At 44.7% G+C, this 133,550-nt stretch overlaps 3 protein-coding genes across 3 annotated transcripts; 2 read left to right on the top strand and 1 right to left on the bottom strand.

The window, feature by feature from the left end:
• Positions 1–39,337: 39,337 nt before the first annotated feature.
• LOC128719283 (chymotrypsin-2-like) lies at positions 39,338–41,492 on the bottom strand. Its single transcript, XM_053812908.1, has 3 exons — positions 41,302–41,492; positions 40,819–41,216; positions 39,338–39,637 (listed from the first exon to the last, which is right to left on the bottom strand). Exons 1-3 carry the CDS (start codon positions 41,390–41,392, stop codon positions 39,338–39,340), a joined length of 789 nt encoding a protein of 262 aa, XP_053668883.1. The 5' UTR covers positions 41,393–41,492.
• A 31,535-nt stretch (positions 41,493–73,027) lies between these two features.
• Positions 73,028–76,892, top strand: LOC128710442 (latrophilin Cirl). Its single transcript, XM_053805495.1, has 2 exons — positions 73,028–76,480; positions 76,644–76,892. Exons 1-2 carry the CDS (start codon positions 73,028–73,030, stop codon positions 76,890–76,892), a joined length of 3,702 nt encoding a protein of 1,233 aa, XP_053661470.1.
• A 41-nt stretch (positions 76,893–76,933) lies between these two features.
• On the top strand, positions 76,934–77,401 carry LOC128717899 (SKI family transcriptional corepressor 2-like; the record flags this gene model as incomplete). Its single annotated transcript, XM_053811576.1, has 1 exon — positions 76,934–77,401. A coding segment is annotated over one exon (468 nt), but the record flags the coding sequence as incomplete, so codon positions are not given.
• Positions 77,402–133,550: the final 56,149 nt, after the last annotated feature.

Below are 133,550 nucleotides of genomic sequence, written 5' to 3'. Positions count from 1 at the left end.
TGATTGTGTGTTTTCCTCCGTTTTTTTTTTTCGCTTTTTGCTCACTTTTTTTTGTTGGTCTAAACATTATTGTCAAATCATCGATTTACGTAAGAATTGTCCTACTTGTTGTGTTATCTATTTTTTGCACCATCGCTTGTTTTACACCAGTCATCTCATCAATCGTTTTGCAACGATCGGTTCTGGAAAAGCAACAACAAAACAAAATCTTATTACTTTACTGCAGAATCGATCACTGCGTCACTTGGTGTTTTTTTTTCTTCTTCTCTCTTCTCCTTCTGTCCCAACCCCAATGTACCACCGTGCCCAGACAACAACGGCTAACGGAGCCCATTGCTCTGTTCAATTTCTTTTTATTTCTGTTCGATCTCGCCACTTCTCTGCATTTCGCGTTCTCGCTTCGTTCGCTCGCGCGAGCTGTGATCTTCGTCCACATCGCTTCATCATTTCCATCATAAATTGGTTGAAGATTTTCCCCTCCCTTTTCCACCCCGTTTTTGGGGGCCCCTTTCCATTGCCATCCCCCTCGGCCGGGACCTTTTACTCTCTGTGCTGCTGATCAAAAGCTGCTGCTGCTCCGGCTTTGCCCAAAAATGGTGGGCCAGTGTACCAGGGTGGGTATGGAGGGTCGGAAACGACGGGATCGTTTTTTAGCGTTTATGATGGCGATGGATTCATTTTCTATCCGGCTCACTCACGGGCTGCTCGTGCCTTTTTATAACCGGGCCCGGTGTGCTTATGGTACGCGATGGCGGAAGAAAGTCCAACCGGATCGGATCGGGTAGACTATCGGGGGGGTATGTGTGTGCGGTAGGGCAGCGGTGCATGTTGGGAATGAGTTATTTTCCTCCCTATTCTTATGGTAAACTTCTTCCCACTGTTACCCCGCTTCAAACCGTTTTATCCCTTTTATTTTTTGCCTTTCTGCTGAAAAACCTTCCCGGCCAAATGATTGCCCTTCAATTTTTCACCTGACCGATGCGCGCGAAGCAACGTGCGGTGGCCAAAATTTGGGTCATCGGGCGCGCAACACACTAATCCTCATCATCAGCGCCTCATCGTTTTGAGTCGAAGCTGTGACGAATGGTGCCCCGAAACGCCAAAAAGGGAGCGCAGGATGATTAGCCGCCGCGCAAGTGGAAGAAAAAGCACACACACACACAGAGGAAAGAAACACATCCAACGGGCGGTTTAATCTTCCCCGGCTGCCCGGTACTTTCTCGGCTTTCCTGCGCTTCATTACTTGTGGTTTTTCTCGGTGCTTTGTGCCCTTCCCAATTCCAATCATCTCTATTGCGGGCAACATTTTTTTAATGGTTGGACGTTCGTTGCTGTTGTTGTTGTTTTAAATACGATCTTCATACTTCTCGCTCGGGAATTCCTTTTTCTCAGCAGAAGAAATGTTAGAATTTTCCACCCGCCCTTCCCTACTTCATGCAGTTTTTGGTGAGCCCCTGTACTCTCGCTACCCATGGTCCAATGTGTTTTTCTATTTATTTTGGCACAACACCATCCCGTTGCCCTCCTCCCCATGCCCCCCTTCCTTTGTGTGGGGTGGAAAGCTGGGTGGAAATTAGTTTCCGATTAGTGTGGTCTCTTCCTTCCCCCAGGCCCCCAGTCTGCTGGCCACCACAATCAACCGCTCGTTTCCCGCGTACGTTTGCGGGGTGCTTGATGAACGAATGATGATGGTAGTTAGTGATTGCCCGGGACACCCTGATGCAGGTTGGCTTGTTTTGTTCGGCTGTATATGGGCTAAAATGGGTGGAATTCGGTGGTCCAATTTGTTTTTTCCTTGTTGGCCGGACTGGAACGATCAAACGGTGGTACGTTGGCTGCATTGGGAGGATTTTCAATAACGGGTGAGATCTACTTTGGTTGTTCTGTAAAATGGATCGTTTTTTTTGTTGACGTACGTCATGGAATGGATTTCTTGTTGAACTTAGGCTATGATGTGTAAATAAAATATTTTATTGTAAAATAATCAGCGATTGGAATGGTATGTACAATAGGCCCGTTTTTTTAAAACTTCACAAGTAGAATTTATTTAGAATTTTTATATGGTCCACAAATTCCAGAGGGTCTGACAAAATCATAAAAAACCACACAAAAAAAACGAACCTTTGCTTTTGAAGTGCAAGTGGAAAACTCGTCGATTTTTAACATAAACCAAACATTTAAAAATGTTATGAAAGAACGAATATAAAATTCCTATACAGATACAGTATAAGAAATCAATGTTTGATTTTAACAGTTCTGCAAATATAAGTTTTGGCTAGAAAACACAATAATAACTTAATTTTAGGACTCAATGTTATCACTGTCACTGGATTGCCAGTGTAGCGAGGCACACAACCCGGACTTCCAAGCGTTGTCCAAAAATAACTTCATTACCAGTCCAGTACATTGAATTTGGCATTTTTATCGGATAATTATAAGGGTTGGATCGTCGATCAAAGATCGTAGATGTTCACCCTCAACACCTCAACAGACGTGTCAACGATATCACTCTGCATCATCTTTGAGGTTTTATCAAGTCTCCTCTGTTCAAGTGGATGGCCTCAAAAGACTTTGTGAGTTTGATCGTCCGGTGTCATTCTAATGACATGACCAGTCTACCTTAGCCTGAAGAAACTATTTCGTTGCACAGTACTGAGCTCGTCGAACTCGTAGGTGAACTAATCACTGTAGCAAATTCTCTAATGTTTTAATGTACAGAGACCAAAAAATTATGCTGAGCATTAATAATTATGTTGGAACGCGAATAACAAATATCCGTCAGTAAGATGATCTCTTGATCATAGGCCTTAGAGGCTTATGTGAGTGTTTATGGTACTTTCATTCCAGTAGCATTTGGATGAAATATATGACTATATTTCAACAACGATGTATTTTCTAATCTAAATAACAACGGCTATAAATTTTCTTTGCCCGTGCATTACATAAACAATCGATGGAAAATTCCAACACTCAATATTCTTGGAAAAATGATAATCCTTCAGCAAATCCAACAGCAAAACAATGGAGGAAAGGCTGTTTCGTTTATGTGTGTCTTAGTTCTCCCTGGTTAGCCTCAATGCCAACGGTGAAGGTCGTGTTGACGTTTCATTTCTTTCCTACAAAACAATTTTAAGCGGCCCGCTAGGAACAAACATCCGCAGCCGATACCGATCGCAACTGGCGCACATACCGATGGTTGGGGGCTTTTCCTTTTGCGTTTTCCAACACCCCCGTGTCCGTGGCTGATGGTTGTGTGGCGTGGCAATAACAACAGTGCTGGCTGCTGCCGGGAACGTAAACCACCCGATTTTTTTTTCCTCGGGGTGAATGTGCCCGATTTGTCTCTTTTACCCATTTCTTGCTGGTTTGGCAGTTCGCGGCAGGTTTTTGTTGTTTTATTTACGTTTTCCGCGCTGCTTTTAAACTAATCAGAAGGTTCCCAACCAGGCCACGGGTTTCGCGTATATTGCCGTGGACAGATCTGTCTTTCCATCCAGTTGGGCTCGAATGCTGGAACACACCTAACTGGCGTTTGTACACACGTAAGCGTACCGTTGCGTGTATTCGTGTTTTTTTGTTGCTGTGTATTTGTTTATCTTTGCCAAGGAAATTTATCTTTTATCCATCGAACGCACAGTGCCAACCGTTTCCATGGTTGAATCTGGAAAAAGGTGGATGAAAGGGTTTTTTTTTTGGTTGGGTGGGTCTGTGTTTGCTCTCCTACTCGCCTGTACGTGGTAAAAAATAAGAATCCACACCAAAATTGAAAAATACATCGTGCATTACGCCCACGTCGCTCTGCGGATGGGTTTGGCGAGCAAAATGGACAATTTCGCTCAACAGATAACTGCTTCCCGAGCAACGCATCGCAAAAAAAAAATCGGACATCCTTTTTTATGTTGACCGAATGTGCGAAAGATTCGTACTAAACATTCTAACCGCAGTAAACAAAACGCACGCGTGGACGACGGTATTTACTGAAATTCCAATTTCGGGTAGAACGCGCGATGCTGCGCGCTAATTCTTTGCAACTGGGAAAGTACTTCCGCCCGGTTACGGTTACGGCTGCTGAGAGTTCGTTTTGGTTTTCCTCATTGTTTTGCTGCTGACAACGTCCATGTAGTATTGCCCCAGATTTTTGATTCCAGCCATCGAGTCAATGCTGCAAGGCACAAAAATTTGGGGTAAAAATGAAATAAACCCAACGGATGTCCGGAAGCCTCACACACAGACACACACAAATCTGCCAATCCAACGCGTCCAATAAACGGTTGTGTTTTTGTTTTGTTTTTACCAGCGCTATTCATTCTTGTTTTGGAGCATTTTCTATTTAATACTTGTTTTTATTTTATTTCGCTAAGCCTTTCATTTTGGCTACGGACGTGCCATTGGGTCCACAAGTAAGTTTCGGATGTTTTACAAAATTTTGACGCTACAGGAATGTCCTAACCTACTTCTCCTTTTTTTTATTTGAAGCTTCCGCGCCAAGTCTAAGCTCGTTGCGATGTGCCTAGACAGGAGCATTTACCGTCTGACTTGGCGAGAATAGATTAACAAGGCTAGACGAGCGATCTTGAGTTTGAAAATCGTTTACTGTTGATTTACCCTAACTTATATACAAATTATCTGCTAACCAATTGTAGTTAGCAATTTAATTTCAACAATGTCCGCTCTTTTTGTCGGACCGTCACCGTCAGCGTAATGACCTAGAATGTGCGATAACATGTAGTTGTTGGGGATAATTTTTTTCGGGAATAGTAGATGGGAATGTATTCAGTCTCGTTCATCTTATAGTCCTGATTTGGCACCATTAAAATACCTTTTGCTTCGCTCGATGTAGGAAACTCTTACCGGAGTACGATTCTTTTCGGTAGAGGAAATCACAAATTGGCTCGATTCATTCGTACGTTTGCTAGAAAGTTGGTGAAAAGTTTTAGTTTCTGATGGACAATTCTTTCAATAAAAGTTTAATAACTATATTCCACTATAAAGAGTCATATTTTAGGAAAGAAATCTCCGGGAAACTTTTTTGTACATCCAATAGCTTTCTTTTTTCTTCTTCCGTACTGTCGCGTTTGCTTTGATGCCGCTTGACTTATTTATGTTTTATTTGTTTATATGTCTTGCCTGCTCTTTCACCGACTCACCGCATCACTTCTCGCCATGCTGAGGAAGCTGAGATTTGTGTGGTGATGTGCGGTTTTAAATTTTCCCTTCCGTTTCCGAGACCGGCTCCACCTTCCGACCTGCTGGAGCAGCAGCAGCTTCCTATTATATACTCCGCACGCCTTCACCCGTTTGGCGCTTTCCCGGACCATATGCTTTCCGGCGCATCAACCGCGCCTGATCGGTACCGGCTTTTCTTCTCTTTCCGTCCATTATTTAATTTGACTTGCGGTGGCATGTCGCTCATGGGAATTTATCAAATTAAATTTTGATCATCGCTTTCCGCCTGCCGGGACGGGAACTGTTTGTGTGTGTGTTTTTCTTTTCCTTCCGCTTCTCAGCCACCACTTCGATGATCGTGTTGAATGCGCAGCGATCAAGTGCACAATCACAGGTTACGGTAGTGTTGGGTTAAGCTTTTTTGTTACCATCTTTCTCACAGCCAATTTTCTGGAATGTAATTTTTTTCTATTTCATTTTCTTTTTTTTGTTGTGGTTTTTGGCGCCACCACCCAACAGTTTTTGGTGGTGTGGAATATACGAGTTGAAGTGGTTTCGATTGGTGTGAAATTTTTATCTCTTCCCATTTATTTGTGTGTTGAACCATAGAGAGGAAACGTTTAAGTTGTTTGGCCAAAGCAATTGAAGTGCGCACAGTTCTTGCACAGCTGCTCTCAGATCGTATCCTACGAGAGTTATGTACCTTTTTCGTGTAGGGGGGGGGGGGGGGGGGGGGGGGGTTGAGATACGGACTTATGGAGAGAAAAATCGAATTTTCTCTACCCCGCCCGATTTTTCTCCGGGACCAGAAATGTAAACAATCTTCCCAGCAACCAAAAAGGCCGTATGCTTTTGGGTGTTACGCTTGAATGTAGCTGCTGCTCCTAATGCTTCCCCCGTTCGCCTGACGAGGGCCTTTACTTTGTGTGTGTGTTGTGCTTTAATTAAACAACCTTCAACACGGCATCGGGCGACTGTGTCCGTACCGTCGTCCTGTGGCACCGTTAGCTGCAGCAAGAAACTAGCAACTCGTCTAATGAGGTAAGAATTTTCGGTTCCATTCGCATACGGCAACAGACCGAGCACAGCAGCTGATGAGCCACCCACGCGGAACGGGGCGGGTCGGATTGGGCCCGGTGGAAATGGGGTGTAATCAACTAAACAAGTTGAAATTAATTAAAGCATGGTAATAATTATTAAATAAAAAGTAACCCCGAAATGGAACCGAGCGGGAATGAGAGCCAAACACGGGCCAATAAAATGCTAATCGCAAATGAAGCTGAAACATTTTCCGTACAGTTTGTGTTTGGCTGTTCTTGCATGATGCTAAAAATCATTTAATTATTACGATAAAATTATGTACCGCGTCAGTGGGCGGAATGCACAACCAGTATTGAAATAAATACATTAAAGGTAAATTGCAGCACCAAACTGAAAGCATCAAGAGCATATAAACGATAAGTAAAGAAAAGAAAAACCTAACTCGAAACGGTAAAAGATAAAATTACCACCATAATTGCTTCGTCTTCGGAATAGTTTTGTTCGATAAAACCACATTCCAAAATGTGGTTACCGCCCAAACGGGACGTATCCTTTCAGGCTACAAAAACGGATTCTTACGTTCCGGCGTACCATCCTTCCCCACACCCGGACCGGAAACAGGCCAACCACGCCAACATCTGGTTAATGGTTGCTTTTTATTGCATTCCTCCACGCGTTGACGCTAAACAGCCCAACGTTTTTCCCAGCACGCTCTGCCTGCGGAACTAAAGCCCCCCTGCCAAACATATGAAATAACATCCAGCCAGCATTCCCATCTTCTTCACGCCCCCACCCACTCCCAAACACAGGGGCTCCCCACATTCGCTTTCACCTATGAATTGGTTCTGGTGTATGCTGCACACTACCTTACCCTACCGTGCCAAGGGTTCTAGCTGTGCCTTAGTCGAAATTAAAGGTTCGCTCTTTTTTTTTGTTGTTTGGTTGTTGTTGGTGTGGCCAAGAAAATAATTTTACGATCCTCGCACGCCGACGGCCCCAACAAATGTTGTCAACCCCCGCACGTAACGTAACACACGAACTGTGTTGGGCCCACGTTGGAATAAAGATCGCTGTGGAGATGGGGTGTCGAATTATGTGTCTTTTTTTTTTTGGTTACTACTTCGCTACTTCTTTGCGGAGAGATGGTTGGAGTTTCGAGTGCGTTTGCGTGTATTTGTCGAAATATTGCTGTAAAACCGCAAACTCCATATTCTCCAAACCTGTGTTGATTTGCTAATGATACGTTCGTTGATCGCACTCCATGAGGGGGAGCGTTCAACGCGGGCCGGGCGAGGTTATGCAGCCAGGGCAACGAGCTATTCCTGGTGCTGGCTGCAGCAGTTCGACAGAACGGTCGGGCAGAAACAAAAACAAAAAAAGAAACCGAATCTCTAATGGTCTGGTACAGGTGACTTTTGGTGAACCGATAATTCCCGTGGTGTGGCATTACATTTTGCAGCGAGAGTTTCGAGAGTGCTTTGATCTGCAGCTGCTTCTGTCGGTAAACGTACATTAAAGCGAATCGGCAGAAAAATCCGTTTGGTTTGTGAAACGTGGAAAATATGGCACCATGTAAAATATTGCCTAACCGAAGTCAAATAACTGCACGAACTGAATCGCTGATAGCAATAAAATATTTATGGATAATTTGTCATTTTCAATATTGCTGTATCGTTTGGATGTAAGTGGATCTCTCCTTTATATTGATATACATATTGCCATTTTATTAGGAAAATCAATTATCAGTTCGATTTACTTACTATCTCTCGATATGCTTCAAGTTTTAAAGTCGTATAAACCAAAATACCCAAACAACTGAATAGATTTATAAATATGTAATTATCTCTGTCGAGTTTTTAAGGTTATGATGGTTTAAGCCTTTTTTCTACATATTTTGACATCAGAATGCATCTTTTATTTTTATAAAACTAACTGAGACTAGCTCCCGATTGGAAAATAGATGATTTTCGACTCAAAATAAGCAGACAAATTTGCTCGACAAACATCAAAACAAATGTTCTAATTACAGTCCCATATGCCAGTAGTGTTGTCAAATTTTCGATTACTTATATTGAATTTTGAATTAGAATTGTTTTACTCAAGAAATTATGTTAATAAATTATGTATGTAGTATTGCGTTTTTACTTAGTAAAAATTTTTAGTATTAGTATTGTGTTTTTCAAGAAATTGTTTAAATTCGATAATGTGTAAATTAATTAAATATATTAGAATTTTATTCAAGAAATTGTTTTGGTGAGGTTTGCATATCAGGAGACACAAAGAAGTCCTTCAGGAGGATATATTATTCAGGGTTTGAAATCTTCTCGATTGTTTGTCATGTTTTGTACCATTTTTTTATCTTACCTACACGAGATATTCCTTTATTTTAGGGTAATTTCAAGATCTGGTTCAGATGCTGATTGTATATGACTGTTATATTACGTGCACTACTTCATATCAGACATCGTCCTCTTCTATATGACACCGGAACCGGTCGTGTCTTGTGAAGTCACTGTGCTTTTTCCAACCGGAATCGGAATGAACCGGATCTTACCCAACCGAAAGTATAGCATAATGGGAATACATCATGGATGTACCACTTTATGCAAATATAGTAGCGCAAGGTTATTTAATTATCAAATAAAAAAAGCACCAAATAAAAGCATGGAATCAAATAGAACTCATTCTTTGCCATAATAATTATTGCCCTACTCTGCAACTTTTGTTGCGATCGGTTGTCATTTCATTTCGATCACCGTCAGCGTGGTGCCGTTTTCCATTCCGCCGTACACGGGATTTTGTCAAACGGTGAAATAACATAAATAGCTGCTAGATGGTAGTTTTCCCATTGATTGCTTTCAGCTGTTACGCCAATGCCCGGGTGTGAGGGTGTTTGGCGAACGATTATTTTTTGTCACCAACAGAAAAACACATTCCTTTCGAATGTAGGGCAACAGTGCCGGCACGGGTCGGGGGGTGAAACCGTGGAATGCCTTGTTTTCCTCGGTAGCGTTCACTTTTTCTCCACGCTTTGTTCGGGCGGGGAAGTCTCTACCTACATGGCTTCATGGTCCCTGCCTGCCCGCCGCACAAACCTCCCATCGGCATCAATGCTGCTTACCATACATTGTGTATATGTGCTTTTAATTTGCGGGAAACACTTTTCCAGCACCCAGCAGCAATGAGCGCGGTTTTTGTGTTGCCGCAGATTTCGGAATGAGTCAGTTTGTGTGGCAGTTGCTGGGATTAGTGTGTTTTTGCCGGAATGGGGGAGTTGATTGCTGTGTGGTGCGGTGCGGTGCGAATGAAGATATTAACATTTGCTAACCTTCGGTCGATTTGATCGCCATCAGCTCGGAATGGAATGTTTCTTTCACTTGGTGCTCGCAACGGCACGGTGACGACCGAAGGCGCCCAATATTCTTCTGTTTCCTTTCGGGACACCGTTGTAGAGCTTGGGCTCGGACAAGGCGCCGAAGGACTTGGCATGAATTAATTGCTGCTCACGGGTACACTGTAACGGCCGCGGTGGAAACTGGCCAATCCCATAAGGTTCTCCGGTGCGGATTGCGCTGTGCTGTGCCCTACTCGGGAAGCAAAATGGTGTCGTTTGGTTTTATTTTTATTTTTTGCCCTCACCGCCCGGGCCCCAGAATGTTATTTTTCCACGGCTCTTAAATACTACGGGGGGGGGGCGCCACTTGTTCCCAAAAGGGGCGAGAAGTAGCGAGAAGCACTGCTGGCGGGTAATGTTTTGCCATTTTTATTTCTGCCTTCTGCCCCTGACGTCGTCGTCGCACCGTACCCCTCCCCCCCCCTGAATTACCTTCCAACGGTTCGTCGATGCACGATCGCGAAAGAGCACCATTCAGAAGAACATGTGCAGGCATGAAGCTGAGCATGATTTTAGCATATTTTACACGTTCAGACACGTACGATGCTGAAGGATTTTAGCGATAAATAAATTCCTCAAGGTCGCGCTCGTCATCGTTCGCTGGTGCTCAAGCTCCCGCGTGTTGCTTCGCCGCTTCGTCTGTTCGCAACGGCCACAATACGCCCTCTGTGGGACACCGAACCGAGCCGCTTGCCACGATTGTTATGGGCAACCGGGAGCGCACTAACCACAGTTTTGATCCGCGACAGCCTTAGCCCACACAGAAGGGGTTTTGTGGGCAACGGCGATTAATCGTGATGATTGTTGCTGAAACCCACCCAATAAATCTCCGTTGCCTTCCAGGACCGCTGCCGTTGCTCCGGGGGTGACATATTGGACCAGCGGCTGGAAGGCATTGAGTACTACGCTTCCCGGGGGTTGGGTGGCTCAAGTGCAGCGACTTAGAATTAATTTGCGGCTAGCATTTAGTTGCTTTATTGCCGCGACTGCTCCAACCGTGCACACGGTGGTGAACGCTGCTTGGTGAAGGAAATGTTTTTTTTGCTGCTGTTTTTATTTCGTTTGATTAATGATTATTTCATTAGTTTGCAAAATAAAAAAAAACACAAGAATCACAACACGCTAGTACATGTTGATGCCCCATTTCTGAACTGTTTCGAGGTAAATGTGTTGTTACCCACCGGGTTCCGAAATGTTTTCTGAAGTGTAAGTTTTATTCTTATCGGTGTTATTATTGTTCATTCTTATTATTGGCATTTACTAAACTATTTGAACCAGCTGACAAGTTCAATAATTTGACAGTTAGCGTATGAAAACGCCAAATAATATTGTTGTATGAGGCAACGCCTTTATAGTGATCAGATTTAAATTTTAAAATTACATGCAAATTTAATTGGCTCAAACATCATCGAGCGTAATCTCACGTGGCCAGCGTTGAGATTTATGAAACTCTTTTTTATTGTTGTTCGGAGGTCAGAAATCAAGATTTTTCCCCCATTTTATGATGATCCCCATTATGTCATGAGAAGATCTACTGTTTAAGAACTTGTAACGTTGTCTATTAGTAAGGGTTGGGAATGCCTTCCTTCTTTTAAAGTCGAACTTTCGAAGCTACTATTGCCAAGCAAAAAGTTCCTATTGCAGAAACTTAAACAAATCCTCAATCACCCGAAGACATGACATGGTGGAGGAGTTCAAAATTGTATCAATAAATAGACATGCTATATTGTTTTCATGAACAAATCTGTTTCAATTTATATAAAATGAAAGTCTGTTCAGCTGGGGCTAGTTTGTTTAGAAAAGAAAATTTCCCTTTTAAATATTTTTATTTACAGTTTCGTATAGTTTGAATAATAAAATCTTGGTTGATTTTTAATACGCCTTAAAAGGTGAAAGCATATCTCACAAAACCAACGTTTATTGTCGCCTTTTTTCGGGACTCTCGACCGTTTCTGTGATGCCAAACGATGTACGAGTGTTAAATAATTCCAAATCATTTTTTCTTGACATGGCATATCAATATCAATCCAATCTCGAACGAACCAGCATTTCCATCTCAATTCCGACGTTGATTCTGTATGGTATGTTGTTAGTTGGTGTGGCAGTCGAAGAGAAACGGGAACAGTTGACTTCAATTATTCATTTAGCAGCCACTTGACCGCGGTCATAACCGCCCGACGGTGGATTGGTTCAAGATCAATACAACCCAACGGTCTGCGAGAGAACCATCGTGTTCAAGTGGTTTCCGTTGCCCGGAATATTTTGTTAGAGGATGATTTTGGACGGAATGTATACATTTTCAATGCGCCAAAACCACGTAAAACCTCTGCTTTTAGTGCGATCGGTTGTTGAGCCTCAGCATTTCGCTGGATGGATGATGGTTTAATTCCTGTTGTGTTTTTTTGATTGTTATTGCCCAATCCATCCCGTGCAGCGAGTTCTGGTTCTGTCACACGCAGAAAATACTTCCTATCAATATTGCATTTCTTCCAACCGAGCCGTTTTTGTTTTTCTTTCGGCCTAGAAGGCACCGTAAATTGCAAATTGTTTGTTTACGAGTTTGTTTTGGCAACTCGGTCGATTATTGTTCTACCACACCGATTCGACACTCGACATACGACCTACGGAAAGCATTTGCTGGGGTTTTTTATACGTGTTTCCCACCATCCCACCATCACCATCCCTCGGAACGTGGAGGTGTAGAGTTGTGAAGCATAAATCATAAATCATGTCTGCCGGCACCAGACAGCAGAATTTGCTCCACTTGATTCTCCGTGGGATTTGGTGGATATTGGTTGGGTGCGATGTAAAGTTTTGGTTGCCTTCTTGTTTTTGGTCGTGTAATGCAGTACGCTATTTTAACACCGACCAGAAAACAAATATATCCACCCAAGATTCGTTTCGGGGGCTGCACAGTTTATGCGGGCTTTTCTCTTTGTTTTTTGCTATTAATGTTAATACACTTGTAAAACGGCCACTATCGGCCGGGCACGATCGGTAGACAATCGGGATGGATTAATCGTGCCCGTTTGGCCCGATCACGACTTTGCATTGCCACCGCCCTAAACCTATTGTATCGCCCTATCAAACCATCTGCATCTTAATTCGAAGCGTTGCTTTGCATGCCGTGGCTGTGAAAAATTGAACCCGATTAGAGCCAAAATAGATGCACACACCAACTGGCCCACCAAAACGAAAGCGAGCAGCAATGGAAATTTGTTTCGCGGTATACTTTTTGTTTGTTGTTTCTGCTGCTATTAGATGCCATCTTAACGTAATAATCAATGCGATCACGATCTGGCATGGTAACCTTGCTTGTGGTCGAGCTTTCGTTTCGAAACGAACCAAACCCAAGGATGGTTTCTGCTCAGCTGTATCTGTGCAAGTTTTTGTCTGTTTTACGACCTTGTACTCACTAATTAATCACAACCGAATCAAAGTTAATGAACTGTACAACCGGGTGCTCGTCACACGAAACGGATCATATTGAATAAAGATGGGGCAAAATTGAATATGAATTCTACCATATTAGCATGTAAAGCATCATCATCGTAGCTTGTTCTTGGACTAAACAAAAAAAATCTACATCTAAAACCACCTTCTACCCACGCTTGGGCTAAGATGCGAAGCGAGCGGATCCTGATAATAAACAAATAATTGAACGTGTCAAGGGGTAAAAGAGAGATAGAGCGAAAAAAAACCCTTTCGATGGGCTGTGTCCGGGTGTCCTGTCCAGCCCAATTGCATCAATTTGCGTGCAAAAGGCTATTTCTCGCTGTCTTCTCCATACTTTCACGAAACCTTTTTTTTTCCTTGCTGGAAAGGTTAATTTCATGACCGTTGCCTAGTGGCCAAATTACCGAACGTGACCAACAAGAGAGTACCAGAGAAAACGCACTGGTACACATAAATTCTGGTCATTTTTTCTTCTTTGGTTCCCTCCGTTTCGATGACAACTTTTGTGGTTAGGATTTTTATCTTCTCCTCTTATATGTTGCTTCTTTTGTGCGTGACAAACGGGTGAAAAAGTCTGTGTTTACGTTTCATTTCGTTTGGTCTGTGTTTGTGCAGGAGAAATGAAAAGATAAATGTGTTTGTCTAAAAAAAAATACAACAATCTGTTCGGTACACATGATTAGTAGATGAAGAATTTTGTTTAATACTGTATATTTACGTTTTAGATTACATTACATTTTAATGCATGAAGTTTCGTACGATGTACGTGGACTTTATGCAATATGTTACTCCAATGATTGTTTCATGATGTTTTGGCGTCCACAAATTGGACATGCATTGTAAGGGATTACAATAATACTAAATACAAAAAAAATATAAATGCTTCGTTAGATCCGCTCCGTTTATCGGAAACATCTTTTTAGAGTTTCTGAAATCTTCTGCAGTTAGAGTGGATAGATTTGAATTCGACTTGCAAAAGTTCCAGAAATTAAGAAGAATTCCTTATCTATCTCAACACATTTCATTTCAACTTGAATTGTAAAGAATCAATTATGTTTGTCTTGTAACAATTATTTCACATTGCTTTGAATAGAATCAAATTTTGCCTAAAACATTCAAGACACAAGGAAAAAGTTCAGATCTACCTGAACACTTTCCAGATCAACTTGAAAAAAATCTATAATTTGCTTTTGTTTTTGAAAACTTGAGTTCGATTCAACGTATAACGTATAACAACGTTGTGATTCTTGTGGAAACATTGCAGAACTCCACCTACTTGAAAAGAATCCAGAAATGGCTCCATTAGCATTCGGAACCCCTGTAACATATAAAACCCCTTTGCATCAATTATTTTGCATTGCTCCATAATGTCGCACCGTAAGAAAGTTCTTGCTGTGCGTTGATTAAATGAAAAAAAAAAACCACCTTTACATACATCCTACACATCGTCCCAACACCAATTGTGGGACCATCTTGCACTGTTTCCTTTCACGTGTGCCTTTCTATTACGGAGTGTCCTCGTTGTCCAGCATGCCGTCCACGCGTTGATTTTTTCGTGGCCTCGGAAACATTCCGCTTAATTGGCTTTAGCGTATTGGAGGCCACCGTTGTTGTGGTTGTTTTCTGCTCTCCTTCTGTGCGCGCGCTGTACATATGTTTTGTTCTGTTTCGCTTTATACGTTTTCCATACCGCCGGTTACTTACAAACCCTCGGTTTCGTGGCTTTTCTTCGTTTGCTCACCATTCTGCGCTCTTGTGCGGGCATCGGCTGAAACGCTAACAAGTCTATTGTGCGTCATCTGCGCAACCCCCGCCCTTAAGGGTGACGAGCAGCTAGCAAAACGCACCGAATGATTGTTGGACAATTTGGTTCAGTTGATTCGTACGCAGGATGTCCGAGGCGGTATCCATAATTCCTATTTAATTGATACACAAAACGATGCTGTTTGGAACTTTCGGATTGGTTGGTCCACAGTGTTGCCCATGTTTTACGCATTCGATCATTTTTTTTTATTTCAATATGTGTTAGATTTGTTAAACGGGTGCACTTTACTCTTGTACAACATCAATCGGCGCGCTGTTACACTGCGAGCTTCACGTTCCCTTCACTCGGCAAGGAACAAAACGCTACGACGGTTAAAAAGTATCACCGATTCACTGCTCGTGTGTGCAATTGGTTCATGCGTCCCGGCAGTCATGCATAAATGCGCTCGTGCAATTGACAGGCCGGTGATAAATGCAATCCAGCAAATGAATGTAATACGATCGATTTGTCTCTACCAAAACGGCGAGGCGGGTGCTGCGTGTGCAGTAACAAAGTGCCTACAGCGAGATCTCCGCTTGCTTAGCGCTGCTCGAACCATACACACCCGACACAGGAGATAGATAGCCGGGCGAACGCATTCAAATGTCTAACAAATTGGTCATAGATTGATTTTCTGTGTTCGGTGTCGTTTTCGTAGGCAATTATTTGCACACCGGTCGGCCGGGAAAGATAGGAAAAAATGCCAACAAACGGGCAATAGTGGAGGTGCCCGGCAATGTCGCTCGTTGCTTCGTACGATAAGGTTTCATTTGTGAGCCCTTCGAACCTTCTACCTTAAGTTAGGTTCCCTTTTCTACCGATCCAACCCGGGACGTTCTCCCTTTTTCCCCACCATCCATATGTTTCCTTTTTGCCTTTGAACGGGCGCGCGAGCGTGTGGTCTCGGGCCCAGTTCTGTTCCATCGCCCAGGGGGGCTTTATGGAACTTCCACTTGACCAACTGCTGACTAATGGGTTGGGAAGGTTAATTTGTGCCTGGAAAACGATGCAGAAGTAGCTGAAAGTGTACGCCTCCCTGGCCAATACATCGGGAACCACTTTGCCATTTCGAAAGGCATCGGATACTGGAGCTAGTTACACTTTGACTTGTTCTCTGTACGAGCGGATTCCAGTTCGATGACAAATACAATGTGGAAATTTGAAACCGAAACCGATACCCGGCCGACGTTTGTGTTGTACGCACTCGTACCGCCGACGGCCGTTTCTTTAGTGGGAGTTGTGTTTTTGTTCGATTTCGTTGTTCATCGACAGCTCGAAAAAAAAAAACAACAACGTCCGTTAACAACCTAAACCTGCCGCTGCTTCTAATGGGCTTGGTAAAACATACACTTAGGCTATAATCCGCTTTGACTCTGAACCAACCGGCCCGAAATCGGTAGCGCGGTACCCCTAACTCTTCAATGCAACTTGTTTTAATTGATGTGACTATGTTGTTGAAAACTGAAAATAGAGTTATTTTTGGGCACCAGCTCCAGATTACGTGCTGAAAATGAGGGAGAGCGAGTGGCGTAACAGAGTATGCGTTGTGCAAAGAAGCTTAACGCTATTATATAAAATAATTATATTGTTTTCAATAACATTTTCCACGCTAAAATGCACGGAGCAGCATGCGTCATTTCGTGGATATGAATATCAATTCGGTTTTTTTTGCAGGGAAACATAAACTTCAAATATATAAGAATTTACTTTTATAAATGCTTTTATCAGGAAGCCTATCACACATCATTCAAAAGGCCAAATAGAACAGCATAAAATTTAAAACAGGAACACATTTTTACACTGATGGGGTTTTTGGTACAATCCCATAATTTTAAATAAGAAGAGGCATTTTTTTTTCATTTTACAATTTTTTGTATTTTTTAAATATATTTTTTTAATCATGAACATCCTCCATCTTCAGCAACATAATAAGACACTAAAATTCATTTAACTAAAATAATTTTTTTTTTTTTCCCTACCAAAGGGACTACCAAATTCTCTCATACTTAATTCATATCTCTTGTACATCTATTCTATAGTGCGAATAAGTATTGTGCCTAATGAATCCTTTAAAAAGAGTAATTCATACGACTCTTCTGTCAGGAATTATTCGAATCGTGAGTCGATTCTGAAAGAATTATTGAATTATTAAACGGCAAAGGGTCATTAATTTTGGAAGATTGATAAATCCTCATGGATACTTCATCAGGCCTACGCTTTTGCTGTTACGTCAGTATAACAATTCTTATATGAGATGAGAAACACGCTGAAAAAAATTAATAAGGCTCAAAATCATGACAGATAAATGAATCTTTTAGTATTAATGCAACTTTGTATGGCGTCAACATCATGGTATTCCTCGCACTGAAAAAAGGTCAAGCAGTTTCATATACATGGAAATATATAATAATGCCAGTAACTGCAAAATGGTGATTTAAAATAATTCTATTTTTTTGTGTTCCTTTCAATGACTGTCGTTGTGTAACGTAGTGTCCAAAATGTTGGCGTTAATGCGCTTTACCGTTTAAAAACAATCCGGGGGTTTGAAACGTAAAATGTTTTGCAAGGACGAAAACAAATGCATCAATTTACAGTCATCGAAGCACTTGGACCATTTTTGCATGGTAATTGTTAACCTCCGTTTAAGAACACACTCGCCTGCTGTTTAACGACCGCCAGAAGTGAAGTCCCGAGTGGTCCTTAAGTCTGCTGTTCGGCACACCGACATCCAAACACCCGATATGCGATCAACCAAAAGCAACCTACGATGGCACAAACACACTCGAGCGCGCCCCGTTATGCCATTGGGAAGTGAGTTTGAAGAGTCAATTCATGCGATCGAATTTCCACCCGAAAGTGGGTGCTTCCTGTATGTATTTTTGCACAAGTGCATATCGATGCCAGGGATACATGGTGCTCGATCGGAATGTGAAACGGGCACGGATTTCATTTCACGTTCCTTCCCTCCGGGCTTGGTCTCTTCACCGCCGTGTCTTTTGACATTCCTAATTTCGATCAACCTATCCGTATCCCATTTCCATTTCGCTTATGAGGTTCGGAACGCCACCGTAACCATCGCTAATGATAACGATGCACTTCATCCATCACCCGTCGCCAGCTGTGTGCGTCATCAAGTGCGAGAACATCATCATGCTCTCGTAATCATGATTATCAATCGGTACCCATCTCCCCAAAAACCGATCAATAAACTTTCCGTTAGGCAGCTTGCGTTGTTTATGTTGGAGGCATATGGTTTCGCTGTGTCCGAGCGAAGGACGAGCCGGCAAATAAGTATGCGGCAAACGGAAGCAATGGTAGTTATTTGGAAAATTAGTTTGCCCAATCAAAGTTAGAGGGGGTGAGGGTGGAGGGTGGTGCGACCCGTTCAGAAGGGCGACGCAACGTGCAAGCGGCCGTGTGTAAATATTTCCATTTCTCTTCCGGCGACTGTTTACCGCTGATTAGATTTAACCCGATGTGAAGCGATCGAAATACTCGATGGCGCGGCGTTGCGGACCCACTTTGGCCGATAGGAAAACCGATGGGCTGGCGATTGTTTGCGCACTGGTTTTGTTGTAGCGCAAGCGGTAATGCGCGCATTGATTGGTACCGGTGCTGTTTATCTAAAGTCAATAAAAGCCAAAGGTGAATCAACGGCTCGCTCCTGCTGCACTCCATCGGCATCTCCTGGCGTGCATGTGCAAGGAAGGATGGTACGGTTACCCGTAGGGAATGGAGACACAACTATACTCCTGTTATTGAATTTGGAACTATTTAGTGTTTGATTTTATTTTACAATACGCAATCGGCGTGTAACGGTGGTTTGTGGTTTCCATTCGGGAAGCAAAATCCCAGCGAACCGTAATTGGTTGGGAATAATCCTCGTGTCGCTATAGTAGTGCATGTTTATCAATTATTAGGATTACAGTTTCCAGCGGTCTGTATTCGTGTATTTTAGTTATTAACATGTACTACAATTTATTTTCACAAATCGCATGTTTTGCTTGTCATCCACTAAGAATTATACGTATCAAATAATAGGTAACATATGGGTAATATTGATAGTAACTATACCAATATGTTTTAATCATGTTCTGAATCATATACATGTTTAACTACAGAAAAAATTGTTGAACAATTGCAAAAAAAAAAATCGATCTTTTTAAGTTGCACAAAACCATCACAGATGTGGAGAGATTGTTTTATCGTCGTGCGACAAAACGGTATTTTTAATACAAATAATAATACTTATAGCAGTTTAAAATATTTCGTAGCTATATTCTATAGTGTATTGTAAAAAAATATATCGTTATTCATTCCGGATTGACATTAAGGAACTTGTTCTATTGGTCCCATATCACAAATGATTTTATTGTGCACAAGAGCGTCATCCATATTTAAATAACACAGACCACTGTAAATCATCTAAATTTGGGTGACGTGGGTCGGAACGTGTGAAGCTAAATGATATTTTCAGTCGTCGAGGTAATTCTATTCTATTACTTTATTCGATATAATTAATTGCTTCAGTCGGTGGGATATCTGAAGAGTAAACATTTTTCATTTTACCCGAAGATTGTTTTATGGTATTATTACAGGAGAAAAAGCCATTTATCCGTCATCTCCCATCAAACACCTTGTCAACTCACGGTTTGACAGCGAGACAACACAAACTCGCTTTTAAATTAATTAATTAATCTACTTATTTAATGAGGACGGCATTTGCCGCATTGCAAACGTCGCATTTGGTTTTTTACAATTTGTAGAAGCTTATTTATTTATCATGATAATCGTGTTATCAGCTTTCCGTCTCATTTCCATTTAAGCAAATATGATGAATGTAAACATAAAATTGCCATAAAAAGGGCATTTTAACTTTTTTGTTGCACTTATCGGTATATCGATTCGATTCGCTTCGAGAAATTAATTAGAATAATTGGCGAAAGTTTCTTTTACAGTATTGTTAATTGGCGTTGTAATTTCAAGCCGATATTAGATAGAAACCGTTGGACATTTTAATGTTTTGCTCTTTCATTTCATGCAATTTCTGTTCCATAATCCATCCACCAATATTTGTCCAGTGCAAAAAAAACATATTTTTTAAGTTGAGCATTTGTGGTATTAGTACGATTCTACTAGAGATTATAATGCACTCTAAATGAATGCTTTTTTATAAAGAGTTTTATTGTGCGGTAGAAACTCTTTGAGCAATTAAAACAACAGACTGATTTAGTATTTAAACTCCAAACCCCCCCTCCCTTCCTCCCTCCCTCACCTTCCCTCTTTCTACGTAATCGCCTCCTTCCCCCACATTTCATACCCATTCGGGACGTACCGGGTCAGGTTTTAATGAAATTTTAGTTCGAAAATGTAATCCGCCCCGGAAAGTTCTTACACTCATCGCAAACAGCGTCCGCCGGGTACAGTTATATTGCCCGGGCGTGATAATTTGTCATTTGCATAGCCGCGTCGTATCGGACCGTGCAAACTTTCGCTACAATTTTGCGGCTAAATGATATCCTACGGTACGGCGGGCAAGTAGTTACCGACCGCGCTCACTAGCGCTCGTAATTAATCGACATACTTGCGCGAACGATCGGCGAAGAACTTTCTGCCCAAAAGCGCGAACGGAACGGACGGGTCCGCGAGGATCGAGAAATCGGGCACAAAATATGCAAATTCAGTTTTGCAGTTTTGCAAAAAAAAGAGTTCGAACGGTTATTCGACGCTCCACACCTCACCGTTCTTGAGCGGGAAGAACTTTTATCCGCTGCGGCATCAAATCATGCGCATAACGACGGAAGAATCGTGGTTGGATGGTGATTGTGTGTGTGTGTTGATGCTCGTTAAAGTTTGATTCCGGTTTGATTTTCAAGTTGTCAAATCTTTCCCACAAGGCACGGTGTCGCTCTAGGCGGTGGTGGTGTAAGGCATGGCAAAAGGGAGTGGTGAATCCTTCGCTACGGATATTACCGTTCGGAGGTTGAAATTTGTGAACCGCTGGCAAACGCCATTTCGTTCATAGCAGCACACTTCTACCGCCCGTCAACTTATCGTGCACTTTATTTGCCAATCATATCGCTTCAGTCCCTAGCGCGCACTCTGTCTATTGCGGATCGCTGCCGCTGGCGACTCCATCGGCTCCAAGTCCCGCGATCGGACAGTTCTTAAACTTGTCCATTCCATTTCGATTGCACAATGGATTATGCAAATGACGTTGGGAAAGTTCGATGACGGACGATGGCTTTGCTGGGAAGGTTCGGAGTGCGGTTTCGGTGCGTTTTGCGGTAACGTTGGAACCACTTGTGGAAAAACGCCAGCGTGTGTAGCTTGCTTTTTAACAGCAGAACCAATAGGTACGCGCGTTCTTGAAGCACGATACCGAACCATGTCGATGCCATCATTGCACGAAACCGTCTGGTGAACGGACAAGGCAATCGAAATAGAAAATTCCTTCTAGTTTCAGAATAGCACAGCGTAAGAGAATAGAAAAGTTTCGTGCACACGCCTTCCCGCGTTGACCGTTTAGTACACAACCGGCGACATACCAGCGTTGCATTTGTTTGAGAGTCCGCGGTGTGAAGAATAACTTATGCTCCTCTACCCTTTAGGAATGTGTGAAAGAGGTTCCGGGCGAAAGAGGTGCATAAATTTAGGCGTAATTATCCACGACGCGCTCGAAGACCTATGCAAGGGAAGTGTGTTTACCAAAGGTGTTAGGTTGAAACAGGCAAGCATACATTCTGCTGGAACTGCCACTGTAAATATTGAAACACGAAACAAACCTCCCAACGATTGGCGAAATGGCAGGACGCATCCCAATGCAATGCTAACAAACGGCCACACCATGCACCAAGCGTAATTCTCCATTAAACACTTGACTTGAAGCTGTATATATTCTATTAAACGGCACAAACATCTACATCGGGCCACATCAAATGCACAAGCACACACCTCACATCCCACGATCGTTTTTTTTGCTCTCCAGGTCGTACCTCCTTGCTGTGTGTGTTTTGCAGCAGCAGTTCCGATGCACTTTACTGCTATTGGCGCGCGCGCGCGCTCGATTGGCAATCTTTTGCTTTCCCCTTCGGGGGATGCAGGACGCATCCCCGAAGTGGCGGGTTTTTGAACACAGGCAAACACATCCGACATTCCGGGTGCCGGTGCGCTTCTTAAATCTCCCAGCAAAAACGCAACCTCACCACCTAACGTTGACAACGCGAGCCAAAATGCAAAGAGCAAGCCTCCCTCCACCCCCTCACCCCCCAAATTGCCCCCTTTTTGCTGGTGTGTATGCTTGTGGCTCTCAGCTCACGACAATTGTGCATGATAATGCCCGGCGAGGACAGAGAACCACATGAGACCGAAGATAAAATCCCGAGCAACAACAAGCGCACCAATCCGACCCATGGCACTACCTACCGAGCGCGTTCCACAGAGCGGTGGCTAGCGGGTTTTGCTGCATGAAGATAAATTTGCATTAAAATCAGTTTAACCGAAGGAAGATATGTGCGGCCGGTAAGAATTCAAACGGAGCGTTGCGTTGTCAGGGCGGGTGGGAGTTGCGCGCGGGAAGCGAATAAAGCGGGTTACCGCGTCGTCGTCGTCGCCGGTTTTGGGTCGTTTGGCCCTGTTGCTCGGCATTCGATCGATCTCGGCCGTCGTGCCGGTGCTGCTTGTCTGCATATCGACTCCGGAAAGGGCTCGGCAGTGGCCTAGGTGAACCGAATCTCCGGTTGCACGCTTGGAGTTTATTTGCTGTAACTCTATTTCGCAACATCGTGCATTGCTTCCCATTCCCTTCGTTGCAAGGATCTCTGACCTGTCCATGTCCTGTACCCTAGCTCTCAGTCATCCTGGGCCACCAGCCACAGTACCAGAGTATCTGGATCGCAGGAAGGCACATTAAACGGCCGATTGTGGCAACCAATGCTCTTCCATTTCGGGGGGAGGGAGAGATGCTGGAATTGTATACCCGGCGCTTCGCATTTTGTGGAGTTAATTTATCGATTGACATTTATCATTCTAAAGGGCGGGTGAAACGAGCTGGTGGGACATAAAGAGCTCTTGGTAGTAAGAGAGGTCATCAGTGTTCTGGGAAATAAACGCACACACACAGTTCGCCCCCCGGGGGAAACACATACGACGAAAAGGCGCCAGAATATTGGTCCGATTTGGAATACCTTAGTAACTCCGAAAAGGGAGTCTTCGAGAGATTTTGACTTGTGCCGGGAGTTGCAGCCTGTTTTTTTTTTTGCTGAGGAGAGCACACAATGGTACAAATGGTTGAAAGTTGGTCGCAAAAGAAAGCAAACCACCTTCCCACACCCTCCCAATGCCAGGGTTCTACCGACGCATATTCGCGGAACGAAGGGCCTTATGCCATGCAGTATATTGGCAGATATGGTTTGCGCTCGGTCGCCATTGTATTGTTTGCAGCGCGCGATCCTAGCTGCGATAAATCTTCTATGCGCGTCGTCCATAGCGAGAGGGAGAGCACACGGCAACTGCGTTCAGCACACTGATCCATCTGGGGGATGTACTTTTCGGAGTACTCTCGTACGACGGCCCCATGTCCATCTCCCGAAACAATGGCGTCGTTGAAGAGGGAACGGGCAGATGAAATGGGTGAGTTTTGGGGTAGGCGGATAAGCAATGAGGAAGGGCTCTGATGGGCTCTAATAGCGAATCAATGACTCACCGTTTGAAGGTGTGTAATCCTTCGCGTCAGGTACGCGCTGTGGTCGGTGAGACTCATTGCATCGGAATGTCGCCGTTTGCCTGCAGTCTAATGGCCGTTGCGATAGGGCCGACCAGATATGGCCGGAGTGTGCACAGTGCACTTTGAAAATGCGTCCCACCAACGAACTGTCACCCGGACGAGCGTGAATGTTTGGGGGTGGAGGAGGGGATGGGAGGAATGGTGGGAAACGGTGAACCCTGGAAGTGTACACGGTGTGGCCCGAGAGTGGAGTGTCGTACCTTGGAACCGGGAACCGGTTTATTCTGTGGAGATGAACGGACGACCTGGATCGATCTTGTTGGAACACTCTTCATTGTCTCTCTCTCTCTTTCTCTATGTTCCTCTTTCCGTTCTCTTCCACATGCCGGTTTCTCATACCCTTCGTCACGTGAAGAAAGGTATGGAAGGGATGTCAGCGTGTGTGCATTATTTCGATGACCTCGCAACGGCTCTGTGTCTTGGACTCGCTCGGTTCGGTTGGCTACTGTCAAGTCACCGGGGCCCCTGTCAAGTAGAAACAGGCCGTATATCTGTCGGTATGTGTTTGTGTGTGTGTGTGTATATATATATATATTCCAGAACGATCGATCGAGCACCGGAATAATTGAAACGATCGGCGACGATGGGCAGCATGATAAGCGGACAGCTTGCGGGCAAATAGACAGACAGATACGAGGGACAACCAGAATAAGGGTCGGGACTCGTCCGGCCATCCCTCCGGACACGCACGCGCTACCACCCGGCCAACGCAGAATGTACAATATGATGCATGCACATACGTACCGTGGGCCGAGTTCAGTCGGCAACCCCATTAGCAGTGTGGAATCACCCGCCCCAAACCCCCGCCTCCCTCTTTGCCGCGCGCGTTGCCTCCTCCTCCGTAAGCGGTTTGTTGATCATCGGTTGTCGCTATTGTCGCTCGTTTGTTGACAGCGTGGACAACGCGGGCGGTTGGACCCTGTGCTGGACAGCAAAGCACAGCACGGAAAGCCTATAACCGGTCGATGACGAACGGCAAAATAGGACCGATTCATCGGTCATCAACTGTCCAATCTCGGCATCGGATCGAAGCTAAATGCGGGGGGTGGGGTGGGGAGGGGGGTGTGGTGGAAATAAAGAAGCAAAGAATAGCTCGAACGCGAACCGGTAAGAAAATACTGCCAGTTTGCTCGATCTTGCGGATTCTTGCAGCTATTCCTCTCCGTGTCTGCATTTGTAAGTTTAAACCAGTGTGCGTGTGTGTGTGTGTGCGTGCTTTCGTTAAGATCGATTGAATTGAATGGGATGGGTGCGAATGGGAGACGTGGACAGGTTGGACCGTTTGCTTTAATGTTGCTCTACCCATTCCACACTCACTCGGCGGTTTCTTCCCATTCCACACCCCGCCGATGTTTTCCTTCCTTTGTGAGCGGATCACAAACGCGTTCTTGTGTCGTGTTTCTTTTCTCTACTTCGCTCTGTGTGTAGGATATATTGAATAAAATGCAATGCCAAATAATAATGTACTGTACACCAACAGTGTGTGTATGCCGCTTCAATCCGCTCCTGCCTCAGGAGATATCTGGGATGTTGGGCTTTGGCAGGCAGCGAAGGACGAGTGCGAAGCGGTTGGATCACATTTATGGATCGTATTTCGAGCCTGTTTTTTAGCTAAGCTTCGTACGATCGTTCGCATGGCTTTCGCGGCTCTGTGCTGCTAGAACGCAAACTACGACACTGCAGCGAAAAGGAATCATCACACAACAGGGAATCATGTTTCGCTTGGCGCGCTCTGAGAGTGAGAATTATGTACTCACGCGGGTATAGATCCTTTTCGGGGGGCCATGCCCCCGGGGTCGTGTTTCGCAATTGAGTCCTCCATTTTTATGGCATTTTAATAGGCAACAAAGTATGTGTGTGTGTGTGGCTCTGTGGCTGTGTGCACCCGCCACTTTTCACCATTCATGGGTATGGGCTGGTATGACTTGCATGCTTCGTAAATTATGCAATTGGGTGAACAGGGTTTTTGGGTGTTTTTGTTTTTGGTCCATACTTTCAAAACCACGGAACAATCGGAAACGCATTCCGTTTAACGCTTTTTGTCTTAATGAGCTGCATCCGTAAATAGTTGGCATTGCTAGGTTACAATGTTTTACGGTTCCAACAACATCACCGCCAATAATGTAAGAATGTTTTAACCTTTTTCGATTACGGATCATTAACACAGAGTTGTTGGAGCGATATAAATTTGCACTATACTTCTATACGCTGACATTGAACCAAAAGCCTTGTTTTTATTTGGTTTTTGATGAATTTTGTGTTTTTCTTAAGTTTATGAAGTTTTTCTGAGAATTAATTTAATTAAATTAACTTCCATGCAGATAATCTGTCCAAATACTAAAGTACGATCAATGCTCCAACCTTTTATAATTAATTCGGAGTGAAACATACAAATATTCTAATTAATAAATTTACTCTCAGATGTTGACTACATAGTAATTAATTAATTTCAGTAAAAAGAAATATTTCAATTTCGTATACCAGCAGTCCGTTTACTAATGCTTTTTTCCTTTTTTATTGCAGATTTGGAATGTTCTTTGAATGTGATACAAGGTAACTTAATTAAGAAAAATACTTGTACATTTAAGACGATCTTTGTCAAATACTCGCCAAGTTTTAACCAGATAAGCTCAACCCACAAAAATTGGAGAGGAATTTACTGTTGTCTCAGTATTTATGGTGTAGTTTTATGAATATTTCATCGAACTTGTCGAAGTTTCTGTTCTGGGGTTTTTTTGGGAAAGGAAGTCATTAAACCTATTTAAAGTTTAAATTGGGGATTTTGAGCTAAATGCTAAAAATTAAAACACCTGCTGGATGAAGTTACGATTTCCATACAAGTGCAGAAGAAGTTGTTTTCTTCTACAGCTATAGTAGGTGTACTTTACTTCTGCAATTTATTGATCAATTTTAATGGTGATTTTTTTTTTACAAAATAAAACAAAATTATCGTCTAGAAACATAATTTCCTCAAATGCTTGTTAGTTAAAAACTGTGATAATCTTGTCCAACAAACAGCAAAAAGGGGGATGTTTTGAAGTTGATTGCGCAGAAGTACAAATGAATTGTTTCAGCTTTTGTTAAAAAAATCTTGACTGTAAAAAGTGATTTTGCCTGTAAAAGTAAAAAAAAATCATAGAAAAATCAACCCGCCATAGACCCCATTATTGGAACGCAGTAATGTTAAAGATCTTCCCCTTTTATCTAGAGACAAAGTTTCGGAGCTCAAAGTGAACATGGTGTAAAGAAATGTAATCAAGATTACTCGTAATAATAAAGATGAGTATGCATCCAACGATTGTCCATTAGGGTCCGCGAGGTAACTCTTTGAAAGCAGAACCAATCGATCGTACGGTTTTCACGCTTTCTCGCTCGCGCTTCCCAAACAATCGCGCTCACATTCGTGAGGAGAACACGATCACGTTCACGGTTAGATTAGAGCCTTCCTGGGGGTTTCGTCGCTTACCATGAAACGCCACGCATGGCTAAGGCCCGGATAGTTTGCGTTTACCGTTCTCTCGCTACGGTTGAGTGGTCCGGGCGGCCGCTATTGCTCTGGTACATTCAGCATGACTTCCGAGCACAAAAAAAAAACCCCTTCCATGACCGCGCGGTGACCGATCGAGAACGACCAGCGAACGGATTAACGCAGACGGCGCAGAACACGCTAATGGGGCGCGCGCCCCTATCTCCATCCCATTTGTTTCGGTCCACCACGCACCGGGTGGACGCGCATTGACGAGTTCTTTTTGTTCGATTTGCCTTACGTTTTGGGTACGGTGCGGGGTGTTTTTTTGTTGTTGTTTTCGAGCCTGTGGCAAAGAGTCACCCTCAAAAGCAACAATCCAATCGAAGAACCGAAACACCGGTGTGAGTGTATTCATGTACGTGCCCAGGGCCCCAATCTCGCGTACGGATGAAGTAAGAGAACAAACCAAACGATACGCGATGAACACAGGGAATTGTGAAGAAGAATGGAAGAGAAACCTTAGCAGTACCGAAAAAAAGGCCACTATCAACCGCAGCGCGAAACCATTTTAATATTGTGTGTTTTTTTCCTCCGTTCGATCTTTTTCTCTTTCTCTAAACTAATTCTTCCCACTACTACGCACGCTCTTTTGGTCGGTTTTTTTGGCTGTCGCGGTGTTTTGTTTTGTTCCGGCATCCTCCACGCCCGGGCCCGACGGCGATGATGATGTTTCGGTGATGCTGGTACAGAACGAGAGCGAGAGAAGACCAAAAGCAGGCAACAAAACCTGCACACGAGCACCACCAACCCAGCAAAGCCTGCGAGCGCGGGGGTTGCGAAGAACGGGGTTGGCAGGGGGATGAAGATTTGTGGAATGTCCCGCAGAACTGGCTGTGTGACGGGGTGAGCAACAAACGTCTGGACGGAAACCCGCACAGCGGGAGTGGAAGCAGGTACTAAACGCTGTTGAACAACGGGACAGCGGCTCATAAACAGGCTCCGAAGGTTGTTTCACTCTCCCGTCCCGCTCGGTGTGTGCGGCTGCACGCTTTTTCTTCCACACCTTCGTTCGGGGCCTCTGGAACCAGCCGGGACATCAAGATGTAGTGAGAATCCCTTGCACAGCTTTCAGAGACGGTCCGGTGGTGGTGGTGGTGGTGAGCAGGGCTTTAAAAAAAAAGGATGGCTTAAGTGAAAGAATCACCACCACCATCATCATCGCTGCACACACACACACACACCCCCTTTGGCAGCATAGCGATGGGAGGCTTTACTCGCACCACGGGAATAATGCTGGGCGCGAGTGCCATTTTCATGCAAATTCGGTCCACCGCTGGAGCTTATCATAATTTTATTCGGTCGCCCGTAACCCCCGCGCATAGAAAACCGGAACCATGCAGACTACTTAGCAGAGTAGTCCGGGAGTCTATTTTATCTTACAAAATACTCTCTTACAATCGGACACGGACACAAACGCGCGCACACACGCACACACGCTGGTGTTACCGATCTGCTGCATTCCGTGCAGGGGGAATGTTTGTTATTGCTTTAAGTAATGGGTTTCCAAAAGGAATGACCATCAACTGCTAGCCTCGGCACCGTAGATGGGTTCGACTCAGGAGGCAAACTTAGAAATGTATGCTAAAAGAATAAAAACCAAATCTCTGATTTTTTTTTATTTTTATGATCACTCAGCGTCTATAATTTTTCGATAACAGAGTTCGCATTCTTCTGGTCCGGTCTTTCATGCACGGTGCTGTTGTGGTGCGATTTAATCTCAAGACTTTCCTCCTTAACCGATAAGGTATAGTTGCCATTCCGCTCGAAACTTTGGACCAGTTCGTATCATTTCTGCTTTTGTTTTCCCCCTGTTTATGCCCTTGCATTTTTTAAAATTAAAATTAATTTCCGTGTTTCGAAGCGGACTTGCCGCACGCGGGCATTATGATGGCATTCATAGGTATGTTTGGTTTAATTTTTATGCCTTTCAATGATTTGAAATAATGAAATTGAGTCTGGTTTAATGCAAGTGCAAGGTTTCGAGCAAACAAGATGTAATTAAATAACCCCTTCCCGTTTGTAAAGTTCTTCAATGGGGTGTAAATTACCGACCTCAAGAGTGCAGCAGTGCTGTTTAATGTTGTCCGTATTCGCTGCCCGTTTGTTCGTTCATCTCGTGCAAGCAATACGATCGTGGATGTACATCCAGCGGCAGCATTGAGGTAGCGTATTACGTAGCCGTTGGATAGTTTGCCGCATTAATCTATAACGAACTTTCGACTCGAAAAGCTTGAACGGTAACGCTAAACAAGTGGTACGCTGGTACAACAGAGCTGCGGCATATTAAGATCTGGATAAGCTACCAACATCGGCACGGAGCTGCTGAGCGGCCTTTGAATGGTCTATCGTTCTTTTACATTTGGGTTCTACGTTACGTGCACATACTTTTCTCCTTCACAAATTCATTCCAGTTTTGTATGTGTGTGTGTGTGGGTGTGTTTGTGTTGGTGGCCATTCATATTTTTGCCCATAAGAAACCATTCCCCGAAGGTTCATTTTTACACGCCCAAAGCCACTCGGTGTCTCCTTTCGCTTTTCGAAGGCAAGCAGATATCCTACGGTACCGGGTTCACTTCTATCCCCTGTGCGACAGTAACACCGCGGGGTTATACCCGGAACGTGGTGGTAAAAGGGACCGGGCGTGCATAGAAATAAAGCCCTTACCTACTGAAGAAGCTCGTTCTGAGGCTGTGAAGCACAGCCTTTTGACACTCTGCCGGATGACTTAATTGTGGGAGTCCACTTTGCACCACATTACCAGGGCACAATCTGAACTTGTGCTGGGATACGAGAACGCCAGGACCTGGTATCTGGGCCGTTAAGAGTGTCAACACCGTGTCCCAAAGGGCGTACACCTACGGGGTAGCTACGTTTGCTGAGCTGTGCGAAAAAGCGAAACGGATCCAAAAATGTTGGTGATGGAAACATTTTTTTTCTTTGCTTTCCTTTATATTTGCTCTGTCGGGGGGCAAATATGAAAAGCGCGCGAAGGTGTGAAATGGTTACCGGCGCATGCCGGGATGCATTGCTTTCACATGATTTTCACGCATTTTCTCACCTTATTAATGGTGTCCTTTTGAGCCCGGTCAAGGTGCTAAATAAAAGCATAAAAAGGGAAGGCTTCCAAGAACTTCTTGATAAACCCAACGCATCTTCTTTCTCCCTCTAGGAGTCTCCTTCATTGCCGAAAGAAATCCGACACTGGTTGTGCTATTTGTTGCAAAACAATCCACTCTTCCGTCCGAAGATGAGTTGAGTGGACTTTAGACGGTGTGAAGTGTGGGAAAAGCTACATACGAAAACCAAGTAAAAAAAAAATCCCACCACTCACAAGGCTCCTTTGGAAACGTGTGCAATTACTCCGTTCTTCGTGCAGTGTCGCTGGTGCGTTGCTGTGGTGGTGTACCACAAACGAGCAGAAGGATTAAACATTCCAAGTGCTGCTTACACTCGCGGCGCAACAGTCGCGAGGGAACATGGTTTGTCCCCTGCAGTGCCGCCCAGCTCTCGCGGTGGTGTCATCAGTCAACTAAAGTTGAAGCTGGCATAAATGAAGCTCTTCAAGCTGTTACTGCAGATGGGCATGTCATTTTAACTCATTAAAACTGGTTCGGGGCAAGATACATGCAATGCAATGCGCTTGTTCTGTCAGCAGTGGTGGGCACTTTCGTGCAATGACTTGGACAGTATTATTTGCTGCGGTTGTTGGTACAGTAAACTTACAGATTTACGATTTTTAATATTGAAAATTTTAAAGTGAAAATCATGATTATCCAATATACGTTATATGAAACATAATTAGGTTATGTACTTTTCCAAAGTATTTGTATAATTTTCTTATAATTGGTTTATAGTTAAGTCTTCATGAAATTATCAGTCCTAGTCTTTCATAGGCTAGCTGTATAACTTTCTTTGGCTATCTTTTTATTAATGATTATTTTCTTAACATTGCTTTTACGTTCACACTCAATAGTGTGGTGCAGATGTTGCAGATAATGTGGCGCGAGAAAGTGTCACTCGTAGTGCAATTTAATTACCGCACGGCGGTGTCAGTTTTTCACTATCGTCTGCGCATAATCAGCACACATGAACATGAACGCTGTTGTGCAATCGGATTCCGTGTTCCCCTCCACTCGTGCCCTATTCCTTCCCGCAGCCCGCAACGGAACCATCTTCAGGGAACCGTATCATTTAGCTCGTGCGTCCTCGAAATGCTGAATGGATAATTTGATTCATCTTTCGAGTGCTCTGTGAATTTAATAGAATCGCACCATAAATGAAGTGCCCTTTCAGAAGAACCACTTCCTTACACGCACACGTACACAGCACTACCACGCTTAACAAACACTGTACCAATGTCTAGCGTGGGCAAACACGGGGGGGGTAGTGCGGGGTGCCGGTGTGAAAAGTTTTCACTTAATCACATCTCCGACCACATATCCCCGGAAGACGCGTGTGTGACATGTGACAGTGACATCAGCATATATCCTGTTTCGCGGGAAAGTTGTGCACGGTTCGAAAGCCCCCCGGCCTCTTTCGTCCATTTCTCACCGACGCGGTTTCCGATGCGGTCCTGGCGTTTTGGTGGAATGGTGTACCCTAACCTTGAGGAAATTGTTCTAATCTTGCACACGTTCTCCTCCCGAAAAGTTTTCATCTTTGCTTCTTAATTAATGTTATTTCCTGTGCCCGGTTTGGCACGGTAGGGCAGGGAGCCAAAGTGTTTTGCTGCACGGCGAAATTGTGCATCGCGACGTGCAACGTGAGAAATCCGCTTAAAACCCCATTTCCACGAAACGAAAAAATCGGGAAAGTAAAAATTTAAGACGAATGTAGAGAAATCGGTTGCATACGACCGCAAGTGACGTCCCGCATGCATCCTTTTGCTGCTCCGCGGATTTGCGGATGCAGAATGAAAAAAAGTTGAGCAAAAAATGGGAACAATATATGACGAAATTGGTGCAGCAAGCAAAGCCTTCAAGAAAGTTGAGATATGTGAGAAAATTCTCACGCAATTAGGTGCATCAAAATGTTTTATGACATTTTTAAATAGCTTTGCTGTTGCGTGCATTTGGAAGTTGGGAGACTTAAACGTTGTTAGCTTTTCATGTATACTGGCAGACTCTTGTTCCTCTGTCTAGTCTAGCTCCTATGTACAAACATTTTCACCTATGTATAGGTCTAATTAACCAGGAAAGACCCTATACTGGATTGAGCTGGGTAATGCATCTTAAGTTGACTATGACATTAGGCATCAAACGCAGCATTATTTGAAGTAGTTTGACAAGTTTAACCTAAGCTAATCTAATCTGCTTTCGAAGAAAAAAAAGGTGCAATTTATGGAAAATTGCACCATTTGCAACAGATTTCCAAACCGTACATCGCTCGCACTTATTTACATCTCAATGTTATGGGCAAGATACTTAGGCATAAAGTTCCGTTTTACCTCCATAAACACCAGCAAATGAATTATGTTTATAATTTCAATTAAATTTACATGTACACCTAATAGCTTCATCGTTCGCGGCGGTGTCCTGTAGGTGATGGGAAAAGTTTGCTGTTCTTCGGTCTTCGGTGCTGCGACAATGTCCTTTCACATTTTTCACCCTGCGAAAGCTGAGCGGTTCCTGCGTGTGCTGTGTCCTTCATCGCAACGAGAGTGCTGGCTGTTATTTCCATTATTGCGCTTTCGCTTAGACAATGAACCGACGAGTCGTTTATTAGTGTGCTGCAGCAGGCACACCGGAGGCAGTGTATGCTGTTGTTAAGCTTTCTGGCTGTGTGTGTGTGTGTATGTGCATTCCTTGAGCCGGGTCATCAGTTGTTCCCAGTTGTTGCCTTCGCTTTTCTCCCAGCCTCCCCCCTTCCCTCCTCCCACCTACCCCACACAGCCAAACCAAAATCCCAAAAGGACACAACTTTAGCCTGAAATTGTCATTTCGTGGAAGTTTTGGGCCGGGAAAACTATTTTCTGCCCAAAGTTCTTCCTCTGCCCACCATCACCATCGGCAACGAACGCACACTGGCAAAAGTTGAAGCAAGTGCACCCGTGGGCTCATGCTTTTTCGTGGGGGTTCGTTGCCTATTGTGTGTGTGTGTTTATGGTGTAGCGCGCCGGAAGGAAAATGAAGTTTATTAGTAGCATTTTGCTGATTTCTCTCGGTCCTTCCCGTGTTCATGCTGCACGAAAAGTGAACCGAGTAGAAACACTCTCCCAACAGCGAAGCTCATGCCGGTAAGGCCATTTTCCTGGGCCATGGAAAACAAATGATAAACTTGGCCGTCCGCCAACCGCGTACACCCCCCCCCCCCCCCCCCCCACACCCCCCGCACAGCGTCACAGCTGACGGTGCAAACACGAGCCGCCTCCGACGACCAAAAGGTGCAGCAATTATTCTGTTAATTTAATTTCCAAAGAAATCACAACAACGTGCCCACTGCCTTTGTGTGTCTAGTATGTTTCGGCGCGGGTGGTAGTGAGGAAGTTACCGGGAAACGGAAGAGGGCATCCCACAGACCTTGGGAGATGCTGAGAACCGGCGGGGGTCATCATAATATTTTATCTTCCCGTCCGCAGCCGCACCCTCGATGTCGAGCCCCGGAGGAAGGTTTGCTTAAAAGGAGAGGAGTCATTGGAAATTGTTAATTTAAACTTCAAAAACTCTCCCGGTCGTCTTAAACTAGCTACCCCCGGGTGGTGGAGTAGGTGGCACACCAGAGAAACAAAGGAAAGGGTGGCGCCTAATCGCGAAGAAGCTGCCCCTTTTTTTTCTCGGTGCAGATGTCGGTAGAGCCGCGAAGCAAAAGGGCCGCGCGCACCGCCTCCCAACGGGATGGCCTTTCAGCAGTCCAAACGTCGCCGGTGGTGATTTTTGATCGTCGCGACCGCCGCGGGAGTGGTAAATAAATTTGGAAATTATTAAAATGAAACCGATACTGCTCCAACCGACCGCGGGGCTCGCCGTGGTGCTGCGCGGGAAGAAAGTTTGTGGTCCCGGTTTGCATTACGTGTGTTTTTTTTTTTTTCATTTTTGCTTAGAGAAAAGCCCACCCCAGGTCCGTTAAACTACGTGTGGAATAATAACAATCGCCGCTGGTGGTCATACCGGCGTGAAGGAAAGTTTCGTTGCATCATAATAAACGCGTTTTTTTTTCGTCCCTTCTTGCTCTTTTGTCGGTCACAAGAAAGCAGAAGAACAACACCTATTGGCACACGCAAACACCGCACCCAAGTGTACGATAGTGTTGCATGCATTCTTCATTTGCCAGCGAAACTCGTTTGAAAAATCGTTTTAAAATGCGGAAAAAATGGTTGGCGGAAAAATAGTTCACCGGGAGTTGGAATTTTCTTCCAGTTTTGTTTCTATGTTGCGGTTCCCAAGCCGACTTTCCCTTTTTTTTTTTTACTTGTCTGCTTGTCTTTGCTCACCAAAGCACAGCCCCTGGGCCAGTTACTTTTGTTCTCGCATTCGGTGTGACCGAGCATCCAGTTACTGGACCGGCTTGGTGAATGAATAATATGAATAAGTTTTAGGTGTAGTTGCATAGTAATGTTTAAGTTTTTTTTGTTCTTGTTGTTCTGTGCACTATTTTTCTTGCGCTCTTTGTGGCGGTGTTTGAATTTATTTCACAATTCTTCTCGTTTTCTGTACATGCTTTATGAACCGTGGTGGTGCTCTGCGTACAAGTTTACATTTATGTTGATTGTGTTCGCCGTTTGTTGTTTTTTTCTGACGCTTTAGAATCTTTTATTCAAACCATGTGGCAACAGTGTTTTGTTCCACTTTCTCTTCCCATTTTAGGTTGGTATTAATTAAATTTTATTTTGAAAGGTTACAATTTACTTCACACTGATAGCCTCAATTGTGTGGGAATTGAAATATTTCATGTTCAGTTTTCGGTGTTGTTGATTGATGCACAATATTTGTGGTTGTGCAACAACTGTTTTGAAGAAAAAGTAATATAAAAGTGTTTCCTATTTATGTTATGAATTTATTTGTCTCCAAACAACACAACTTAACATTGAATGCTGCGCAATTTGAGCGATCTGTTGATGTGGACGAGCAAGAAGGACTTTACGGCCTGGGTTGTCCGGTGTCATTCTCATGACATGACCAGCTCACCGGAGCCTGGCGAATATTATTCGTTGTACAATAGTGAGTTCATCGTACAGCTCGTAAACATTGTACGAACTGAACACTGTACATTGTAACAGCTCTCCTATTATCATTTTGGTTATCTTCTTCGCGAATGCTGTTTAGAGGTTTTGCTCAGTATTGAAGAAAGACCATCTAAAGCTCTTTTAAGTGTTGAAAAACCCTTGCGCTCTCAGTTTTCAACAACATTTTACACATTATATTTCAAGGCTTTTTTTGTTAAGCGATCGATTCATCGTTGCCATCGATTCGAGTTATTCGGAGTTCAATCGTGAAGAATATGGCTTCAAAACAGCACATAATTTGTATTGAATTTTACCCAACGTATTAGTACCCCACTGTCTTAATTTTGCCGACCTAATTTTCCAGCCCCAAAAAAACACCTAATTGATTTAGATGTAAAACCATAAGCAACGGCGTCAGGTCAAGCGTGCGCTGATTTTAATTTTATTTAACTTTCCTCCCCATTCAAACGACGTCACTACGAACCGACGAAAAACGGGCCGCGCCAAAAGCTGGCAGCATACTCTCGTTGTGCAGCATAAAGCGGCCGAACGTCGGACGTTCGACGGCAAACCTGAACGCGAATGGGAAGAAAATCAATACATCGCCACGTTCCTCTCATTACCATATCAATTAGGTTCGCGGTCTTTTAGTTGGTGTTAGTGCTGTTTAATGGAAAATCTTGCACAAACTCCCCGGACACAGCAACACACACAACGTTTGACATTCGATCGAGAACGACACCCGGTGGCTGGAGGGCAAATCATGGATTCGCTCCGTTCCCGGAAACGAACCCCGGCGAAAAAGGGATCCGGAAGTTCAATTATGTGTAGCGCTGTCAGAATGTCCCGAGGGTTTACAGTGGTGCTGGTGAAACTAGAATTTTGCCGGCTCTCCTTCATTTGGTTTCATCTTACAGCCAGAGATCTTGCGGACGTTTTTTTTTTATTTTCTTATTCGCAAGAAAGAAATCTTTTGCTTGGGATTTTTTTTGCGGGGCGAAAGGTAGCACCGTTCGATTCTCAGCGGGGTTTGCAATGAAGCGATAAATTCTAATACCACCAATGTCTTATTCGTGTTGTGCGTGTATCTGCCGGTGTTCGGTTTGTTGTGGTGGTGCTGATTTTAGCTCAAATCCAACAACGGTTTTGCTTTATTCTTTTTTTTTTTTTTGCTCCATAGCGGATAATGTTTCCTTCGCGAGGAAGGTAACTAACGGCAACCGTTCATCGTTTGCTAACAAAATAAAAGCTGAAGTCTCAGCATAGACAACTGCCCACCGTGTTGCTGATAACGACCAGCGATGGCGGTGATGATAATGACTAAACTGAACCTTCCTTTCTCCTCATCCGGACCAGATGCCGGAAGAAATGGAGATCAAGACAATTTTCGATACGATACGAACAAAATTGCATCAATTTTCCGCACAGCCCGGGTCTTGTTGGAACCGAGGGCTTTAAGGAAGTAATGGCATTAAGACACTGCCCGGGCACCCGGGAATCTACCCAGGATTTTGGGCACTGCGAGGTACATTGCTATCGTCATCTACCATCATCATCATCATCATCGATCATCAGAAGTGTGCGGGCTGTTGTGGATTGAAGCGAGCGATGTTGGCCGAAAATGATGTTCCACATTTTTCACACAGTAAAAACTGGGAAAACAAAAAAAAACCAAGTCCAGAACGTCCGTTTCGTGCCCGTGTCCGGGATGGTTCCTTCCGGAGCTAGGAACGCGCGTGGTGAGTTTTCAATCTCTAGCCGTCTAAAGGTTGATAGAACAGGCACAAACACACACCCACACCTTCATCCAAACGCCATCCAACGCCCGTGGAATAGTATCCTTCATGGTTCAATTTATTTTTGAGCCACCCAGACGAGAGTGATTGCGGAAAAGCTCATTTGCTTTCTTCCTTAGCTTTTTTGTTTTGTTTTGGTTTATCTGTATGCATGATGTGGTACATATGATGGAAAAGTCATAACAACGGTCGGCAAGCTACCTTCCCAGGGCCTTGCATTTCCCGGCGGTTGATGAGCACATATTTGAAGGAAAACGCTGTGGCGTGTGGCATGTCCTCCTGTTGGGCATGTGTGTCGTAACTCTGTCCCGGGAATGTCGTGTGTGTGTGTGTGTGTGTGTGTGTTTTTCTACTTCGTCATATTTTTCATTTCTACAGTTGCTCACCTTTGCGCTCCCCCTCCCTTCCCATTGTTGCTGCTCCCATCTTTTGATGGATGGAAAATGATGATGGTGATGGTGCAATTTTCTCGATCCTTACCTGCATATGCCCGGCAACGAATCGTTCTGCCGAGTGAGTGGGTATTATAGGAAACGTGTGCTTTCATGTGCTTGAAAAGCAGAACATAAAATGCAATCCAGCAGCGTGCTCTGCGGGGTGGAAGGGTGCACACGGTGTGCGGTGGCGAAGAAACAAAAAAAAACACGCGTACGGAATTTAATAACAATACATTATGCAAATATTTTGCTGGCAAAACGACGCAGCCCGGGTATTCAGTATGTCGAACGAAACACAGAGAGGTCAGACTGGTTGGTCCAAAAAGAAAAAAGAAACTGAAGAATTTGCACCGAGAGTTGAAGTTGTGTGTGTGTGTGTGTGTGTTGGAGTTGCGTATTCCTTTTTGTGTTCTGTCATATTAAATTAAAACATTCTTCGTTCTCGCGGCAGCCGTGTTGCGGGTTTGCCATTCGCGCGGGCTATGATTTATGTACGGTTTGCTGTTGCTTTGACAAGTAATCGTTCATTGAAGGATATGCTATGGACATCTCGAACACCATATTCCATCGTTCCGATGTTGATGGTTGAATTTGATACATTACTGGGGGAGCGTTTAGCACGGGCAACTTGTATAATGACATTAGAATCGTGGGTTTTTTTTCATAAAGGATAAAATAAGCCACTTGCAAATGAAAAATCGCGTCATTCCAGGGCGATCTAAATTCGTGTGATTTGGTGCTTTTGTTGCGTAAACTCGTTTTGCAAACTTTACCCTTTCAGTCTATTACCTAGTCTGGCTCCCCATCCTTGAAACGTTCTCATAAAATCTCTCAACGATCGGATATTTCTAGCAAACGCACCACATCGTTCAGCAAGTTTACCGATTCAAAAATGTAAAGATTAAATTCGATTTGTGCTGCCTAAATTTTGTGCGCCTCCCCCACCAGCTTCAACGATACACGGCGGAAGTTCATTCTCCCGATTTAACAAAGTCGTCCCGGGGTGGGTAACGTTCCAAAATTTATCCTGCTTGCCCACCCCCTCCGCCGCCCAGAAGCACCAGAGGAACACCGGGAACCGTTGGAACATACCGACAGAACCCGACTCCATCCACTTCAATCGGCAACAATGAACCCAAGGTTTCGCACTGCTCCGGGGTGTCTTGATTGGGAAAGCAATCAAGTTGAATAATTGAATACAAGCGCAGGGTAGCGGCGGCACTTGAGCGCTCGTACATCTCAATCTCTATTTGCCAAGCGCGCGAATCCTTCCCAGCTGGGAAACGCAAAGACCTTTCGCGGACTTTGTCGATGTTTGTTGTGTCATTGTTGGACGGTTGTTTGCACCGTCGGACCGCCCGCTCCCCGGAACTGTGGGGTGAAATCGAATCGCTTAAGTTGATTATCTCCGACGAGTCGTAACTACGCGGGCGCGAAATTGAGTATTCCATGGGTGCAGTCTCGGACACAGAGGAACAACAACAAAAAAAGACAATGCCTCCGGTGCGCATGTATGACACTATGTTGGGAGTTCTTTTTTTTTTTTTTGCTACCTTCGCCTTTTTGTAGAATCCACTGCGATATTTCTGACAAACGCACCGTACACGTATTTTATTGACGAATGGTACCGCTTTCGGTTGGATGCGAATGCGCCTCCTAACGAGCATTCGGCACACGAACCAGGCTACACCGGCATAGAGAACTTAACCACTTAACCTACGTACGGCACTGTCCGGGAAGAGGGGGGGCGGGAAGCGGGGATTCCACTCTACAGCAGCGTAATGGCCAGAATCCAGGCACGGTGGTGCGATACGCGCTCGTACACATCGGGCAGTCCCATACCGCACGGGACGCTCCAGGATTGCACACCGATCAGCACACCGTCCAGCACGAGCGGACCGCCGGCATCACCCAGACAGACGCCCTGATCGGGCTGATTGCTGGTGCAGATGGTACGGGCCGAGATTCGGTTGCGGTACGGCTCGTCGAACTGGTCCGCACACTCCTCGCTGTCGATGACGTCCGTGCGGATGAACTGCAGACGAGTCGGGAGTTGATTGTTTGAAATCTGGAAAGTGGCAGCAAGAGATGTGCGGAATTAGGACGACGTTATCTGCACGTTGGAATGTTGTGCACGTGGATGATTTGTGTGTGTGTGCGCACTGGGCAAAATTTTAGTTTAACGACGAGAAGAACCGTTTCTAGCAAGCGGAGGAGCGTACTAGAAATGTTGCGCATCCTTTCGGGCGCCAAGTTCGGTTCAATCAATTAAACGTTTCATCCAGTCGCGGTACCGGAAGTCTCCCGCCGTGGCTCCCCGATGACGCCCGGCCATGGGACTGCCCTGTACGCCGGGACGGAGATTAAAATGGTAAATTGAATCGACTTAAGTGTGCTTACGGACATATGGCAAACGTATGTGTGCGTCTGTGAAACGTTACTGTAACAGGACCCACAACGGATAGTCCCCCCCCCCCCCCCCCCCTCCCCTCGCATTGGGTAAGATACCGGGGGATTATTGGTCTGGATCTGGGGCCTCCCTCCTTCAGCAGAAACTTTGAAGTGTGTTTGCACACCTTTTAGATTTTTCTTGCTCCGTGCACTTGTGCGCGGGACTAGCATTGGCAGTGCACAAAATGTCGAAGATCCGTAGGGTTGGGAAAGTGCATTAAAGAATTGTTGAATCGGTATCGCTTTGCCCCGTGTGCCATGCACCTTCCCCTAGCCTAGGCTAACATGTTTCCGTAGTTCCACGCACCGCCATTTTCATGTGTAGAGTTGATATCGCGGAGTTGATTCGTGAAGTTGATATTCCCAACGTAATCCGCCGTTTCCGGTGGCAACTGTATAAGTTTTCGAGGAACCAGTTTAGCCGATAAACCGTCCTACCATGTTTAATCACAGAAACGATAATCCACCACAATGGTGGGTTGGTGGGACCCGTCGTCTACGAAACTTACAGTGCTTGTTTGACTGAATTGTTGGACAAATTTTCTTGCTTTTTATCACTCTCTGGCTAATTGACAAGCGATAGTTACCATGTCGTGGATGCTTGTTTAGTGAAACATACACTAAATGTCGAGATTGCCTTATTTTCAAGAATTGCCGTCCCATTACACTTCCATCGGACGCAAATCCAATCGGATTATGGCATTATAATTAGGCACTCTGGGGAGGGTTTTTCCTCGTCTAATTCCACAAAATCACTCCCGGAAGCCACACTTAGAAGCACCTTACAAAATAACTTACCGTGAATCGCCCCCAACCGGACACGGTCGCATTGGTAGCCGTTTCGAAGAAATCCGTTTCGAGCTGGATGGGCTGCAGCTGGTCACCGGAAAAGGTGAGAGAATCCGCCAAACGCACCAGCGCTATATCGTTTGCGTACGTTTGCGAGTCAAAGTCGGGATGGAGCACGAATCGTTCCGCGGTCACATTACGGCCACCTTCCAGCCGGTCGGCACTGCCGACGAACAGCTGCACATCCGCGAGCGCTTTACCGGTGATACAGGCGGCGGCCGTCAGTACCCAGCGCCGGTTGAGCACAGTTCCGCCGCAGTACACCAAACCCTCGTTGATGAGTGCCACCTGAAAGGGAAACTGGCCGTCGGCCGCCTCCTCACCGCCGGCAATCCGTGGAGTGGGCGCTGCTGAAGCGAAACCGCGGTACGGGGACGAATCGGATTATTCATGCACCAGCCTGGCCCGGACAGCCCGGAAGTGTCCACTTACAGTTGGCGCGTTGCGGCACAGCACTGGCGACTGCTAGGGAAGCCAAGATGGCTACCACTTGCACTGCGACGCTGGTTCTGAACGTCTTCATTACGGATAGCGGCCTGGGTTTCGGGTTTTCTTTTCCGCGTTGCGTTGCGTTACACACTGGAACTCACCCGGACGGGCGTGCTGTCGTACCGTTTTATAGCCACCAATCGATGCCCGGACCATATCTAATGGTTTCTTTTTGGTGTTTGACGACCATTACTGCCGGAGCCCCGGTCAGCCCCGTTGGCTTATCGGTGAACGATGGTCGAGCGCATATCTTCGGGCTCGAAATTTCAGCAATTCATAACTTGGCCAAGAAGATTATCTCTTCCGGCAGTGGGACACCTGGTGCGTAAACTTTATTACATCCTGCCTTGTGCCGTGCTTCTGGCACAATCTCGCCGCGCAACGTTCGCAGCTGTTCCTCGCTCTTTCCGGGGGGATATTGTGCGCCTACACCAAGCGATAACTGCTAATAACTGGTCAACGAGCGAGCGTCCACCGTTTGCAACACCGGGTACCAGGAGGGAGATGAAATTGATTGAAGCCTTTGTGTTTGCAGGCTACACCTCCCCGCCCCTTTGCACCCATTGATAGTGGCGTCAAGCATACACCCGCTTCTCGGGACCTACTCGGCAGTAGTGGCAGCACTCTCCGAGATGCTATCTAAGATGAAACCGTACCGACCGAACGCCACCATTTCGATAACTCCCGGACGAGTTCGGGTGCTCAGGTGTTCAAAATGGCAATGTCCATTTGTGATTCACTTAAGCCCGGGTCTGCTGCACACAAATACCCGCACGCGGTACCCCCTGTGGTGTGTGGAGTCGATGTGGCGCAGGTTCGCCCGTAAGCCGGGGGTTTCTTGGCATGAGCTTACGGCCGGAAGCCTGTAAACAGATCCCGGCGTGCACGAGAGTCGATCAAACCATTCCACTGCCTTCGATTCTTGCATGGGGGGCAAAACCCCGTCGAAGGTGGGCCCCGCGGGGTTGGCACTGGGGTGGAGGTTTTTTGGGGAAGGCAGTGTTGAAATATTTACCAAACTCTCTAATCCCGATGTCGTAAATCGTGTGCACCTTCACCGCTACGCCCTACCGCTTGCTGGGTGGGGGGGGTTGTTTGGTCCGTTTTCTAAGACCGTTTTCCGACTCGCCTGGCAGCACCAAGCATTAGTCTTCGAGGGTAGGCTTCTTCTTTGCTTGCGACCTCCACCGCTCCACCGTGGGCTTCACTTCACCCACGGAGGAACAGGTGGGAATGGGTTACATATTATTCAGCTCCATCTCGTTTCGATTTCGGCTCCCGGATAGGGACGACACACACACATACAAGGGGTATAGTGCTGCCGTGAAGTGGCTAGGCTACTGATAGCATCTCGTCGAAGTTTACCGAGAAGGTCTGAGCATCAGGAAAGGTTGTCACACGGCTGTACGGCTCAGCGATAGCGAAAGACCTCTAACCGATTGGCAACTATTTCACCATCTGCGTCTTCTGCGCACACACACACACACACACAGCGCGCGGCAACATACATTCAACAGAAGGAATTCTATCTGCCGTCTTCTTAGTGGCTGCTACTAGCTGAAACTAGGAAGAGCATGTCAATCGATTAAGGGGTGGGTTTTTGTTACGTTTGTTTCGGTGTGTTCTTCTCGTTCGCTGGGCAGTTTTACATCTTCATTATCGTCCACAGATATGGCTCTTCGGCCAATCTTCGTCACCGGTAGGGGATGCGCTGTTTTGAGACATTTGGTGCGAATGAGTTGCTGGGTTGCGTTTTCTTCGTGTGAAACAATCGCGGCTTGCGGGCGTTGACTTTTCATTACATTACACCTCTTTGCGAGATGATGTTTCTGGTTCGTACGAATCCTCCGCACTTTTCAATGGGAGCCTGGTAGCCACCTTGACTAGCTGACCGGAAGAGTTCGACTATTCATTTCCGCCTTCATTCCAAAACTGTCGGCAACATCGGTGACCGGAAACGTCTGGAAAATAGAAAATTCGACCGAAAGAAGAAAAAAAAACAAACCAACAGTAAACCGGCAGTCCCGGTTGACTTGGACCCCCAATCGTCGGGCGTGCGTGTGGAACAAATTTAAGGTATATAAAATATTGGCCTGGCCTCGCCTAATGGCATCCTTCCTTTCCTCGTGACACTAGCGCCCGCTGGTGATTCATTCGGTCTTTTTCTTCGCCGCCTTTACATTTCGAGAAGCATCCAGCAGGGGCTGGCAAACTGCTTTGTAGTGTGTCCGTCATGACACCTTCGCGCCGGTGCTGCTGCCTGTTTTTTTTTTGTGGGTGAACGCGCGAAACACCCAATAAGCTGATAAGCGATCGAATTTATTGATTGGCTTTTTCGATTAGAAACTTCCAACCGAATCGTCCCCGTGGAAAGTTAGTGTTGGTGCGGTGAAACCAGGGCCATCAGGGCGTCGTCCATGGTAATCAAAATTTTACTACTTCTTCACCTGCTTTCTTGCTTTCGTTAGCCACCGTTACACAACAGAACGGTTCCCCCGCCCAGCTGTGGTGCCGGCGAAGAGTTGCGTGTGTAACACGAGGGGGCCGGGTTTGAGGGGTATGCTGTGCCTTACCCAGATCTACCGCTTCGACCGCTGTTCGTTCCCTTTCACACGCGCCACGGCCACGAAGTGTTCCGTGTTATGGTGTGAACATAAAAATAAAAGCGATCTAAAAATTATAGTTGATTGTTTTTGGGAGTTTTTCCCTTTCGGCAAATTTCCCGCCAAGTTCGCTAAGGTAGTGGGGAAGGTAAGAGAAAAGGGGGGAGGGACGAGAGGGGCTATGGGTTTTGTAGTCCTCGTTTTTATGATTGAAAATCAATTAGGAGTTTAAAAAACGGGACAAATTTTGCGTAACGACTAAACGATAAACTCACTTTTGCAATGGCTCTGTCCCGTACGTAAAAGCTCCGGCGGGGGTTTGGGGGTGTTTGGTAACAGTAGCAATTTATTCCTTCTCCCACAGCACAGCGATGATGTGCACGTTGGGTTTTTGGTGGATGTTGAGGCAAATGGGGTGGGGTTGGGAAGAGTACTCCCAAGGATGGCTGGCTCTAAATTGGTTAAGTGATTGTTGACGCTGGCCGGAGTGGGTGAGCTCTCTCGGGACGGGGTGGTATATAAAAAAGGATTTTTCCACCTTTTTTTTATTTGTTCTCCTCTGTTTCGTGGTGCCTTAAAGGTTATCGTCGCCCGTTTTACGGTCGTCATGAAAATGTTTTACTTTGACAGGAATGCTTCCAGCGCTTCAAAAAGGTTTCGATGTTTGGGTTGGTGTGTGGTTTGCAAGAAGCGAGATCCGATATCCTAAGGACATTATATATGTACGAGATTGCGCCAACAGTGGGCTAATTTTACATCATTGATATTTGTTTTTTTTTTCCTAACTCCCGCTGTTAATTGCACATTGTACACGAGAAATTAGCTTTGGAAAAGGAAACAATCGATCGATCGCACACAAACACGCATGATAATAAATGCTCAATATGGAAAAGCCAGTCGTAGCAGGAGAAAGGTTCAGGCTTTTGTTTTTGTTGCTCCTTTGCTTGCCTTCTGATCAATATCTCGAGCTACGGGTTGCTTATTCGCAGTGAACTTATAATTAGCTCAATTCCGTGCGGTTTGGTGTTGTCGAACATGATTGCCTTAAATAAAACAGCAGCAGACCAAACGCGGAGAAAGAGAGTGAATGCGAGGTGAAACTAGGTCGCACATCGTGCTGCGGATTGTACTGTTGACTTCATGGATAAATAATAATTAGCTCACTTAATTATCATTCAAGTGATTTTAATTACCTGCGGTCCGGTGCCCACTGGACGACACCGCGCTCCAGAGCGCCACACTCGAGTGTGTGTGCAAGGTTGAAGCACAAGAGCCCAAGGACTTTCCGTGTGCGGCATTGGTCGGTGCTGGCCGTTACGGTTCGTGGCGTCCCGAGGATCAACGGTGGAAATTTATGCAAAACGAAGTGAGCCTGGAGTGGGCATGGGAGAATACTTTTAATTCCATTTACATTTTGCAGCGAGACGTAACATCCTCGATGGCTACACTTTTGACGGCCAGCGGTTTTATTATTTTCATAATCCGACCACTATCACAACCAACCAATCTCACTACGGGGTCCGACGAGTGCCTAAGCTCTGACGTCGCTGTGGTAATTTGAATACGATTAAGAGTTATTCATTTTGAAGTGCAATCACCCGAGGCACCGGGAGTTGGAAAGAGATTCATCAATTAGAAATCCTCTTTTGCAGCTCCCAGGCCCACACTTTCCCAAGATTTCTCTCCTTCCCTGCCGAACCACGGCCGGCGCAGGAATTTAGTCTTATCTGCCACGGAGGAGCTCTTCTGTGCCCGCAAAATGGAACGCTTAGATGTCCTAATATTCAGCTCGCTTTTATCTTTCTCTCTCTCTCTTTCCCGTTCAACATCTTGCATAAAATCTGTCCCCGAAAATTGAACAGAAACATCATTTTTCATGATTTACTATCCGACAGCCACCCCCCCCCCCCCCCCCCCCAGTACGGGGCGGAACGGAAAGCGGACCGTGGCAAACCTTCGACCATATGCGCACGTGGGCCAGTTTCATAGGCACTGTGGATGGTTGTGAGAGAAACCTTTTTATGGGTTCATTTTTAATAGCTTTGATGATGCTTCTTCTTCTTCTTCTTCCCCGTCCTCTCGGTTGATGTTTCCCGCCCATATCCATGGGAAGCGAGGTTCAGTCGTTAAGGTCAACTATATGGCACTGCGTATTTACATTTTCAAGCCAAAGATTTCATTCCCCAAACCTGAGATTGCACGGATTGTGTAAGCATCGGGGAGGGGGAGGGGCGCATGAAGTGTAACGGTGGTGAAATGAACTTTCGTTAAATCTTAATAAAAGTGTCACATTCGTTGTTTGGGTGCCCAGAACGTACGGGGCCATTGCTTGGCCTTTAATTTGTGGCCGTAAACATTGGGCAACCAACGGCTTCTGAGGGAGGGGAAGGTGATTGGTCATTTTCTACGCCATAAGCTGGAAGCGCCTGTTGGCCTATGAACGCGTGCCGCTGCCTCGTAATACTCGATGATGATGGTCGTAAACTCGTCGGTATACCGAACCACTCCGTACACCCCGTTCCGGGCACGGTCGCAAACCACAGGACGCCAACGGAATGGAATCAAAGTTCACAGTGAGCGTAGAAAGCTTATTGCTTCGCCAAGATCCCACAGTTTGACCTTCGCCTATCGTCGTCCGAGGTAAGAATTATGGGGAGAAAGTCGGCCGACGACGTTGGACGTCAGGCCAATATAGTGTCGTATCGAACACTATTAATTTATTGCTCCAATCGATTGAAATCTGCGTGTCCCTGTAAGCATTCCTACAGGTGGCACATTCAGCAACGTTCGTCGTCTGGATTCGATTGGACGTTTTAATGGTGGAAGCGGGTGAATCTTTGCTCTATCTTGCTTTGTGTGGTGTTTGTATGTTTGTATGCACACCGAACCACACTTGACGTGGGTTGCTCTCGGTTGTGCGAAATGCTGTCAAAAGACATGTGACTACGGTTCGTAACGAAGGTTAGCAAGTGTATCGGAACGCTTGATCCTTTCTAATAATGCACGATTCGGTTATGGTATGGAATTCTTAATGACCACCATCACCAGCTTTGCAAACGCAAAAATATACGTATGCCCGGAGTGAGTGTTGGATTGACTCCTAACGAGTTCCTGGACACGTCCTCAAGGGACTGCCGGATTGTGTGTGTTTAAGCTTCACTTTTTTTTTTTACTTTACTTTATCGACACTTCATCCCAAGCAGTATCTCGAGCATACCGACACACTCGGGTCCGGCAGATAAGCGCTTCCATTCGGAAACTTTAATAACCATTAGCCCCCTCCACCCCTCTTAGCTTTATTCTGCCAGAGCAAATCCCAATACCCCTTTTCGTCATGCCACTGCCGCTTCATAACGTTCTCACCATCAATTGGTCATCGTGTCGGGTTTCAGTCTACAGCAAAGGGTCTGTGCTATACCAAGTACAAAAGCAGAAGCTTCAACCAGTAGCAGCACACGCCATCCATGCCATCTTTCTGCACTTCCGTCCCGTCCTGTTAATAATGAGATTGGAAATATTGCGTAATCAAAATAACATCTTCAAACACACAGGCACACAACACCCCGCACCAGGACTCAAAAACATGGTGGCCTCACAATTCTATCCTCTGCTGCGTCGAGCACTAGCGCATGTACAGTGAGGCCAAACCGTTGTCTCAGTGAGGTTTAGGCTTTTCGCACTGTTTTCGCCGGGAATGCCACGGGCCACAACGGCACTGTGCTGCTCCGGGTAAAAGTTAATCAAGATTCTCGGTCCCAAGAATGGAACCATAAATTTTCACCAACAACCAAGACAGCGGGCACCGCTTTTCGCCCCTGTCCACCGGTCCTTGCTGGTATCGCGCTGCATGGGCCCTGCCTATCGCCTTGTAATGATCTCTTATGATTATTTACTAACCTTCCATTCTTGGCCCCGTTTCGGGTGGACGCACGTTAACGTTTTGTGCTTGTCAGGGTCATCAGCGGGCAGCGGGCGCTCGCGTGTATATGGGTACGCGGTACCCTCCACACACCCAAACCCCCCGTCATCGCAGCATGATGATGCGTTGTCCTGTAGCAGATACTCTCGTCCTTGGTATCGATATCACTATCATCATCATCATCAGCAGCATCATGATTATTTCTCCCGCACCTTCGCCTTTGCAGGCGACAGACTCCGGCTAGGTGCGATGCGTTGAGGTTTTTGATTTTAGCCCATAAACCATCCCTTTTGCGAGGGACGGTTGGGGTGGCAGGTGGTTGGAGGTGACGGATTCGATCCTTCCATGGATGGCGAATTCCATAAACGGTGTGACACTCGGGTATCATAAAACTTAAGCTTATCATTGTTGAAAAAGTAGCAACGTGCGATCGTACAAGATACGGCCGTAGTTAGGAGGTGGCGGAAAGACATACGCATAATAAACCAGCGCCCGAGTATTGAAGATGTGACACTCGCCACATATCTCCGTGGTGTGAGTGTGGGAAAGGCGGGCGGTCTGAGGGAGCAGGGAGGGTATCAAACATATATCATTCCTGAGCCAGTCGTCCCATATCAGGACATATGGGCCGACCCACACCCGCGCACACATCTAGCGTAGTCCCACCGATGGCAAACCCACATCTCCCGGGGTACAGATTGATAATGTATGTATGATATAGCACCGGTGACAATGAGCTACGAGACCGCAGTTTTTAGCAGCGACTTGTGCCGCTCGTTTGCTGGGAAAGTCTTTGGGCGAACTGTTGCTGTTTGGTAGTCTTGTGTGTGTGTGTGTGTGCTCTGTCCTCCGTTTTGGTCGTGCGTCAAAGCCATATTTTGGGACTAGCTTTTGAAGTCGTGCAGTTCTTCTACCGTGGCAGGGAAAGGGGTGGATGGATGGCAAAGGGTTTGCGAAATTAATGATTCAAACTTCATCATGCGAAAAGTGGACCTTAAGAAAAGGATCTTCGAGAGGGTTGAACTTTGCTGCCGACAACTCGGCTGGTCGTGACAAGGGTAAGCAGTGCCGGTTGCGGAACCACTGACGGTGTACGGAGCTATTGGTTTTGTTGCCTTTTTTTTCTCTGGGTGCTTCTCTGCAACGTGTAAAGCATAATGTGTTGCTACAAGTTTGGTCTACGCGCTGCACAAGAAGAAATCTCCCCGCCAAATGTGGCGAGCTCGAGAGCGTACGGTGGGATACTCTTTGTTGGGAAGGCGCAAAACCGGCGAGGGAAGGTCTTTTGTAAGTCGACTGACCTTTTTGTTTCGTACGCGGCGTTACTCGCTGGAAATGGAGGGTGGCAGGGGACGAGGGGGATCGGGGGATCGCAGCTACAAAGGTGGAATGTTTTGATCGTTTGCTGAATGGGCCGATGAACGCCCACCGTCCAAATTCCGGTGCTCAGCCCGGCATCAGCCCAAACGTACGGCCTTCCCTTCACACTCTCTAATAGTCGAAACCCGTCATCATCTACGACACCTTCGCCTGTCCTGCACGGTCTTGGAGGGCCACGGCGTGTGTGGCGCACCGTGGGTATGTGGAAGTTGGAACAGCCCGACCTAAGAAAGCATTGCCTCAAGAGCAGCAGCAACAACAACAAGAAAAGCGATCTGTAAAAAGCACCTGAAAGCTGATCTGTATCAGATGGGCGTCTGGCTACGTTTAAGGTGTATTAATTCCACAACAGTCACCGGTCGGTCCGGTAGGCAGCACCGATTCGGATTGTAATATGGGCTCATGAACAAGTTTTGATCGGATTTTTCCACCGCTTCCCCCCCACGGCCGACGAGCTTCAATCCACACCGGCTACCGGATCGTGAAGAGATGTGTCCACACAAGTAGTGCAGCAGCCTGGGACGGCCATGTTTTGCCACCGCATATTGTGTGTGTATGTATTTAATTCCAGTCGCCGTGTGGCGCGATAGTTAGAGATATTTAAAACTAATGGAACACCATCTTTGGCCGACCATGGCTCGGTCAGTGTGTGGCACCGTCACCGACCAGAGCAAACTGTCCCTGCGGTGTGGTCGCACGTCACTTTACATAATTTGTCACTTTCAATCTTTTTCCTTTGGGTTTCCCTCCCTCTCTCTCTCGCTCTTTCCTAGACGTTGTCCAACCCTATGGCCGTTTTTTTTGTTGCTTGCTTGCGTTGCTGCTTCAACAACAAAAAAAATCTTAAGTCGGCCAACGCGCGCGCGATCTCGTGGCCGAACTGTTGTTGCGCTATTTCTGGACATTGGCCAGATGCGCCTCCATCTTTCTTCACGCGACACGCGCGTCCCATTCGCCGGTGGACAGTTTCGCACGACTCTGGTCCCGTCGAACGGCCCCGAACGGCGTGACAACACAAAACAACGCGTGTTAACCAATTCCTTTTGCTGTCTTCAATTTCGCCATTTGCGTTTGTCGTTTCTGCGTGTGTGTGTGGCTTTTTTTTGCGTAGTGCGTTCTCCTTCTTCACTGGTATTTCGTTTAGTGCAAACTTCTCATCGCCTTCTTTTTTTTCGTCTTTACTTCACAGAAGCTGCTGCCTGCCCGTTAGACGCCGTTAGTTAGCGTAAGTGTTGATGCATGTTCCGTCAAATTAAAACCAGCAACCAATCTATTTCAGGCGACCCTCCGGTACGGGTCCGGTTCGGTTTCTTTCAATTGGAAGTTTCGACACTTGCTAGCCATTACGAACGAAAAAAGATGTTGCTAGTTACACATTTGCCATTGTGGTCACGAATAGAGGGTTTCCAAAATTATTACTCGGGTTTTTTTTTTGCACCAATCACTCAAAACTGGTAATGGCATCAATTCGAAACAAATATATGTTGTGAGAGATGTGTCGGTCAAACATCGTTGCATTGACGCAACCTTGGTGTAACATGCACCGTGTATAATCACTGCCATCTATGCGCACTTGAATGCGTCGATAATTACCCACGGAAGTGCTACAGGTAAAGAAATGGAAAATGAATTATGGCCGAACAGTATTTCTACGCTACAAACATGTCTGTGTTAACTAACTACATCCCATCGTATGACATTTCATAAGCAAGAATCCGTTTTTTTTTAAACACAGTATTTATCAAGCTAAAGCGTCCAGATTGCTCGAGTTCTGTAGATGGTCAATTGAAAATAATGTTCTTGTGTTTCTGATCATTGCTAGACTACAAACTTTCATGCCATTTCGATTAAGGTTTCGTATCCCTGTAATCATTGACCCGATAGATTATGGTCTAACTTTCTTTGCAAATGAACGCATGACGTGTATGCACTTCCCAATGCTGCAGTTCGAATGCGTTTTAATCGTGAATTTTATACGATAATGTTTTTTTTTTGTATTTCCTTCACATTGTGTAGTGCTACGTAGGCAGAGACAAACTTATCATATCATAACTTAACACTAGAACTACCAAGCGTTTTAAGCGTTTTTCATTAATAGTTCTTTTATGAACAATTCCCAAGTTCTGAATTATTATTAATTATTAATACGTCAATGAATTTATACTATAGAAAAGATATGTAAAAGTCATGCAACAGCTATGACAGAAAGATTTTACTGCAAAATTAAATGTAATGAAAATGAAGCGTTCCAGTCAAAATGCCTGGTCCGGTGTTAATAACTATACCCTATCCTAGTTCCTAGCACATAAAATCCACATCGATCATCGTGCATGCGAAATTAGTTGAAATGTTTCAATATAAATATGCCACCGGGTATATATATAAAGAATGTTACAGTTCTATTAACATCAATCATTTAAGTTTTTAGTAAATATTTGAACAAAATTGCACAACCAAGCCACTGTTTCGGTTGTCTAAAGCGCAATGGGCATGCTTAGTTTCAACTTAGTCAATCCAATTGAACATAAATATAATAACCAACGCAATCGTTTAAGAATTGTTTTCTGTAGAAATTGTTTTTTTTCTCTTTCTCTTTCTCTCTGAATGTCACATTGATAAGAATTAGAGACTTTTAGATGGAGCCATCTTTTGTAAGGTATATGCATTTTTGGTCTTAGTGTATGTTCCGTAGCAACCACTTGCCAACGGATCGTCTCCAAGGCAATCCAAGGCCAGGAAGAAAATGAGAAGAAAGTTCATCAACTTACCATGACACGTTGTGTGATATTCTCGGTATTGAGCAGTGTTGACTTCTATACTCTTTTAAGGTGATCATTAGAATATCTTCCAAATATTCAGTCCATTAGTTCCTTTTAGGGAATTCGTAAAAAGAGAAGCGTGAATGACGACCCTTGACTGGTATGAATTTCTTGTTCTACTTTTGCAATGATGATTTCATCTCCAGACAGCTATTGATACGTCTTCCACATCACAACGAATACACTTCCAAATTGCTCGCACAACTAAACACAGCAAGAACTTACAGCTCACGAATTCAGCAGCAAGTAGAACATAATTGAATAATGTTGTCTTCTGGTGCAACATTGCCAACCAAAATGCATGTGGACACGTTGTTGGAAGCGCTTTGTTTGGAAGCTTCCATTATCAACGCTCGTGTGCTTTTGTGCGCAGGAGAAAATAAAAACCCAAGTGCAACCGAGGATGAAAACATTTGGTCTCCCCCCATCACCACCGATTCCTTATCTTAAGGTGAGCAATTTTCCGAATCCCATCTAAACCTGCTGCTGACGGGTGCCGTTGTCTCGGTCCGTCCCCCACCCCCAGCTACCCGACAGCGGCACAAACTGTTGCCATTTTGGGGAATGTTTCTATGTTCATTTCTGTGCGCGTTCGTTCTTTCGGGTGTTATCTGTTGCACCGACCAACCCGTGGAGAAAGCAGCGATCCCGAATGGATCGTCTTAGATTATGGACAAATGCAGGAATTTCACTGTTGAAATTTAAATTGCATTTCCGTTCTATGGTTGGTGTTCCCTCCACTCTCGGTGTGTAGCTGATTGCTGTGCTTATGTTTACCGCCGGGCTGACTCGGCAGAGTGATAACAGGAAACTGATGAAGACGGACAGGAACCACCGTAAGCTATGCTCCCGCCCGTATGTCACCCCACACCTATTGCTTATGTTGCTTTCGTTCGTGTTCGTGTTGTGTTAGACATCCATCAACCGGCCGCGACATGATATTGTACTTGCTGCCGGCGACTGCTGACGAGATTATTTTCCTAACAAACGTCTCACCGCGGCGCGCGTGGGGTGGAAAGGCGCGACAAATGGAGAGATGGGTGTCGGACAAACAGGGCATAAGGCGGGGAAACATATTTTTGGTGGATGAATGTATTTATCTGCCTTTTTTTATTCTTGCCACTGTGCTGCTGTTCTGGTGTGTTTCGTCTTCAAGACAGCGAAATTTGTAAAGAAAAGGACAACTTGTACTCGCGGACACGAAAGCCAATGACGGCACCTGGCTTCAAGCAAGCAAGATGGTAAAATCACGCACGAAACATTATTTCCTTTCGCTTTTTCACCCACATACACGCACGTAAGAAAAGTTAGTAATATTTTCTGTGCACTATATACGAACGCAACGCAAAGAAGTCGGGCCCGAACTTCAAGGAATATTTAAATAAGTGCGTGGAGTTTGTGTGTTTCCTATCCCCGGCCTAGGGGTTGCGCCCCCCACTCGAAGGTGGGCAATAAATTTTACCATAAATTTCATTCGCATAACAAACTTGTCACTTGGAGCGGCCGACCTTTCTCTCCGCTAATGGTGGGGTGAGTTCGCGTCCTTTTGATGGCCACTTTTTTCCTGTGCGCTGCTTAGGCAATCGTTTCTAGGTACATTTTTTCCTCGCGGCATGGGACGCTGCTTTTGATCGGATTGTTTCTAGCTGATAAGCCGTGTACAACAGAATAAAGAATTTAAATTTCATTAGCTTATTACTGGTTTGGAAGTGTTTTTTTTGTTTTTGAGAAACCTGTTTACAAGTGATTGTTGTTATTCCAACGAAATTCGACAACAGTATAACATTTTTTTAAATAATAAAATGTTATATAAGTCGTGTTAAAAGATAAGTAATATTGCAAATTTTAAAACACATTAGAAAGGGTGCATTGTTTTTTACGTTTATTACAAATGTAAAGATAATTTCGGACATAAAAAGCTCCTGATCGCATTTTGCACCGTAAATCATTACATCCATTGCGTGGCAGAAGACTCTGTTTGTTCCTTTTATCCTTTTTTTTTATTCCACGCATGAATGATTTAGTTTAGCTTATTTGCTTGTGCATTTTGTTTTTGGCCTTCTTCCCGTTGGCGTCGGTTTCAGCTCCCACGAAACGTCCTTCCGGCATATAAACGTAAATCTACCCCCTTTGAAATTGGCTCCGTTTTTGGCTTCTGATCACGTGCGGGTGAATTTACTTTCTTGCAAAACAAAGCGAAAAAAAAGTATGCAAACTATTTCAAGCAAGCAGACAGCGTTCGTGTGAGTGTTAAAACTGCAACCCCCCTATCAGGCCATCGGTTAGCAGGTTCGTGTCGATCGGAATAGAATATCAATCTATACCGGTTGTGTGCTGGTGCGTATTCATGAGTGTGTGTGTGTGTGTGTGTGCATGGAAAGCTAGCTCCAAGAAAACTTACGAGAAGAAAGTTCCTATACCATGGGCTCCGCGAACGATCGGACAAGGAAAAACTATCTATGATTTATCGTTTGACGGGCACAAAAAAAAGGAACACGGAAAAATTCGGTAATGGAAGCACGAAAACGGATCTAGGCCATGAAGAAACAATATATGAAAATAGAATCATAAATTGTGTAGCCATTCTGTTGCCATTACACAGGACCTGCTACGCGTAGGTGCGGACCTTCGCCGTTCGCTTTATGGTGCCGAGACCCCGAGCACCTGTGCGCAGTAGCTAGGAAGAAGTAAGACCTTACCCTTACACAAACTTTCCTTCCATACGAAGCAAATCATCGTTTGGTGAAGTGAAATATTTGCTGTAATATCAACTGACGATCAGGAAATTGAGAACCAGCAATGGAAGAGACAGTGGGCTGCGAAAGGGGTGGGAAAGAAATTTGCATCCCCATCTCGGCGCACCCGGCATTCTTCTATCTCACTACTCCTTCGGTAAGCGGTGTTGCGTGCTGCAGCTCTAAACGAAGCTAAAATTATGCTGCAGTTACGTGAGTGTAGTACAGTGAAGTAGTGCAAGAATAGAAAAATCAATACTTTGCACCCTTAGTGTTAAGGGAGAAAACGCGTACTAAGGCTACCCTACGCACAAAAACACCAGACTTCACGTCCAGGCAGGACTTGTTTGAATGTTCCCGGATATGTTGTGGAGTGCTTATGGTGCCGTTTTATCACCTCTTACTGTTTTTCCCCCTCACCGGGCTGTCCTCCATTCACCTAAACCATTTCCCGACGTGCCAAAGCAATCCAACCGTACCATAGCCGGTTCCCCCGTATTCAGCAAAACTTTTGTTTTATGTGTAATTTTATTTCTGTATGTCTTTTTTTTACCTTTAAACCACTTTACCGTGTGTGGACCAACGCATAAGCACGAATGTGCTGCACCTGATCGGGAGAAAAATGCGTTTCCTACACCAGACGACGCACTGCTATTGCCGAACGGGAGGTTGATTTCATTGTAAGCCACACAGCGCAAACTGGAATTCATGCATGAGAGTGTCTTCAAGAAATAATGTAAAAAATGAAGAAATCCCGGTGGTACTGCATGCAAAAACAACTACAAAAAATAAAAGGATCTATAGCGCACACACGCGCCCTGGGTCGGAATGTTGGAAAACATGAGCTGAATATCCGGTCAGAAAAAAAAAATGTGAACAGCCAAGGGTGGGGAACCCCAAAGTTCCTGGGGTTTCGAACGGACATTGATGGCGGAGAATATCCTGGATATTTGAGCGAAGGGAAAAAAGTAGCCGAGAAATGAGTTTTGTGGGAAGTTACGATTGAGCTACACGCCGACCGACTGGTACCTTATGACAAATGTCCGTAATGCTTGCTTCCTAGCTGGTGGATTGATAAGTGCCTATTATACATACTTTATTGACTGGTAAAGTCAAATGGAAATTTTTGGTAATTCTACTTATAATTTCTTCAGCAAAATTAAGGTTTAGTATAGCCATTGTATGATTTTATTAGTGAAAAAAATTGTTATGTGATGTTGATTTAAAATAATATCATAAATACATTGCAGCACTGGATTCTGTTCTCCGGTTGACAATGGTAACATGCAATGGTAACAGAAAAATGGAATTGCATTTTAACAATGACTTTTGCGCCCTGCAGCAAGAAACCTATCAGTACGCACCAAAGCATGTTCAATACTTCGGTTCCTTTTGTTAAAATGCTTTTTTTTGTCATTCCTTCAGCTTCTCAACCTTTCAAACTCCCCCAAAAACCCGTAACCTAACACCGACACGAGCTGTTACACACACACACACCCACATACGCGCATAGTAGAACTTTCCTTTTGCATTCAGCACATTTTCATCACGAAAAGCGCACTCCATAACAAATGTCCCCTCCTCACACGCCATACACCCGATGTAGGGACGGGAGCAAACCGGTAAGTGAAAAACGAACGGGACCGACGGGATATTTTCCATTCCATCCGTCCCCATTCCGCACCGATCGGTACCCTTCCGGCCACGGGGTTTCAATGCCGATTACGTCAAGTTACAACAACATTCATAAATTATGGATTTATGCACAATCGGCAACCACTCGTTGACCTTTTCTCCGGCGGCTTCTCGTCTCTTGCATTGGGAAAAATTTGCTTCTTCTCTCACACTCGCTCGGCACGAGTGACGGAAGGGAAACCGGTCGCCCGGTTTGGGGTGGATGTGTGCCGTCGTAGCACAAAAGTGGTCTTCCGGTTTCTGTGTGTGGTTGAATTTTTTTTTGTGACTTCCTTTGCATAACCTTAGCCTCTAGATACCGCTCTAGCTCTTCCAGCCCACCCTGAGATGCTTGCGTTTTAGATCCTTTTCCTGCCCGGGGAACACACAGGGAAATTCTTTTCGGTTTTGTCCACATAAGAACGGAACACTCTTCACCCACACCACACGGCGAATGCCCCATCGAAATTGCCGGTGTTTCCCTGTCCATCGTACGAGGCGTGAATGTCGTCTGGCTGGAAAGCTGTGTTTTGGGATGTCCTGGCGTGTTGGTAGCCGGATAAAGCGAGTGGGATATAATAAAACCGGCAAAGGCGGTTGTTTGCCTCTTCCACATGCTTTTCGACCGATTCCGGGTTGGTGTTGCGCTGTTATGAAATCAGCAAAGGGTTCACATGGCAGTGTGTGGTTAGAACTATTTGTATTGTACAGATTATGGAAGGATATGTTCGCGATGCATATAAAAATGTTTTTTTGTTGTTTGTAAAATGTAGTAGAGTTTACTTTTAAAACGCTTTGCGCCTTGAAAGTAACACCCTTTGCGGAAGAAATTATTGAGTTTTAAACCTTTTTTTTAGAGAATAATCATTCATATAGAATCTCCGCGTGGAGCTATTCGATTCATGAGTTGACTCTAAAGAGGTTATTAATCTCTTAAAATTATAGAGTTATATTTTATGAAGATCCAAAAAAATAAATAAATAGATCTTCGTTATATTTTAGCAAATATTTAAGTTTATAATTCGAAAATTTTTCTTAAAATTTAAAAATTGAACTGTTCTTCAGTCTATGCATTCGAAGACTAGCAGTATTTCAGTTGTTTCATATTCATACAACAGTATAATTGCACATGCCAAACATAAAAATGGGAAACAACTTGATTATTTGGATTTTTTTTGGATCTATATAATGGTCCAGAATAAATTAGTTTAAAGACTCATTCAGATAAAAAATTATTTCATATTCATCTTAAAATACCGATACCGATGATAGCGATTTGAAATCTTTTCGTTAGAATTTTCAAATCTTGTGTGGAAAAATTTTTCCTTTTTAATTTTTCATTTATTTTTCTTTTTGTACCATTCTTATATGAAGTCCAGAGTCAGGGAGTTGTTAGTCAAAAGAGCCAATTATACTACTGAGTGCGTGATTGTTCTGGGTTCTTTTTCAGTTCTCCCAAACGAAGGTTCACAGGTTTCACATACTTTTTTTGTCGCTTATTGTTACATAATTTATGCCGCAACATTTTGCAAACATCATCACCACGCCGCTCTGGGGTGTGCGTGTATAGAAACGTAATTTAGCCACGTTGGTGTGTGCGAATAGGTCTCTGCGGCGTTTATGAGGGTTTGACACCCTTTTCTCGTCATAACCGTCCAAGGCAGGATGGTGTAACACTCGCTTCTAATCTTTGCCGGTGGGCCACACTGTACGGTAGTTATGAGAGAGAACGTAAATTCGATAGCAAATACAGGTTTATCACAGACAGAGAGAGAGAGAGCGAAAGGGAGGGAAAATAGGTTCAGTGACACACTCCAATCGTTGATGAAAATGATGGAAATGTTGTCGTCTTCACTTTTCAAATCCTTTACACCACTGCCACCACCTTTTAAGTCTCGGTTGAGAAAAAACCCATACACATTCACACACATGTATCTAATGTTGCATCCCTAGCGTGTTTTCCGTTTTCCCCAAAGGACGACGACAAAATTTGGTAAAACGTTTTTACAGGGAATAGGTTCTCTCTGGGGTGGTTTTATTGATATTTTACCACCGAACATTTTCCCACCCCCGGGGGGGTTGTGGTACGAGGAAGTGGAACGTGTATTTGTGTTTGTACTCATGGGTTAAGCCTCCCTTTTCACCCGGATTTCAACCGGCAGAGTGCGGCAAAAGGGACCGCTAAAGAGCCATGATGGATATACGGGAAAACCCATGCCACGGAAAACTGATGGAAGCCGACTTCTTCACGACGTATTGGTGGAAAACCCCGGTTTTGCAAATAGCTGCAGGGACGAACTCGTCCGCCGCGCGGTGTAGTAGTGCCTTGCGAGATGAAATATTGGGTTTTTAGGGCTCAATTTCAACCGTCGGCGCGCCGGGTACGATCATAAGGACGCAAATAACGCTTCCGCCGAAGTGTGTATACCGGGTGCATGGTAAATGGGTGGGAAATGAAGGAAAGCACGGTACGGAAATACACAGGAATGGAGGAGGACGAAGAGAAAAAATAAAACTGAAATCCAAATTGGAAATGGTGTCATCGGAAGAAAAACGGATACAACGAGAATCCGGATCACATTGGTCTGTGCAACACAGACACACACACACATACACACGCACAGCACAAAGGGACCGGGAGCGGTCTGGAAAATCCATCATTGAGCTTAAAAACTCTCGGCGCTTTTGTGGATTTTTCCGGAAAAGTGATTTTTTTTCTTTCCTCTCTGTTTAACCAACATTTTTCCTGACGATCTTTTAGTGCTCGTGAAAGGTTCGATCATACATGCCTAGCTTGTTGGATTGGATTTCTGCATCGGGTTTTTCACTTGAAGTTTTTTCCTCTTTCTGTTTTGCACCAATCGATTGCAATTTTTCGAATCTTTCTTTCTCTCTTTTCTTTTGTTACATGCTAACAAGAATGTTAAAAGAACCTCTTCGTATAAATTTCATAAAAATAACTTTCGCATTCGGTACGAGCGGTTACCGCCCGTTCGAAGGAACGGATTAAGCTATGAAACGACAAAAACAACGCAATACTACCACAGCACTTCACGTCAAGGTGCTGTACCGAAAACCCACAAACGAACCTCAACCTGAAAGGGTTATTATTTCTGCTAATATTTACTGCAAATACCGAAAATGAACATGAAATAATATGGCCAATGCAGAGGGATTTCCGACCATGGCCCTCCAGGGAGCGGGGTTGGGACCCGGACAGGGGGATTGGGATGGTAATGCGGTATGTGTTAAATCTCACCCGGGATTAAGATTTACTTTTAGGATACACCAGCAGCCCACTCACTTTTTCCTCGCTAGCAAACACACACACACACACACACACACACACACACACACACACACTTGTGCAGTGCCTCGGTCAGTTTGCGAGATTGTATCCAGCATGATCCAGTACCGGGTCCTTCATTTAATATCCTTTTTTAGCCTGCGGTGGATTCTAGGGTAGGAAAAGTGCACTCACCACCGCACCATACAAATCCTCGCACATACACCAAACCCAGATCACGCTTCCCCACGTCCACTTGATCTACCCGATTCTGTGCGCTCGCCCCTTAACTGTGTTATAGGAAAACTATGGCTTATGGAAGGGATTTTTTTTTTATTTCAATTGTCGGCCAGTTTGGAAAGTTACAGCACCCTTTCATACGAGGATTTGCGTTAGTGTTTCTTCCTTTTTTTAAATTTTTAATTTACTACGATTTTTACCACTTTCGCCCACCCCCCCCCCCCTCCCATGTCGCCGTTTGCCGCGGCGCACCCTGTACGGCTCAGTTTCAGTGGTTTGAACTTGGCACCGACCGCTTGAATCATGTGGTACACGCCGGGTTTGCAGTTTGTTAGTACTTCCAAATGGAGCGCGCACGGTCTCGGATGCGGGCCCCGTGTCTTCGTGGCAGTCAGTTAGGTGCTGTACCAAATGGGGCTTTTTATAATGTTTTTTTTTTTTCGAAATGATGTTACAATCCCTGCATTATTATGGCTGAAGTTAGAAGACAACAGGGACACGGAGAAGGAGACTTTTTAATGATTATGATGATGGTGATGAGAGTATATTTCTCCGACCGAGTTGAACTGAGCTTTATCCACCGTTCCGCCTGTTTTATGGGACGTTAGACAATGAAGAGTTTCGCCCCTATTCGGCGGGGTTAGCCTGACGAAACGAACAGTGATGGACGATGGTACCGGCGAATGTCCTGTTACGGTGTGTCCTCAACCCATCCGACGTAAAGTTCGTGGTGACTGGTGGCATTTTTTTTTTGATTCCACAAAGAAAAAACCTTTTCTGTTCTCTGGCATTCACCACAGCGGACCGAGCCACCGGAACGGGAAGTGTGTGTGTGTGGGTATGTCCTAAGGCTGCCAAACAAAAGTTGACCGTTGGGAAAGGACTTTTCCAAACAGTAGCCACCGTGCGCTGGTTGCACCTCGTTCGGCTCGGTGTAGTTTGTCGAATTAATAACTACTCGTCTGGAGGTTTTATTGGATCCTTTGCCGCCATCCCAGCAAAATCCAGAAGCTTTTGGTCCGAAGATCCAGTTGTGCATTTCCGGCCGGTGACGGTGAAAGTGTTGGGAAAATATTTTATTACTCAAAGTTATAAAGCTGATACCAGGGCGAGCAGGATGCTTTTTTTTACGGGCCGCCTGTTGTACCGGCCCGGGAAGTCGTCCGGCCAACGATGGATGGATTTGGAATCGGGATGGTATGCACATCCAACATGACGTTAGCATGTTGTTGGAACCATAGTTTCACCAACCGCCAGACGGGCCTGATGCAAGAATATGTATTATCCGTTGAATATCATCGGAGCGATAAACATTCGAGACCGTACCCATTCGGGCTGGACACTCGACCCTGACCATGTAGCATACTTCGGCCGACACTGAAGGCGACAATAGTGAATGACCCCTTACGGTGTCCTGATGTCCTGCCGGGTATGTGCTTAAGTCCCGTTTGCTGATGTCATGTTTATTTCCTCGATTATATTTGTCTCTCGCTCTCTCTCTCGCGGGGGCCATCCAATAGCACGGTAATTGCAGGAAATGTATCTTGCCTTCGATATGTGCGGATATATGATATGCTTTGCTTAACGAGCACCTTTCCCAGTGTCTTGTATCCCCCGTCCGCTTGTGGAAGAACCGGCTTGTCTTGCAATCAAACCCCCCGGGAGGGGGTCTTCATTACCGCTCACATGCCGTACACGCCGGAATGACAATCAACCGGGCGAATGAACCGTTTTATTGGTTCGTTGGTTTTTGGGAATTCGTAGTTGCGGAGATACTTTTTTGGAAGCTCTCGCCTCACCTGGTGGCGTGTGTAGTCTTTGAGTAAGAATTTCCAAAGCAATCGTTGCTGCTGCTGTTTTGCATTCCCGTGCCAGGGATAGATACAGTGCAACCAAATGCTCTGTTGCCATTCAGACAGCACAGGCGGTCGTCTCGTTGCAGCTCGGAAGCCTCGGTGTTGGTGTTGCTCGGAAGGCGGCATCATCATCACCGGAAGTGGAACATTAGTTCGCTTTCTGTTTCAATCCCCCGAAGGGTCCGAACGATAATTCTTTTTATCTCTAGGTACGTACACGTACGGAAGAATTGCGACCATTTTGGACGTGGCCCGTTGACTGCCCGAATTCCGTTCTCGTGTTCCGGGCGTGTTTCGCAGTGTTTGAGTGACATTTCAGCATACGGTTGGATAGTTTCGTAAGTAAATTGCACACTCAGTGTCCGATTTCTGCATGGTTCAAAAACACATTATTATGGGAGCCCAAAAATAGGAATGGACCCAATGGTGTTTCAGTCTGCTGCTCCAAATGGTTTAGATTTGATGTTGGAAATAATTTACTCTCCGCATCCACTCTCATCGCCCACCACCCCCAGTACCTGGTGGTGTTTGGGGGAGGAAAAAAAAGACCTCATAATGCATTAATTTAGCTACCGGTATTTGGGTTTTGTTTGCTCGGTACGATACCGTTTCTAATGAGAAACTGTGCACAAGAACCACAGTGTTCGTCAACCGCAACGAATGGAATGTCATTCTTCAAATTAATCTCCATAGCTTTATACCTGTCGCAACCAGACGACACTTGTCCTAGCGAGTTCAAACCTGATGGGTCCTTTCCGATTGTGGACATTTTGTAACGTTCTGCGAGAGCAGGTTCTAGAGTTGTTGCCGCCAACAACCTATGCGAGGGTGTGCGGGGTGTACTATTACTCATTTTCTTGACATTCTCGTCCACCTTTCCGCGGTCATCGTGGATGAAACGCAGTGTGCTGAGTAAGCTTCGGCGCACCGAGCAAATGCTTTCTTCGTTTCCGAGAACACTCGGCCAAGCAATGGAACGGCTTGTACTAAACAGTTCGGTTCCCATGCACCCATCCGATACCTGCAAACCACAGATCCCACGCCGCACCAAAACTGCAGCCACCTGCAGTTTCGAGCAAAAATGAGCATTTTGTGGCAACTTTTGTTTTCCGTCGACGTGCGTCGTCCCGGTCGTCATTCAACGGTGCCGAGCAGGTTCCCTTTCAGCTGGTCTGCGGTCGATGGCGCTTCGACGAATGGAACAAACGCCGCAAAGCTCGCCACAGCGTACGTACGTTGGATGGCTTCGTACCGGGCAAGTTAACACTTGCGCATCATGGGGGAACAGTAAATGGCGATTGAAGAGATATTTGGTTACTTTGCATGCTCGACTTGACGCCCGGTGGGACCCGGCCGGTACTGATATCCCACTGCTCTTATGACGGGTGCAAACCTGTTTAAGGTTGAGATTTGAATTATTTGCGCTGCTCGCTGCAGAGGCACACACAAGCCATCAGTTCACCGCACGGCAAACGGCTATCAGCGATCTCACACACCGCACCGCATCATCATCGAAATAGAGGATGAACCTGTTTTGCTGCGACGTTTGTTTAGAAATGAGATATACAACGAGTGATGCCTACCCATCGGTCCGGGAATGGGTATCACTGCAGTTGCAGGATGCAACCGATAGCAAGTCCCTCATCCCCACCCAAGGGTGACTAAATTGCATATTAGCTCCATCTTTAACCCTTCAAGCCTCGTTCCGACCGTTGGTGCCAGGTTGGTTGCGACAATGTTTTGGATTGCTCGAACGCTCGGTATGTTCGGTGCCTTTTTTTTGCCATTACATTGCTATAAGCGTGTAAAAGGGTATCCGAACCCAACCGGTCGAGAGAAGTGTCTTGCGCCTGGTGGCTGGCGCTTATCTTCGCTTGTCCATCTCGAAGCGATTTGTCTCGAGAGCGCCTCGAGAGTTGGGTAGCGCGCGCACAAACCACACAAAACTGCAGGCCCGGCGAAGGAACGAAGGCAGCGGACCCAACCGACGGTTGAGCAAGCCGGGCAAAATGTTGACACTTTTCATGACGTTGAATGTCAGCGGTAAGCTAAGAAGGCGAATCGGGCGTGCAGTTTTTATCCGGTGCGCACCCTGGTGTGCGGAGAGTGCGCGCTCGGAAAGCTTTTAAGCAAAGTCGTATCTATCGTTCGAGTCGAGTCGACGTGCCGGGTCGGTCGGTATGTGAGAGATAAAGCAGCAAAGCGGTCGGTGGTTCACTGCTGCGTTCCTCTAGTAGCCGAGCCGAGTGGTGACGCATTGTCATCCTTCGCAAATCGAATGGCCCCGTCACCGTTGTCTAGCTGCGCTGTTGACATCCGTTGATGGGTTGGACAGTTTGGGTTGTACGCTTGGTAGTTGGCAATGGTGTGGCAAAATAAAACACCCATCAAACTGTGTGTGTGTTACACAAGGCTCGTACACCTCGGCTTGGATGCTGTTACGGTTCAAGCACCGTTTTGTGGGTTCTGTGGCTAACATTGTTGCCCAGTCCAGTCATCGAATCATGGTCAACGAGACACGGGCACGTATGTAATGCGATGATCCATCTGCCAGTACCCGTGTCCGAGAGTTGCCTTTTGGGGTCGTAAACAAGGTGATAACATTTTCCCACTGGCTGTTCTGTGCCGTAAAGAGTCGGTGTCTTTTGGTGAGGTTTCCAAGTATTTTGGTTACGACGGGTTTAACATAACGTTGCGCGGGACACGGGAGCTACTGTGAATGGTTGCGAACATGTTGAATGTTTTTCACCACTAAAGATTGTTTGTGCTTTTTCCGTTGTGGATAATTCTGTTTACAAAGAAGTTTAATTTGTGACATGGTTAAAATCGTGGAATAGATACGCATTTTATTTCCACCGTTCAACATTGAAGAATTTTACTTCAAGCATTTTACTTCATTTTACTTAAGCAAAAAATATTGTCTAACGCAAAAAAAAAAATTCTCGATATCATCAATTTCATCTTTTTTTCATTATTGCATCAATTTTTGACAATGACAATTTTTATCTTTTTTTATCTATTTTTATCTGTAAGCCATCAAAATGTATAAACATAATTAAATCTATTTTTTATTTTGATTAAAATAAGAGATTTTGGATCCAAAAGATTGAACTGTATTTAATTATCCAAATTGAATGTGAGAATCTGTCCGGAATGCTTGAAGTCTAAAATGTTCAGATTTTGTAAATTTTGTATCTAAAAATTAAAATAAACACGATTGAATTTATTATCAATTAATTGATCGTATTTCTTCTTTTTTTCGGCACAACTACTTCAAGAGCCTGCTATTTCTGACTTTCTGTAACTTAAATTACTCGTAGCTGGATAGTCAGTCCTGCGTACTGGGAATTGGTCCGGATGGGATTTTGGTCCGGTGCGTTCGTGTGAAGACCGGCGCCGCTACCATCAAGCAACGATTGATCGTATTGCTCATATAAAAAAAAAAGGATTTGAAAGGCCGTGTACTTATTTAAACGCCCGATTCTTTCCATCCCAATGCTACTACTCAATTGTCCTTAATGCCGTCCTTAAGATACATGACTAAGAAACTAAAATTGCCGCACACAGTCAAAAATTGGTCACTTTTAAATAAAATTTTGCGGCAACAACTGTGTATAACAATCTTTCTGTTGTCACCATATATAATTTAACGTTCCGTGGGCCTTCCTGTATAGGTAGAATAGTCTGAAGGCTTGGGGCCCTCTGTGACTTGAAGCTTCGAATCAGGTTGACGATGTTACTGATGTCAGTGCATATCAGCTATACTGTTGATCGTTCTGTGATAGGCAAGGTTCACGTGAACAAAATAGTAGTAAATTGAGCTCAAGATGGAGTGTTTCATCTAATAAAATATCATACAAACAAACATATATCCATTTATTTCGTTGCATTTTAAAAATCAAAACAAATAAAACAAATATATTCCACCCTAATTACAAAACGACTGACATGAAATTACTTAACGTAACACTGTCGCACAGTGTTCGCAATTATTTGCGGATCTGTCTTGCCACAACCATGACAGTTGTTTCATTTTTAACCCAACCAAGACTTAAGACCCCCACGAGACCCATTCACTAGCATTTTCCGCTTTAACGCGACAGATTAGCAAGGATTTCTTGCTTACAGATGGTTTGTTCGGTACGAAAAACTGAAATCTACACTCACTTCCGGGCTTTTGTTGCCGCGTGCTGTGCGTCCGATGGGAATTCAGTATTTACACACGGTATTTCTTATAACATTCTCGTGCCTTGCCGGCATAGCGAAAGGACTCCAGCACGCGCTCGCGATATGCTAAACATATACTGCAAACTACTACCTTCCGGAACACGCATTGGCGAATCTTTGCCTGGGCACTGCCAGATTTTCTTTGCCCATTTCCTATACCACTTCCCACGGGAGCCATAATTTGTGGCTCCGTGGTGGAATGCGCGTAAAATTTAAAGGACTTTTTTTTCCCTGGCAGGGCGGAGATATGAGCTTTGCAAAATTCAGTGTTTCCCATGAGGTCGAGTGCGTTCTGGGACGTGTGTATATAGGGCCACGGTGTGTGTGTGCGTAAGGGATAATCGAAGAAAAAGGGAATCCATTTCATTACAGCGGCGCCGCTACATTGTTGTAATTGCATGTGTGGATTTTACGTGTAAAAGTGTTTTTTTAAACCATACCATCCAATTTTCCCATGGACCTCCAGCGTCGTGTGTTGTGCGCAGATAATTTGTATTTAGTAATTTCATTATTGCCACATTGGCCGCTCGCTGCTTGCTCTCCCCCAACCCTCCACCCATCGCAAAATCGCGTGCAAACCGCATGAGAGTGCACGAAATGATAGGTTTCAGCAAATGCACTATAGCACCCGGAGATCATCATAATCCTCCCGGCCTGCGTGGTTTCCCTTCCGAAAGCTTCTAAGCTTATGCCCGGCCGTACCGTCCGCTTTTAACCTTTACGTCCAAATACCTCGCTGAATCTCACGCGTCTAATGGCTTTCATGACCCATCGGTCCCGCGTGTACTAAGCGAAGGCTAAATCATATTTAGGCGTCGTGTTAGTTTTCGCTACCAAAGCCAAAAGAGCCCGCCCCCTCGGCGTGTGTGACCCGGTCCCTTTCCCTTGTTTTTGACGGCACGGAATGACGAACGGCGGCGAAGCCATCCTTCTATCTCGCCACGCAGCATCCACTTCAGCCGGGCATGCAACATAACATTACTGCGTCGTGACAGGAAAGGGTGAGCACCGGCGTCACACTTCAGCTCGCCCCATGTACGCACCACACCACCACCCTGCGTGCAATGCACGAACTGCTGCAGGGCAGCAGTGTGTAGTGCATGGTTTGGGTAGCGCCGTTACTGCTGCCGTTGCGTAACGGGGCAGCATCGCGGTTGCTTGCACGTTGACGACGGACCGCTGCGTGAGTTGCATTGAAAGGGCCCGCAATTGTTGAAGGTAGTAGCGCGCCTGCATGTACACGTCCCGATCGACTTCCCGATTCTTGTTCGACCGCGCTTCGTGGCGCTCTAATCGCCATCAGATCGGATTTCCTCCCCCGGCGGGAAAGGCAGAGCGTGGAACGCAACCCATACCCCTAGTTGCGGCATCCGCTGGGCAGTGTCTGTTGGTGCTTCTGTCAACGTCCAGCTGAAGCAGTGCAAGTCGCGGGATGGAAAGTGTTGTGTGCACGTCACACTTCACTCTTTAGGCGGTGTTTCGGTGCGGGAACGTTTGAGTGATTGCGTAGTACGGTAGGGTTGCATATTTGCGCCCCAGGTCCGCCAGAGATGCCCCGGATGTGGAGTCGTGGCATAGGCCGTTACAGCCCATTAGTTGGGTTTAAATGGATTTTTGTTTTCACAACGATGCGAAAAATCATTTACATAACTGGTTGAGCCAAGCATAGAATTAATTATAACACAATCACACGGTGAATGGCTGCCGCCACCGTTGCATCTCGTTTTGGGAAAGATTAAGAAATAAAATATGAGTGAGTTCAGGCAATGCTACATAAGATTCACATACATTTTCTTTCGCGTAAAGTTGCTTGATAGAAGCTTGGAGTTTGCATGTTGTGATCGAGCACTGTCTAACGTTTTAGATAATTGCCAATGTCCAACATCAGCTTGGGTTTGGATAAGGTCACTCTGGATCACTAAAGATGTGTGGAAAAATGTTTGTGTTTGAATCCTAACTATGCTCATCAGTTAGTTTATAGCACAAAATTCATGCAAGTAGATCTAAATGTCCTCTAATTAGACACTACAAAATTAGCATTCAATGTTTCAAGAAGCTACTTAAAATGTTAAATGCCTTACAAGCAAATGAAGAAGTTCCGTTCTGACGCTCCAAATTTCAAGTAAGGTACGTGAGATCTTCCAGATTTGCTATAATTATTTAGTAGATGTGGGCTCTACTTGGATACTGCTATAAAAATTACATAACAGCAACATATTTTGAAATATTAGGAGTACGTCAAAACGCCTAATATTATCTTAATCTCACTGGAGTCTCACGATCAATAATACAGTCATTCTTAATTTAGGAAAATTTACTTGCAGAATTAGTTAATTACACTGCGACTTCGATCGTAAGATTTTGAAATTGGTTGATCTCGGATGTGTAACGAAAGGCAGCTTTGGTGCGATAGAAATGAACCGCGATCTGAACATGCGAACCAGCTTTAAGCGCCCCATAAAACCTGTGGACACTGTATAGTGTTGGACAAGAAGGTGTCCGGTATGGGGTATGGGGCGGTGTCGTTTACGCCACTATTAATGATGGGCCAGTTTTTTTTTTTCGTTGTTCTGCTTCACCAATCTGCTCTCCATCAATTCTCCGTTTTTCTTTTCCCGTATTCCCTGTAAAAGAGCAGCCCGAACGGGGCACCGCAAAGTGTTGCAAATGTGGTGTTTGCTGGCGCGCTTGCGGACTGTGATGGGCTTATAATGATTGCTTTCGCGCTTAACCGTTGCCCGCCTAGCCGGCGCAGTGGTTTCCCCTTTCCCGCTGGGTCCCATTGGTGGATGAGCTCGGCTCTATTGACGTTCCGACTGTCTCATCAGCAAAAATGCCAACCTCTGAAAGATTGCAGGTCCTCAGCAGCAGCAGCAGCAGCAGGATGATGATGATGATGCTGCACCGGCCCGCGGCTCTAGCAAAGGATGAAGCGGGTGGTCGGTGGAATGGAGAAGGGGTTCAGGTTTTTTGCCTTACTTCAGTGTACATGGTCTACGAATTCCTGCCGTCAACTGGTTGGGGATACTGGAATAGCTGGTGCGTTTGGTTGTAGTTGACGCAGCCTTTTATCGCACCTTCCCGCATGCCCAACGGAGCGCCTATAAGTCAAATTATCTCACTTTATGCGCCCAGCACATTAATGCTAAGAATAAGAGGGAGTCTAGTATTGAGTTTTGCGGAAGATTTATGATGGTTTCTATTTTATGGTAAAGTTACTTTATCAGGGTTTTAAGAGTTTGATAGACCAAGACCATGCAGTCGCTTGAGTCAAACTTTTGCACCTTTTTTTGGCACACAATTCACAATCGTTTAAACGTTGACTTAAAACGAAGATAGACTTTCCAGTACACCTAACTAATCAGCAAAAGATCGTACGGAAAAAAAGAAACGCAAATAGAAAATCGAGTCATGGCCGGAAAACCTGATCCTCCCTGGAGACAAATCTGTCGCGTTGAGACGCTGGCGCGGATCGAAATCGCGCACACTGAATCATGTGACAGGATGCCTGATTGCGCCACAGGCTTCGGTGAAGCGTAATGTTTTAATGCACTGGGTGGACGAAAGGTTCGGCAAGGTGCTCAAATCCCTGACCAACCCTTGTTCCAATGGTACCCATTTGTACCATGGTTAAATTTTATATTACTTCTACTTATCCCCATTACCGTGCCGGCCATATTTCTTACTTTTAACTGCGCGCTACTCGTGCGATTGCGTCTCTTTTTCGCCAGCTCGCCGAGGGGGTAGATTGCCGTTTTTGGATCTGGTGTCGATTTAGCGATATTAAACACACATATTTTTATTCCACGCTTTTTGTTCCACCGCCCTGCTGCCCCGCAAATAGTACTCCACATCAGCCGATCCATTGGCCGACCCTTGCCTTCATTTCCATTTGGGTTCGGTTCGGGCTGAACGGATCGAACGTCTTCGTCACCAGGTTTTGTTGCGCATTAGCGATTGGGGTCGTTATATTGGTTGCCGCCTTAAGTATCATGTAATCCGGCCCGACGCGCGGATGGGTTTGCGGAGACCGCGAGGTATAAACGCTTAAGTACATAAATTATGCGACTTTACACACGACCCGCGTTTTAACCAGAGAGCCCGAGCGGCCAGGCGAATGTGCCACGAATGGCACTCCTCCGGGCACCGTACTCGCTTATTACTGAAACCACGCCACACCGGAATCGAACGCCAATCCGCTGGTATGATGATCCGGCCCGCGACTGTAACAGGTTTGCGGCGTTGCTGTGCATGTTTTTTGTGTGTCGTACAAGCGCTCCCAGCGGGACGAGACAGCGCAAGAAAGAAGCATTGACTGCAAAACCCTTAAATGCATTTATTTTTATTCGTTTAATAGCTGTTGGCTAGGCATTTGTGGAGCTTTCGGCTGCAGAATGCTGTTGGGGGCGTTGCGGGATGCGTGCGCTGTGGTGTGCCAGAGCAGGGGTGGACTTAAGCAGAATTAAAAGTAAATAGTTTTTGATGAGGATATCCATATGGTGGCGTTTACCGTGGTGACATGAATTTTCCGCCGAAGGTCCCCACTAAAGCCCCCGGCCCATTTAAGGAGCGTCTCGATATAACCGGGCAGGGATTATCTGCGCTACAATTGACAAGCTTTTGTTGAAGCCATATTAAAAGCGCTTAAGAAGCGTGTATAGCAGTGAAAACAAAACCGAAGTGTGTGTGTTTTTTTTTTGTTCCACGCACTGAAACGCGTTCCTTTGGTGTGTCTCACGATTTGCCGCGAACCTTGACCATTTGCCGGTTGACGTTTGTCGCGGGAACGAAATCTGTAATTCCAATGTGGCAGCCAGTAACCGCAGCCCCGTAAGCCAAATGCGTCCTCGCTACGGTGACAAATCGATCGAATCGCCAGTTCGTGGGGTTTACAGAGTCGTGAGCTAAGGCTTTCCTGCCAAAAGTCGTGCCCTGCCTCGGTACCAGGCACAAACAAGCAAAAACAGGACAAAAAGCGGGTTAATACACATGAAAACGGGGCTGTAAAATTCTTAGCAACTCAAAAAAAAAAAATCTCTCAAGACAAGAATCGACACTACATGAAGCAAAAAGACATGGCAAAATTCCAATACAGCAACTCCAATCTCCCAACTTCTTCGAGGTCCAAGTTATGTACAGCGATGTAACACCACCAGCCTGGTATAGCTGCGTTCTGTGCGGGGAAACAATTGCAAAGCGATTAGTCGTGCAATTTACGTATCAATTAGCCCTGGTGTGTGATTGGAGGAGGAGTGCCGTGGGCCGCGGGGATCGGTCGAAGCCGAGATCACTAGGAGGGAACTCCATCGTAATGATGGCAAGATCTTCCCTTCTTAAGAAAAAAGGCGAAATGCCGATCGTGTTGAAATGATTCGAGTGCCTGGTTTGTCTGCATTGCGGCACCGACGTTACACCACCGGGCGACATTGGCCGATTGAGGTTCGGGAAGATGGGCAACCGCTGGGAGGGGGGTGGTGCGGTATCCTGGAGGAAGAAGCGGGGCAAAACGTATAAATATCTCACTTTTGGGTTAAGCTTTTGGGAATGTGTGCTGCTTTTTTTAAGTTGCATTTTCTCCCATTCTTCTCATTCGTCTCTCCGTCCTGCAATGGGGGAGCTGCATCGAAGCGTGTAGATTGAATCGATCGCAGATCGTGAGGAGAATTTTCATCCTGCCACCAACACCGAAGCGCCCCAAAGTTCCGTTTTTTTTGCACTTCTTTACTTTCGGTCTGTCCCACTTAGCGCACGATCGAGAGTGTCTGATTCGATGCAATAACCGCAATGGGAGAAGTGCAACAGTAATACAAAAACTCACCGAAAAAAAACCGTCATTTCCACGTGATACCTGGGAGAAGAAACACATATATAAATATGTTTATGGTGGCGGCGATAGTGAAACACATCCGCCCAAGATCATGCGGTCTGTGGTTTTTTTTTCTTCCAGTACAAAAACCTCAAAAGCGAACCGACCGAAACCGACCGAAAAACCCCCGGGGACGCACCAGAAACGACTTGCTGCCATAGGGAATGAAAGGGTTGCGATCGTTTGGTCAACTGCTGTGGTGCTGCCGAGGCAACACACGGAAAGGCCGGGGAAATTGTGTGATATTGATTGGTCACGATTTAATAAATATTTTTAATTTTTTTTCTCTCATTCTTTCTCCCTTGTTTCGCGTTTCGGATGGATGCACACCGGTACACGATCGCTGCAACCTCACATACACGCACACACGCGATGAACAGTCGGAAAGACACCACGAGCTTACGAGAAGTCTGTCTGCGGCCGTGGAAGATGATGCAGTTAGTACCGTTGGAGCAGCAGCAATTGGACGAACAGCAACGGCAACACCGAGTACATCGGGAGCATCCGGAGGCCGACTGCAACTGCAACCGCAACACAGCCGGCAAGGAACGCTCGCCACCAGAGTCATCATCATCAGAGGTAGCAGCATCATTATCGGAGGGGGCCCGTCGTCAGTGTCGTGACCGTGCCGATCAGCAGCAGTGCGGCGGTGCTGGCGGCTGCGATCAAGTCAAAAGGCACCGCAATTACGTTGACCGTGCAATCACCAACACCGCGCACTATTAGGCAGTAGTGCCGCCAAGACACCACGCGGGCACACGCGCGCGCAGTCTGGAAGAGGCGTTCGAATGTAGCACAATTTGAAGCATTCTCGATCCAGCGACGTGCGATGCACCGGTGGCAATGAGTACACGATATCCTCTAGCGGGACAACAAACTTATTTGTCAGCGACCTATGTCAATAGCTTCATTGATAGGCAAATTTGGAAGCCTAAGCGAAAAACAATCGACGTGGTGCAGAGAATATAAATTATTGTATAGCTCAGCCGTAAGCGAGGAGAAACCTTGTAGGCAGTACAACCATAAGCAAATACTACTCGACTGGAGTGTAGCAGAATTTTAAGATGGATCTCTTTGATCGAACCGAACAGGATAGGAGGAGAGAATTGCTTCACCTGCAGCGAAGAGAGCGCAAGCGACAGCGAAACGAAACTAGAAGAAAGCAATCGGAAGTCTGTAATGAGAGGTCGTCCGTTGCCGGAAGCGATCGGGATCGGAGTATCCTTAGCAATGCTCCAGGTGAATTGCTCCAGGAGTTGGATACGTCAAACATCTGCGATCCTTTGAGAGTAGCGGAAGAACCACAATCGTGCAGTAATCGTAACAGCTGCACCGGTAACAACGATGACAAGCACGATTTTAGTATGGATTTGAATGCGACCCGTTCGCCCACCATCTGCTGGCGACGGAGCACACTACTGGAAAGTCAGTGTGCCCGTAGCCGGCGTCGGCGAAAAGTGACGCCAAGTAGCAGCAGTCCTTGGTGGCGGCAAGCCTTTATTACCGGTGCCATCTTCTTGCTAGCGCTGCTGCCAGCGGCTCTAGCGGGAACTCCGAAGTACGAAACGGCGTACGCTTGCGAGGGCAAAACGCTTATGATCGAGTGTGAACCGGGCGATTTGATCAATCTGATTCGGGCGAATTACGGTCGATTTTCAATCACCATTTGCAATGACCACGGTAACGTGGACTGGAGCGTCAACTGTATGTCTCCGAAGAGTTTGCGGGTGCTGCATTCCAAGTGCGCCCAGAAACAGAACTGCTCCGTGCTTGCATCGACAAGCATGTTCGGTGATCCGTGTCCTGGCACGCACAAGTATCTCGAGGCGCACTATCAGTGCGTATCGGCAGCACAGTCCTCCACCACAACGAACCGACCAAGTCCACCGTGGTTGAAAACGTCACAGCCGATCGTTTGGAGTACATCGACAGTGCGCAGCCCGGTACTGAGCCGGCTAAATTTAACCACCGATCTGGGAGGAGGCGAGGTAGCGGTGGTAGCGGCCGTCACTCCTGCCCTATCAACTCCACCAGCAACGCTGCGACCCGCTGGTGGTGGAGGAGGAGTTGGTGGAAACGCTGGCACAAAAACCAGCCAATCACCGACCACCTTCCGCAATAAGGGTTTCGAGAACAAGAGTGTCAACGATGACCTTGCGATCATTAAAACGATTGCTGATCGAAAGAAAGGTGGCGGCCCGGTAGAACCGCTCGGTCCCAGGGCTCCATCCGGTGGGACGGAGGATAGCGCAGCACCGGCGGGTGGTGCTAAAGAAGAAGAAGACGACGACGGTGCGGATCTTTATCCCACCCAAACTGCAGTATTATCAGGCGCCGCGGCTCCACCGGGCATCGTCGTACGGAAGGATCCGGTCGGTACGAGCGTAAATGGGGGTGGTAACGTTCAGATCGACATCAGCCATGCATGCGGCCCCAGTAGCGCGCGCAATCTGTTCTGGAATGTGACGCGCGTGGGCGAAGTGAACGTACAGCCCTGTCCGGGTGGTGCTACCGGCATCGCCAAATGGCGCTGCGTTGCGATTGCTTCGCTCAGCCCCGAGCAGCGCGTCCATCTGCAGCAGGAACATCAGCAGATGCTGCAGATACAGCAGACCGCACAGCAACAACAGTCGGGTGGTACCGGCGGTTCCGGCGCACCGTCCGCGGACGATAGCGGTAGTGGCAAAGGTGATATTAGTTTTAGTAGCAACAGCGTTGCCCTTAGCGATAAGCAATCGATGGCCGGTGCCGCTACCTGGTACGCGTACCGACCGGACCTCACACAGTGTCGAAGTCTGTGGCTGAACAATCTGGAGGTGCGTGTGCAGCAGCCGGAATCATCACTCATTTCAATTGCGAACGATCTGGCACAAGTGACGAGCAGTAAAACGTTGTACGGTGGCGATATGCTCGTCGCTACCAAGATCATCCAGACGATGTCCCAGAAGATGCATTACGACATCGAGACAATACCGGACCAGCGTCAACGGGAAGCGCTGGTGTTCGAGCTGTTGAACAGCGTGGTGAAAACCGGTAGCAACCTGCTCGATCAATCGCAGCACGCCAGCTGGTTGGATCTGAGCGTCGAGGATCAGATGCGTGTCGCAACTTCGCTGCTGACCGGATTGGAAGACAATGCGTTCCTGCTGGCCGATACGATTTTGCGCGAAAAGCACGTCGTGCAGAAGGTGAAGAACATACTGCTCTCGATACGTGTGCTCGAGACGCGTAACTTCGCCAAGAGTACGGAGCTATTTCCCGATTCTTCTACCGAACGGTGGCAGGTCAGCAACGATCAAATCGAGCTACCAAAGGCGGCACTGATCGAAAACAGCGAGGGAGGTTTGGTACGCATCGTGTTTGTAGCCTTCGATCGGTTAGAGCAGATACTGCGACCACAGTTTAGCAATATCCAGCAACAACAGCCGGCTTCCAGTGGCGGAGTGTCCTCAGCGCGTGCTGAACCAAGTCAGCATCGGCATCTCGATACTGAGGGAATCGCTTCGGCAAACGTTGCCGGACTGGGCGGTGGTAACCTCGATCGAATGGGGGCAAACGATGGCACGATAGGATCTTCCGCGGCGGGAGGTGCAGGTACCCGTACAGATTCGACAGCACAGTCCGATATTACGGTGACGCCCCGTTTACGATTGCTCAACAGTAAAGTAATTTCCGCAAGTCTCGGCAAAGGCCGGCACATTCAACTTTCGCAACCGATTCGCATGATTCTTCGACATCTGCGCACCAAGAACGTATCGAATCCGACTTGCGTATTCTGGAACTATATCGATCATGCGTGGTCAGAAGACGGGTGTCATGTGGAGCACACGAACAGTACGCACACCGTGTGTATGTGCAACCATCTAACCAATTTCGCACTGCTGGTGGATGCGGTCGACGATGAGACGCAACTATCGTTGCTGTCCAACCTGGACGATAGCTTGCTGCTGTACATTGGCATTGCAGTGTTGGTCGTCATTGTCGTTGTCGCGCTCTTCGCACGCAAACTTTGTCACGGTGCGGTTCTCGCTAAGCTGCGTAATGGTGGTCCAGAAGCTAGTGCAGGTTTGCGAGGCGGAACTATTGATCGCGATCCTGCTGGACTATCGATATCCGCCCATCACGGTACCGTTGCGGGACGATTGCATCATCATCATGGCGGTAGCAACAATGCGGGTGTGGATCTGCATCACCCGACCATACCCACCACTGGCCATCACCATCATCACCTGGTGCATCATCATCTTCCTCCACCGGGTACCGGCCATCATCTGCTGGTGGCGGACGATTTCCATCATCAGCAGCAACAGCAACACCCGGTCAACAATCTGCACAACCATCACCCGAATAATCTTGGCAGCAATCATCACGCCAACAGCAACAACCTGGTGACGACCACCTTCAACAACCTGAATGGAGGGGGCGGCATTGGACCGGGCAACTGTTCACCTTCACCACCGGGCAGCGGTTACGAGCATCACCATCCCGCGCATCATCTCGCACGGCTGAACAACAATGTAAATGCTAACTTTAATAGTAATAATAATAGTAGTAGTAGTAGTAGCATTAATGCCAATAACAGCATCCTTCACACTAGTGGCAAAGGCGTTGACGATGCGCTAGTGAAACCCTTTCCCTCTTATCGTACCAATAATAATCAAATCAATCTATTACGCGCAGCCAATCATCACGCACAACAACAACAGCAGCAGCAGCACCAGCAGCAACAGCAGCAGCAGCACCGGCAGCAGCAACAATCTGCACCATCAGCCAACGCACCATCTGCAGCAGTCCTCCTTCAGCAGCAACAGCACCACCACCGCCACCACCACCACCAACCGCAAGCTGCCGCAACCACCGCTGGTGCCATCCTCCTACAAGGGCTCGGTAGTGATGGCGGCCCATCATCACCATCAGCATCATCTCTAATCGCGTCCACTTCGCTGATAACGACCTCACTGTCAACGGTGCCGGTCAGCACAAAGCAGCTATCGCCGGCGGGCAAAGCGATCGGCGGTGGTGGCAGTGTGGATAGTAGCGGAAGCGATCATAGCAGCGGGAGTACCACGGCCGCTGAGATGGTAGCGTACAATCTGAGCGGTGAGATCGGTGATGGTGCGGGTGTAGGCAAAGGTGATTCCCCCGGAAATCATTTACATCTGCACCATCACCAGGGCAGTATCGGGAGCAGTGCGTCCTCGGGTTTGCTGGCCGTTGCTGTGGGCAGTAATGTGGGTGGTACGGTGAGTGCGGGCACGGTCGGTACGATTACCTCATCCGCTTCGTCGAGCGCGAGTGCAAGTGTGCCACTGCTGCACCATCACCACCATCACCATCTGCATCACCACCTGCATCAGCATCTGCACCCGGGTGGCTCTGCCGCTTCTGCTGTCGATCTCAACAACACCGTACCCATCCCTAGCAAACGAAATCTCTGATCCTGTGAACGATCGCTGTATGGAGGGATCGCTTGCATATCGCCTGACTACGCGCCCGTTCCGGCACTCGCTTCTGAAGCGATTGGACTGCAAGCAAAAGGTTGAACGCGCGAGTATCGGTTGAGATAGATAGTTGATGACAGCAACATGGGCTTTGGCGATTTATACGAGGTGATAGAGACACAGCAGTAGGAGGCGAGTACGACGACGGCGACGATGCTCCATCGACCGGTATGTGGATCGCGATCGGTATGGATTATTGTTTGTTTTTGGCAAAGCAATCAGTCTTATCGTTGTGTTGTTGTTGCGTTGTACTACTGTTGTTGTTGTTGTTGTTGTTGTTGCGTTTTATGACATTTTATGTTAACCTTACGTTATGTCCGTTTCTACGCTTGTTTTGTTACGGTCGCACCGGCACTGCGTGCTCGATTTGTCCAAACGATGTACGATTAAGATAACTTTGAGTTTGATAAGGATAGCAATTTTTATTATTTTATTTTGTGTATTATATAGAACTTTCTTATTTAATTGTTGTTTAGTGTTTCATGTGTGTTATACAGTCGGAATGATAAGAAAGCGATCGCAAAAGCGTGCGTGTATGGTTTCTGCGGATCAGAACTGTGTGTATTATTTATAAGCCTCTAGTTAGATTATTCAGCTTTTACTTTATTTACTCTTCACCTTAAACCACGCGTGGTGTAGCACACTTTTTAGTATCTTTTTGCAGTGTTTGTTACTTTTTCGGCGTTTTGTTTTACACTCCTGCTACAAACACTGAACCATTCCCTGCCCTTTGAAAAACGCACTGCAGTGTATTGTAAAAACAATGTAACAATTTGTCAGTTACACGTACACTCTCTGTATATGTCGTTGTTAGCTGCTCATACTGTCCCTAAATGTGTGCATTTATAGTGATGGTCTCAGTAAGAGAGGTGACGGAACCGCACGCGGGGAAACGAATCTGAATCTGATGGACGCCCGGCCATCACATTCCTGCACGCCTGCACGCGTTAGTGTTTTGGAAGAACAAACATTTGTAAAACCGAAAAAAAAACACGCATTGTAAATAGTATTTTCTACGCCCGCAATGGGCGAAACGGGAAGCGCACTGTGCGGAACTGCACGGACATCTGTCACGAAACATTTTTAGGAGACATGAATATCTGAGAAGGTAATGTACTAGATGTGCATGTGTGGCATCGCTCACAAGGTTAATAGGAACATATTTAACTAAAAAAAAACAAAACAAAAGCAAAACATGATACTACTGAAACTAGGAATCGTTTACAAGATGTCATTTGTGGATTTCCATCGTGTCACTCAAGCAAGCAATACATACCATCTTCAAATACCCATGACATGATTGTAGTGTTTTGTTGCAAAGCAAAAAATGGCAAACTAAAACTAAACAGGGAAGACCGGGGGCGAGAACAGAAGCGAAGGAGTAATGGTGGTGATAACGAAGCGAGTGATAGAATCAATCAATCAATATGTGTTGGTGGCTGAATGTATAAACAAAACAAAATAAGAAACACAACTGTATAGCTATACTAATCGTAAGCGTTCGTAAATCGCGCAGTACCACAAGAATCTAGTTTTATTTAACACAAGCCACACTAGGGAGGAATGGTCCTCGGACGGAATCAGCAAAAAATGGACTATGGTTAGCGTTGTTAGTTAGTGTACTCTCTCTCACACCATCCCACACCAAGCGTAGACTTTCCCCAATCCTAAGTCATACTTTCCCGCCAAGCTGCCGAAAACGCTGTCCCTCTGTCCCTCCCAATTGGATAGGGAAAACTGAATTGGGTGGCAGGTGACACAAACCCAGCATTTTAACCTTCATTTCCGTTCGATCGCGGCAGTCCGCGTTGTTGGTGGTGATCACCACGGGCAGTAAGAATGGCGACGCGCATTAATTATTGAGTTTTGTTCGTGCGGTTAAGGCGAATGTTAGAAACGAAATGAAGCCGAAAGCGTGATGGAACACAATCCCTACTCACAGAAGCGCCGTGATTTGATTGTAGACCGGCACGGAAATCATCCAATATGTATACACAGAAGCTCTTCTCACACACACAGTGAACATTGGTGCGAGTTTCCACTGTGTTCTGCAGGAATGAAAGCAAAAAGGAAAACCCAACAATCAATGATGAAGAGAGAGAGAGAGAGAAAGAAAGAGAGAGAGAGAGAGAGAGAGAGAGAGAGATTGAAAGGAATAGAAGGGCTTCAAAATCCCTTTTCCTTCTTCCCACACACGTACCATAGGAAGCGAACTAGGAAAGGAAGCAAATTTAGGAAGGAAGAAATAAAAACAAACAATGGTTGAAAAATGAATTACTTGCATATTGAGCGAATGTGTCTTATTTCCGTCGCGTTGAAGCCAATATATAGAAAGCTACGTTGAGAATCATGCATTGATGGAATCGTTTGAAGCTGTGTGAGCTTTGTTATGTCTGGATGTGCAAAAATAGATGCCGCTGATGGTCTGCTGTTGTGTCTGTCCGACCGTAATGCCAATGCTCCAGTCGGGTGCAAGAAGAAATCGATTATTTCCAGCATCGGAATGGTGATGTTATCTACAGAAGACCACCAACTGTGTTTTGCTCCTAGTTTATTCTCCGCATCACCGAAACTTCACCGAGACTCCGGGTGTGGTAAGTAATGGCTTAAATCCAAACATTAATCCCCCCCCCCCCCCCCTCTCCCTCTCTCGCCCTCCCCAGAATGCCTTGACCCGTTTGTTATGCGGGTAATGATCAATTTCTCGAGATGAGTCATTTAGCGGGTGAGGAAAAGCGCCAACCGAGACACGGCACCGAATCCGTGGAAAGCTCATTAACACATTCTGTTTTTCAGCCACGCAGAACGCGAACGGGAAGCATTCGCGTGAGGGAGGAAAACGTTCACCGAAAACGGATCGGCCATTTCGAAGCGTCGCGCATGCCTTCCGCCTTTACGCTGCTGCCAACACCTGTACCTACCACCGTTCGATGTTCCGGGGGAAGTTTTTTTTATCACTCGCAGCAGTTTGTCTTTTCCACTTCTGCTCCGAAAAGCTTCTACACGCACACACACCGTGCGGCAGTGCCGGAGATATGGAGTGTGCGGGCTGCGATGGCAGCAATTTATAAATGTTTCATAAAAGTCAATCGTTCGGAAAGGCTTTATTTTCCTTAACGGCTTTCGTGAATGACCTGCTGCCGTCCGGTATTTTCACCCATTTCAACCCACTTCCGGCAGGCTGTGGCTGTGGAATGTTGTATGGAAAGTGGGAGCGGGAGGTGCAGCACGTCAAAAACGTGAGGTAAAGAAGTTTTGGGAGTTTTGTTGTTGTATCCCTCACACATCGTATCCCAAACCATTTGAGGCGATTACAAACTGTGGCATAAAAAAGGAGCCTTTCCCTGGCTGGGAAAAAGTTTTCCACCCGTGAACTCACGTTCGGACGCGCGCGTGCATGTGTGTGTGTGTGAAAGAACACCAGAGAGAAGCTGAAGGAACCGATTTTTCACATTCACCGATTAACCTCTTGCAGATCGGACACCGATAGGGGATACGAAATTGGTGGCTTTATTCTTTCTCGCTCCAGTGATGGAAACTGTGAACACGCATCCGTAACAGCGGCTGTGTCAATGCAATCGAACAAAAGCTTTCGGCTTTTTTTTTCCTCCTTTATGTGCGCTTTTACGACGATTCAAACCGACATCCACCCGCCGCCGCCCCCAATGCTACTTACGGCAAATCGGATTGGCTTCAAATTTGGTTTTGGTTGTGAGGTGAGATGAAGGTTGTTATCGGTATCGATGTGTGAGTCCTTTTCACTTCTAACCGCCCTCTCCCATGCACACACACACACCGGCACGGTCACACACAAACGAGCCCATTTACCTTCGATACTTTTGACATCGTAAAAACGTGTTCATCCAGAAAAAGTGGACCGCCCGCGCGCTGGTCCATTCCAAAAAGGAGAGGGGGGGGGGGGGGGGATTTTGAGCTGGAATGAAAATAAAAATACCATGCTTCATCGCTTCGGGGTCACCCACGAATCATGGCCCCGGGGCCGGCCGGGCTGAAATCGGAATCGATGTCCAATTTGTTCACAATTCGCCAGCAATGTAATATTGCTGTCCGGGTTGCGGCTCTGTAGAAACGTGCGGAAAAACCTTTTCCGTTTTGTTTTTCCACCCACCACCACCACGTCCCATTTTCTTTACCGGGTAACGTGGCAACATTTTTCCGGTTATTATGAGTTATAATCGGCATCGGTCACCGGGGTTTCCTTTCGGAGGGGAGAGATTTTCTTTCCTGCTTTCGTGAGCTTCAGGAATTTCTCCGTCCGAAACGCGGCATTCCATTTTCGATTTTACCTTACCGGTTGTGGAGGGGAGATCCTTAAGGTGGTTGATAAAACTGGACGAACCTTTTTGTTTTCCACTTGTACGTTTGGATGTTTCAGTAAGAGCACTGCAATCAGTTTGGTTGCTTTTTGTGTTCTTCCAGGTTCAGGTGCGATTGTCATCCTTCAGCTTGTGCAAGAACCGGCCAGCGATGTTTGTTGCCAAATGGTACGATGTTGAAAGATGGTTTCGGATGTCTACGCTTAACAATTTTCTTCTTAAGGGAGTAGTAAACACAAAAAGTAACACTAACTTGAAACATGTGTACTGTATTGTTTTTTTATTTAATTTATTGGCCACATATGGTAACATGCGGTGGGGAGACATTTTCTTCTCCCACCAATAGGATGCACCTTATCCCGAGTGGACTCGGTAGACATTGTTCTCACTCGCTTTTCCTGGCTTCGGTTAAGGACAGTCGGTATCGTGACATTCTTAATTTAATTCCTTCACTTAATTAAAAATAGTTAGCTCCTAAGTTGAAGGCTATGGGAAAAATATGATGTCCACCGATCACCCGGTAGACGTCAAAGTAACCAAGGCGCACCTGAGATATGTTGTGCAATGTAGGCTAAAAACTTATCTAAAGTAGGCGTTCAATAGCCAACACTAATGCTAATGACTAAACTAACTAACTGGTGTAGAACATATATATTTATTCTATTTTTGTTCAAGTTATTTCTAAAAGAAATACCCGAAAATAAGATCCTATTCAACCTGAAGTGCACTACCCCTTTATGTTGTAAGCTTCGGGGAAAAACCCGGTTCCAATGCACTGCAAAATTACTCTCCCAATTTTGTCGTTCCCGGCTCAATTGCTTGGAGGAATCACAAAAATGTCCCACTGAATCACTAAGCAACAAGAAAAAATGGAATCGTAGTAGGTCAAGTTTTCCCCGATACACGGGACCCTTCAACTAAATCGCCTCTTGTTCGAGCACGGCCAGTAATCGGTCCCTCCAGGAAAAAAGGTTTTTCCTCCATCGTACGAAAGCTGGTGCAAAAGTCGTCTCTCGTCGTGTAGAGGTAAACTCCACGGAATGTGCGCTCTGGTGGACGGAATGGCAAGGGTAAAGCAAGCAACCAAGCGAAGGACCGAAATCGTCTTTTTCCATAATTGAAACATCAATAGATCGGATAAGCAACCGGTTTCGTTCGTTTGTTGGGCGTTTTTTTTTTCGTTTTATTCGTTCACACCCCTGTACAATTCTAGCGTGGCATTCCTAGCAGCTTGGCTTTTCGCTTACGGGGGAAAGAATTTTCCTCGCGCAGAGCACCACCCACCGCCGCTTGTGTCCACGCGGGGTGGAAAAATATGCTTCGCGCTGGTCGGAAGCTTTGAATCTTTTCGCATTGCTGTTCTCAGTATTTTGTACATGCATTTTTTGTTTTCCTTTCTCTTCTTCAGCTTTCCGATTTCCGTAAGCTGATCGGTGCCGTGTGCCACTGGGGGCGAGCGAGCGAATCATTCGAATTGGAGAAATTTTACCACCAAATGCAAATTTCCCGTCCCGCCTTCTGGCATTTGGGGAATCGGAATTGAATTGTAAATGTTACACGAAATGGTTATCGGATTAATCGGAACCGTCAAGCGTGCGGTGGTTGATTTTGTTATCTGAAGTGGGTTTTGTATTGTTTCAAATACTTTTCCAATTCGCCACTGTGCTAGCGCATGGTTGAAAAAATTAATATTAACTCGACCACCATGCGGTTAACATTTCAAATAATATTTGACGAGAGTTATTATTGTTATATTTATAATTGTAATGATTTATCATCATTATTTTTTTTTTAAGAAAGAGTTTGATCCGAGGTCCATTAATTTCTTTAATTGTTGTTTTATTGATTAGAGATTTTTGGCAGATGTTTCATTATTTTTCAAGCTTTAAGAAAGAACAGTACAGGTACTTATCCTTTTCTGCATGCTGTTTGCATGTCGTATGTTAAGCTATGACAGGAATTTATGTACTTAGTGGAAATTGTTTTTTATAAATTTTGACATATTTTTTTCTTCTAAAACTGTACACTTTTGTCACGATTAAAGAATTTACATTTCTATTGATGTCCGGCCATTTTTTGTAACGGATGTAACGAAACTCATAAAAATATTGATCTGGATGTGTCGTAATAGGTCTATTTCTGTTGTTACTCATCGTCACGTTATCAGTCGTGAATCGGATTATCGCCCTGTTGTATTGTGCAGCAGAGGTCCGGCCGTCAATCGTTGAGACAATACGAATGATTTGAGCATGATTAGAACAGCAAAGGGCTTGCACTGCAGGATATTATGTGACCTGGATCTGCTACTCTGTCTGGATGATGTGCTCATCGTGTTCTTATAGCAGAGAATATCATCGATAAGGACACTTAAACAATTTTGAAAGAACGTTACCAGGTAGATTTCGACTCTTAGATTGGGACTATTACAGACGTTTTGTGATTTGATATCCTTGATCGTATCGCTAACGAAAACATGTGATTTGATATTCTTTTTTATTACATAATCTATTTGCAATGATAAAGTCCTCTTGATAGGAAAAAAAGAGAGTTAAATAATACAGTAAAAAACGATTACAAAGTCATGGTGAGAGTTATAAAAGGGGAAAGGAAAATCGCTCCCACATATTCTACTGTTTCGCCGTAAAATGTATGGCTATTATAAATCATAACGAACTGTGCTGTTTCCTTTGAAATAGATCACCGCCTCTTTCATTTCCTACTTAAGGCCAATCAATCTTTTGGCAGAAGCACCAATGCAGGAAATGGAGCAACGCACTGAACAGGCCCTGGATTAGTGTACTAGCAAAATGAAATGAACCATATGATTGATATGTGCTGCTTTTTATTCACGATCGAAGGCTGGCACTCGCAAAGCATATTTTATGGTGGGTTAAATCATGGTACTATGTTTTTTTTTGTTCTTGTCCATCCCAAACCCAAAAAAAAACCCCATATCAGTGCCATCGATTTACGGTTATCATGCGTTGATAATAGAGCCATAATTTTACGGTGTCGAACTACATCGAATCGTGTTTGATGCGCTACTGAGGGGAGGTTATCGACGATTCGGGAAGGGTGGATGGGTGAAAATAAATCACTCCAAAGGGTAACAACAGATACCACACATGCACACGCACACAGTCACGTTACGTTTCCCTTCTCCGATAAAGGGTAACCGATCCCCGCCAGATCCTTGGTATCGTTGGTTCGTTTGCTTTCCTTGTGGTGTTGCCGATTTTCATCCGAGCAAAAGAGATCTCACATTTTGCCACTAAATTCGCATCCCTTGTGAATGGCCTAATCCTTCCCCGCGTCCTGCTGCCGGGTTGTAAAACTCCCTTCACACCTCAACCGGAATGTCTTAATCGGTAGAGCCGCCAACGTTAACGTCGACAACAAACCGACACACAAAAAAAAAACCAATCATCGTTCGGTTGATGATCCTTTTTATTGAAGTCAAGGCGTGTAAAGCAAATCGTGGCCTGATCAAATACAACAAAAGAATTGGCCGAAATTTTCCTCAACGTCTCGCCCCACGGTTCGTTCGTCTGCTAAACACTATATTTATTTTTTGTGCTAACCCTCCTCTGAATAAGCTCGAAATGGACAACACTTTCACGCCACTGGCGTGTAACGGCTTCACCACCACCACCCAAAACTCGATCAAATTTTCTTTTCGCACCGCTTATCCTTAAACGCCTCCGACAACACAATCCGTAGCCTCAAATGAATGATTGAAAGCAATTGAGTTGAACCGGAACCGTGGGACGTGGTGCAGTGGGTGGGAAAGTTAAAGCCGAAAGCGAAAGCTAACCAAAGCTTGTTCAGGCAAGCAGCAAAACGGCAAAAGTTCCGCAAGGGTACGGGCGAAAGAAGAACGCTGCCTTCCAGGAAAGATGCTTGAAGGTCAGCAAAAATCCAAAAACCGTGAAAGTGAGTGAGGAAAAACTGGGTAAAGCAATGAAACAAAGAAAAGCCTCAATCATCACAGGGGGTGGGGGTTTTTGATGCACAGTGAGGACGAAACGAATGAACAGGGCGCGGAGTCCCGGACGACTCCCGGAACCGGACAACCGGACAGTGGAGTGGTGAGAAAAACCGTTTAAGATACCCCAAAACGACAGCATCCCAACGAGAAGGATCTTCTTCTGCGGACCGTAGGAGTTTTCCACTGGGAGGTGGTACAGAGAAAAGCCCCAACAATTTAGGGCACGTCCAGCCGGGGGAAATTGGTGGACGGACGAGCGGACGAGAATATGCGCTGAAATAACGAGAACGGCCTAAAGCAGTGCCTTGATTGGATCGAAAGTCATTTCCCGATTTGCTTCTCGTACGTTGAAGATGGGTCGTGTGGATGAGGGAAAACGGCCAAAAAAAAAAATACATCCAACACGTGTGCTTATGGAACAAGAGGCTTTGTCGGTGGTGCTGTGGTGAGGGAGACTTATTGGCCGGAAGGTGACATTTTGTCCATCACTCATCATTCTCGTACCGAGCGATGACCGGATGAGTTAAATGTCCTTATAGGAGATTGAAGCGAGCCACCATGGACGAGTTTCTGTGCTGTCGGTCAGTTGGTCACCGGGACAACGAACGAACCGTCCTGCTGCCTACTCCCCTAATGATGATCCCGTGCGCCAGTTCTGCCGGAGGGGCGGGGGCACACATTCTCCCATACGACAAAGGCGAATTTCTGGGATGGGGTTTTTCATCCGTTCATCCTAACAGAAATAGAGAGGCCTGTTGTGCAGGATTTGGCCCATGTACCGAAGGACATTCATCGTTTCCGATACACAGACACACGGGGGGGAGGCAGCATGGCAGTGCCCGCATTCGTAACGGTATTCCCCATTTTGTATAGTTCTTCCGTTTTGGCTCGTATCTTCCTTTTTCCAACCGGTCGTCTAGCACTTTTTTTTTTATTGGCGATCGGAATGTCACCGGAAATTGGTAGCATTCCGGAAGTCCGATGGGCGGGCAAGGGGACCAACTGGGTAGGTCCTCAATTGGAAACTAGAATCTCGAGGATTTAGGGTACGGAGTGCGAAATGCATGTACTACACGATACTGACGACAGGCATATCGCTTGAACACCCACCCCCCATCCCCACAGGTGTATCGAGAACTACGTGAGCTATGGCCATTATCGTTCGAACAGATTTTTCGTGCCCTTGTTCGTGGTGTGTTCTAGTCTGTTTTTTTTTGTTCTCCCTTCGGCCAGATGGTGCAATCAGGAAGAGGAGAAACGAACCGACCACTCGGCTCTGTCCGACAAGGATTGAATGACCAATTTGTGGAAAGCTACACATCGATTCACATACAGCACACACACCGAGGAAAAAAGCGATCGCTATACATTAACTCACGCCTACTACGACAGCCGAAGGATTTTTACTCTCCGGTAGCAATATCCTGTTTCCGATAGGGTTTGTTTTCCTCGCCCCGTACGCAACTCATACTTTGTACTCGTTGTTTTTTTTTTTGGTGCAAAACATAATTTCAATCAATGTACTTTTACCCTGCAGCAGCTGGCATGTTGTATTTGGGGGGTAGTGTAGCATATGTAGCAGTTTCACCGCATTGGCAGTGAAGGCCGTTGGGACTTGCGAAGGTGAGCCCAACGAAAGGAATATGCGTTGCGTCTGTTTAATTTTAATTTAGTCGAATTTTTGAATCCTTTCTCTTTCTGTGCATTCAAACGTTATAAGAATCCACCCGATATCATCGCACCATGGTTACTGCAGTTCTAGAAGGGGTCCGGCCCGGGGTCCGGCCAGCAAAAAGCTAACGAGATTTTGATGTCCGAGTTTCATCATTGCTCCGGTGAAGCATTGCCTAGAACAAAGGCAAATTTCGTTCGTTCGTTTTTTTACAGCGTACGAACAGCCCTATTAGTGTCGGTAAAGCAACTGACTGATTGAAACTACCGTACCCGAGTTCAGACCCGAGCTGTCCGACGAAAGGGTGCCTTTGTAGAAGATGCGTGGGGTAGAAGTTTTCTGTTTTTAGTTCCTGTTCGGTTTGCTTCAACAATTGGGTTTTATGTCAAGAATTTACCCGTTCGGAGCGTGATGGATACGATGGTTTGAATATCAATGAGCGAAGGCATTACGGTGAGTCCGGACGATAGCGGTGGCGCAGTGAAACTCTCCGGACGAGAAAGCATTGCCATCGAAATGGTGGACATTGGGCAGACGGTAGAAAACTGGACTGGATTCTGCCGAAGAATCCTGTTGGTACAAAAAGCACTCGATTGGATTCAAGATTCAAGCACGAAACGTATAACGGTGTGCTTAGAATCCCGTCACCCTCCTCCCAGGATGGGGACCACCCCGAACCTGTTCCATTTGACTTTGGGACATCAATTCGATTAGCCTACCGACCACCGGGGTACGGGTCGCCGGTAATTGAAGTCCGGGGTTTTGGGTCAACCTTGGACCGATATACCGTTCCCGTGTACGTGTGGCCAGTATGTCGCATAATGGGGTTTTGCACCGACCAGGTGGAAAGCATCGTGCATTTACTACGCTTAAAGCTCGTTCATTGGGACACAATTCTGGCATTTTGGACGACCAGATCGGTGGACCGCCGCGCAAACGGCTTTGAGGTGCGCATCGGAATACAAAAGATCCGGCAGGTATGCGTTTTTGGTTGCTTTCTTCACGACTCTGCTGCAGTGGAGGCTTTCCCGGTGAAGTTTTGGGGGTTTTTTGTGTATAATTTTTGCTCTGTCCGAACCCGACTAACCGCGACCGTTGCTCGTTTGCTTAAAAATTCATTGGTTTCGACTCGGTACCCAACATTTTGCTGCAGACCGAGTAGTGGCTGTGCCAGAATTTTGCCACTACCAGCTGCTGGCGAGCAAAAGCTGAAAGCCACCGGATTGTGGTTCCGCTTCAGGATGTCGCCTGTTTTTGTTAAGGTTATGCAAATAATACGATAGGGATAAGAGTGTTGGACAGAGAGTGCCAGAGTGAAGGAAAGAAGAAGAAAAAAAACATTACAAAAAAAAGAGTCTCTTTGGACAACAAAAAAATCCTCCGAGCTTCTGCTTCCTGAGAGGGAAATCGCAACAAAAAAACACACACACACACATAAACAAGCACACGGACAGGCATTGCTGCATCGGACTTGCACTTGGCAATCCTTTCCCGGGCGCCCCTCCCCCCCCTTTTTGAAACATCGCTCCCCTTTTTTCTGGTAAACTTCGGCGAAGGCGAAGGAAAAATTGAAAACTAATCCAATCAGCATTTTTCATCCCCACTGTCTTCATTGTCCAAGTACAAGGAACGATGGAAAGGATTGTGGGCTGCGTGTAGGGATTAGTCAGGGCTTTTGGGACATCTTTTAATTTTTTTTTCTTCTTGTTCACCAACCCCTCCAATTCGCTCCCGTTACAGATTCATTTTGGTATAATTTTTCCCCCAGATATTTTCTTTATATTTTACATCCGGAACAAGGCCAAACCTCCCCGAGGGTGAATTTTTTTTTGTCTTCCCGAGCCTTAACACACCCTTCAATACGGGAATGTGGACGGTGGGGAGCTTCCACCAGAGGTCGATGTTCGCTTTAGTGGGGCTCGAGCTTGAGGGTCCTTTTGTCAGTCACTCTTTCTCGGGTTTCCCCCTTTTTTTTTGCAGAGAAATCGTACCTTTTATTAGACTCTATAGAATGTGTCGGGTTTTATGCGTGATTTAGTCCTTTTCTTTCGAATATCATTACGCAATTTGTGCTGCCTGTTACCAGGAAATCCATTTCAGTACAGACATTTGTTGATAAAATCCAGAACAACTCCATCTGGCTTGCACACAGTGTACGGAAAGGACATTTGGTGTCTAGTTGTATTTAAAGGACACATGTTGAACGCGTATATTACAAAGATTTTAGGGAGTAGTTTTGCAAAAGCTGCAAAAATGCCCTCCCTTTTTGTTTTGGTAAAAACATTCTAAACATTCTAAGCATGGGTGTTTAAAAGGTTTATTTATATATTTTTCAACTATTTTATCAACACATTCTACGTGCAATGACAAAACAAAATTAACGGAGCTTAAGGAAAATATATTAATATAACCTTGTCTGTAACGATTAATTGATTCCATGATGTCCGCCAATCAGCAAGTTGCTGCTAAGCTGCAACACGATTAAATACATGAAAAAATATTTCAAAATAAATTGTAATTTTGAGGTACATTTACAAGGCTTTGCAGCAGCATTTCACACTGGATTTGTTGATTAAAAGGGCCGTACCGTGCAGATTTACCACCAACAAACAGGTCAAGTACGCTGAAATGTCAATAATGACGATGCATCCAATACTCAACAACGCGTGTAACAATAAACCCCACTGCAAATGGGAAACATAACATGCACGGACGGTCCGTTGCGTCTAACCCGGGGAGCAGCAGAAAACGGAACACTTTTTTTTTCATTTCGCTCAATTCCTGCGGGGGGATTAATTCTATTGCATCTATTCCGGTACGGATGGTTAACACTGATCTCTGGTATCGGCCACCGGACTGGCACACCGGCCAGTCGGAAATGCAAACCGGGCGAATATTGTACACTGGAGGGCACTTCTAACGTTGAATCCGCGCCGTACTGCACACAAAACCGGCGCCCATCTAATGGCCATTTGATGCCAATGTTCGAGGGTGTAGATGCTTATCCCAGCTTCAGTGCGGTAGAAGTGTGGACGAACGTGGCATAACGGTGTGTAACGGATATTTTTCCACGGCACAGCTTTCCACCACCTCGCAGCGGGTTTGAGTGCCACTGCAACGGCGGGAATTGACAATGTGTAGGTTTTTAAACGAGGATAGTGATTTTGTGTAACGAAGCCTTCCATGCTAATGAATATTGGAGTAGTGGTTAATTTTATGGTTTTTCAAAACAATGTTGTTCGGTTTCCTTTTTTTTTTTTAATTCAAATGTGCAGTCCGATATTTGCAAAAACCATTCAATTTTGAGATTTAAATAGCAAAGCTGTTTTATATTGGTGGTACAGTGAGTAATCCCTTCAGCAAAACTTTAGCAATTGCTAAGGCTTAAGATGAAAGAGAATTTAACCAACCGAAAACACATCAATTCGAGTTGAAACATTTGTGTTAAATCATGAATGAAAACCTAGCCACTCGAAGGTAACATATGTCCATGTGGATATAATGTTAAGATTAACCAAAGTTGATCTTACGTCCAGTCACTCGGCTTAAAGTAAAGATATTTTTTTCATGGAAAAGGATGTAATATGATATTTAAAAACAGTTAACTGTAAACACAACGAATAAATTTCACTTCCAAGAATATCGAAAACCACACATCCATGATTCTGTTGTGCGAAGCAGGCCGCACCGGATTCTTTGAACCTGAAACCATATCGAGCCATGGTGGTCAGACGATCAGGCCAAACGGAGCTCTAATTGCTAAACGGCCATTCGTGCCGGAATGGATACAATGTACGGATTGGATTTATTTGCTCTGCTGTTCCTCCGTGGACAGCAGTTCCTCGCTCAGTACCGGTCCACATGTTACCGGTGGGATTTTTGGAGCAAGGATCGTAAGTAATCGACGTACCTTGTGCGCTCGGCGGTGCGGTGTATCCAAAACACTGCCAAAAAAAAAAAGGCACCCGACGGTACACAAGCACAAACGAGCGCTTACCCAAATTCCCATCCGGCCGTCAAGGGAGTAACCGAACCGGGAGAAGAAAACCAGTTCCAAACCCGAAGGATGCTGGAGCGTGTCGGTACGTGCCAATTTCCACGTCCATTTTCATTTCCATTTCGGGTGATGGCAAATGTATTTCTTACTCATTCTTTTTTTTGTTCACTCTTCGTTTGTTGGTACAGAGTTTTGGTTGTTTTTGTTCACTCCTGCGAAACGAAAAGCAGCGAGCGAGGCTGCTAGTTATTCACAAAAGGAATCAACAAAAACCTTCTTCCCCCCAAATTCCCCCCCTATTTTTCTCCCTCAACTTGCCATCAGTCGAAGAGGGAATCGATATGGAGATTGATACACCAAACCGCCCGGTTCCGGAACCCGCCCTCGTTTGCACTTTCGAGTAATCCCTTCGGTCCGACCTGCGCTGCTTCCGGCCGATGTGGGTAGATATCGTTCGCAGCGTTAGCATTCCACAAACACGGCGGGTTAGAGCGAGGCCCCAAAGGCACAAAGCTCCCGGAACTATTCCAGCATGTCCCAAAAGCCACAGCAAAGGCCACTGGTTTTCGTGTCCGAAGCTTTTCCGGCCAGTTTGGCCTTTCGTAATGATATGGGTCAACGCTAACGCTACCCGAACCAGTGAGGGGATGGGGATAAGGAGGTTTGTGGGAGTATAAAAGCATAACCTCCAAGATTTGGCCAAGGATAGGCAAGGGCTTTCGTATCCCTTTTGCTTCACTTCCTTACAAAGGGGCAAAAAGATGGCAACGAAACGAACAGCCCGGATGTCCAGACAAGGTTACGTTTCGACGTTGGTCGAGATTGGCCCGGCAAGATAATTCGATCTGAAGCCGGGATTTGTTGTGGTCCTTGCAGCTAGAAATCGAAACCGAGGTCTTTTCGGTACCCTATTCGGTTAATCGGATGGTAGAGGATGTGCTTTTGTTGCTGCTGCTGGAAGCTGCTGCCCACAAGTAGTACCCGTTGATCGCAGAAAGCCATGCTCGGTTGAGAGATTGGTCGGTATCAGCCCTTGGCTATTGTTACAAGCAACCGAACAAACCGACGAGATGGGGTTAGTTTCTTCATTCGGATGCGAATGGGTAGGCACAAAGCGAGAAGCCAGCTTTGTGGGTTACCCTCTACCTCGCACAGGATCAGCATCCGGCCAACCGGACACGGCAGAACCCACCCCACACACACACACGTACCAAACACTCTCCAATAAACCATGACATTTATACACACGATTTCACTAATTACAATCGAAAATTTGTCACCAAAGCAGACAGTATGTGTGTGTGTGTCCGCAGCAGATTTTGCGTTTTGGGGGTTTTAGAGCGAACAGCGAACCATGTTTCTAGCAACGAGGTCAGTAGTGCGTTTATTTTGGAGAAGGCAAACACGAATGACATTGCTGTTTTATCTCCCCTATCATCCTCGTATGCTGTCCGGATTTCTGTTGACGATGTACACACACTCCTGGTAGTGTAGTGCGGTGTCCAAATAGGACATAGGGTATCATCACGGCAACCAGCTGTTTAAAGTACAGTTCAGGGGACAGCCTCATTAAGCGCGACAAACAAGCTAGTATTAAACGCCATACAAAGAGACTTAATTTGAAGGAAATGCATCAATGACGATATTTTTGAACGCGAATTGCATACTTTTTGGCGCATCTTGTTAGTAACGCCCGCGAAGTATGCAATACGCGTGACAAAGTGCTGTAAGTTATGTGACCTACGTCTACGGCATTCACCATGTTAATTGCATAGTTGATCCTTTGGCCCGTTTGAGTGTCACCTGGGTGAGAGGGACTCGCTCGGTGGTGGATAGTGTACATGCTGCCACCAGCGTTATGTCGCGGTAAAGCTGCTCGTTGTAAAGCTTTGGAGTGGTTCCCGTTTTGTGATTCGGTCCCGTCCCCTCAACTTCCGCGCCCCACAAACGCACTCGCAACATTACGCGACTGAAGCAACACGATAATACGATCACGTTGGTATGCGTGGCGAGGGATAAAACAGGAAGTAACGTTCATACGGAAGAAGCGGACCATGTACCCAAAAAAAAAAAAACAACACATTGATACTCTCTTTCTCTCTCTCTCTCTCTCTACCTACATAGCAATGGTGGAATAAGATGGGCATCATCACAATGGCGAAAGCGCTGGTGGGACCATTATCCTTATTCAAGGATAAAGAAGAACTTTATCTACCGCGCTGCAGACGACAACGATGATGGTGCCGCTGATGACAATAGGGCTCGGTTTATTGAGGAACCAATGGAGTCGGGAGGAGTAGGGGAAGTGTGTGTGTGTGTGTTGGTGTGTCCTTGTGCAAGGACCTTGCACGAAGGACATTCACCGGCACCAGAACCAGCAAAACTAAGAGGCTAAGACCATGGAGAGCAACCTTGGAAGGACACACACACCCGGCAGACACTTGCTCTAGCGTACACCGTACGCCGTTGCTTCGATGTACCGCCGGCTTACACGCTCGTGCATGTAGATATAGCTGCATTCAGTACAGCCCGTACCATAACAATGCCCCCTTGGGGACGGATGGCACAATAAAACGGACCATCGTAAAGGTGGCGCTGCAGGGGCGTGTGTAGCGTGAGCCAGAGTTTACCTAGTAGACTAATATTATTCCAAACACCTTCACAAATGCTTTCCTTGCTCCTGCAGGCTTCGCACACTTACATCACCCTTTGCCAGATCCCGCACAAGATCCCGGAGAGTTTAAGTTCCGGGAAGAACTCGGCTATCAGCAAAGGCGAACGCTTCAACCATTAAATGTGTGCACGGTTTGCGGCGGGGCTGGCCTGCTTGCAGGGGTGAGTGTGTTACCGCAATAAAAGCAATGGATGGACAGACGAAGACAAGCGAGTGCACATAACATGCTCGAGCGCCATCCAAGCACATCGTTACGCTTCGTCGGACACACAACAAGCATCCACCCTGTCCTCCCTTCCTCCATCCAGCCCGGCCTCTTCGTGCAAGTGCATTTGTGCGCATCCCTTCCCGAATCGGTGAGGGAGCCTATTTGAAAGAGGTTTCCTTTCTTGGTCCTTGCTGCTACCCCAGAACCAATGATCTTCCGGTTTGCTTTGGCACTCCATATACATATATCTGCGTCCCGCTTACATAAACACGCTGTATCGTTACAGCAAGGAAGACATCCGTCGTGCCTAACCACAGGGAACGCAGCATTATGCTGCTGTAATTGTGTTATAGTGCTGGGAATTTCCTCACGATCGTACGCCTCCCTCTTCCTGGTGGACACTGCAGCACTCCTTGCTCCACGGACACATACACACACACTTAACGTCCTTTTATTTCGTGTCGGGTAGAGCACGATTAACTAACCCGATTCGCATACACAAACACACTGCCTGGAAGCATGGTTAATGTTTGGCTATGCGGCACCATCAGCACCACTGCAAACACAGGAATATCGTTGGACGATTTCGTTGCTGTCGCTTCTTTCATGGCATCCCGGTTCCTGTCCCGGTGCCGTCGTGAGTGGTGTAACTTTGTCACACTGTCTTAATCATTTTCAATGCATAATGTACGGAGCTCCGAAAACTGCTTATCGTTTGTCACCCTTGGCCGCCTGTCAATCGCAAGCGCACGCGTTTCTTCAACAGTCAAGGTTATTTTAACAACTTCCTAAAGCCCTCTCATCCAAACAAAGCAAACAAACGAAAAAGAAAAGGGAACGTCAACCCCTTAGGAAAGGAGTGATTGAATGAACGAAAAAGGACACCCAATGGCGATGTCTGCACACCGATGATAGAGGGTGCATGAAAACCGGACTCAGCAAAATTTGTCCACACCCGTTTCCTTTCACTCTTTACAGCACGGGACACCGGACACTTTTCTTTACGGCAAAGGTTGTTCCATCTCTGCTGTTGTGTTTCCCTCGAAAAATTCCATCAAAACAGGAACAGAGATCCCGAGCTGGAGAGTGGAAATAACAAACAAAAAACCCGAATATAAAATGCTCCCATGGGTCGGGAAGCGATCGCACTGTAATGGGAAACACCCGGACAGGACACTATGAAGACATCATCCGCAAGGATAAGTAAAGGCAACCGACCAAAAATGAGGTAAACACACACACACACACACATACACACAAATACCTATATCAGTGACAAGATGAAGCACCACCACACCAGTGACAAGAGGAGATAGTCCATCGGAGCACGAACAAAAAAACAAAACAAAATACTCACACACACACAAAGTACCTTATGAAAGGGATGAAAAATAAAAATGAGCGGGAAGAATGACGAGAAGAAAACAAAACGAAAAACCAAACACACACACACACGCACGGTACAACCAGCCAGCCGGTACGTGAAGGTTAGGGCGGAAGCGGTAGAAAAACTTTATCCATAAACGTCAGTGGTGGATAAATTATGATGCAGCGGTCGGTCAGCATTGTTGTGTCCGCGGCAGACAAAACAGTACACTCCCATGTGCGGAACGGTTGGTGTTCGGTTCACGGAGGCGTTCTTGCATGATTGCTTAATTTCCACCTTATGTACATTTATATTTAATAGCCGCATTACTTCACACTGACACGCTGTTCGCGAGTGTGCTGAATGGATAATATTTTGAATTAGCTTGAGTAGGTTGAAAAAGATGCCGCTAATTGATGCTATCTTAATAGAGAACGGCAATGGTGAGGTGCTATCTGACGAAGAAAGGAATTTTTACTACGTGAACATACCGCAATCTGGACTTCCGACGAGCAAGAGTTAAAAACAAAATAGGTATAAGGCTAATGTTACCATCGTGTTGTGTATTACTCAATATAAATTAAGCACAATTATAACTTCAGGCTCAGGCTTTGAAATTAAGCTAACGGTAGCTAACTTAAAACACTCATGGAAGACAACTTTGAATGTGAAAAATGAACATTCGTAGGTCCATTATTGCAAGATATCCTAATTCATTGTAGAAGAGCAACATAAGAAGGATGGTTTCATCCAATGATTTTTGTTACATGGTAATTTTATTTAATGTTGCATTAAGACAAACCTTAATGTGTATTTCTGTTTGGCAATGTGCATAATATGCTTAAATATGGTACATGATTTCTAATTGGTTCTGCCTCATTTATGAAATTTTTACTTATTTCACATAAACGAATGTTTTTTCTATGTAAGTGAGAAAAGAAAAGCTAAAACAATTCTAGCACCTTATTAAATTAACTACAACTTGTTTGTAGGGTTATGTTTATCACATGCCTGGTAACTGCGACGTGCGTGTTTTTGTAAGATAGAAGTCATATGATGTAATTGTCATATAATTAATTTTAAAAGTTACAAAATTATGTAACCGTACATTAAAACCCTCTACGAGGTAGGCACCAAAGATTTTTAAATAGTAAATATTATTCTTATTAAAACGTAAACGAGTTGGCTAGCCGTGGAGACGCCTGGTACTTTTGGAGAAAATGCCGCGTTGTTAGCGTTTTTTAACGGATTTTTTACCCAAAAATGGAGGAATAACACCTCTGGCAAAACATTTCTATGTCACTAAGTAAACATATTTTATCCAGTGGAAAGTCAGGACTGATGTGCTAATACACAATGCATACACAATGGGTAATCGAAGTCAGTACTGCAATTATTCAATGCATGTCGAAATGTGTACACATCTAGACAATACCTTTCAATTGGTATCTCATTAATGCCGACATGAAGATCATTTTCATTTGCAAATATGTCATCTAGCGAACTCTTTCACCGCTCGCGATGGTGTCTGCCTGGTTCACTGTGAACACACAACGTGCGGAGCGTTGATTCGTTTCCACAAACTTTCATGGCACACTTCGATTGGCAGTGTTTCAAATACAGAAACAATAGCCCAACGAGAATCTTCCCGAAGCTCGCTCACAAACAAAGATGGATTCTCCCGAAAGGAAGTGAGTGTTTTGTCATTTCCATTTCCGTTGTTGCCAAGCAAAAGTTTTACATTGTACCAAACTCTCGAGCACCGTACACCGTACGCTGGGAATCGTGGAATCGGTATTGCGTTGCGAAATCGGGCAAAGCGTTCCGACGCGCCGTGTTCCCCGTGCCGGAAGACACAGGAGGTCGTTATTGTTTTTGCCACAAAGAAACGGTAAAACACCCGGTCTGCGTACTATCTTGCCTGTCCCGGTTTGCTAACAAGCGACAGCTGATAACGGAACCCGGCTACCGCTGGGTGGCTGGATGAATGGTAAAAACGGCGGAAAACTACCGCGATACGACCAACATTTGGCCAACAGAAGGGAAGAATTGGTGGAATGGGAAGGAGGTCGCTGCAAAACCCTTTCGAGCGAAGGCCGCGCTGGCGTGGGATTGATTTATTTTCGTGTTCCAAGCGAGCTTTAACCGTTTGTGTAAAACAAATGGCATCCCCCGTTGGAAAAGCTAGAATACATCGGATGGATGGAAAATCTATGGTGGTTCCTAACGAAAAGAAAAAGTAAAGGAAGAAAAGGGAAAACGAACTCGTGTACAAGTGTGTTCCCTTGAAATCGTACTTTCTTGCAAAATCCACTTTACCTCCGCGTGTTTTCTCCGTTGCTCACTTGTCGCTGCTACACCATCGCCATAAGCGTGGACGAGAATTTTGTTCCCTTCCAGACAAAGATTTTCCCATCGCCGCGTTTTGCGCGTCTGCGTTGAGGTTGTTTCGGGATGAAGGAAAAATGGTTCGCCCTTTTTCGCCATCATCTCGCACCGGGGTGATACTTCCGCCGTTTCGAGACTCGAGACTTTTCGCGCCTTCTCGTGGAATGATGCCAGGAAATTGTGGGGAAGTAAGGGAACAAAAATTAAAAATGCCACACTAAATGTTTGGTTCGCTGGTGTACTCTTTTACGGCTTTAACAAGCAATCAAATGGATTTCAAAACGGATTTTATTTCATTTAGCTTTTTTTTTGTATCAAATCTTAGTTCACTGAAGGTGTAAAAGACGACACGCATAGTTATGTCTTACATGGCTTGGTCAGACAGTGTTGAATAAGCCCGCTAGAACAAACGACATCGTTTGTCTACCAACCTGCTTTACACTAGCTGGACCGAACATTAGCAAAAGTCACACGAAGCAAAGGTGTTGAGGGTTTTCTAGCATTCACCAATCAGTTGACCAGCAAAAATTCACTCAAAATTATTGGGGTAGATCATCAATATGACAATTGTCCTTGAAAGTTTAGATGATGGTTTCTAAGACCTCGTTGGGAAAGCATCTTCGATCGGCCTCGACTGACGCTTTATCATAATAATGTCGATATAGTGCAGATACCTTTTCATCGCAAGATCGATTGTTTTGACTTCCTGGCGGAACGATGATTTCAGTCTGCATTTGTAGTTGTAAGGCCGGAATTAAGCTAATGCTAGACGCGCTAGCTTATGGAAACAAGAGTTTACCATATTCACGGCATGCAGAGGAGGAGCCGAGTGTTTCACATTCAAAATCTTTTTCGCTCTTGTGTGGATATCTTGTAGTTCGAATAAGACTTCGAAAGAATTTCAATTTTTTTAGAGCTTTTTACAAGTTAACAGATTTGATTCTGTTATTTTTTTATTAACAGAAATTTTAACAAATATTGTCGATGTCCGAAATAACAGCGACAAAGGATGAAGCGTTTCGCTATTCGCCAATAAGTGACAGGTAACTCATATAAAAATCGGTGAAATTAGATTTGATACTTAACTCATGCATCATTTGTTCCATCCAAAAAGATCCACAGGAATCAGAACAACGTTAGTATTGGATGTCGCTTAACAGGCAAACGTTCGACGTGTTAATATTAAATAAAACAAATTACGTTTAATTGTATCACGATTAGTTTTGTATAACGAATTGTCAAATAATGGGCTAAAACAAGTTCATTTTATTCTTAATTCCCTTTTCGCCGAATCAACAATGAATAACAATTAATTTTATCACCATTATAAAGTGTATCCTATTTAAATGAATTAAAACGAATTATTATTATTGCATTAGTAACATCATTGCGATCTTTTATAAAAAGAATTAATGACGATATATTTTAAAGATTTTTTATATAAAGAAAACTATTCCCACTTTCCACATTGTACCGTTCTACTGTTCACAGTAGTGAAACGGTGTTGAAAAATGGCACTCCGTGACGGCAACAAAACGAGCAAAAGTTCCTGTCCTGTAAAGGAAAACGTCTCCGGCTGTTGTTTTTTTTTCTCTCACTCTTTCCTTTTGTAAGGTGTGAAAATTCCAGCGGAAGCAAATGCTGGAACCAAATGCAATGAAAATGGTACGATAGTTGAAAATGGCCCCTTAACATGGCGAAGCTGTAGTCGGCGAGTACCCCGAGACAGGTGTCTCAGTTTTTTTTTTCCTATAAAAAAGTAAAAGAAAAATGTTCCACCCTGCCTCCGTAAAAGTCATCCGTGGCACGAACAAACGGGCAGCAACATCTAAGGACAAGTGCGGAAAGTGGAAACGGAACGGAAAGTTGTGCGCTTAAAGTGTACAACTTCTCGAAATGCAGAACGTTGCCGATCGGAGAAAAACGGTCAACCGTGAACCACCCGCCACGCTGCCACGCTGCCCTCGCACGCAGTGGAAGTGATTTTTACATTTTAAACGTAATTTGCCAACATGTTCGGGCGAACGAGAAGTGGCTGTTGCCCACCGCCACCTCACCAGCCCAAAAGCGCACCAAGATCCACCGGTGAGAAACGTGTCAAAGGACCGCACAGTACACCCAACGAACACATAAAACATCATCAACACGCAGCGCATAAATTAGCCAATTCAAAAGTGACCTTCTCACCGAGCAGAATGGCAACTCCACCAGCTCGGGGCTCGTGTTCTCCCCGGTGGTTGCGAGTGATTCTCATTAAAATGGAATTCAATTTATCGTCCAATGCAAATCACCGTATCACACCGGGTGTGGTTGTGTCCGTGTGCCGGTTGTGCGCTAGTTGGAAAAGGGCCGAATTTCCATACGGAACGGAAACAGAATCGAACTGGCCCTCCCCTCGGAAAGGCACTTGATGAATGAACGCGAGTCGATCAGGAATGAGGGGGAAGCGGGGGGGTGCGATGGGAGGAAAGCGTTTGAAGAAAAATGGAAAATTCTTCGCAAAGCTTCGCAACTCAAAAGGAGAACTATAGAAGTTGCCGGTCGCGGGGGACGACTTCTTGCTACCCGTGTTCGTTCGACCGTTTTGGCTTTTGGCTTTTCCTCGTGGAAATGGGGAAGCGGAGCGCCGCGTACTTGGGGAATAACATTCGATTTGATTGAATTTCCTCCAACCGGAACTCGGATAAGGATGAATCGACCGTGCTGGTTTGATCATCGGCACGCAAACTTATCTGCTTGCACTTGGGGGGACGGGAAATTGGACGCGAGGGCTAGGCGAATCCCTCCAACGGAATACACGCAATGGTCACCTAATTCGGCAAAGGAAATTCCCCCTCCCCAGGTCTATCGTCAAACTCAGAAGTTGTCACGAGGGACATAAAAATATTTGTTTGATGATTTTGTGATCAAGGCAAGACAACATAAAAACCGGTCGTCGGTTTGAGGGACTGTGCAGCGATGTAAAAATCGGCTCTATCCGAATTTTCTTTACCTTTCTCTTGCCAGATTCACCACAGATTTCCCACCCCACATTTTAGCGTACAGGAAAAAAAATAGAGTAGGACAGGACAAGTTAAGGGAAAGTGTAATTCACAACATATTTGCTAAATCTGTTTTTGAGTAGCGTAAAATTGTTGTTTACCTTCGTCATTGCTCCGGGGATCGATTGGTCGAATGTGTACCCCTATAATGCCTACGGGTGGCTCAGCGCCGACTTCCTAACGATCTATTGGCAGCACATTCCACCGTGGCTTTCTTCTGCCATACCGCCTACGTGGCCCCATGTGTCCATTCCCGTTGACTAAGGCGAAAGGTTACAAACAAATTCTGCCACTGCGCGTGAAATCGGAACCAGCCCGGTTCTTGGGCTTTGTTTGTTTCGCTTTGCGTGCTGTTGTTTTGTTCTTCCTTTTATCGAAAATCACCGATCGAAAGCGATTTCGAAGAGTGGAATATTTATTTCCTTTCATAAAACGTCCCACGGCCCGGTGTGCCACTGCTGGAATGGTCCATCAATTTCTCCTGGATGGTCCGTTAATAGCGTACGATGACCTGCCACGTTTTCTTTGGAGGGGCGCTCCCAGAAAGGGCCAATTCGGAAAATCGGAATCGTTAAAAAGTAAACTTATGAGTGTAAAGCAAGTCTTAAAGCAGAAGTCGAAACACATCGACTTTTGGATCCTTTGCAGAGTTATTCCTTAACATTTTTTTCCTGGTATTTATGTACAATATTTTAGGTCTTTATATATTAAAACAAATAAAAATTGAAACAAAGTAGTAGAAAAATTTAAAGATGGAAGAATTTGGTGGTCCTTAAATGTGGAATTTTCCTGATTGTAAAAATACCTTCCATCCTTTTGATCACATTATGTTCTTTAATCGCAATGCCAACTTGATCCCGTCTACTTACTTACTTACTTCGTGGTCTTTGACTGCTGCAGGAGTCCTCCAAACCGTTCACGATGGAGCACTGGCGTCTAGCAACCGCATCAACGCCATCACTCCATCTTAATTTGGGCTTACCGCGTCTGCACTGTCCAGGTGGACGACCTAAAAGGACTTTACAGTAAGTTTGTCGAACAGCTCGTAGAGCTCGTCATTGTAGCGGCTCCTGCATTGTCCTTCCACACATACGGGATCAAAAATTCTTCTAAGATACTTAGATACTTCTGAGATAGATTCCTCTCGAACGCGATTGTGGCAGGGTTTCATTAATTTTGGACATACCTCAGAGGCGTATGTGAGTACTGAAACTATATAATTGCTATATAGTTCCAGCTTCGTTGGTTGTCGCAGGCATTCTTATTATAGAAGAGATTCCATTCTTCTCTCCAAGGCTAATAAATGAGCGATAATGTCCGTAAAAACCCCAACTTGCCGTTAGCTACAGAAATTCCTCACAGCTGTCATGTTGCCAACATCGCTTCAATTGTGGCAAAATAGTTCAGAAACTTCAAGTTCATGTCAATCATGTACCGATCATAACATATTAAAAATGCATTAATGTAAACACATTTTAATTTTTCTAATCAAATTTCATTCTTACTATGTACTAATCACAATCAAGACAATCAAGACTCACTTGAGCTTGATGCAACATCCACCAAAAAAAAAAAACACTCAACACTTACGAAAGAACCCTGCATCTTGATTGTTTTTCCCTTTCATTTTCTTCATTTCCTTCCCCAAGCCTAGAATAACTTACATTTTCTACAAGCTCTCCACCCACCGAGCCGGGAGGGCGTGCTGTCTATAAATCAAACAAACGATTTAACACTCCACCTTCTTCCCGCACCGTCCCGAACAAACAACAACTCACGGCGCACCACATCCGATCCATCGATTATCGATCGAGCCTACCCGCCAAAAGGCACGCAGGCAGCAGTGTTGAAGAACTCGGAAGGCATTCTCCTGCGCTGGGAACAAAACACATTCATCATTATCATTTGCGTGAGCGTGATTCCGTTGCTCTCCTCTTCCGTCCCCCATGTTCCCAGTTGACTTTCGATTTCCTTTCCAACTCGCGAAAGAATCTGATTTTTCACAGGCTGCGCTGGTTTATGTAAAACAGAAAGCAGAATAAGAAAAGACATACGCAGCTAGAGGCGAACAATACGGAGAAATATGGAAATAGCGATCTTTAAAGCAGTTCACCAAACGGTAGCTGTACATCATCGTCCTCGTCATCAGCATCATAATCGCCAGCAGCAGCGACAACAGTCATGCTTGCCCGTTCGTCGCGGGCCCTTGATAACGTGTGGCTGCATTTACAGTGGAATCCCCAGTCCCGGAAGTGATTTGAAAGCAAATCCAACTTCTTCCTCGCCCCACCTTTCTCCTTCTAGCCTTTTATACACACACTCTCTCTCTTTCTGTTCAGGAAGTGGAAAGTGCAATAGAATCCAATATCCAATATCGTTCCCACAGCCGAACCCAAACCTAACCCGTTCCTGAACCATCCCGACACGGCGGACGATGATTATAATATTATCAAAAGCGAAAGCGAAGGAGATAAATCTGTCCCCGGTTTCGTTCCTCCACCCTAATCTTCCCCCCATCTCCCACGAACCCATCCGGTGTGAACCGCAGGACATGGCCGATGGATGACATGGCAAAAGTGCGACCCCGCTATGCCCAACGCGCGATTGGAAATGATCGATTTCCTTCACGTCACACTGTGATCGGGCATGCCGCGCTTGCCATTGGGGTTGCTGTCCATTGGCGTACGGGCGTGACGCAGCGTTCCGGCGTATCTTGGACTTCCGGTTTCCGTTTTCCGCGAACTTGCCAAATAGCATCTGGCCCTTCTGGACGATCCCGGGCCAGCGGTCGGTAACCAGTGCCGGGAGCAATAGGTGGAGGATCATTGATTGATGAGATGCCTTCCAAAAGACACACCGACCATGGATGGAAAGGGTGCAGCAAATACCAACCCGTGCAGCGACTAGAATTCCCTCCCCCTTCTGCTCAGCCGACCGGCTTGGGTACGGCAGTTCTGTTTTCACGATAACACCGATGAAGTGGCGATGAAGATGATGTTGATAGCACAATCCTCCAGGCGAGGTGACGCTAAAGCCCTTTCGGTTTGCTGGGCGGACCCTGAAATGGTAGAACCTAGCAATTCGCAGAAGGTAAAGCCAATCAGCATCGTTAGCTCAAAACTGGCACATGGAATGGGAACTTGTAGTGTTTCGAGCGAGATAATATCCTTCCGCAATGGCTAAAGGGGAATAGTGTTCGTTCCCGCTTCCTGCTCCAGCTCCCTGGCTGGTAGAATGAAAGATAATGATCTCCCAACAGCAGGCTTTATCGGTGGTTAGATATTATGCCTACAGAAGGAACGCATGGGCTCATTGAGCTTCTCCACACCCGTTGCCACTGCATTGCACAGCCCGGAATCGGCCGGATAAGTGCTTTCAGTTAACAGGTTCGATGTAAAGTAAAATTGGATGTCAAATTAGCTGTCAAAGTTTGACGTTTGCACGTCACGGCGTGGAGAAGGTGTGAGCAATGTGTTTGTTTCCTTTGACGAAGGATCCACCAGTTTGGGTGGTTTATTCGGTAATCAGATAAGTTTCCGATTTAACAAAAGTGGGCCGAACCGAATTTATTTTTCCAAACCCAACGAGAGGGAAACTTTTTCCGGGTGGAAATTATACAGCATCTAATTTATGGCCTGTCACATGGCTGAATTTAATCAGTTTCGTATGGATAAGCTGCTGAAGGTGTAAATCAGCACGGATCTTTTTTTTTTTTATTGGTGTTCAAACCTTGTGGGTTTTATGTTTTTGTACGAGTTAAAAGTAAAATGCAAGCAGTATAAGTTTATTTACATTTTATGTTATAACTATGAAACTTTTACCAATGAAATGTAAAATGTCCATGTGTTTCAGAGTGTTTACAGCTAGAATTTGCAGGAAATATTAAGCAGCGTTACCATTTAATTTATAACGGCCAATACCAACACAGAACCCCCGAATGGCACTCGGAGGTGGTGGACAAAATGTTAAAGGGCAAATCACAACCAGAGAATCAAATGCAATAACTCTTCTGAGTCGGATACGGAGTGACAATTGATAGCCATGACCATGAAAAATCTAAAATAATACTAACATTTTTTTTTGCATGAGTTATCTATGGATCAGGCCAGATGGTGGATAGCACTTATAGCTCTGACGGTTCCTTTCCTGAATGTGTACGATTTAAGCGAACTTTATTGCATTCAATTATATTTAACATTTTTTTATCGTAGTTCAAAATTTGTCCATTTTTAATGTATACGTTATAAGAATACACTTAACAATTTAATATTACACCTACCTTAACCACAGGGCCAATTCCCATATTAGTGTAGCCAGCAATATTTACGATATTATGAAAATGAACGCCATAAATATAGGTAATATATCCAATCCTGACCATAGTAAAGTGTACGATGTAAAGTATGTGATTATGTTCAACAAGAAACAACCCATATACATAGTACATCAGAAGGGAAGCAATGCAGCCCAAATACATTTAATTTGAATTCCATTCCATTTCTATCGAATACCAAGTGTAAGACTCTCGTACTGTATATCTTAACCGTTAGCTTAATCACAGCAACCTGTCAGTGATGGTACGTACAGTTAACCCATTGCGGTTGGCAGATTTTTCGACTTGGTGCATCAGCAAGTTGGCGCAAAATAAGCTTTTCCGAGATTGAAATTGACAATTTATTTGTTTTATTAATTGAATTGAATTTATTCCTATTTACTTATCACGTATTTCTCGATAGAAAAATAACGCGTGAGACATCTGAGCTGACTGTTAATATAGTTTTTTTCTGAACTGATTTTTCGAGCCTTGATCAGGCGGCCACAGCGGCGACACCGGCTTCTTCGACAGACTCCAAATACTGCCCCGGGAGCGACACCGACCGCAAAGGGTTAACGCTCTCGGCCAAGCAGGAATGATAGAGTGAATTGCATCAGAAATCCTTCACATAAAATTCCACATGATAATCGTCCGAACGCGATCTCTCACTCCAATTAATTTGTATCGTCCAGCAACAGGACTTTAGAATGTTAGCGAATGCTTTAAGGTAGCGCCAGGTTCTGTATTTATCCGCATTGCGGGCTAAACTGACGGCAGGAATGGTAGGGAAGAATTTGCGCTCGCGAATTTAGAGTACCTCATTAGCAGGGCAGCAGTTATGAAACCGATCGGTACAGCAAATTCATCTCATTAAATTGATTTCACTCTGCCCGCGGGGGATTTACCACACACACACACAGACACACACACTGCAATACTTTTCCCCGCGTTTACACTCCCTTCGCACGGGAATTGGAATTGTGGCACAACACAGACGTGAAAGTAAAATCGCACCCCGTGGCGGTGGAAAACGGTTTGGATTTTAAAATCAAAAGTAAAGAGCAGCCCACCTTTACCAGCACCGTGGAGTACTGTACTAGGTATGTTGGAGTGTTTCGTAGGGGATAAGGCACAAGGATTGATTTGCATACGACTGACGTGAACGAATCCCGAATCGTTAGGTCCTTTCCCGGAGGGAGAGTTACTTCAGTTCTCTCCCATTACCCTTGCTGAGCTTCCCATCGGACGAAGCATTTTCCCCAGAGGGACAGAAGCACACACACACATAAAAAAAGCCTTCCACAAAACGACACGCTGAGAGTAGTACAGTGCAGGAAGTTGACTAGATTCTGTGGTTGTTCCAAATGTACACACATCCTGCACTGCACCTGTTTGCGGCTATAGATGTGTGTATGATCGAGGAAATGGATCCAAATAAATGAAAGACCACGGAAGGAAGACGCTGACGCACAAACACAATGATCAAAGGGATGGATGGGTTTTTGTTCGCATTTCTGCCCGTCTCCCGGTCGTTGATTGGAACCGATTGGACCGCACTGTTGATAGGCAGGGGTTTTTCGTTGCGCGTTAGATTGGATGAGGAAAAAAAAAGAAAACGAAAAGCTACGTACACCATCAAACACATCTAATGCACTTCACCACCACCATCCCTTTGCCGTGTCTATGTCTCTTTACGGGGTTTAAATTTATTCGTTAGCATTCTGCGAACTCTGCGGTCTTTCGTTCTGCGTGTGTTTGTGTGTATGTGTGTGTGCTTCATCTGTTGGTGCTGCTGCTGGTAGGAGCGTTTTTATTTTAGGCCAGGTGTTTTTTTTTGTTTGCTATCGAAAAACACCACGCGTCTCCATCGACTGCGGATGTGGTTTAACGGTTTAACATTCGTTGAGGGTAGTGTAATAAGTTGTTAACGTTTCAAGTTTATGTAAAATTACACAAAAAATCACTACATAACCTATAAAATTTCATTATTGTTTTTTTTTATTATTATTTACTTTACAATACAAATATTTATTACACTTCTTTTAGATACACAAATAAGTTGAAAATATTAAAAAAACCTCTCACAAATCTAATAAAAAAAAAACACTTTTCTCCAGACAACATTTTTACCATTGCCTGGTTTGGAATAATCAATTTACCCACTCGCTGATGCAAAACGACCACAGCAGGCTTAGCAAACCTACTCGCACTGCGAGCGCAAAAGCTTAAATAAATATCTCCCCACCCTTAGACCCCAATTCTACACCCACTAATCGATTGCATCCCGTTGACGAACCATTTGCACTTTTGTGTCGACGCGTTCATCCAGTTGCGCTAACCAAGCGTGACCTACACCTGCAGCCTCGCAATCCGTATCCATAAAACCGCGCACCCGTGGAGAGCGTGGCGAATGAGATGAGTTACGGTGGGATGAGTTGCGAGCAGCAAGTTTCAACTCACCAGCGATACGGTACGGTCTAGCTACTGCAACCAACCGATGCACACCCGGGTAAACCCTTTGAACTGATATCCATTACCAAACCGCTCGTTCCTTACTCCGAGGGCCTAAGGAAAGCACTCGTTCCAGGTGTAAGTGGTTTAGTGCAAACCCGGTGCCCGGTTGCCTGAAGGTGTGTGCGTGTGTGAGTGAGAAGATGCGTGGTACGCATTTGCGCTTAGTGCATTACACGCTGCTGTAATGCAATTAATTAATTGTTTGCGTGCTTTACAGCACCGTGTTAATGGTGCGGTAGACAAAGGCTTGCTTTCGCTGGCGTTGCAATTAAATTCCGGCTAAAACGGGGTAACATGCAAACTATAACAAAAAGTACTGTTACTAAAATTCCACAATTAACTTACCAACGCAGCTAATGATGAATGGCAGCAGTAAAGCTTTCGCTACACGTCGATTGTACGTGTGCGAAAGCTTAATTTAATGAAGTACAGCGGGCCACATGACAAAACCAGCGCACTGAAACCGCTTCCCTTTGAACAATCAACCGCGGACGCGATATGGTTTGGAATTGATTAGCTCAGCACTGTACGGTTGGGATCGCTTCCCAAAAAAGATCCCGTCATTATGGGGGTGGGGGAAATATGCAGAAGGACACTCATTAGCGATAACCGACAAATAGTAAAAGCTTTATTTTTAGACAATCAAATTCAACGAATAATGTGCGGTTTATTATTTCCTCATCAACAATGGCGACTTGCGTACATCGTCATCAATTGCTTCATCATTATAATGAAATCGAAATGAAAATATGTTCGCTTGTTTCACGTACAATTAGTGGGAAATTTAATTCAATCGAAAGAAAAAAACAATCTCTACACACTGTAAAATAACTACCACAAACAGGTGGTTTCTGCCGCCCCGGAAGCTTTCAAGCGGAAATATCCTGTGCAGTCAAACCAGGCAAATAAACAAACAAAAAATTGCTACGTGTAAGAACATGGGTTAGAACATTAAGCAAAAAGGTTGATACGTTGTTGGTACCACAACATATAAGTTGCCACCAACACTGCTGGATCCAAAAAGGATGTAAATGAAAGAAGGAAAACCGATGTGACGGGCAAGTGTTGGTTGATGTGTGCCTCTTGAAGCTGTTCCGGTGGCATTTTTTTTTATTTCAAACATTCGAAAAAATATCATTGAAGATCAAATAAACTTTACGTACACCGCACATGCACATGAAGCGAAGCTTTATTCACTGTTATTCCGTAGAAACGTTGAAGCATGAAGCGAGTGTTTTTTTTTACTTTTGCTATACAACCAACACAGCAAATATTGGCAAAGGTTTTAAGCTTCCCAGCATTTATGTCGCGACGGTATTCCTGGGTCGAAAAAAAAACAGCGCCGATTTACCTCCTCCTTTAGTTACTACAGCACGCGGTGTTTTACTAAAGCTAGAAAAACAATGTTTTGAAAAAAAATGTGTTCCCTCCCGGCACGCGAACCAGCCGCGTAAACCCTCCGTCCGTTACCTCATTAAAATGGAGTTGACTAACAAAGAAAGTGGTGAGAGCGAAAAAAAAAAGACCTACCCAGTTCTGACCGGTGTGTCACAGTGCTTTGAAATATTATGGGTGGCATAATTTCATTTTCCCCGTGCGGGGCCGATGTACGCGCATAAATGCATTTCCGTGCCCGGCTTGGTACTGGCTGCATTTGCTGTAATTGCACACCGGTTACGGTGAGGTTTTGGGCGAATGTGGCCGGAACCGTGGCGCTGCTGTACCGCAATAGCTCCCCGGTCCACCCGTCGCTAACAAAACAAACGCAGACAAATACACAGCGGGTGTACCATTTGGCAACTGTGTGTTTTGTTTTTGTGTTACTCAAATGTTGTTCCATTCGGGTGCCCCCCTTTTTTTCGCCTGTGTTTTACTACACCAACAACACTTGCGTGCACACGTAAACTTTTCATTCCATCTTCGAACTAGGCCGGTATTGTTTTAACAATGCTATTGTTCCCGCACGTTTGGTAGTTGTTGTTGGAAAATTTGGTGCTGTGTTCATTTCTTTCCATTTACTACGTTGAGCTTTTCTATTCTATTTCTCTTCTTCGCTATTTTGTTGTTTATCGTGCGTTGCCCGCGGGTTTGAAAGCTTTTTATTAGCGTTTCCGGCACTTTCGCAGTTTGTGTAGAAGGGTTTTTATTAAATACTCAAACTTTCATACGGAATGATTGTTTTTTGGGGGTTTGAAAGTTGGTATACCAATATTATTTCCATTGATAGAACTTGGTGAGCACATCCGTCCCACTTTCATTTGGCTATCAATCAATACACAATTATGTTCCTATGTCGTGTTTTTTTTTAAACAAATTAAATAAAATGTATTTGTGCAGAATGAATTTTTAAAGTAATAATTTGTATATATTTCTCCCTTTAATATGTGTTATGAAGGTTATGTCAGGGGCGAGGAGGCTGTAGCCAATTTGTGAGTAGCTTAATCTGAATTTTAGATCCCTTCATCTCTTTATCTGTACTTTCTTGACGTTGACGTTGACGTATCGATATGGTTATTTCGTAACTGCCATTCATAAGTGAATAAGGATCCTGTCAATATGTCTCTATGTATATATATGTATGCTGCTTATTGCAAGTTCTGTAAAGCTCTGAAAATTTTTCGCAAAAGTTTTGTAATGCTTCTCATCTCCATCTCGTCCTCATATTTCATGCATGCTAGTCCAAATCATGAGTTTACAGCAATTGTATGGGAAAAAACAGAGCCATGGAATTAATTCACAGCGTTATACGTTATCTTTTATAGACGAATATTAGTCAAATCATTCTGTAATTCAAAATATTCAAAGGAATGTTTCTTATGTATTCCGGAGATAAAAAAATCTTACGTTCAAGTATACATCGTTGTCCAACTCTAGGATAAAATATTTAAGAAATTTCATGCTATTAGATAAGCAAATAGATAAGCCCAAATTGATTGCTTTTTAGAAGAATGCATCCTAACGGTAATTGATAAGGTCGTTAGTTTGCATGAATTCAAGCCGTATGTATATAATATTATATGTATGTGCCCGACAGTGTGCCGAAAAAGGTGCTTGAAGGTAGTGCCTGTACCATTATTTCATTTATATACATCAGAATCAAGGTCATTGAGGCACCACAGCGCCATATTTGCTAGCGGCATCAGTTTCCATACAGTAGGATTGGTTCGAAATCTCATCCGAACCAATCCCCCGTTCTCAGGACTAACTATCCAGCTATTCAGATTATAGTGCCATTAGAATCACCATCAGTTATTTCGTTGCTTTCTTCACATTTTGTATAACAACAAATTTGTAAGTTAGTCTATTATCAGGTTATTTAAAAGCAAACGTACATTAAGTGAACGTTCAATGAATAAAACTTTTGCATTTAAAGGATGGGAAATTGAATATCCAGAAGGAGAAATCTGTTCCCAATCAACGACAATCTAAAACCTGAACTGAGCTAAAAATCTCAACTATTTTGCATAACAATGGACCACCAATGTTTTTATAAATATGGTAACTATTGCAGCATTACAGCTCACCAATATAACACGGCTGTATCTTTTTTTATATTTTATTCAGATAAGAGCTTACGATATGGGTCGAACCATTTGAATTTAATAATTAACACTCAGTAAGAATAGCTATTGAGTTGTAAGCCTTCGTTTTCAATCGATGTTACCAGGCATTCAATTTAATTGCGCTGAATAGTCACCAACAAAAAATGCCCTTTCCGTTCCGAATGAATAAAACAACAATAGTAAACCCAGCTTAGCTTCATTACCAGCAATTTTGCTGATATCTGGGGCACTTTAACAAACACGTACACAGCACAAACTACATCTGCATTGGGTAAATTTAGTGTACGATTCCAGCTAAACAATATAAAGAAAATTCTTCCTTGCTCCATTCTAAACTTAACCATTGCCAGTGCAACCATTAGAGCCAATTAGGGCCGAACAACAATTGCCTGGGCTGTGAGTAGAATTATTAGAGACGATAAAGCAACCAGAACAAGGATTATAACTTGCAAGCATAAAGCGTTTGTTGAAGGAATACAGGGAAATTGTAAACGGGAGCGTACAAGCACACTGCACTAGTACCGTTGTGTTGGCATTAGATGTACGGCAGATAATTAATTGACGAGAACTGAAACTTTCCTTACGATCGATCGATCGGAACAACCCTCAAACACTACCAATGCGTGAGCATCCCTCCTGGACAAATTATTTATCTCTTTTACCGATTTGGAATGAAGCCGATTCAATCATTACCAGCTTCACGGCAAACGGCTCCACCGGCGCTTACGTCCAATTAACATTTTCCGTCGAATTTCTTGTGTCGGGCGGTTCTATTGGTTCTCATTAAGCTTAAGAAATTCCATTCCATGCCATGAAAACCCACCTATCCCAAAACCAAACCGTGCCCGTGTGTTGTCCAAAGCAAAACAACAAAACCGAACGGAAAACGTCTGAATTTTGATTACCGGCAAATAATTTGGCATTTTAAAAATGTACTCAAACATTCCACTTGCAAACCGTCCGAACACTGGGGCTTGAAGTTGTTGGAGCAGTTTTCGGCAACAGGGCCGAGTATGCAATTAAGATGGGTTTTGTTTCAACGTTGCCCCGTGCATTTTCGTCTCTCCGTTTCGATAATCCATCTATTGATCATCGATACAGGCTGTGGAATGCTGTGGAAACGTATCCCAGCATGACATGAAGGGTATGAAAGGGCACGCCAATGAAGCTAAAGTACACTCGATACTGCAGGCAGGGTTGTTTTGCTTTCGGAAGCTTTCTTCCTTGCGCTACATTTTCGAACGGGCTGAGGGCAACAAGAAACATTCGTTTCATTTCACGTTAACGCCAACGGGATTTTCACCCAACCGATTCCGCTCTGCATTTGCGACAGTCGGGAAGGAAATCAACGAATGAAGCGGCGGAAAGGAATGGTAATGATGATAGGTGAAGGATAAAATCGTTTTATCGTTGCACCTGTTCGCAATGCTTCGTTTGACGAACCGTTGTGCATTGTGTGTGTGTGGTAGTTGCAGCAACAGAAAACAAGGGAATTAAATATATCATTAAAAGTTGAGTAAAAAAATTATTTCATGAAATGTTTTGTTTTTTTTATAAGTTTTACAGCTTTTATTGGTTTTTGTCATATTTGTTGATACGCAGTGTGATGCAATGCCACAGATATCTTTTTGATGAAGCTTATCTGCACAAAAATACAATTTGCTGTGTTGTCATAAATATAAACTATCTGTTAATTTTGTGTAAAGTAGTTTACAAAAACCAAAAATCAGTAATGTGTAACAATCACTACAAAGACTCGGGTTCCTTTGGAAGATTTAATCGTACCGCAGACTCCACTCGGGAGTAAAGAATTTTTACATCGCCATGTACTGTGTGTTTTTGAAGGAAGGATTAAAAAAGGATTTTTAATAACATCCTCTAACTTCTGAAGCAAGGTAAGATCATCGAAGCCTCATGAGTCATGAACGGCAAATTGCGAAGGACATAGTTACCTCATCCTTCCGTTAGGAGATCGCAATCATCGATCGAACGTTGGAGAGCTATCTGGATTGTTGTTTGCAAATGTGTCAACTGTGACCAGCTGCATCTGGCCACTGATTGCCACCCGGTGCCATCATTTGAGTTTTGAATTTTCCAATCACAATCAACTTTTGGCTTGGCGGTAAGACCGGACTAATGCAGATTTGAGATTTGGTTACAAAATGTCTTCCGGAAGTTGCGACCAACAGCAAGCAATAAGACGGAAGAGGTGGTCTTTTGGTGAAGGTGGAGTGGTAAAGATAAATTCTTTACCGAATGTTGTCAACTGCTTCATGTTCCTGTCACTGACAGGTTTTTTTTCCCGTGTAAGTCTCAAACAGATCATCTTCGTCAATAATATAAAGGCTCAAGCCAATGGGGTTGCTCTCGAAAATGCAGCTAATATCTACTTTCATTTTGGCCTTTGCCAAGATTCCTCCCAGGTGACGTCGAGGTATCGATGTATATTCCCATCTGTGGTTAGTCCATTTTGATTTCCATGTGTTATTTTATCACTATCAACATGGGTTCTTTGGTGTTTTATTGTCTTTATGCTAAACTGTCATGAATATCTGTAGGTTTTACACAACTTTAAAGTAATCATTTGCCTCTACTCCATCGCTTTTTCTAGATCCAAACGAAATTATTCCCTCTTCAAATGTATGCTGCGAACGCCTTACTTTAAATACGCAAGGATAATCACCCACAAAGTGTCTTACACATTTTACAATACGCATGTGACGCAAAAGGATGTAATAAGATAGCACTTTTGGGGAGGGAAAAAAGAGAACAATTTCACATGGGTTCTATTCCTCCCATCCAGCCTTTTCTCGATTTGTTTATTTTTTTACTCACCATCCCTCCGCCTCTCATTGGGGACGCCTTCCGATTTCCGCCTGGGTTACCAACGCGCCCCGGAAAGGGACGGGAATTCGACTTTCCGCGTCGGGCCATGTGGCTTAAAGCTGTGATTAATTGTGCCCGCACTCGTGAAATCGCACATTCGTTTCGTTCGGTCGACAGACGGATGTGTCCCGCCACGGCTCTGACGGATGGCACAGAAAATGAGGAATGTACGAATGATGGGTGCTAGGGTGCTAGTGGGTGGTAGGTGAAGGTAGCGGGCGAAACAAAAAAAATCTCATTCGATCATCTTTCCTCCAGCGACGAATCACGACGATTCACCAATCCGTGGGAAAAACGGTTTTCGGAAGGAAATTTATTTATCTTTTCTTCTTTTAAGCTCCTCCGTAAGCTACAGGATACAGAGAAAGTGATAAAGACAAAGAGAGAGAGAGAGGGAAGTGTAGGGATAAAGTCCTAACCAACAGTGGAAAAAAAACACACACACAGATACGAGAGCATAAGCGTAAAATAAATTACATCCTATTCATCGCAGGAAAAATTGTGGGATATAGAAATAATAACAACCACGCTGCTGCTGCTTTACGCGCTCGGTACGTTTCGCGCTGATGATGATGATAAAAGCTGATGTGGCACAAGTGTGATAAGCAGGAATGGTAAAATTTTGATAGCAAAACACTTCCACCAACATTGTAGAAGCGCGGAAGGACACATATTAAGGGTCCAGTTTTTTTTTTTTGCTTTCGCAAATCGTATTAAATTGTGCGGATAGCAAAGCGTTTGTAGCCGGCTGGCAATAGGCTGGCGAAACGATGTCGAAGCGCGAACCTTCGCTTAAACGCATGAAGGAATTGAAGGAAGGAATATCATAGCCTCGCAAATTTGCAGCAAATGAGTGGATGTGGATGTTGTGTAACCGATCGGGACTTCACATCCCTACCCGCTGCACGTTATTTAGTCACATGAATTGATTTCTAAATCATCAATACAAGCAGGACATCGTTTGAATACGAGCCGAAACAAACCATAATCAAAAGCGGGATAGAAAGTAAATGGAGAAGATCCCACCACCGGGGATGGAAAATGTGTTTTCATCGTCAGCATCTTAATCTGCTTCGGCCAGTGCTTTGAAAACAGACACAGCGAGACGTGAAAGCGAAAAAAAAACAGCAACAGCAGCAAAGTAAAACAAACAAGAACAAAGTATTGGATGAGTTTTAATCAGAAAGGACACGGATGTGCCTCCCCCTTCTGGGATACAAAATTCCGCATAAATTCGCACAAATTGTTAATCACAACCGTGAACGCAAACGGACAACTGCGTTCAAAGGAAGTAAGTTCATCTTGAGAGCAGCACTGCTTTCAGGAATCACAAACAAAACAGCACGAAACAATTGCAGTGATAAAATGAACAACAAGAACGAAAAATTTATATATAATCCCCCCCTCCCGCCGACAGCCAACAACCCCGGGCAAGGAAGCAACTGCTGCTAGCGCATTGATGAAAAATGTTGATGGAAACGATGCACCGAAAAACATAATCGTGGTCGACAACACACACCACGGGGCTAAGGGAACGGAGAATAAAAATGCGAATTAATTCCCGGATCCGCTTTTGCTGGAGGATGAGTGCAAAGCCATCATCATTAAGTTGTTGAAACGATGTTGCATCTGTCATCTGCAGCGAGCAACAACGAGAGGAGAGAGAGAGAGAGAAAAAAAAGCGACAAGACACTCTAATGGATGTTGATAACGGACATTCGGCAGCTTTAATGGATCCGACGAAGAGTGAAAGAAAGAGAGACGCTGCTGCCATCATCGCGTGAAGAAGCGGCTTAAACTAACGTAAATACTACTAATTGCTCGTCTAAATTCGAACCGAATTTCTTTATCTTGGTAATGTTGGCTGACCTTTCTGTATATTTCAGAACAAAGCTTCCTTTAACACCGCTACAGGGAACGCTGCCGTATGGCTCTGTGAAGCCTTACCATCGTTACGAGCTGCCAGCGAGGATTAATGTACCTCGGGATTAGTGCCTGCCGGCGTGTACTAGCGCTCAACTGAATTTGTAGTAAATCCAACCGTAATTAAACAACCGGATGTGAAGAATCGCTTGAAACCAACCATGTGTGAAACTTGAAGACAATTTGTCCCTTTCCCTGGTTTAGTATCTCGTGATTCGCTTTAATACACCCGAGAAAGAATCTGTTCTGATTGAAACTCTTCTTGCCAGAGGCTTAAGTACACGGCTTACTAGTAGTGAGGAAATAAATGGCAACCATGATGCGCACTCTAAATGAGTCAAGAAGAAGCTGTTTAATATACCGGATATATGTCCAAAGCTTACTCTAGACTATGGGTCCAGAGAAAACTTCGAAGCATGGACTAGAGCCAACATATTCCTACTGTTGTCAATTGGTGACACTATTCTTATTCCGGAAATTATTATTATTAGTTATTAGGCCTTGTAGCCGATGTGCTTACAAGCTTCAAACCTTCTGATGTACATCATCCTTCTATTCGTCAATCGATAAGTGATAAAAGCATTTAAAGCACTTTTGATTTTCATTTTTTACTTGTTCTTTATACAGTCCTTGTAAAAGAATATTATTCCCATCAATCTTTTTTATTCACAGGCCGTTTCGTTCATCTGCGTTGCTCGAGTAAAACGCCTACTTTGTTGACGTGTTTTAGGAACTTAACCGATGATAAAATTCATTATCCAAGTAAGTGACACCACTTGTCCATCAACCTGGATGGTAACTTGTACCAAGCAAAAGAAGTAAAATTATACCAGATTAGTGGATGATTAATACCATCACCAGTTGCAGGAAGTAATGAAAGAGGATTTAAATAGAAGCTTGGAATAGAAATTGGCTATACCCAGGATGAAGTGTCATCCTTCCAATATAGCGCGTACATCTTATTTAGTCTTTGTCTCTAAATATATTCTTAGATACTGCTGGTTTTTATATTCTATTAGCTACTGCTGGTTTCTACAAAGTTTCAGCTGATTTTAATAACCCTTAGCCAAATAATAAGGAAGTTCCGAATATGTATTTGGTAGCGTTTCAGGTCTACATACGAAAGGATTCGTCCAGATCTCTTGAGGCAGAAGGGACAGTCTTGATTATATTAAAAAAAAAACTGCTCACGTCCGTTGTAGACCAAACTGTATTTTCGAACCTAAAAGCTTTAATTTCTTTTATTAAGAGTCTATTGGTTCAAAAACTTCGCAAATGGGCGATACGCATATCGCCCAAGGGTCCCACGTGGTACTGAAATGCCATGATGTTAAGGAGCTGATGACGCAAGTCTTTCTGGAATATCGTCAGTTCCAATAGAGCTTTAAGTTCCGCAAAGAAAAGTTTCTTTAGCTTTTTAATCACAAAATCCATAAATTTTTCAATTAGTTTTACGTAAACTCTATAATTTGATGAAGCTTTAAAATACTAGTTATAGCTTAGATTTGCCCCTTTTACCGAAAGCTATAGGAGATAATGGCTTTAATGCCTTTATTATCATATTTCTTGAAGAATGGCCTGGCCGTATAGCTGATTTAATGGCGTTTTAACTTGCCCACAATCACACACCGTCGCACCGATTATCATCACGCGGCCATAAAAAAAACGAGCCAACTGAAATAGCTCATCACCGCGGTGAACCGCGAATGCAACTAGGTCACCGTAGCTAGGGGGATGCTGTTTCAGTACAACAATACGACCGATACGACGATCTCCGGCTTTAAGCAACGGCACAACTGATGCATTCATGCATGCGAACTTCGATCCGCAAATGGCATTGAAAAACGCCAAGTTTGATCGGAACCGTGTGCACGCGCCGGTCCCCGTCTGTGCCTTTCCTTTCAACTTTTTTTTAGTGTCTGACGCCTCATGGGGGGGGGGGGGGGGGGGGGGGACAACGCGGTGCCTTTTTGGTGGCTCCAAACCCGGTGACTTATGATGATTTTCCAGTTCGGTTGGCTCTTTCTGTTCCCCACCGCTCCGCTTCGCTCGCCAACCGGTTCCTCCCAGAATGAAGGTCCGGCTTCTATCACAAAAGGCAAAGTCCGTTGGTTGGCTGTCAGAAATTTTACCGATGAATAGTTTCGATTCTCGCGCGGGCCTCGATCTGGGCGCGATTTAAAGTCGAAAAGATGGGATCGTCTTCGGGAGGGTCATGATGGGCCGCCCCCTGTCGCATCCCAGCCCACAATGTACGCTCCACGCAACGGTGGCATTCGAGTCATGCAAACTCTTGTGCAATTCATTTCGCGTCGCATCGTTCTCGCTGGTCCGATCATGCGACTTAGGGATGATAGTATCGTTTCGAGTCTTTTTTTTTATTCGCTCGTTGTGTTCGCTCTTCACTCCAACGGTGTCCTCAGTGTCTTGCGATCTGGTTGTGTTCTTTTCGGTGCTTCTTTCCTACTGTCCGATCACCACCAGCAGTGGAAAACTTTTCTGTTCCCTGCCCAGCATCCGCAAGACGACGCCTAGCATTGTGCGCGCCCCGTTCGCGTACAACATTTGCAACGAATAGTTTTTCGTTCGAGTTCTCCAACGGCCATGTCCATCCTAGTTCTGCGCTGTTGGGTTGGTTGGTGCACGGAAACGACGAACCGACTGGGTTGATATGGTGACCCCAACCCACAAGAATCAGAGGACCAAACAGTCCAAGAGAATCCGGAAAACCAGAACACCGTCCAGCACCGTCCGTCGTCCGGGCACCGTCCGTTCGGACCGGTTCAGATTTCAAGTTATTTCCTCTACTTTCGAACACTCTCGCGATCTCCCATGGTTGCGTTTGGCAAGAAGTTGTGCGACTTTGCTTTTGCGCTCGTTTTGGGTTTTGTTTTTTCTTCTTCTGTTTTGGTTCGTTTTCCTTGTTTTTTTTTTAGCTGATTTTGTTTCTGCACTTCTCCAAAAGGTTGTTTTGTTTTTAACCTTCCCTGCAGCATCGCCCTTTTCGCAGTGAGACGTGTTCCACATCTCGGAAAGTGTCGCCCAACTCTTCACGTGTCTCCGTGTCCGGGTGTTGTCCAGTGTTTTCTGCACCTTTTGCTGCTGCATCATATACCAAACGTACTGCTTCGTGTGTAATGCTGCGCCTGGTTTACGTTCTCTTTGTTTTTGTGCTGTTTTATTTTTATCTCTTTTTTACCAACTCTTTTTTATCCCCTTTTTTGCGACACACTTCATTGCATGCTTTTTTATTTCTACTTCTTGCTGTGTGTGTGTGTGTGTTTTTTTATATCTTTTCAACTCTCTTCAACTGCTTCCCTTTTTTTACTGGAGTATATCGGTACGTGGAGTTTATTTCCGCTTCGATTCTTTTATTGCGAGCGAGATGGCTTTTAAATGAAAACCGCTCCGGGTGGATATCCTCTTCGTGGAGGAGTTACCTTTAGTTATTGTTTTTTTTTCTCCTTGCCCTTTTTTGCTCCCTCCCAATGCCTTCTACGATTACCTGTTATCCTGTCCGCTGTACTGTATATCTCCGTGTGTCTCTTCTTTATTCTAGTCCAATTTTAAGCTCGTACTCAATGTGGTACCCTTCTTGCTTTTCTGTACATTCTTTGTTCTTTCTCTTCGTACTTCGTATTACTTTAAAATTTTATTACCTCTTTTTTAATTCTCTTAATTTTGTCTTTTTTGCTGTGCACCCTCCCGGATTTTTTGTGATGTTTTTCATTCTGTGTTGTTCCTTTTTTATTTCGGTTTTTATTGTTACCCATCTTGCAAAACTTGCAGCAATAGTTTTGTTTTTTTTTTTTGTCTTTCTTCTCAATGTGTTCTGGTACCGCCGTTATTCATCGAAAGCTCCATTTTTGGATGTACGACCACCGAAAATGTTGAAATTGAGGCATCTTTTTCCCGGGCGCCCGAGTTCAGCCAAATTATTTCGTCTTCCTCATTTCAAACGGACGATTTTATTGCGAACTGATCTCACACGGCACTTGGAGTTGGGGGTGGTTGCCGGACGGTGCCGCAATTGCTGTTTCGATCACTCTTAATTTACGTTTTTATGGCAACTTTTATTTGCATCCCAAGCGCCATCGTACCAAGAGCCGTTTTTTTTTTTCTTCGAACGGTGCGGAAAGCAAAGTCATTAAAACAGTCCAACACCACCAGCCCACCAGCTTTTCGTGTTTGATGATTGCTAAAGAATTCGAAGTACATGTTCTAGGAAACTGGTCTGTTCTTAATTTCTGGTCCACCTCGAACGCTGGGCCAATGTTTGCTTCGCTTGCCAATCGCACCGAAAATTCGCAGCATACCTCCCCCAGTGGTCGCTTAAATTGGGGTCACCGTAAAAAGAGAATGTCGCCAACGAAAATGAAGTGTGGAGTTGTTTTTTTTTTTTTTGTTCGTTTGTTGTCCAGTTTTTTGGAGTACCCTTTTACGAATTCTTTTCCGCCTAGCTCTTCCCCTTTTGCAAATGTGCACTTCTTTCGAGGGGGTGACTATTGACCTTTTTTTTTCGCTCTCTCTCTCTCGCGTTCGCGGGTCCCTCATGCCGAACCACACACACAGAATACCCGACACGATGGAATGGAATGCATTTCGTACCGGGCGCAGAATGTCCACTCAATTGCACACGGGTCACTAACTCATCGGGGCAGATTCGTCTTTCCCCGGCATTGGTGTGCCAATGTGCCGCATCATCCACGACAGATCATGGCCGCGAATCAATCCACCATAATTCGGTTCAGTCAACAGCGTCGGACGGATGCTTTCGCGCCCAGCTGAATCCTTTTGCATCGGGTTCTCATTTACACTAACCAAAACGGAACGGTGCGGATTTTGACGTTTTCAATATTGCCTTCTGCTAGCGTGTTGTCGTTCTTTTTCCACTCACAGACGAAATTGACTTACGGGTTTTACGGGTCTGGAACGAAACGAAACGTCTGCTGTGGAACGGTGGAATAGCTTCCACCGGCGGGACCGCTAATGAATCGCCCGTATTGCTGTTTGCAATCGTGTTCGGACATACCATTCCGACTAGTAATTGAGAGCGACATCGGGTGCAAAACCGTTCTGTCTGTGTACGCTACCACCCGCTGATAGTACGGTTTCCGGCAACTGGCACTGTTTTGCACGCTTCGGTACAAAATTCATATCAAGCATCAACTAGACGCAAAAATTGCAAAACAACACTACACAGAAATTCGACCCGTGTTACTGCAAGTGATGCATCGAGATTGAAACGGTGCATCCAGGCCATGGTTGATTTTTAGTAGTGAACTTTTTCCTACTACCAACAGCGAACTACGCAGTGCTGCAGTACCGGTAATGGATAGTTCCGAGCTGAAACCGAACATAATATGGTAACCGGAATAGGTCTTTGTTTGCTAGCTGATCTCATATTTTGAGGATATTTTTTTACCCATGTGTGTTGCACCTGAAAATGCAGATATTAAATTCAATCTAGCGCACTGGTTGGGGGCAACAATGTGCTCAAACATCGAGAAATGCCAAGAGAAGTTTGGTATTTTTGTTATTCAATCCATTATCAAGCATAAGGATTGTTTGCTGTGAAAACGGTAGCATCAGTTGTAAATGAAAAATGTTAACGATAACTGTTTTTTAACTCCTTAATGGTTGGTTTTGCGTTTAGATACATAAACACACTCGACCTTTAATTACAAAATATCCATAACCTAGTAATAGCAATTCTCAAACTTTTCAATGTATGCTTGAAAGAAAATAAAAGAATGTATCAAATGCTGATACTGCTGTTGGTCTATTATTATCTCTTAAAATATCTTTATGTTATTTATATCCCAAAAACAGTCTGAGGCAGCGTTGATCCAACACTATTAATCCGCAATGGAGTGCTTTTTAATTCTTCTCTACCTTATACAAGCTATTGACCACTTCCACCTCCTTAATGAGCAAGACTTTAGAGAGCAATATTTGGTGAGAAGGGTAAACTTTACCACAGTCATTGTGTCCGTAAATTATTAAAATAGTCATTTGTTAAGTGTTTCCCACTCATTGGAAGAGAAACAGATTTCATCTGATAGATAACTAAGACTAAAACGCAATAGAGCATCTGACTCCGTACTAAATATGGGATATGGCAAGGAACTAAACCTACTTATCAGTACCTTTGTAGGTGTTGACTTACAGCCCAGTTGTTGGACGATAATTTTGTACATGCATAGTTAAGGTTGGGTTGAATAGAAAACTCCTAACAGTCGGAGACTTTCTCCTGTATTAAGTAATGTGTCCTACTTTGAAAGCAAATGTCCTGTCGAAGTTGAACCATATGGCCAACACCGAATGATGCGTTCACGTCGCTCGGGCGCTCCATATTGCATAAGGAAGTGATCACCACCGAGACACTGTTGTTGTATGAATTGATCAACGTCATCCATTGGTTGGTAATTGATCAAATCAGCTCAACTAATCCTGAATTTATGCCCAAGGCGATCGTTTTTGTCCAAAAGGAACCTATGTCAACCTGGTCTTTGAGGTCGCCCTTGAGTGTTGAGTAAAAATTTATGGTCAAGAAATCGAGACACATTTGCAACTAATCTGTCGCTCATTACTAATACGCCCATGCTACTAATTCTTAAGACACTTGAAATCAGTTTTTGTCACGTGAGAAAGAATTAAGACATCAACGAAACAATGAACTTAGCGATAATTTATCATAAATAGATAAAGAGCCCTTAGTAGTGCTCAATTCGATTTATTTCTATTCTAAAAAAAAAAAATATAAAAGATCGATCAACTATAAAGTAAAAGTTATTTTATAAATATGTTTCATTGTTCATATATGTACCAACAAACATGTCACATCAGAAAAAGTTAAATTTTACACTTAAAAAATGTGCACAGTAAAACGATGAGTCATAAGTACAGTTGAAATGAGAAAAAAAGGCAGGTCTCGCCTCGTCCGGCCAGAATTGTTAGTTGTACTGTCAACAGTGGCAGGCGGGTGTCAACAACGAGTGTCATAGCACCGCCTGCCATGGCTCGATGCCCTGTTTCGGCAGTTTTCCGTGACTCTAATTGATTTAACTTTCCATTTCATTTTTCCTCTAGTTTTTTTTTTTTCAAAAATAACAAACACGTGACATGAAACAAAGCTGACAGCCGGTTGTTGGCATCGTGCAGAAAACTATTAGAAAATCCAATCCCCGTACCGTTCGCCCTGCGCCGGCCAATCAAAAACAATCAACTGACTAACATATCGTAGCGAAATATGTGCACCATTGTTTTATTTCGCAAGCACGACAAATGGCGGACGCGGTGGTATATCTCCATCACCAGACGAGAGTGTTGGGATAGAAGTGTAAAGTGGCTTCCTTCTTAGGATCGGCTTTTTGATCGATCCCAGAGCCGGCTCTAATAAGCACCAGACCATTACGGTGTCCTTGTGCAGATAGACAGCAGACAACGGCTTTACGACGTCGGGTTTTTTTTTTAAAGAAAACACAAATCCAACTGCTGATCCAAACTGCTGAGGAAGAACATTGAAGAAGAGGGAAGCAGTATTCAAAATAGCAAATCAACGAAAAATTAAACTAAACTTGATTGCGAAAATGAAGCAAAAAACCAAAAACGTTCGTCCTGTGACGATGGAAGGTCGCGATACAATAATACACACGGTTAGGACAGGATGTACTGTTAAGCGGGACGGATAGGCCGAAAGGAAATGTTAGTGAAACGTGCGTGCTACACGCACGATCGAACATACCCCGGTACACAGCACGCAACATCTCGGCAAGGACGACGACGTCGACGACTAGAACACCTGAGAAGGTAGCGAATCCTTTCGGTTTCCTGGCTGTTTGCCGTTTCAACCGTACGACACGGCCACGAAAAGAAGGAAGTTGTTGATTCGCTGATTTGCTTCCCCACTCCATGTCCCAGTTTGCCACAGGGTAAAGTGCGCGAAATATTTACGATGAACAAAACAAAACAACACAAACACACAAGCAAACCCAAAAAGGACGACATACATGCTCAGCAGTTCCTAAAGTTTCTCCGCTAATCGGAGACGATTTTTCTTCCTGCCAACCTGGTGTGCCTTTTGCGTTTCGTTTGGTGATTGTCATCCTCATCGTTATCCTTCCGTTTTTCCACCAAACCTTAAAAAAAACAATCCCTTTAAAGAGATGTAACGATGAGGGTAGGCTGGAAAAATGGGGTTGGAAAATTGGGAAGGGATGAAATGAACACATGATGGTAACTCGACGCCCCGATATTCCCCACGCGAACTGGAGCGCGATTTCCACACGACACACAACGACGATCCTATGTGTGTGTGTGTGTGTGTGTGTATGAAGAAGAATCACTTCATTTTTTTGCCGTTGTTGTGTCTCCTCTAGAACCACATCAAGCGAGAGCACCGTTGATGGTCGCAACCACTGTCACAGGCCACAGTTTGGTTCCGGCTGGTCCGCGTACGCGCGATTTCAATTTCACTTTAATATCTCCGCCGGGAATTGAAACGTTCGTCTGTCGCCTGTCCCGAAATGGGGTAGCAAGAAGTGTGATCCATGTTGGTAACGCAACTGCTGACGGTGGTGGTCACACTCGGTGGTTGGTGGTTTGGGTCGATTGGAAAATAAAGTACACGCGGGTTGTTTTCCCGGGTTTTGCCGATGGAAGGATCCGAACACACGCCAGGATTAAATTCGATTTCTTCGGTGAAATTCACTATAAATGATCGGTGTGTGGACGGCAGGTCGAGATTGCTTACTGCTCTGTCATCATCGTCGGCTATTATCGTACGAACGTTTTTCATCGAACGGTACAGTGACTGACAACTGCTTAACAGCAATAATCGGTATTAAATCATTTCTTTTCATCGTAAAATCATGATATAATAATTTTTAAATAAATCAGTTTAGTTTGAACGTTAATCTCGCCAAACAGTTTAAGATAATCGAGCACGACTTGTCCTAAAAAATCGGGGCCATGATGATCAAAGTTAGTAAATTATGATTATAATTATTCTGTTGTTGTATTCATTAAACAATTATGTGGTTTGGTTGTGGTTTGCAAACTAATAAATAAGAATTGCTTTTTTAAGTTTGTTTAATGTTCAAATAACACATCATTTTTGCTAACGTATTAAGTAATCAAATATCTCATAATATTTGCCAATTCTTTTGACAGTTAATATTGCATATTTGGTATTGTGCTAAATAAAAATAACATTTGACGGGCATTTTCCCCCGGAGTAAGTTTAGCTCGTAATTCTGGTGGGACCAATGTGAAGTCATCTATTATGAGTTGACATAAAAAACAAATAAAATCATCTTGGATTTCTAGGTGTATGTTAACTGTGAATGCTGAAAATGTAATTGTGTGACCTGTCAGAATTCTGATACTGCGTTTTCGTTCGATATTTCCTTGATGTGTCCATGATTAATTTCTTTTTTTTTTTAATTGTAAACTAAGCATAAAAGGTTAATGAAGGCTGAAACTTGCTAGTCCAGTTGTGGTGAGAGCTGGCCTGAAAGATTGTTTACGGACAAAATAAGATGGTACAATGAAAGAATCACTGTGATAGTGTGCTTTTCTTTGAGTGTTACTATATCTTCACTTTTGTACTAGTGTACTCAACTAAGGCAGACGATTTAAAGGTGTCAGTACTAGATCTTGTTCGGTTCCTTTGACCTCAGGTATCTAAAAAATATAACCTCAATATGATCTTGTAAGAACGGAAGCAAATTCCATAGAGTTTCAAGGACCAAGGTAACTGGACATTTTGAAAAGAAAAATTTCAAAAATTTCCACATCACATTCAACGTATAATAATGATGTTTGATCAAATAAGATATTTCCTTTATTACTCTACTTAAACAGAAAAAGACTTATTAGTTTGTTTAACCACAAAAGCAACAACTCATCGGTTAATAATTGGTAAAACCCATGGAATTACATTTTTTCAAAAAATCAAAATAATAAACCAAGTAACCATTGTGGTTGTAAGAAAAACTACACCCGGCAGTGTAATCGTAAATTCATTTTTCCCAGCTTAAGCTTCCTCGGTTCGGAAGCGACCGTACGATGTGCTACACCAGAAGCGGAACAAATCACGAAAAAAAGATTGCAATATAGTTGCAAAATCAGCTCGGCAAAAACACAGTACGGTGGGGGTTAAGAGCGACTTATACAAAAGGAGAAAAATAAGAGCAAAATTATTATCTCTCGTCTGTCCTTTACTCTATCGGATGGACTAGACCCGGTGGATATGCTGGATGCTGCATCTCCACATGCACACACACACACACTTATTAAATTTGAACATACCCTGCCTACTGTCTACGTGTCTCTCCGTGAAAGGGAAGAAAAAGATTCACTCATGGTACACACACACACACACACAGACGGGAAGGCCATGGGGGGGGATTTTTTTTTGTTACTCCTATCCTCTTTTAAGCCGCCGGATTAGCACTCTCATACTGTGTGACGCGTGAGAAAAACTAGTGACCGTTAGTAGTCTGCCAGAAGAACCCGGGCAATGGTTACGATGTAGGTAGAAGTACTTCTCCATTCTCGGTGCCAATCTGCCGAGCGGAACAGGTTCCCGCTGACGATGGTTTGCCGTGCAAGAACGATGTGAAATTTAGTTCATTCAATTTTCTCCATCCGCTTCACGAGCGCAAAACCCCATTGTCTGTCGGTTGTATTAATCGATGGATCAAGTGTGAATCCTTGCTGTGCTGTGTTGCACGTTATCTGTTTCCGAGTTGGCGGGGGGTGGGGGGGGGGGGGGGGAAATAATTTTCCGTGCTCCACAGTACCCAAGCGGGTGACCGTCACTGGGCCGCTGTCGACGAGTTAAAGTGCGAAACAGTGGACCGGTGGAAAAGAATATAATACTCATCCTCAGATCCCACCCGCACGGGGCTGGGAAAGATGAATTTTTCCCTACGGACGGACCACGTGCAAAAGATCCCGTTGTGCCCGTACGTATGTATGTGTGTAAATGTTCGTGTGAGTATTTATGACCAGTGCATGATTAAGCTACATTGATTCTCTTCTCTGTTTTCCGCTACTCCTCCCAAGTCCCCCCCCTTTTGTTCCACATGACCCGACGTTGGATGTTCCCCCTTCGACCAAGGAACCGTAGCCGGATGGTTCGTACCTGGTCTTCACCGATTCATCCGACAGCGCCATCTTGTTCCTTTCGCTGACAAACGTTCCACAAATCAGTTAACGCTGTTAGCCATCGGTTGTTGGTCCACAAATACTTCCAGCCTCCATCTCTTCCTGAACTCGACCCCGTCTCTCACCGTTTTTTTCGTCATTGTCTATCTTGCACGTGGATTAGTTGTTCGGTGCAGCTAGAATGGCCAGTGGTAGCTGTGCTGCGAGTTCTAGTGTACTGTACTGGTGTGTTTGTGTGGCCATCAAGGGCTACCCACGTAGCGGCACTACATCCACCCAACCGCACAGGGCACGTCACGGCAACGATGACGATGTGATGTGATAGTACGTGGAATTATTAGGACGATAATAACCAGAAAAGCAATTAAAAGGTGGCGGCGGATATGGGCGAGCACCGTGGGCCGAGCAAATGGACGCGTACCATGCGGATGCTTCGGTAATGTCGGCTACACAGACGCCAGGGCGTTCGGCTGTAGGTTGCAGCTTCACGTCCTTAATCTTATTGTACTGATTCGACGTGAAATAAAAGCAATGGTACTGCTGCTAAACAGGTACAACCGTTCTCGTGTACGCTTTTACTAGTGAAGTGATGCTTGGTAAAGGCCGTTTATAGGTGCGTGTTTCTTGACGTTGTTCGAAGGTGTTTCAGGAAGCAGCGAACAGCGTGTAGAACCACTGGGCTTTCTTTATTACGATGGGTTTTGTTGAATCTATAGAGACCATTAGAAATAGATCACACTAACCGTGCAAGTATATTAAACCAATCTTTTCCATTTATTAAATATTGGATGGTAATAACATTGTTTGTCGTAACAATGTTTTATATGGAACTTCACCAAGATCGAAGCATTGGGGGGCACATTAACTGATTGATGTTTTTAATTAACAAAAACCACAACATATTTGTGTTTAAAACAATGCAGAATATTTACAAACGGAACTATGGATCGGACTTGATACAACCAACAGAGGAAGTCTTACCCGAGGGACGAGGAGATAAATTGGGATGCAACATACTCCGGAAAGAATTCGTTCATTTCTTTCACAGGCCGCAGCAAAGGCCTATCGAATATCTAAGAAAACTGATATGTACAGGGAGAAGGCACGATAAAGCCTATGGAAGCATCCACTTCACAGTGAAGGATAAGGATCGCAATAACAAAGCATAGCCCATTAGAATAGCAGTTCCTGTAGACGACGACGAAGAACGACATCCGAGTCATAGTCTCGCTACGAAGGAGAAAAAAATCACCTAGAAATTTTACGGACCAGTAGTATGATATTTGCAGCATTACCGCCAGGCAAAAAACGGAAATTATTTTGTTTTATTAAAGCAAATTAAATGAAACAAAACAAGTTATCAAGCCATTTGTCCAAAAAAAAGCATGATAACTGACGCATTTTTTAACTAAAAAATGTAATTCCTATTCAGAAAATTATGAATATATTAAGAGGAAAGAAATTCAGGACGTCTTGAAAAATGATACGGTCAAGTGAAGAAAAAATTGTAAGAATATTGATTTAATCGATTGGACTACTGACGAAGAGTGAACACCCTAAAATGTCTTTACGGACTGAATCGTTGAGTGCCATACTAATGACATTGCCTGTCCGCTCATCAGAGCCTGGCTAGTTTCATACTCTGTACGATAGTGAGTTCATCGTATAAATTATAGAGGTCATCATTGTAACGGTCCATGGTCATTCCAAACCTACGAAAAAAACCCTTCTGAGCATCTTGTTCTCGAACACAGCTAGAATGGTTTCGTATTTGTTGTACAAAGTCCATCTCAAAGGCAAATGCGAGTACCATAACTATATAGATTTTATATACTGGATGCGATTTTGGCAACGGGTTATTTGTAGAATTTCATCTACTGAAAATTCTTCCGCGAAATCTGTATTACACTGCTTGAGATTCTTGAGCATAAAGGGTAAAAATGACTGACTTTATAATACATGTAATATGAATAAAATCAAAAATAGCAGTAGAAATCAATCTAAAATTAATGTTGATTAATGGAAAATCCAAATTATAGTGAATAGTAAACAAATATTTCGTTGTGTTTGGTGATTGATACTGCAAAATACTTTGAGGAATTATTACTAGTACTACTAGTTTAATGAACAGATTTGCTTTTGTGTCCACAGTGCACAGTGTACAGCTCATATGACTAAAATTTCAACAAACCCGCCAATTATAACTGTTGTAAAATCATCAACCGTCGATATTTCATCACAAAACCAGCACCAAAAACAAACAATAAAAACTTGATGCCAACACACACACACACACGCCACACGCCATGGTAAGCAAATAAAACAGTAATGTCGCCATTACAATCACTGCAAACGAGTGTGGAAGAGTGCGCCTCCCCAACACGCCGCAAAGAGAGGGAAGCGAATTATAACATTAATAACGACGTGGAAGATAAAATTTAAACAGCTCTTAAATTTCATTTCATTTGCATCCGCCCCCCTTCTGTGCGGTTGGCTCATCGGCACTTCCCTCGGTGCCATCTTGCATGGCTATGCGTAGCTTACGCGTGTGAGAAAAACAGTTTCAGCCCTGTGTTTTCTCACAACCCAGGAAGCGGTGAAATGAACGTTCAATCATAAAAAGACGACAACAACAAAAACAACAATGACACGGTAAAACTGTTAAACTGTGTGGCTAAAGTGGTTGTAATTGTCTGGCTGTTGTGTTCTATGTTCCGTTTTTTTTTATGTGCGCGCTTTATCTACTTGCAAAACCTTCACAGTTATAAGCCTCCGATTAACCCACCCACCGCAACTTTTTTTTGTTCGTTCCTTTAAGAATCCTTTTTTTTTACTTCACTCACCTACTTGTAATCCTCATACCAACGGATTAAGCTCTTCATTCACTAGCCACGAGGGTATGAGTGTGAGTGTTGCTGAGATACGGTAGAAGGTAGAAAAAACGCACTGCCTACTAGAAAATAGCCTACCTTCCCTCGCTACCTTTAAAACCTTGGTGATGGTGGTGGCAGAGTAGCAATGTTCCGGAGTCCTGCAGGCGTAGTGTACAGACGGGCGCAAAAACGTGGCAATAACGGCTTTTGGCGCAAAGTGCGAAGACGCAATCATACGTCGGCATTCTTATTATCAACGCCATCAACGACGACACTAGGTGCGAGCGCGTAGAACGATTCCTATCCATCCTTTATAGCGAACTATTGCAAGACCTTGAGGAACATGCTTCAGAAATGGGGTTTTGCTTTTATTTTCTCCCACTTTTCTTTGTCCGCGGTTGCGATGTGCGATGTGGCATTGAAGGATCTTCCTTGTTAACGTGTTTGTTTCTTCCCCACCTCTCCCGGTTTTATTGTTGTTCGTACGGCGCTTTCTTCTCGTTAGTGAGCTGGAGCATCCGCTTCCAGTGCGCTGGAGGTTAGGTTATGCGGTATGGTGGTACGAAATTGCACGAAAGGATTATCAATTCACCCAGGCGCGGGAAAATTCGTCCCAAGCAAATGGGGGCCGAAAGAGTGCTACAGGGTTACTGGCGATATCGTTGGGCTTTTGGGCTCGTTTTGGTAAGTTTCTTTAACTCGTTGCTAAATAACGACAAGATAGATGTAAGCAAAAAACTACAAAAGTTTTAAAAGTTTTTACAATTTATGCTTAACTAAACAAAAAGCTAAATCATATCTTAATTTAAAGAAGTAAAAACCAAAATCCATATCGATCATGAACGCAACGCGATGCATTAAATCAATCGACCGTCGTTATTTGTCGGAATAATACCTTAATGCCGGGGGGAAACAAAAACACTCACAAACATAAGGGTTTTCCGAAAAATGTCCTCCGAGGAACAAACCATACCTGAATGAAACGTTTCGTTGCCTTACGCTCCGTCAATGCCCCTAAGATCGCAATAGTGGACGGTGGACCGATCAATCATACATGGACGTCCGGAATTGACATCTTCTTGCTAGTTGTATAGCCTATGTGGCCGTACGACCCGGCTAATTTCATAGATCGATCAACAGTTTGATGTGAGTCTACAGGAATCGGTACAGACCCATGTTTGCAGCAGGTTCGCAAGGTGATATCCGAAATCCCGAAGACCGACTCGTCGATTCGACCCACAGATGAAAGAAAATTCTAGAAAGCATAAGCGTATTCACCGAGTTTGCTTATGCGTTCTTCATCCTACCGGAGTCGTAGCTTCTACTGGACTCATTGCCGATTTAAATCGCTTCGGATTACTTACGGACGGTTCCAATCCGGTAGGTACCTTTCCCGTAGATTCAACAAATCGTGCCATATAAACGTATTAAGTGTGCACATTTTCTAATGTATCGTTTTCTACATCCTTTTTGCACAGGATATACAACTCAAAGAGAAACCCTTCCTTATCAAGTCACATAATTTACATCCTGAACCATCTCTTTCTGAACAATCAACACACACACACACACACACACTCACGCGCTCGCAGCGTATTTCCGGGGGTTGTTTTTCATCACGATCACTCGTGTGACTGTGTGCAATAAAACGGTATTTCCAGCTCATATTTCCACCATTTCCGCCGTACCGTTTCCGGCGTTGTTGGGGAAAAAATTGTTTTCCGTGTGTTTAGACATTCTTTTTTCCTCATGCTCGCTCATGCTATGCTTTTCCCTGCATGCACCGGTGAAAATGATCACTATCGCACCAAAACGTGCCTACCAATGGGTAATGCCATTGGCAAAGGCGGCACGCACGCTATCAGCTTCGGTGACTGCACTTGTGCGTTTATGATTTGAAAGCGGTTGGACACAGTTGGTGCGCAGCGGGACTTCTTGTACTGCCACCCGTACCGTAGAATCATGTCAACTGAAGTGAATATTACAATAGTTGCTGTTCAGAGCAAAAGGATATTGTTGTTTTTTCCCCCTATCACTCTATCGCTCGTTGAAAAATTACAACCAAAACCGTGGGGACGATAATAAGATATTTCCTGTTCCTACTATAGCACTTCATAAGAACGACATTGATGAGTGAGATTAACATGCGTTTCCTTTGAAATCTCATAAAAGAATGCCAATCTACCAATCTTTGCTAAGCTCTATCACCATAAGCAGATAAAATGCTTTAAATGCAAGTTTGTGCATAAGGAGCAGCCACTTCTATCTCCCATTTTCCACCCGCTTTCCACGGGCAGGAGATAAGAAACTCATTTCCGATTGCATGTCCGTCATCAAGGATGTTGCAAAAATGCAGCTTTTTTTAATCAAGTGCCATTAACATTAATTGAATGTCGTTTTCCATACGTACAGTCGCTGTTCTTCCCCGGTTTTGCTTCGCTCGAGCAAACCCTAGCAGCGCACAACAGTGTTGCAATTTTCCTCGAAATGTAGCGTCCGATTCCGATAAGTAATTTATGCGTGACCGGTCCGTGGTGTCCGCGAGTGTCCCAACAACGAGCGAAGAGCGTCATAAAACAAATCAAACCATCTTGCCGAACGCTTCTTTTGCCGCTCGGGCAGGGAACTGGGTGTACGTTCGGGCTTGCTTCCGCGCAGTACAATTAAAAGCGCACATGAACAAATGCACGTGCACTTGACGGAATGCGGAATGTAGAAAAGAAACTCAAAGGCACAATGCACTGCCATGATGTGCGCAACCTTCAATCGTTTCACTAACTCATCTTCTAGCGTCGTCGCGAAATCAAGCGGAAGCAACAAAAAAAATCTTTTATTGCATCTTATTGTACAATGTTTTTTTGTGCTCTATTTTTTTGTTCCTGCTCCCAATGACAATGGTGCTCGCCTAACAAGGTGATATGGGACGATTGAAGGGAATTTTGCTGGAACCATCTATCGCGTTTCATCCACGCACAAGGGCGAAGAAGGACAATTCGAACAAGGTCGATTAGTGTAGGAAATTCAAGCCTGGAAAGCAAACCCAGGGGCTTGGTATTGTTGTACCGGTCCCGATGACCTACTTATTGATGAAAGTTCTCGATGAGAATTTATTGCACAGAGTAAGATGAAATGCAGGGGTGTTTTTTCATATACTTATTTATCAAGT

The sequence above is a fragment of the Anopheles marshallii genome, chromosome 2 (genome assembly GCF_943734725.1).
Source record: "Anopheles marshallii chromosome 2, idAnoMarsDA_429_01, whole genome shotgun sequence".
NCBI lineage: Eukaryota > Metazoa > Arthropoda > Insecta > Diptera > Culicidae > Anopheles > Anopheles marshallii.
The sequence above is the reverse complement of the archived record's forward strand: the minus strand, read 5'-3'. Positions and strand labels throughout refer to the sequence as shown.

What these genes read in the sequence shown, in the direction of transcription:
- LOC128710442 (XM_053805495.1), top strand. Translation starts at nt 73,028, where the DNA reads ATGGATCTCTTTGATCGAACCGAACAGGATAGGAGGAGAGAATTGCTT. An exon ending in TCGCACGGCTGAACAACAAT is followed by an intron (nt 76,481 to 76,643) that starts GTAAATGCTAAC and finishes TATTACGCGCAG; the next exon opens with CCAATCATCACGCACAACAA.
- LOC128719283 (XM_053812908.1), bottom strand. Translation starts at nt 41,392, where the DNA reads ATGAAGACGTTCAGAACCAGCGTCGCAGTGCAAGTGGTAGCCATCTTG. An exon ending in TGTGCCGCAACGCGCCAACT is followed by an intron (nt 41,217 to 41,301) that starts GTAAGTGGACAC and finishes TCGCTTCAGCAG; the next exon opens with CGCCCACTCCACGGATTGCC. An exon ending in CCGGTTGGGGGCGATTCACG is followed by an intron (nt 39,638 to 40,818) that starts GTAAGTTATTTT and finishes GCCACTTTCCAG; the next exon opens with ATTTCAAACAATCAACTCCC.